The following is a 140,707-nucleotide window of genomic DNA, read 5'->3' as shown; positions in this document are numbered from 1 at the left end:
GCTGCCAGGACAGGCTGAGCTCATCCCAGCACATAGTACATGTGGGGTCTTAGACACATTTGAACTCTATTATCCTGGCTTTGAAAATCAAGGATCCATATTAATCCTTGCTGGCATCACAAGTCTGCTGGGGCATATCCAGAGGTTCAGTGAGTAGTCATGGGACTGCTGGCAGATCTAACCACAAGAAAAGTACTTTACACTTACTGACTGCACAGATCCACTCTGGACTGCACTGCACTGTGTCTTCTCAGAGCTGAAGGCTGGATCTGTGAATCAACTTACAAAGACTATCTTAAAAAGCTCCCCAAGACCATGACTGTGGCTGCATCCACGCTGGAAAGCTGTCTCTACCTAGGGGTTGAAAGACCTGCTTCTATTGTGCAGATGACCTCTTCATTTTGATGCTGAGGAAGCAGCTCAGAGAGTTCACAAAGGGAACCATGATCTTGATTTTCCTTGACAGAGCAAAGGAGAAAACTACTTTAAACCTAGGGACTGCTTGAGGATGAAAAGAGCTTCCTACAAAGGATGAGAGAGTTTCTTTGGTCAAACAGGTTCTTTTGCTGCAAAGCTTTTCTTGCTTTAGGATTTAAACACCATACGAGGCTCTAACCAGTGTCTGTACCCATGTGCATCCCACTCCCATTTTTTTGCTTGACTGGATGACCACCATAAGTGTGGAAGAAAAGCTCCCTACAGCTTTGAGAAACTAACTCTTCTAAACAGCCTGCACCCTGGCTTCACCTCAGGCTGGCCACATGGAATGCGTTTGCTGCTCCCTAGGCAGCCTCCAGCAGCACCACTGATCCAGGCTGTTTGTGCTGTGTGCAGTTCCTCTGTTGGGAAAAGACAGCAAACCTCAGAAGATGAAAGACATTGAAGAGCTCCCCAATGGCATGTTTGTTCAAAATTGTCATCCTCTTGCTGCGTGGTTATTGCAAACAGTTTGTGCAGCCCAGAGAACGATTTCTGTTCTCCTGAGACAAGACCAAGACCCAAACCTGCTATGTTGTATCCAGCCTCGAAGCAAGAGCTACAGAATGAGTGACTTTGGCAAAGCTCTCACAGCAGGTTTGGCACTAGGAAGATCCAGAGCTGGCACAATTCTTTCTTATAACTCCTATTTTGAGTTATCTTTGATAGAGAAACCCTTTTCTGGGAGACAGCATAGAACCATAGAGTCATAGAATCAAGCAGGTTGGAAAAGACCTCCAAGATCACCCAGTCCAACACCCAGCCCTAGACAGACAACCAGACCATGGCACTAAGTGCCTCATCCAGGCTTTGCTTCAACACCTCCAGGGACAGCGACTCCACCACCTCCCTGGGCAGCCCATTCCAATGCCAATCACTCTCTCTGCCAACAACTTCCTCCTAACATCCAGCCTAGACCTCCCCTGGCACAGCTTGAGACTGTGTCCCCTTCTGTTGCTGGGTGCCTGGCAGCAGAGTCCAACCCCACCTGGCTACAGCCTCCCTGCAGGCAGCTGCAGACAGCAATGAGCTCTGCCCTGAGCCTCCTCTTCTGCAGGCTGCACACCCCCAGCTCCCTCAGCCTCCCCTCACAGGGCTCTGCTCCAGGACCCTCAGCAGCTTTGTCGCCCTCCTGTGGACACCTTCCGGTACTGCAACATCTCTCTTGAATTGAGGAGCCCAGAACTGGACATAGCACTCAAGGTGTGGCCTGATCAGTGTCGAGTACAAGAGAAGAAGAACCTCCCTTGTCCTGCTGGCCACACTGCTCCTGATCCAGGCCAGGATGCCAGTGGCTCTCCTGGCCACCTGGGCACACTGCTGGACTTGACTTGCTGTTATATTTCTCCAGTGCTGCTCCAGAAGCTAAACCAGAGGTTGAATCATGTCTGTTGGAAACCCATAAAGGTAGGAAGCAATCAAACACACCGAAATGAAACTTGCTAACTTCTTAGGCCAAGAGCAATTGTTTTAGTACCACTGGAAATATTTTCTTGCATAAGTGCTAGTGGGAGAGCAGCTGCAAACCTAATGCAAACTTCTCCATGAGTATTCAGGACTGGCTGTGTACAATCTGAGTTTACAGACAGTGTTGCAGGCTGTAGGGAGAGTGTTGTTGAAGCAATGCAAAGGTGATTCTGAGCCCTGCCACTCGTTTTAACAGCAGATATAGACAAGCACAGACCCAGGCTGGGCAGTGAGTGGCTGGAGAGCAGCCCTGAGGAGAGGGACTTGGAGGTGCTGCTGGAGGAGAAGCTCAACAGGAGCCAGCAGTGTGCACTTGCAGCCCAGAAAGCCAAGCAGAGCCTGGGCTGCAGCAGCAGAAGTGTGGCCAGCAGGGCCAGGGAGGGGATTCTCCCCCTCTGCTGTGACCCCACCTGGAGTACTGCATCCAGTTCTGGAGCCCCTGGGACAAGAAGGATGTGGACGTGCTGGAACGTTTCCAGAGAAGGGCCACTGGGGCTGCAGCAGCTCTGCTGAGAGCACAGACTGAAAGAGTTGGGGCTGTGCAGGCTGGAGAAGAGGAGGCTCCCAGGTGACCTTTTGTGGCCTTCCAGCATCTGAAGGGGCCTGCAAAAAAGCTGGGGAGGGACTTTTTAGGCTGTCAGGGAGTGACAGGACTGGGGGGAATGGAGCACAGCTGCAGGTGGGGAGATTCAGACTGGATGTGAGGAGGAAGTTGTTGAGCAGGAGAGTGGTGAGAGGCTGGAATGGGTTGCCCAGGGAGGTGGTTGAGGCCCCATGGTTGGAGGTGTTTAAGGCCAGGCTGGCTGAGGCTGTGTGCAGCCTGCTCTAGGGTAGGGTGTCCCTGGGCATGGCAGGGGGGGTTGGAATTGGATGATCCTTGTGGTCCCTTCCAGCCCTGACTGATTTCATGATTCTATGATACAGTTCAGCCCATGATACCAACCAAAATGTTCCACAGAGCTGGCTCATGGCTCTGACTCTGCAGTGCCTTTTGCAGACTGCTAGGCAGAGGCCAGCACGTATCAAGTTATAGTTACTCCTTCGCATGCAGTTAAGTTTAACAATACACAATGGAGTTCAATAATTAGCATTAAAACATCAATTTACTCACATTAAAGCCTTTATTAGCAATCCATTCCCATATAAAGCAGGAATTTCCTCCTCCTCCTCGTTAAATTTCATGCTACTGGTATCCTTTTATACTTGCCCTTAAATGATGTGGAACACATAGCTTTAATGGGGCTCTAATTAGCCATTCTCACATGGCTTCAATTTAGTTATATATAGTCAGAATGAATCTTTCCTACCAGTGTGGAGCTCTCTACAGTTCAACCAACACAGAAATCTCTTTTTCAGCTAGAGAATCTACTACCAGCAGCTCTTTGAAACCACCTTTCTTTGGAGGACAGATTCATTTCCCAAAGCATTTCATCATGCACCCAATGCTTGAACGTGAGAATCATTCCATTGAAGCCATTACCTAACTCAGCACATGCCCAGGTGGTTGCTCTGAATGGCATTTTAATTAGCAGAGCAGTACCTACAGGAGCTGGGTGACCTCTGGTTTGCCTTGCTGGTTGCATTTCAGTTCTTCCTCATCTCCACTGCAGCCACAGCTTTGGACTGGCCTCTGGGTGTTTAACAAATCTGACATTGCCTGCCTGTAATAAATGCCAGCAGTCACACAGTGAGGGTACTCTCTGGGTGGCATCACATCTTGCAGACAGGGAGAGGATGTGAATGAGCCTACTTTTCCTCTTTCAGATCTGAAACAGCTGAAATTGCCACATTTCTTGGAAATTAAATACCTTCAGAAGTGCTCTGAACTAAATTCCTCTTCTATCTGTCACCTGTGGGTTTTACACAGCCCTGAACATGCAGGCTAACATTCTGGTCTCCCAATGAAAAGCAGGAGATGAGCCAATGACTCCAGAAGCAGCAGGAGCTCACCTCTACCACTAACAATTCTGCTCAAATGCCTTCTGTGCTTCAATGTTTGATGTACTGAAAACAGATGTTGGTAGTAGGAATGGGCTGCCCGGGGAGGTGGTGGAGTCGCCATCCCTGGAGCTGTTCAAGGCAGGACTGGACGTGGCACTTGGTGCCATGGTCTGGCCTTGAGCTCTGTGGTAAAGGGCTGGACTTGATGATCTATGAGGTCTCTTCCAACCTTGGTGACACTGTGATACTGTGACATGACCCTTAAAATGAGGCTATCTTTTTAGTTCATTCTGTAGAAGAAATTCACTTAGAAGCATGAGTTTCTCTTTGTAAAAGACAATTTTCTACCAGTGGGACCCATAACAACAGCTTTTCTTGTCCATGCAGCTGCTTTTCAGGGGTTTGCACACATCTGAAATGTGAGTGTCAGGAAGAAGTGGACAGCTTCTTTTCAGTGGTGTCCTGGGATAAGAAAAGGGGTAAGGGATATTAATTGGAACACGGAAGGGTCTACTCCAACGTGAGGAGAAACTTCTTCACTGTGAGGGTGGCAGAGCCCTGGAACAGGCTGCCCAGAGAGGCTGTGGATGGAATACATCCTGTCTGGATGTATTCCTGTGTGATTTGCCCTGGGTGATCCCACTTTGGCAGAGGGATTGGATTAGATCATAGAATCATAGAATCAACCGGGTTGGAAGAGACCTCCAAGATTGTCAGTCCAACCAGCACCCAGCCCTATCCATTCAACTAGACTAAGTGCCTCATCCAGTCTCCTCTTGAACACCCCCAGGGATGGTGACTCCAGAGGTTCCTTCCAACCTCTATCATTCTGATTCTATGTGAATCTACAGTCTTGTCCTCTGGAGACTTTCCAGCCCTGTCTGGATGTGTTCCTGTGTGACCTGCGCTAGAATCTCTGCTCCTGCTCTGGCAGGAGGGGTTGGACTTGATCTATGGAGGTCCCTTCCAACCCCTAACACCCTGTGATCCCATATAGAATTTGTGTGGATACATATTTCTGTGGAGACCTGCTCCTGAAGTTTTAATACATTTCCAGACATAGTCTTCCCCCTGAAAATGCCTTCAAGCTCCAGATGCCATGTGTGCCTATTGGCAGGCACTTCTTTTGCAATGCCCACCAGCTGTAACAGGCTTATTTGTGGATTAGCTGTGTCTCAGCTGTAAAATTAATTCAGCAGCACAGCCTGCAGTTCCAAACAAAAGTGCAACAGAAGGAAATGTTGTTTCCCCAAGTTTGCCTTTTAAAGATTTGTATAATTGGTTAATGCTGTTTTGTCTTCTTGGTTTATTTTCTGAGACAATCAATCAATACTTTGCCATGTGTAACTTTTCTATTTTCAGTACATTGCAGCATACAAACAGCAAAGTTAGATGGTCATGTCCTCCAGAACTCAAGGAACCAGAGAGCCCTAATTAACTGATCTTATTGTGGTAGCAGTTTTAGCAATTAGTTTTGAGCTACAGATCCATGAACCAAGGCCTTCAGTTTTCAGCTTTCTGGATTTGGGAAAATTTAAATCAGGTTTTGCAGAATAAATGTATATTTTTCACTCTTTCCCCACTCTCAGTTAGATAGAAGACAAATGGCTCAATGCCTGGAGAAATTCCATTGCACTCAGGTGCTGCAGGCTTGGCTCACTCTTTCAGCCCTTCTGTCTGACTGTAAGGAGACCTACAAGAGTGCAGAACTGTTTTGGTTGGAAAAGACCCTTCAGATCATGGAGCTCAACTATTACCCAACTCTACCATGTCTGGTGCTAAACCATCACAGAATGTCAGGGGCTGGAAGGGACCTCCAAAGCTCATCCAGTCCAATGCTCCTGCCAGAGCAGGATCACCTAGACCAGATCACACAGCAACACATCCAGGCAAGTTCTGAGTATCTCCAGAGAGGGAGACTCCACAGCCTCCCTGGGCAACCTGTGCCAGTCTCTCACCATCCTCACTGCAAAGAACCTCTTCCTAAGAGCCAGTTTAAATCTCCCCTCTGCCAGCTTAAACCCATTACTCCTCATCCTGTCATTACAAGACCTTGTCAATAGTCCCTCCCCAGGCCTCCTGCAGCCCCCTTCAGATACTGGAAGGTCACTCCAAGGTCTCCTCAAAGCCTTCTCTTCTCCAGGCTGCAGAGACCTGACTCTTGCATCCTGTCCTCATAGCAGAGCTGCTGCAGCCCTCTGAGCATTTTCATGGCCTCCTCTGGACTGGCTCAAACAGTTCCATGTCCTTCTGGAGCTGGGGGCTCCAGAACTGCACAGGACTCCAGGTGGGGTCTCAGGAGAGCAGTGTAAAGGGGAAGAATAGAACTGAGTCTGTCTGCAGTTTGCCAGGTGTTGCTCTCAGCTGCAAAGCAGGACTTCTCTGCCAAAGGCAGTGAGGGACCTTTCAGACTGGGAGCACCTTGAGCCAGTTTCAGTGCAAAGTCCAGATGAGTTTAATGCACTTTTGGCTTCCAGAGCTGAACACTTTGGTGCTCTGCAGACACCAGCAGGCTAAGGCTGTGGACTGTAGCTGCAGTGTTGCTGGCTTGTTCAGTCTGGACAGAAATCCTCTGCTTCAGCCTGTGTGCACCAGCAGTTTGCCTTCAGCTGGGCAAGATCAAGCTGCTCAGCAGCACAACCCAGCCTGGTGCCAGGCAGCAAATGCTTTCCTGCAGCTCAGCAGCAGAAAGCTATGCTTTTAAAACGTATAGGGCTGATTGTTGCCTCGTGGCAGAGCCAATTTAGTGCCAAATAACAGCAGCTGAAGTCTTTCAGTGGCTAGATTGCCACAGGGTAAACGGCTTCCTTCCTTTTCCTGCTGCCAGTGGTCAAACCAGCTCCTGGTGTAAGTTTCTAGGACAACAGAAGACAAGTGTTTGCAAAGGAGAGCAGCTGCTCCAGGTAGGCTCTACCTTTCCCTTTGTTGTGATGGGGGCAATTTTTACAGATAGAGAAGCCAAATGGTTGTAGAGGTACTCCCACATCTCTCAGGTGACTTTGCCTTTGTCCAGCTAACAAACATTATGTTTTTTTCTCCTCTAATTCTTTCTCTGTCACGCTCCTGGAATGAGCCTCACCTTCTGACCACTTCCCTGTGGTGATGTTTCCAGGTCCTCCCTAGCACATTGGGTCTTTGAGCTACCCTTTTCAGAAAAGCCTCTCACACTCAGCTGCTCCAGCCTGACAACCTGCATGGCTGCATACCCCTCAGCAGTACAGCTCCACTAGGAATAATCCACACTTGCTTCTTCCCTGCTGTCCTGTGGAAAGGAAAAGCCACTCTGTAGCTACTCTGTGCCTCCTTTCAGTGAGCTTCTACAACTAATCACTTCAAAGTGAGCAGAGAACTGCTTGATTGCCTCCCAGAAGCTGAACATAAGGGCAGGAGGAGGAAAGGCAGGAGGGAAGGTATATGGACTGTCTAAGGTCTGTATAGGGGGAGCATATCCACCTGATAGAGCTGAAGGGGCTGAGAATAGTTAGCCAATAGTTACCCAATAGTTAAGCAAAGACTGGATGAGGCACTTAGTGCCATGGTCTGATTGATTGGTTAGGGCTGGGTGCTAGGTTGGCCTGGATGACCTTGGAAGTATCTTCCAATTTGGTTGATTCTCTGATTCTATGGCTCCAAGCAGAACCATCTGGACAGGCTGTATCAGAACTGCATGTACACTCTCAGCTTTAACTAGGTGTAGATGGAAGGGAAAAAAAAATGTAGGCTTCTACAATTGTTAGCTAAAGCCCTGAATGACACTAGTAGGGAGTTCCTCTTCCAGAAGAGAATGAACCTTTTGCCTGTCTGTGGCTCATGATTATTGCTTGAAACAATGATTGGCCTTTTAAACAGCTCCACCCTGATGGCTTTTGTAAATTCAACCTTTCTGAGATACTTTCCTGTAGCCTGCTGGGACAGAAGTGTCTGGGGTATAATTACTCTGCTGCCAACATTGAATTAACAAAGGCTGACAAAGAAAAACATAAAACCATGCAACAATTCTGCTCTCTTTCATAGGAAAATTATGTAATTACTCTCTCTGATTCTCATTTAGCTTCTGGTAGCTGCTGCTAGGGGGATAATTTAATCCCAGGAGGGTTTTTTTTTTTCCCAGTATCATTATGAATGCTGTATCAAAGAGAAGCTGTGACTTCTTCTTGAACTGAGGGGCCCATAACTGGACAAGAAATTGCAGTATAATAAATAATGAAATAATCCTGAATAATGAAATGCTACTGAATAATTCAATTTTTTTTTCCCCAGCATGGATTTTCAGAATATAGAATTTATGAAGTCTTTGAAATCCTGTAAATTCATAGTGGCTGATCACTTAGGCTCAGCAGGCAGAGTGATGTATGAATTGCTTTAGCTATTGACCACTCAGCTCCAGCAGTTTTTCTGGCAGAAAACTGAAACATGGAGTTAGCTGCAGCTGCAGTGAGTGGAGAATCATAGAATCAACCAGGTTGGAAGAGACCTCCAAGCTCATCCAGTCCAACCTAGCACCCAGCCCTAGGCAGTCAACCAGACCATGGCACTAAGTGCCTCATCCAGGCTTTGCTTGAACAACTCCAGGGACAGCAACTCCACCACCTCCCTGAGCAGCCCATTCCAATGCCAATCACTCTCTCAAAGAGAAATTGCAGTCGAGTATCAGTTGGGCTTTAAGTGGAAACTCAGGAAGGTAACATTTAAGGTAGAAAACTGCCTAATTTTGAAGAAATGATTTGGTGTGTTAGAATGACATCTAGTGACTAGTTCAGGTTCTAATGCTGAGCTATAAAAATAGAATCAAAAAACTACTTTGATCTTCTGGTGCTTTCTTTGCTGCCCCCTAATGAAAGACACAAAGACAAAGAGCTGCAAACCATACCCAGGGATGATAAATCCTGAAAGCAAGTCAAGTTGAATTAGGTTTAAATGCAAACAGTGCATTAGTGTGTGGGGGGGGAAGCAATAAAATGCTTCATGTTACTGAGACCTTGGGAATTCAAAATTAGGATTGCATCCCACTCTTCAAAATGATTTTCTTGTTCAGGAAAGAATCTGTCACTTCTCTTTTATATAGGATATACCCAGGGGAAAACCATTGTTAAAAGTCCCTTAAAATAGATTCCTGATCAGGAATGGAATTTCACCTGCATTGTGAAAAGAGTCAGTCTGAGAGAGGTCCAAAGCCTCTTTGTTGAATGATAAGCAGCAGTCTTTTGCTATTCAATATAATCATGCACTGACTCAATGAGAAAGGGGCAACATGGAAAGAATTCCTAAGTATCTGTGATGGTTTGGGTGTTACCCATCCCCCTACTCTTATGAAATCATCCAGACTAGACTCAGCTGAGCTGGAAATTAGAATGAAGCTTTATATGTCCAGCTTAGCACAATACACGAGCAGGTACTTACAATCTACACATCTATAGACAGAAATATGCAAGTTAAAAAGTAATGCAGGAACACAGCAGCCCTCCCAGAAACCAGAGTCCCCAGGAGGGGCTCCCAACCACCCTTCCACCTCCCTTCCACCCCTCTACCTAATCCCAGACTTTGCCTTACGTTCAAGGTGAGTTTGGAGGATCAGCCACAGTATCACAGTATCATCAGGGTTGGAAGAGACCTCACAGATCATCAAGTCCAACCCTTTAGCACAGAGCTCAAGGCCAGACCATGGCACCAAGTGCCATGTCCAATCCTGCCTTGAACAGCTCCAGGGATGACGACTCCACCACCTCCCCGGGCAGCCCATTCCAGTGTCCAATGACTCTCTCAGGGAAGAACTTTCTCCTCACCTCCAGCCTAAATCTCCCCTGGCACAGCCTGAGGCTGTGTCCTCTTGTTCTGGTGCTGGCCACCTGAGAGAAGAGAGCAACCTCCTCCTGGCCACAATCACCCCTCAGGTAGTTGTAGACAGCAATAAGGTCTCCCCTGAGCCTCCTCTTCTCCAGGCTAACCAATCCCAGCTCCCTCAGCCTCTCCTCGTAGGGCTGTGCTCAAGGCCTCTCCCCAGCCTCGTTGCCCTTCTCTGGACATGCTCAAGCATCTCAATGTCCCTCCTAAGCTGGGGGGCCCAGAACTGAACACAGCACTCAAGGTGAGGTCTAATCAGTGCAGAGTACAGGGGCAGAATGACCTCCCTGCTCCTGCTGGCCACACCATTCCTGATGCAGGCCAGGATGCCACTGGCTCTCTTGGCCACCTGGGCACACTGCTGGCTCATGTTCAGGCGGGTATCAATCAGCACCCCCAGATCCCTCTCTGTCTGGCTGCTCTCAGCCACTCCGACTCCAGCCTGTATCTCTGCATGGGGTTGTTGTGGCCAAACCTCGAATTCCCATCTGCAGAGTGGAGTGAGCTGTAAAATGCAGAGGTATTGAGGATAAATATATTCATTATCACCATGCACTTAGGTGCAGCAAGGCTGGAGAGCCAACATGTGCTTCAGAGGGAAGGCATTCTGCATAAATGGTGCACACAACCCCTTTGTTTCACTCTTGTTCATTTCCTAAGTGACAGCAATGAACACCGCAATGCAAGAGAGAACAAAGAATTTACAAACCAATAGGCAGGAACAGAGGAAATGAGATCTGAACTGGAAGCCTGGAAGGAATATATTGGGGATTGTCTGTATTTTACTGTTTGGTTTGATTCACCCACTGTGAGCATCGCTTAGGAGAGAACCAGCCAGAGAAAAGGTCAGAAAATGTTGGTGTCAGATGGTCTGGGTCTGGTCCAACAGGCTCTGAGAGGAAAAACAGGATTCTGTGTTAGGGATGTGGGCAAAAAGAGCCCTTGACTTTTCAGTTAAAACAGCCAGGGATAAGTTGCTGGTTTGCAACCCAAACCCTGAACCTCATTGGAGCAGGGCCAGGAGGATGCTCAGAGGCTGCAGCATCTCTGCTGTGAGCACAGACTGAAAGAGTTGGGGCTGTGCAGGCTGCAGAAGAGGAGGCTCCCAGGTGACCTTCTTGTGGCCTTCCAGGATCTGAAGGGGGCTACAAAAAAGCTGGGGAAGGACTTTTTAGGCTATCAGGGAGTGACAGGACTGGGGGGAATGGAGCAAAGCTGGAGGTAGGGAGATTCAGCCTAAATGTGAGGAGGAAGTTGTTGAGCAGGAGAGTGGTGAGAGGCTGGAATGGGTTTCCCAGGGAGGTGGTTGAGGCCCCATGGCTGGAGGTGTTTAAGGCCAGGCTGGATGAGGCTGTGTGCAGCCTGCTCTAGGGTAGGGTGTCCCTGGCCATGGCAGGGGGGTTGGAATTGGATGATCCTTGTGGTCCCTTCCAACCCTGACTGATTCAAAAAATAAGGTTCAAGAAATGGAAACTGTTAGCCATGGGAGATTAAAACCTGATGATACAGACACTGACAGAGAATCAAGCGTTTTCTTAAAGCTCTTTTTAATGCTTACTACACACTGATTAGCAGGCATTTTGTCCTCCAAAAGCCTAATTAGCCTAAATTCTAAACTGTCTGTTCAGCTGGGTGTTTGTATGCACTGAATGGCTTCTGTTGGGCTTTCATTTGGAAAGAAACCACAGAGAAATGATGTAGAGCCAGACTATGAAAATGTAGAGACAAAAGAACACCATAGAATCATAGAATCAATCAGGTTGGAAGAGACCTCCAAGATCATCCAGTCCAACCTAGCACCCAGCCCTAGCCAGACAACCAGACCATGGCACTAAGTGCCTCAGCCAGGCTTCTCTTGAACACCTCCAGGGACAGCAACTCCACCACCTCCCTGAGCAGCCCATTCCAATGCCAATCACTGTCTCTGCCAACAACTTCCTCCTAGCATCCAGCCTAGACCTCCCCTGGCACAACTTGAGACTGTGTCCCCTTCTTCCATTGCTGGTTGCCTGGCAGAAGAATCCAGCCCCCCACCTGGCTACAGATGACTCCACAGCCTCTCTGGGCAGCCTGTTCCAGTGCTCTGACAACCTCAAAGCAAAGAAGTTTCCCCTTAAGCTCAAGTGAAACTTGTGTTCTAGTTTAGACCCATTGCCTCTTGTTCTGTCACTGGGCACCACTGAAAAGAGTAACCTGATTACGTCAGGGATGTCTCTGCTGACTGTGGGAGACTTTGACTCAGATGACCTTTAAAGGTCCCTTCCAACCCAGTGCATTCCATGTTTCTGTGAAGTGAATGTGTCTTTAAACTGGTGCAGCCTGACACAGAGAATGCTGAGCCCTCATTTCAGTCAGCAGCCCTTCTTCAGGAGGGAGTGGGGTGCTTAATGCATGCTTTCAGGAAAGATTCTGTTACTAGCACAGGAGGAAATGTCACTTAGAGGAGAGAGTCTCACAGGCTGCTTGCTTTAATTGTTCTACATTTGCCACCTTTGAGGTGTATGGGCATTGGTTGGGTGGTTTTTTTCCCTCAGACACAAATCTGAGTTCCTGTGATCTAGAGAGAGCAGAATATATCCAGAAGGTTCACATGCATGAATGTTGTTGGCAGTCTAGTGATGGCATAAGGGGTGGGTCTCTGCTCTCTGCAGTGCCCTGCTGAAATCAGCTGGACTCTGTGTGGGTGTACACAGCTAAAATTAGAGGGTTTTGACTGCTGCAAAGAGCAAATGAGTGAGTGGGTTTGTCCCAGTTACCTCCAGCTAGTGCTTGATATTTATTTCCTTTATCCAGAATCTGGGGCAAACCTCTTCCCCGCACACTGCCTGGCAGCTCAGGTCAAGCCTTGCTTTAGCGTATCTTTTGATCTTCTTGCATTGCCAGTTTTGGTGTTATGTTTTTAATAAGCTGAAAGGAAATACGAGGCCTGGGCTGTTTTTTATTCAGTGACTGTGGAAAACATTTATTTCAAGCACATTAGACTAAAGTAATATATTGCTAACCTGCTGAGCATATATATATTAAAGGCATTTACACATTTTTCATCCCTCTAAAAGATCAGTTCCCTAACACTGCAGTACTGCAAAGCTATTCTGCTTGACCAGCAGGCAAGCTGCCTGGCTGCAGTTGCCTTAAATCATCAATTTCCATTTTCTTTGCTCAGGTGGGAGCCAGCTGAAAACTTTCAGAGAAGTTAGCAAGAGCAAATCCTGTAACAAGCATCAGACACAAAGCTGTACAGGATGTTCAGCGTCTCAAACAGTTGGAAGCAGTTAATATCCGTTCATAGAATGGCTTGAGATGAAAGGGATATTAAAAAGATCACTGAGTTCCAATCCCCAGCCACGGGCAGGGACACCTCCCCCTAGCCGTCATACAGCCTTGAGCATCCTCACCTTCCCTGGGCAACTTGTTCCAGTGTCTCACCACCCTCACTGAAATGAATTTCTTTCTAATATCCCATCTAAATCTCCCCTCTTACAGATTCAATCCATTCTCTCTCACCCTATCACTACAAGCCCTTGTAAAAAGTCCCACTCCAGCTTTCTTGTAGGACATTCAGGTACTGGAAGGCTGATTTAAGTTCTCCCTGGACTGTGTGACTTTCAAGTTCCTGTATTGAAGAATACTCTAATTGAATCTCTGTCTTTATTAAGTTCAGCATGTCAATTAACTACAGCTATACTGTAAGCAGACCCTACACTGAGCTGCTCTTCAGGCTTCCTCATTTTCAGCTCTTGGGCCATGCCCAAGGACAGGTTTTCTGTGACTGTAACCCAGGGGGTTTCAGTCTACTTATGCCTGGCTGCACAGCAAATGTGTAAGAAGGAGTTTAACTTCTGTCCTACTTTTTCCCTCCTTCAACCAGCCCAGGTGTGATGGTTTGAGTGTCACCATCGTTTCCTTTTCACAACCTCTAATCTAATTCCTCTCACTGAAATATCCCAGCTAGGCTCAAAGTAGCACACCAGGTAAAATGCTGTGGGATTGCTTAACTGAAGTACAGGTGGACAACATCTCACTCTCCATGAAAAGTGGTCATGCCTCTGCATCTGATATTGAAGTCAGATTGGGTTTACTGAATATTAGTGAGGTCCAAAGTGACTGGGAATTGAACATGTTTGATTCCAACATAATGCCTAAGAGCAATCTTGGTGCAAGATTGCAGCATTTAGGTGTAATCAAGGTCCATGAGCTAGCTACTCGAAGACAGTCATGGCAGCTGGCAGCTTCCCTTCAATCTGATCATGGAATCAGCTCTTGTACTGCCTGTGACTGATGATGGAGACCAAACTTCAGCTCAGGAGTATTGATTCTGTTGCGTGCTGTGAGCGTAATGGAGATAAAGATCCCTCTGCCTTGGAAAGTGGGATGGACTGTTCCAGCTGCAATGCTGCTGCTTCCCTTGGCAAAGAGGAATGTACAACGACTAAAGCAAGCAGCACCTTGCACGGCTGTCTGCTTCTAACAGTTCTGTACTTCCTCTTTAAACTGAGTAACACTTCTGCTGCTATCTCCTATCCATCTAGGCAGGATCAGAAGGTGTTTCCCTGCAGAACAGAAGCTGCACAGCTGCTGCTCACTCCCTGCTCTAATGGAGCAGGAGTGAAGGGAAGGTGCATCCCTCTTCCCTCTGAAATTGGGAGTAATTCCACAGAAAGGAATTGAGCTCCCTAGCACAAGATGGATGTCAAAGAAGAGTCTGGCCCAGAGGTTATAAATTAAAGATAAGTGAAATTCAGAGAGAGATTTGTGCAGGAAGAGGCTATATAAGAATAAAATGCATTCTATTTGACTGGCTGAGAACAAAAATGAGCCCACATATTAATGAATACTGCCAACTAAGAAATAACTTCTGCTTCAGTGCCTCTTTCTGTCTCTTCTTCTGCTACTTTCACACTGCTTGAGGTTATAGACAAAGCTAACTGATAGGACCTCCATCTTCTTGCAAGTCATTAACCCCTTTAAACATAAGTTATAATATCCTTGACCTTGGAAGGAGAGAACACACTAAGTACTTACTTGAATTAAATTCTGAGCCTCATTAAAAAGAAACCACAATATTCTGATTAAATGTGTGTGTGGGGTTCATTTTGGCAAGTACCTAAAGTAATCTGAGGTGATGCTGCAAATGTATTGTTGTGGTGTGTGCCAGGTATTGTACCCACTAACAACCAGCACTCATATGGGAATAGGGAAGCATAAAAGGCTGTGAATCAGTAATTCCAAAAATACCCTGGGCCACCTCCTTCCCCCTCAATGAAAGATATCAAAAAGTGGAAAAGGATGAGAGCAAGACAGAAGCAGGTGAATGGAGAAAAGGAGCATTGGCAAAACCAGCCTACTTCTTCTAGATCCTTTCTTGCCTGCACTAAAAAAGTGCCCTCTGCTAATTCAATTGCACTGAGATGCTAAGAGAAGTCCTATAAACCTGGAAAGGCACAAAGAAACACAGTAAAGCAGGAAGTTTCTTTAGCTGGGATTGGGTTTTATTGAACATTTTCTCTGCAGTGAACTGCTGCTATCCTCTTAAAGGAGAAAAAACAGCTGAGGAATGTTCCACAGTCCAGCCAGGTTTATGTAGTTGAACTTCATCCTTATGCTGCTATCATGGGCTGATTCCTATAGGATATACTGTTCCTGAGTGACTTGGTCATGGGAATACACTCAGTAGACACTGAAATTCTAAGTTTTAAATAGATGTCCATATATAACCACCTTGAAGAGCTTGCACTGTTTTGACTGTCTTAAAATGTGTGCTCTACCTTTGGCCAGACAAAAACCTGACAGAATTATTTCCTGCTTTATTTAAAGGCTGCAGCTGATCAGACTTTGATGCAAGCTGATTTTCTCTTCATAGCACAGGAGCATGTGGCTTGTTCATATAGCAATCAGCTTGTGCAATACTTCCACTTGGTTGTGTCTGTGGCCTAATTGCTCACTGAGTACAGGCTGCAGCGAGGTACAGCCTTGTGCAAACGGGATAACAAAACCTGGTTCCCTTTGCAGAGATCAGCTCAAAGGAACTTTGCTGCAGAGGCTAAATATATTCACTTCACTTGGGGGGCAGCTTTTAGTATTTCACTCCAGCTCCTCTTGCTGATTTACACTTGGAAATGAGGAAAGAGCAGGGATGTCCTTTTTTTTACAGAGCCTAATTTTATGCCTATTTCAGCAGGTTTGAAAATATGCTCAAGCAAGCACATTAAACTGGAGCTAATTTTCCTAATACCCCAGTTGTGTAACCAATGCAGCATCCTTTTATTATGTGCAACACCTTAGTAAAAACGTTTTGAAGTCCTAGCTGACAATGTCCTTTATGAGTAATGCTTAACCTCCTTGGCAAGCAGAGAGATTTTATTGTTCTGCCTGAATATACAGAAAGAGCAACCAAATTAAACACACGTGGCTGAGAAATGCTCTTGCTGCTCTTCTCACAGCTTTCAGGGGTGGGTAATGAAAGGTTATCTGATCCCTTTCTTCTTTGGGAAAAGCTAGAAACGTTAGTGTTACATTGTCATTACAGAATCACCCTGGGTAACTGGCTTAGCTGAGTGAGAAACAGGGTTGGACTGGATGATCTTGGAGGTCTCTTCCAACCTGGTTGATTCTACGATCGATGATCCAAGTGATCTTCTGAGCTATTCACAGATTTTACTCTCCCTCCTGTTTGGGGGAATACTGGGAAGCCTGAAGGACTTTACTGGGGGATTGTTGTCTCTGCACAAACTCTCCACTTTCAGAGCAAATAAGGCTCAAAATATAGATGTGGGGAACTTAGACAGTTTAAATCAGACTATTTCAATGCCAAGTAGCCAAGTTTCGGACAACACACAAATAACCTTTCTACAAACAAAAGGTATTAGTGCATTGGGCACTATGTCTTGAAATCACAGAAGGATTTTGTTAATTACTTGGAGCACAAATCCTATGAGGAGAGGTTGAGGGAGCTGGGCCTGTTTAGCCTGGAGAAGAGGAAGCTCAGGGGTGATCTTATTACTGTCTACAACTACCTGAAGGGGCATTGTAGCCAGGTGGGGGGTGGCCTCTTCTCCCAGGCAATCAGCAATAGAACAAGGGGACACAGTCTCAAGTTGTGCCAGGGTAGGTATAGGCTGGATGTTAGGAAGAAGTTCTTCACAGAGAGAGTGATTGGCATTGGAATGGGCTGCCCAGGGAGGTGGTGGAGGCACCGTCCCTGGGGGTCTTCAAGAAAAGACTGGATGAGGCACTTAGTGCCATGGTCTGGTTGATTGGTTAGGGCTGGGTGATAGATTGGACTGGATGATCTTGGAGGTCTCTTCCAACCTGGTTGATTCTATGATTCTATGACAGTTCTGTGCCACTGGAACACCAATTGCATCTCCCACTTTCAGTGTTTGTGCTGCTCATTAAGTTTGCCATCAAAGTTTGTGTGCCAGTTTGCAGCCTTCTCCTTTACAGCCATTTGTTTCTATGCTTCAGAAGTGCTTGGGGTGTAGGTTTTGTGCCCAAACTACCTTCTATTAACTTCACTTAACAACAGCAGTCCAGAAAATATGCTGCAGTTGCTTGCACCAATGCTTTGCTCCCTCTCCAATCCCAGTGCCACACTTCAAATGCTTCCCCAGAACTAAGCTGCCAGAGAGCCTGTGCAGAGCTTTTCACCATACTGTCCACGTTTGACCATACAGCTTATCCACTCTTAATTTAAATGATTACCCCTGTCCTTTTTGCAGCTGAAATGAACTCAACCCCTTGGCAAACCTGAGCTCACAGCAACTCTTCCAGAAAGAAAATGGTCTCATCTTTCAGAAAAAAATATAACAAATATGTGAAAAGGAGGAGATTAATTTGTAATAACTGCTGAATTTATATTGAAAGAACTGGCCTGCTTTTGCTGGGACAGAATCCCAAGCCAGCCATGGGCTGCAGGCCATCAGCAGCTCTGAAGCAACCAGGAGAGCTGACTGGAGTTGGCTTACAGGTGTGTCCCGGATCATCAGCATCACACTCAGTACAAAGGTGTGTGTCTGCTAGTTAATTTTTAGGTTGGCTTAGTGGCAAGGACACCACCTCTGTGGCTGATTTGAATAAGCTGGCACTCCTGATCTTGGAAATGTAATTAAAACGAGTTACCTAGGCTGCAAGGCAGCATCAGGGTATGGAATCTGGATGGCATTTTGTGTCGGGTCATTAAGAACTGGTGCTTGTTTCAAATAACTCCCATAAAGTGCTTTTTAGAGTGTCTTTTACACTGTAGTCACCTTGTAGTCTATTAAAGAGTGTCTTGAGGTTATGGAGTGTGACCTGTGACCGTGAATTCAATGTTCTTTCACAGGATCTTCACAACGTTAAATTGCAATGCAGCAAAACCTAGGTGGCAAATAAAGCACACTTCTAGAAGTGGCACTGCAGCATGCTGATGGTAGGAGAGAAAGGCCAGCTGAAAGCAGCCAGTGGAGATGATGGGATCAGAAGAAGATGCCATGAAAGAAAGGCCTCGTTTTATTGATAGGGCTGGCCCTAGAGTGAACCTCAGTCAGCAAAGAGCAATTCTCATCTACAGACATGTAGGACAAGGAGCAATGGATTTGTACTGGAGCAAAGTAGGTATAGGTTGGAGATAAGGAGGAAGCTCTTCACAATAGGGTTGGTGAAATACTGAAACAAGTTGTCTCCCCTGTCCCTGGAGACTTTCATGATCAGTCTCAATGTGTCCTCAGGCAGCCTCATCTAGTTGGAGATGTCCTTGCTCACTGCAGGGAGCTGGACAAGATGACCTTCAAGGCTCCCTTCTAACCCAATGTAATCTGTGAATTTATTTTGGCTGATCTTAATTTTCTTTCATCCTCTCCTCAGTCTTTCCATAGAGCCTGATATTCCCTGGTTGTCTATTAGAGAAGTCTGAAAATGAGAGCTGTAAAAATTCCTAAATGCCAAAGATGGGATTAAATTGCTAATGTTTAAACAAGTTGTCTAGGCTCTACAGTGAGTAGAAAGACAGAGAGAGAAGAGGCCCCAAACATTTCCTAAGGGCTATTTATCTCATTCTGAGTTGCATATTGAAAGTCTTTCAGAATTCTAAAGCCAGGAATGTGAAACTTCACTGCTCTGTTCACAGAAGAGGCAAATAACATAGGTATGATTTACATCTCTGCAAGCTGAGCAGCAGGATCAGCTTTAATTGAAATACTTGTCTCTGTCTCTGTGCTTCCTGTCGACCTACATGATATAACGTAATGGAGCCAAGCTGATGGTTTCACATTGATTATTCACCACTAAATTTCTGGCTTTTAACATCCTGGAGAAACCAGGTTCTTTCTTTCAGCTCTCTACTAACCAGAGTGTTTTTTCCTGTCTCTTTGCTGGGTATGTACTATTCAGGCAATATTTTAAGAGCATTTCCAGAGATTGAAAGATGGATCTCATCTTTACCTTGATGCTTTGCAGAAAAATACTCTATTTATCCCTGCTGGAAACTACAGCAGTGTCTGCACAATGATATCTCTTAGGAATCCACCTTCTTTTTGCCACACTGTGCCTTTTATTGTTTTTTCCTACTGCTGTTTTGTTTTCTGCCCAACTTGTGTCCTGTCTCTGTCATAGGTTTGGTTTTTCCTTCTCCCTGGGAAGCATTCTGTAATAAAGTTGATCTGTTTCTCTCTTGTATTTTAAAAGATTCTTCCCTTCTATCCAGACACTGACATTTTATTGTTTTATAAATGGGGCAAGAGCAAATATTGACTCTTGCTAAAGAGTGGATTTCTGTTTGTCTTCTACAATGTGCTAAATAGGCTGATTGATCTTTGGCTTACTGGAACCGTGACACTTTACAGCAGCTGAGAGACTCTTGAGTCTGCTTTCTGCTTTCTTGTCAGAACAGCTAATGGCATGTCTAGGAAATGTCCAAAAATGCAGCATCTGCAGAAAATAATTCAGCATTTTCTCTATAATTTAGAAAATGACAGGTAAACATCATCCAATAAAAGCACCAGGAAAACATAAGGAAACACTTTGTAACTTTGAGGATGCTGGAGCCCTAAACCAGGCTGCCCAGAGAGGTTGTGGAGCCTCCTTCTCTGGAGAGATTCCAGACCTGCCTGAGCACCATCCTGGGCATCCTCATGAACTTTCTTTAGCAGAGAGGTTGAACTAGATGACCTCTGAGGGTCTTTCCCACTCCCTACCACTCTGATTTAGGTGTATAAGTTAATATGCTTTTCCATCTGAAGGTTTCCACGTGCACTACAGCAGTGCCATGCTGCCCAGTTTACAGGTCAGAAGGTAGTGGTCTGCAAAAGGAGCTAATGGAGGCTGAGCTACCCATTCAAGGGTTAAAGAATCAATGCAAGTGTCCATTCAACTTCCTTTGTACAAAAGCCACCCACAGCTCTGTTTCTCTCTTCTTTTGCTTCTTGTACCCTTTTAAGTGATACGTTTTGGAGATGCAATGCCCAGAACTGCAACCAAGAATTCATCAGTCAAAAAAAAAAGAGAAGTTTCTTTTACACAATACTTGGTAAAAAAGGAAAGTTTTCTATGTAGTTGCTGATCCACCAACGAAACCTGTGTGGACACAGATATGCCAAAGCTCCTTGCAGGGCTCTGACACCATATTTTCTGGATATTTTGATCTCTACCTGTCTGCAAATCCCCTGTGCATCCAGGAGAATGAGAACAGCCCTGGAAATCTGATAGTTCAACGTTGCCTCTTAGAGGCATTTGGGTCATTTAAACTCTTTCTAGACTTAGCTGAACATAAGGAGCTCTAAAATCATCAGCTAAGGATTTTGAACTAAGCCACACCAAATACAGGAATAACTAAAATGGACAGATGATTTTCAGGAAATTCAAGCTAGAAAACATTTTCATTTTCACTGAACCACAAATACCATGCTTACAATTTTGTGTTGCAAGACTATTTGTTTTCCAATGCTTTGTTTTTGACACATTTATCTGCAAGCTTCTGTGTTTACTGGAAAGACAATGAAGGAAAAAAGAAGCAGGAAATGAAGAGAACAAACAGAGGTCATGGAAGAAAGTAAGGCAATCAAAAAAAAACAATCAGGGACAGCACAAATGTCACAGCAAGTGCTCTGAAAAACACCTAAATAGCAAAACTAGGACAACAGCAACCACAATAAGGAAAAGAATTTACTAGAAACTTGGACTAACAGCCCACAGAGATGTTGGGTAACTGTGTCAGCATTAGCTGGTTGCTCTGTGCAGTCTCTGCAATGTACATTTTTCTCTTCTGATTTTTTTGTTTGCTGTTCACAGAAGTTAAGTTGTATTTTTCCCCTCCCCCTCAGGAGAATTGATTTGGAACTTTTCATTCAGGAAATCAGCTGGAAAGTATGGAGAGGCTACCTGGTGATGTGAAAAGGGTAGCTGCAGAAAACCTCATGGCAGACAGAGAAAGAATGCAGTAACAGGGAGCGGCTTGAAAGAGTCCTGTGCAGAGCTGAAGAAATGATTAAGGGAGTGGAACATCCTCCTTACGAGGAGAGGCTGAGGGAGTTGGGGCTCTGCAGCTTGGAGAGGAGGAGACTGAGGGGTCAGTCATGTTTATAAAGATGTAAAGGCTCCTTCCATCCAAGAGGATGGAGAAAGGCTTTTCTCTGTGATGCCCAATGACAGGACAAGGGACAATGGGTGGAAGTTGAGGCATAGGAAGTTCCATGGGAACATGAGGAAGAGTTTTTTTTTCACTGTGAGGGTGACAGAGCACTAGAACAGGCTGCCCAGGGGTGTTGTGGAGTCTCCCTCTCTGGAGGTAGTCAAGACCTGCCTGGATGCATTCCCGTGTGATCTGGTGTGGGTGATCCTGCTCTGGCAGTGGGGCTGGACTGGATGAGTTTTCAAGGTCCCTTCCAACCTTCTGTGATTCTGTGAACTCCAAAGTAAATCAAATGCACATGTTATCCTAAGTGTAACACACACACACAAAGCAGAACAGAAGGATGTTAGTCTTCCAGAAGACTCTGACTTCCTATACTGTTAAATCCTGCTGACTATCATCATGAAAGCTCAGAACTCTTTTAAAGAGGTAGATCATAGATCATCGATCATAGAATCAACCAGGTTGGAAGAGACCTCCAAGATCATCCAGTCCAACCTATCACCCAGCCCTAACCAATCAACTGTGTTAGCCATGGAAAAGGGAGGATGAGTATGCTAGAGAGAACATTTACATTCCTGTGTGGAAGGCATTAGGATTGAAAAGACTTTCTCTCTCTGTCACTAGACACATCGTCCAGGTTGCCTGTACCTAATTGCTTGTGCATTTGGTACTGTGGCATTAATCCTTAGTTTCAATATAGTTTCATATCCATCCCTTGGTCTGTTTGATTCTCCCCAAAACGTTCTGAAAGGTAAGACCCCATCTGGAGTGCTTCATCCAGCTCTGGAACGCTCACCACAGAAAGGACACGGACCTGATAGAGAAGGTCCAGAGGAGGGCCATGAAGATAATCCTAATCTAGGCTGAACCTAGATGATTTAGAGCTGAACATGACTCAAAAGAAGACCCCTGTCCAGTTTGGTATTTCCATGGTGCCTGGCACATTCTGTGCATTTTGTAACTGTTTCTAGATTTTGAAGGCTGTTTGTTGTATGAGGTAGAATATACACAGGGTCCTTTCCTGCCAGAATGCCTCCCTTTCCCAAGCAGACGCTGCAGTTCTTGTTGTAATCTTTAATCTTTTCAGCAAACACACTTTTATTGTCAGGTTTTGAAACTCTGAGAGCTTGGCAGAGCCTTGGTGGGGGCAGAACCTTTAGAATTTCACTTGCTCTAAGATAGCAGCTCCATTCTTTTCCAAACACTTCCTATTTGGGAAGATTTTCATACCCATGACTGAGCAGACAGAGTAAAAAGCTACTATTTCTCTTCCAAATTAGAGATAGGTTAAATTATGACCAAATGGCTTTGTGGGTTTTCCTCCTGGGAGGCAAAAGAGGTTAAATTTCTGGGGAGGATTTTTGCTTTCTGAGGTTTTTTTTTTCTACATAGAAAATATTCCCTCCTCTTAGCTTGGGAAAAGTTCAGTGCAGGAAAGATACTTTACACAGAAGGGTTTTGGTTTGGGTTTATTTTGTCATAACAAATTAAATCATAAGCAAACAAATGGGGATTTTGTGGTAGGAAGTATAAGGAGCAACAGTTATGGTCAGCATCAGCTACACAACGAGGCTGTATAAATGAAAATGCATTTCTTCAGTTTCAGCACTCCCTCCTTGCACAGCACGATCAGGAAAGCAGCAAGATGACATTGTAGGGAAACTTTAGACTTCCTTGTTTAGGTTCTCAGTATACCAAGGAGAGTTGTTTGGTTTGTTGGGTTTTTTTTTTTGAGGACAGTGGCATTGCTTCAGCTCTTAAGAAAGTTCAAACTAAACACTACCTCATAAACTAAAACCAAGCTGGCATTGAGAAGTGAGCAAAGCAGTGGAACTGCACCCACTGTAACCCTTGCTGAAGTGATCTGTGACTTGTGCAATTCCTAAACAGAAAGCTTAACCAGAAAACATCTGTCTTCTAAGATGTAAGAATCTACTCCCTCTGAAGTCTGTTTAACAAATTCTGATTGCTTTTCTCCTAATTGCAGCAGAAAGAGTGGGAGCTGATTGTTTCTATTTATACATGCAGAGGAATTGCCTCCCCGAGGATAAGATTGTAGCCATGAAAAACAAAGCAAAGCAAAAGTCCTGCAGCCTTCCACAAAATCTTCTATTAATTTGTTTCACCACTGAAGCGATTACCAGCCCAACTGCATGATTTAGTTTAGTTTTGTCCTCTGATTTTTAAGACTTGAATGACATTTTTAAAAGTGAGGTTAGGGAAGCAGTCCAAGAGCATGAGCTTAGCCTGCAGTCTGCTCTTCTTAGTCACACTCCTTTGCCAGAAGTGTTTTAAGGAACGGCTGTTACTGCAAATGTAGCAAACAGAGGCTTCAGATTCATTCTCATGTCAGCAATTCAGGCCATTTAAATACTGATTTCTGTGAAAATAGTATTTTGTGTTAGCTAGTGGTGGATATGTCTCCTTTGGCATTTGTTTTTCACTTGTCCAAGCTGCAGCGGACTAACTCCCATGATAACCAGATAGCAAACCTACTCTTTTATCAGTCTCCCTTCATCCTGCACTTCCACAGGGATAAAAATGGGGTTTTTTTTGCTGGCACATTATCTTTGCTCTGTAGATTTCAAACAAACAACTGTGCACATGCTATTTTTAAAGGCATCTGTATATGGTCTAATGCAAGATGCTCTTTTTTTCCACATGTCATAGCACAGCAAATAGTTACAGAAAAAGAAATACTTAAAATTTGCCTAATTTCAAGATAATCCTTATCAGATTCACTCCTTTTAATCATAGAATTGTCAGGGTTGGAAGGGACCTCAAGGATTATCCAGCTCCAACCCATGGGCAGGGACATCTCACACTAGATCAGGTTGCTCAGAGCCCCAGTCAGCCTGGCTGTAAAAATCTCCAGGGATGAGGCTTCCACCACCTCCCTGTGCAACCTGTTTCAGTGTCTCACCACCCTCATGGTGAAGAACCATGGTGGTGGAGGCACCGTCCCTGGGGGTCTTCAAGAAAAGCCTGGATGAGGCACTTAGTGTCATGGTCTGGTTGATTGGACAGGGCTGGGTGCTAGGTTGGACTGGATGATCTTGGAGGTCTCTTCCAACCTGCTTGATTCTATGATTCTATGATTTCAGAAACATCTCCCTCCTTCAAAATCTTTCCTTCCCCCTCCCCCCCCCGATTTATGTTTTAACTGAGAGAAATGACTTTATTTTGAGCTACCTGCAGTGTTAAAATGAGATCTTCCTGAAAGCTAACAGCTTTCCTCCTTCTGTAGGTTCCACAGCTTAGCTCTAGAATGTGGCTTGTGATCTGTAGATTTAAGATTAGCGTTAGAGAAAGTTGCCTTTCTTTTCAATGGAGGTAATCATTCCTGAAGTAGTAATTGAAGCATTTTATAGGGAATTAATCTGGATTTACTCCAAAGAACCTACCAATTCCTCCCCAAATAAACAGTATCAGCTAGAAAAGCCACATATCAGTGAAATATGAACCCAGTTGTTATCTATTGACTAGTGGAAGATAAAAAAAGAATGATTTTGCAAAACATCACAGCCTAGGAAACATAGGGGAGGAATGCTGGAAGCAAGGAATACTAGGCTTTGCCATAGGTTTCATTCCTTTCATTCCATCTGTGAAAGGTAGTAGGTTCACAGCCCTTCTTGTTGAGTAATAGTCTTACTGTAGCAACTACAACACACTTACAAACTTGCTTTTGACTCTAGAGCTTAAGAGGCTGTAGTTCTTAAAAATAAGTTTCATGGCCAAAGTTGTACTACCCCAAAATCCCAGACATTCTCAAAATGCTTCCAATTTGGTGTCTGATTTACTAATGGGATTATACCTGCTGTAATGAGGTTAGGTCACAGGACACCAAGCTTAAGAACATTACTCTAGTTCTCAGCATTCATTGGCGTGAGCTTTATGTGTTTGTGTGCCACGCTGAAGGACTCTAACTTCCCTTGCTAAATGCAAGTCTAGATGGCCTTGGCACAATTTGATTTAATCTGTAATCATAATTAATCTTTGTCTTAATCTTTACAAATCTTAATCTCTAAAAATCTGACACAGGCTGTCCATTTTCTCAGAATTGTCAGGCTTGTTCTTGTGCTTCTGACCCTAAGCTTTTTAGCTGAAGGCGTTTTAACTCCTTCTTGACCTTGAAAGAAGAATTACAGATCACTAATATATGTATTATCAGTTAGCAATATGTATCAATACAGTAAGTACATGCTGGTACATAATTGATGTATATTGATAACTGATATTGTACTGTATTTCCCTCAGATGCTGCTGCCCACCAAGTGCAGTCAGTGAAGACCAAGCTCTTAAATCCAGTGAAAAACTGAAGGTATTTGTGAACAATCCCACCAAGGTAACTGCTGTAAAGAATCATAGGATGGGTTGGGTTGTAAGGCACCTCCAAAGGTCATCTAGTTTGACCTCCCTGCAGCAAGCTGGGACATCCTCTGCTAGATCAGGTTGCTCAGAGCCTGACCTTGAATATCACCTAGGATGGGGCCTCAATCACCTCCTTGGGCAACTTGTTTCAGTGTTCCACCAGCCTCACGATGCAGAACTTGTTCCTAAGATCTAACCTAAATCTCCTCTTCTCTAATTTCAAACCATTGTCCCTCATCCTAACACTACAGGTCTTTGTAAACAGTCCCTCTGCAGCCTTCTCATAGGCCCCCTTCAGATACTGGAAGGCTGCTATTAGGTCTCCCTGGAGCCTTTTCTTCTCCAGGCTGAACAACCCAACTATCTCAGCGTGTCCTCGCAGATGTTTCAACCCCCTAGTCATCTTCATGGCCCTCCTCTGGACTTTCTCAGGTTCATGTCCTTCTTGTCTTGAGGGTTCCAGAGCTGGACACAGTACATGTAGGATGAGTAACAAAACTAACGGTGTTAGGCTACTTTATCCATTCTATTACTGCCAAGAAAGATAGCTACCCAAGGAAGAAAACTAAAGCTGTGACTGGAAAAGACTTCAGAAGCCAAGCAATGAGGAAGATTTCATGGAATTGCCTGTGGTGAGGAGAAAGTTGATCCTTTACCTGTGGCTCCGAGTGTGGCATTGAACCTAGGGAGGTTTGTGGCTTGGCTGCAGGTGACTGAGGTTGTTTGGAAAATAGGTGGTTTGACTAGGAGTTCTTTCACAGGGAGTGTGGCAGAATCATTCTGCTTGCTGAGCTATTAAGCAAGCCTAAATTGGGCTGGCTTAGGTGAAAGTGATGTCAAAGTAATAGTCAGCAACCAGAGAGCTAATAATGATGACTGTACTAGAATTTAAAGGCAGGGTGTAAGGAAGATAAAATGATGGTAGCTTGAATGATTAAACTTGTAGAAACGAAGGCAATGTAAAAGCTGCAAATTCTATGTGGTACTTTAGTAGTTTATTGTTCTTCAAATGTGTTTAAACAAACAACTAGAAAATGTGAGACAAAGCCAGGCAATCTTTCTGCCTGCACAATACAGAATGTGGAGGCAGTCAGGTAAAACTTGGCAACGTGCATGGGAGGATTAATTGGAGGAAAGACAGAAGCAAGAGAGATTATTACACAGCAGAGATTATTACACAGGTAGTTAAACAATAGTTTATTACATTTGACTCCAAGGTGGGGTTGACAGGTACATTGGTGCTCAAGGGGAGGCACAAGACTGAGCAGTGACCTTGGTTTCTATAGAAATGGGTGTAAGCAAGAGCCTTTCTGCTTTGAGTGTTTGTAGTGACTACTAAAGACTGGTAGCATTATCACTTCTAGAAACAAAAATAACCTGTTAACTTCAGAAAGTGCAATTACCTAGAAGAGACTCGGCTCAAAAGTAAACTCACTGAGCAGAATTGGTTCTAGTTCAAAGCAGGACAGAATAATACGAAATAATTATTGTGGGGGGTGGCCTCTTCTCCCAGGTAACCAGCAATAGAACAAGGGGACATGGTCTCAAGTTGTGCCAGGGTAGGTATAGGCTGGATGTTAGGAAGAAGTTCTTCACAGAGAGAGTGATTTCCCATTGGAATGGGCTGCCCAGGGAGGTGGTGGAGGCACCGTCCCTGGGGGTCTTCAAGAAAAGACTGGATGAGGCACTTAGTGCCATGGTCTGGTTGACTGGTTAGGGCTGGGTGATAGGTTGGACTGGATGATCTTGGAGGTCTCTTCCAACCTGGTTGATTCTACGATTCTAATATAACCATGCATAAAAAGCCTTAGTTCCAGCATGGTGACTGAGATGATGATGTATTGGAGGGGAGCACGTCTGAGTGAACTCAACACAGACCCGGATTCTTACACAGCCAGGTCCTGCTGCCATCTCAAGTGCATTCAGGCACAGCAGGGCCCGCTGCCAACCCCTTGGCTCGCATCTTCCATCCGTGACAGCATTCTGCGGAGGAACTGGGAGACGGCAGCCTTGACCCCATCACCTGGCAACTCTCGGTAGCCGCGGTTAGCTGCCGAGGCACGGAAGAACAGCCACCTGGTGTGAAGCTTTACCTTACCGACTTCTAAAACTTTTTTTTTTTTTGCAAAGAGCTCCCGAGCAAACTGCTAGTGGCGTGTAGCTTACCACGTTCCAATTCCGCAAAACAGGAAAGCACGGGTTCAGCCAGAGCTTTGGGAAATGCTTTTTAATCTGCCCAGGGAAGGGCTGCCTGCGCTCTCCCTGCGCACACTCCCGTTCCAACTAAAGTCCAGCGCGATCCGCTCGTGGCCGCACTTGTCACTGCCGATTGTGAAGGGAACGGAAGAAGACAACAGTACCAACAGCCGAAAAGAGGGCACTGCCCGGGCAGCCCCAGTCGCCGAGATGCCCCACCGGTGCTGCCTCAACCGCCTGCGAGACCTGTCACTTCTCCACCCTGTCCCGGAAAGGGCCGAGGCGGCCGGGCAGGGAAAACGTATCTCTCGCCTGGCGGCCGGGCACAACGAGGGCGCCTGGAGACAGATGCCTGCTCTCCTGTCCTCACCGTCCTCCTCGCAGCGGCTCTTCCCTTCTCACCCAGCCCCGACGGCCGCAGGGACGCCCGCAGCCCCCAGCCCAGACCACCCCGCACCTCCCAGAGCCCCGCCAGCACAAATGCTCGTCCACACAGCAGCCAACCAGGGGAGAGGGCTCGCTTCTCCCTGGTCGCTCATTGGTCAGGAGCGCAGCGCGGCACCCCCGGCGGGCGCTCCCCCCACCCCGGTCCCTCCGCCGCGCGGGCGCGCTTCCGCGGCAGCTCTGCAGTCCTCCTCCGCCGCCGTCGCCGCCGCTCGCGCACGCTCCCTCCGCCGCAGTAGCAGCGGCTTGGCGGGGCGGGGCCGGGCCGGGCTGTGCGGTTGCGGCGCGCTTGCAGCGCGCTCCCTGCCAGAACGCCGGGAGGTGGGAGCGGCGGGGCCGGGCTGAGCTGGGCTGAGCTGGGCTGGGCGCGGAGGTGACTGCCTGCCGGCAGCGGGGATGCTGCTGCTGCCGCCGCTACCGCCGCCGCCTGTGAAGGGGCAGCAGGCGGGAGAGCAGGCGGCCGCGGCGTCCGGCGGCATGAGCAGCGGCGGGAAGGTTTCCCGACCCCCGCGGCAGCGCTAGGGGCCCTCCCTTTCCCGCTCCGGCCGCCACCTGCGAGCCGCGGCGGCGGATTCAGCCCGCCCGGAGGCGCAGCGCGAAGCAAGGCGGGCCCCATCCAGCCGCCCGAGACGGGGGGCAGCCGGGCCGGCCACGAAGTGCCGCCGCCCTCCCTCCTCCTTGAGCCTCCGCGCTGCCCCTGCCGGCCCCAACCGGCCCGCCCGTTGCCGGGGAGGCGGCGGGAAGGAGGGAGGGGGCGAGCAGAGCCCCCTCGTCAGCCCCTCACTGCCCGATCCATGGGAGGAGCGGGTCGGCTCCCTCTGGGAAGCGCCGCCGCGGCTCGCCGGGACTGAGTGGAGCGGCCGGCCGCCGGCGCGGAGAGAGGATGCCAGTGCTCCGGAAGGTGCTGCGGGTCTCCAATCGCTCCATGCTGGCCTTCATCTTCTTTTTCTCGTTCTCCTCCTCCTGTCTCTACTTCATTTATGTGGCTCCTGGGATCGGTGAGTCGGGAGCCGCCCCTCGCGAAGGGGTGAGGGCGGAGGTGGGCGCCGCGGCCCAGCGGGCGGGGGGCGGCAGCGGGCGCTGCGGGGCGGCATCGGCGGTGCGCACTCGCCGGGCTCCGCGGCGGGGAGGGCACGGGCGGCACAGGGCAGGGGGTGCCGAAAGGCCAATCCCTGTGCCGGGGGAGGGTCGGAGCGGCTGGCGGGGCCGTCAGGGCTCCGGTAACGTGTGTTAATCTCACATCTTTGTTCTGTTGGTTTCAAACGCTCTAGAAGATTCAGCTGCTATCGCGAGGTAGGTAGATGCTGTTCTTTCCAGGCTGGAAAAGTCAGGCAAAAAGGCAGGTCCCCGTTGCGTCGTGTTATAAATGAATGGTCAAAGGCATGAAAGAACTGCGAAACTGCTTGCTGGAGTCACTTGAACGCGTTCAGCTTTTAGATCGTTAGCAACTATGCTAATAATAATGCACGTGTGGACAAAAACTAAGAAGTGATTTGGGTGTTTGTTGTTTACTTGTGTTCGTGAGCGCTCTCTTCCAGGTTTTGCAGACTATTGAACTGCTGCTACGTGAAATAGTGGTGCAGGTCTGAGTCTGACACAACAAAATGAGCTGTTTCCCCTAGTTTGCTCATCTGCTCTTTCTGGGACCATCTGTTTGTTTTTTTTTCACTGGGTGAACTTTTCAGAACTGATCATCCTTACCCCTGAGCTGTCAAAAACAGTGTCCCCTATGATGCTTTGCAGAGTTTGACTCTGTTGGTTATCTATTGCCTAGGCAACGTTTCCCTTTTTTTCCAGGGAATGCTAACACCAACTCCTGCACTTTTTCTTGCTTATCAGGTGCTGCCTAAATAGCTGTAAAGTCTCCTCACTCTTTGGTTTTGGTGGTTAAAATGCCTTTCTGCAGGCATTACAACAAAATAATGCATGTTGATTTGATGACTGAACCTGCAGGAATGGTTTCCCATTGACTAGTGTCTTCATCCCATTTGGCTTCCTCTTGTTCACAGTCTTCTGTTTAGCTTGCAAACACTTCCAAGGTGCACTTGCTTCTCCTGTACTTACAGCACTTCATACTAGCATAGTGACATGCCAATGATTCTTACAGTTCAAATAAATGCCAAAAAATACTAAAGAATGTGTCATGGGTTGGAATTCCTGAGTTTCTTGTCTGTCAGTGGTTCCCTACTGAACGAGATGTAATTTAGTGTTGTGAGTGAATGGTGCTGCTGGAGTCCGTTTAGGTACCTTAGTTTTATGAGACATTAGCACAGCGTCAGAGTAGACTTTTTTAGTTGCAGGCAGTTGGTGTACAATTTGGAGAGCAAAAGTGCAGTTCATTCCTCTTTATAAGTGAGACTGTTAACATCTTACATAATGTGTGCTGTTGGAGTTTTACCTTATCATTTAAATGCTTCTTCTTCCAGCAGGTGTCTTCTTAGAAGTACATCCTTTTCTTACTAAAACCAGGCTTATGCAGTGCTTCTTCAAAGCCAGAACCTCTGGTGATGAGACTTCCTTCTTGTCTTCATCTTGATGCTCTTCTATCAGTGTTTATGTCTCTGTTCAGTTTGGTTTGTGCCAGGAGTATAATGAAATCAGTATGCACCAAAAGTGTTCTCAGGGTAGGTTATTTAGGCCTGATCAAACTTAAGGATAAAAAAGTTGCACTTGAGCTGGTGTCTCTTGGTGTTTCAGACATACTGCAGTTGGCCCCTTCAAGCTCTGCTTTAATGGTACAGAGCTCTTCAGCAGGTACTTAAGTCTGTGAGATTACAGCACTTTCTGCTACTGCTCTCTGGTCTGTGGCCCTAGTTCTGGATGAAGTTGTCTTGTGAACTCATCCAGCTGAAGCAAATCAAAACCTAACACTTCTGGAGTTAGTGGCACATCTTGGATCCATCTGAAGTGTTGCCATGTTGTGCTGGTCTTTCTGGGAGAAGGAATATAGAAATGGCAGCAATAAGAAAGGTTTTACTGGTCACCTCATCCTGTCATCTTGAAGATGTGATGCCCATTTCCAAGTTAAGCCACCTTCTCTGTTAGCAGCTTTTCCTGAAATACATCCTGCAGCTAAATTGTAAGAGGTTGGGATGTGTCCTAACTTGTATGTCCATATATGTTTTAGTGAACATATTTTGGTTTATCAGAATGTGTTCTTTCTTGACAGGCTCCACGGTGCAGTAACACAGTGGAGGAAAGTTCTAATTGTGTTGTGGGGAACTGGAGCTTCTCCCTGGCTGGTTTCTCTTCCTGCTGGTCAGAGGAACTTAAAAGAGAGGGAGAAGTTGGACTCCCCAGTGTTTGATGGAGCAGTAGTGTACAGAACGTGGGAGGAGAAAAGTGAGTGGGTTGAGAGATGTCAAAGCTGAGTGAAAATTTGAATTCTCAGGGTAATAGATTTGAATTCTTTTCTAGCAAGCAGGTCATGGCTTATCAAAGAGAGGTAATGTGTATAGAAGACATTAACACTGGAGAATTCTCAAATATCACATTCCCTCTGTCCTTCACTAATCAGAAAATAGGATTAGTGCATTTTTTAAAGCAAAATTGCAGATTTTATGGCAAATGGAGTCTGTGTCAGTTTGGAACACTGACAGTTTGTTTAGAGGGAAAAATCTTAATTACTTCAAGTTTTTAAATTATGGTTTATATTTAAATATTTTTATTTGTTCAATAACTCCCTCTATGTCACTTTCTTTTGTAGAGGCCTCACAGATTTTTAGTTCTTTTGAGAAATAGAAACCTTAGATATCCCATTCAGAATATGAGGAGAGGTTTTCAGAGGCTGTTCTGCGTTTCAAGGCTAAGATATTCCACACAGTAGACAAATAGAAGATTTGTGTATTTGAGAAGAATACATATACTATATTGGGGTTGTTCATGTGCCTCCTTTTTCCTCTTCTATAAGAACAGGTGATGGGATCAGCTAGAGGTGGTTGCAAATCTATCAGTGTTGGGCCCAGTGGGCAGAGGCCAATGGGATCAGATTTAACAAGGTCACATGCAAGGTTCTACACTTTGGCCACAACAACCCCAAGCAGCGCTACAGGCTGAGGACAGAGTGGCTGGAGAGCAGCCAAGCAGAGAGGAACTTGAGGATACTGGTAGATAGTAGCTGAACAGGAGCCAGCAGTGTGGCCAGGTGGCCAGGAGAGCTAGTGGCATCCTGGCGTGTGTCAGGAGAGTGTGGCCAGTAGGACAAGGGAGGTTATTCTTCCCCTGTACACAGCACTGGTCAGGCCACACCTTGAGTGCTGTGTCAGTTCTGGGCTCCTCAGTTCAAGAGAGATGTTGAGATACTGGAATGTGTCCAGAGCAGGGCAACGAATCTGGTGAGAGACTTGGAGCACAGCCCTGTGAGGAGAGGCTGAGGGAGCTGGGGACGTGCAGCCTGGAGAAGAGGAGGCTCAGGACAGAGCTCATTGCTGTCTGCAGCTACCTGAAGGGAGGTTGTAGTCACGTGGGGGTTGGTTTGTTCTGCCAGCCAACCAGCAACAGAACAAGGGGACACAGTTTCAAGTTGTTCCAGAGGAGGTCTAGGCTGGATGTTAGGAGGAAGTTGTTGGCAGAGAGAGTGATTGGCATGGAGGTGGTGGAGTCACTGTCCCTGGAGGTGTTGAAGCAAAGCCTGGATGAAGCACTTAGTGCCATGGTCTGGTTGATTGGATAGGGCTGGGTGCTAGGTTGGCCTGGATGATCTTGGAGGTCTCTTCCAACCTGCTTGATTCTATGATATGTCAGCACCCTGGTGGTTTTTTGATAGCCAGAGGAACTCAAACACAAGAGTAGATGTCTTCTGTAATCAGCAGTTAGAAATCTAATTCCTCTTTTGGCTTTCATTTTCCCTGTTTGAATGGATGTTTTGAAGCAAAACCTGGAGGGATAGGACGGCAAGGTAAAATGATGCTCCTACTCTGTTGCCTGAAATAAAAAAGATACTAGCTGAAGCTGCTGGGTTTGAATTAGTGGGTGAAGATGGCCTGTGGTTCTGAAATTCAGTGCAAGTTACCAATACCCAGATGTACTGCAGTTAGAGACTGAAGAAGCAGGGTGAGAGCAGGGATCTTGGCACCAATACATTCTTTTTTTATGTTGTAGATAACAGTACTGATAAAAGGCACTTGAATCGTCTCTGTCTGATGCTGACAACTGTTCAGAACATGTATTTAGGTTCAAGTTTACATCATGGAAAGGATCCAGAGATGAGGAGAATGAGGCAGAGTGGCAAGGCACTGATGACCAAGAGACAACATTTGCTGATCTTACTTCACTGCCAAGTTCATTTAAATATTGCCAGAGGAATTTTTATCTTTGTTGTTCCCATTTTTTTGTTAGTGTCATAACTGAAATGGTATTGGACAACATAACTGTTCTCATTAAATAATCTCTTGCTCATATCTGGATTATTCATTTCTGTCTAACTTCAACAGAGAATCTTTACCAGACTGGGTGGAGGAGCACCTTAGAGCTCCCAATATTGTCAGTTGCAGTCTAACTTGGCTAGCTCAGACAAGATAACTTTAGTAGTTATCTTATCTGGTTATGGAGTGGTGCATGATCAGGGAAGATGCTGTCTGTCTTTCGCATCAGTCACTACAAGTCCTGAGTGTGTACTGAAATAGAGAAAAAAACAGATACAGTTCACTCTTTTCTGGTCTTCTGCTTCTCTTTTTGAAACTTTGCTACTCTGGCAGCCCTAACCAAAAGGCAGCTGCACAGGCTAGGTAGAACTTGGTAACCTCTCCATGGGTTTTAGCTCACAATTTGGTATCAGTGTATTTTTTATTCTGTTATTAGGAAGTAATTTTCCAAATAGGAAAGAGAGCTATCTTTCCTTGTACAGCAGTGGAGAAAATACCTGGAAATGCTATCAGCAAGGTAAATGTTTGCTGAGCGCATAGATGTGGGTACAGCCTTTGTGCGAATATTCATTGTTCCTGGTGGTTCTGAAGACTTGCTGTTTGATCACAGAATAATTTATATTGGCAGGGACCTCTGGAAGCTATCTGATCCAGCCTCCTGCTGAAAGCAGATCCTACTAGATCAAATTGCTCAGAGCTGTGTCCAGTTGAGTTTTGAGTAACTCCAGTGATGGAGAGTCTGCACTGGAAGATCTGTTCCAGTGTTTGACAGCTGTGAGAGTTGTAATAGGTAAATGTAATTCCTCAGCCATCCCTTGTGCCCATTGCCTTGTATCTTTTCTCAGTCTTCAGTTCCATCATCTCTGTACTGTGCTTCTACTGCATAGCTGAAGATAGTAAAAAAAACCAAACCAATCATCCATTTAGCCACTACTGCTGAAGACTGAACAAACCTTTTTCAGTTGCTACTCATGCATCATATACTCTGCTTTTGAAGCTCCCACCTTGGGCTTGCCCTGATGTGCTGACTTCTGTCTGTTCCTGGGATCTCCAAACTGGATGCAGTACCTCAAATGCAGTTTCACAAGTTGCTAAATAAAGGCTCCTATCAATCTGCTAGTTGTGCTGTTGCTAAGACAGGGCAGCATACAGTGATACACGAGTGGTAGTATCTTGTCTGAGGGTTTTATAGTAGAGCCTGATCTTAAGGCATTAAGTTTTATGTAGCTTGAGGTCTGCACTGAAACAGAAAAAAGTACAGCTAGTCTGTTTAAAACAAATCCTTTGTTACTCTCCTTTGATGCTGTGTACAAAAGGCTGCTGGATTTTGCAGGACATGCTAGATGTTCACTTTTTTTGCTGTTATCTCCTTTTATTCCTTTCTATCCGGTTGTTCTCATGGATCTCTTACAAGTTTCTTGAGTGAATGAATATTGTCTATCCCTTTGTTTCATGATTTCTGCAGGAATATGTCTGCAGATCTGGCTGTTGTTTGGGAGCTATTCTCAGATATATGCTTTTATTAAGTTTCACCTGTTATTAAAAGCTTCATTTGAAGGCAGGACTAGTTTCACTAGCTTGTGCTGGTCCTTTTCTTGCTCATGCTGTAGTTTTTTACAACCACAACCTTTAACAGAAGAATTTTAGTCAGTTTTCTGGTAGAGTTAGATAATGGTTGGACTTGAGATTTAAAGGTCTTTTCCAACCGTAGCGATTCTGTGTAATTCTGATGAATAAGGTCTTATCTATTTTTCCTGTCCATACAGCAGTATGAGGCTTACATGTGCTTCTGCCTAATTTCCAGTCATCAGGAATTTCTTGACATTCTGACTAAGGCTTTAGCTCATTATAAACCTGGATGGTTTCATGGGTAAATTTTCTGTCTTTTTCTGGGATATGCAAAGATGTTTCTTGATGTTGGCCCAGCACAGTCATTCCTAGCACCTGCTGCTGAATAAATTATTGCAGCTCAGTCATTCATGACTGTCACTTTTACCAGCAGATGAACTTTAACTAAATGTATATTTCTTTCTGAATCAGTTGGTTTGCATCTTTATCTGATAGTTTTTGTAAAGCCCTTAGGAATACTCTAGTTATTAGTCAGCAATCTTGCTTCTGTAAGATTTCATGAAGAATTCATCATGTGGTGCTGCTCTGAAAGGGGAAAAAACAGGCACAGCGTGCAGCACTTTGTCACAAGGACTAAGGAATTGTGAGGCCTGATGTGAAATGAGTTTCCACTTAAGCCAGCCAGTTATTTGAATGTGTTCTTCTCCTCCTTCTATAAGTAGAAGCTATATACCCTGGAAACGTTTGTTTTGAACTGCGGTGCTTTACTCACATGGCCAAAGCTTTAACCCTTTCCACATCGGTCTGTGGTGAAAGGTAGCTTATCTATTGCCTTTCCGTCAATAAGGCTGCAAGCTATTATCTCTGCTTACTTTTCTGCAGCTTTTAGCTTGTTTTGGGTAATCTTTTGTATTCAAATTATGCAGTGACATTGTGGGGAACAGCGTGGAATGACTGCATCGTGTGGGATGCAGTGGTAGATTCATGCAGATACAGTGCAGAGATGGGTTTCAGGACTTTCAGATACAAAAGAGGCATTTTTGCAAGGTGTCTCCAATGGTCAGTTCATTTTCCTCAAATTTGAAGCCATCTTTCTTGACCTTCACTTTATTGTGCCTCTGTCCTTTATAAGTTTAATTTATGATGATACTAGGAGTACTCAGTTTACAGCTATAGGGCTATCCAATTTACAGATCATACATGCACACAGTTGTTTCAGTTGGAAAAGACCATCAAGATCATGAAGTCCAACTGTTGTTTCCCAAGCCTGGTGTTAAACCCTCAGCACCACATCTCTGTGTCTTTTAAACACTTCCAGGTGCCTCAGTTTTCTATGCTTCTCAGTAACTGAATACAGGAAAATAAAATCCTGAAAAACTGGCAAAGCTTAGGCTTAAAATGTCACTATTAAATTGTCACTATTTGATTGTTGATGTCCAAAGGCAGCCTGCCTAGAAAAGTCCTCACTGAACAAATATCTGTATTTCTACCTGAAGGGAGGCTGTAGCCGGGTGGGGGTCGATCTCTTCTCCCAGGCAACCAGCAATAGAACAAGGGGACAGAGTCTCAAGTTGTGCCAGGGGAGGTCTAGGCTGGATGTCAGGAGGAAGTTGTTGGCAGAGAGAGTGATTGGCATTGGAATGGGCTGCCCAGGAAGGTGGTGGAGTCACCATCCCTGGAGGTGTTCAAGAAAAGCCTGGATGAGGCACTTAGTGCCATGGTGTAGTTGATTGGTTAGGGCTGGGTGGTAGGTTGGATTGGGTGATCTTGGAGGTCTCTTCCAACCTAGTTGATTCTATGATTTCAGAAACATAATTATGTATTGTAAAGCTGGAGTTGAAATTTTGCTGTAATAGAAATGAAAGGAAAAATATTTATGTTTCTGATGGAATCTGCTTTTGAGTGGAAGAAAAAAAACCAACAAGTAAATCTATAAATTGTCTTGGTGGTGTTCACAGCAGTGCTGATTTTTAAATCCCTGCAGGATTCTGTTTCAGAATTAGCTATGGAATGATTTTTGACTTGCCATATAATCAAGTAGTAGCTTGAGGTTGGAGCATAAAATCAGATGTGTGAGAAGTTGTATTGAGCATTGTATCATTTATCATACTAAAAATATTTACAGAAGAATGGAATTTTGATTACTCTTTTTTTTTTCTTTCTTCACCTGTAAATACAGACATGATCAATGAGGTTTTCTCTTAGTGGCTCAAATAAACAGTGAACTGATACTTGTTCAATTCCTCAGTCTTGCAGTCAGAGCATTCATTCATTTGGCACATCCTTTGCAGCAGGGAGCAAACAGGGATTGTCTGAAGTACTGAAAAAACACTGCCACTTGCAGCAATTTTGAAGCCTGTCTTTTGTAGCTGATACAGATTCGTCCATCTGCACCCTATGAATGTTCCATCTTAGCCTCCAGAAACATCAGTAGTGGTTGCTGTTTTTAGTAGAGTGAGGTGAGCTGTATCTTCCTGATAGATTTTCCTTGGAGGAGGCAAACAAACATGCAGCCACACCACCTGTATGAAATGAGTTTGGACTTACTGTTGAATTATAAATACTGCAAAGCTGACACTAAACATTCAATAACAAATCAGGTTAAAAACATTTCAGGGCATACAGACTTTTGCCCTTTGTTATTGTAGCATCTATTTTAAACCCAACTTCAGATTAACAAGAAATATGTAAAAATAAATCCTATAGAAGTTCAATATGTTAGTGTAGGATTTATCTGTGGTCATTGTGAAGTTCAGTTTGTGAGCTGGACCCAGTTTACAGCAGCATTGTATTACTTTGGGTGTTGTTGTTCCTATCCTGCAGTTGGGGAAAACATTCCTAGCTACTAGAATGGTGACTGGGATGATTCAGAATCAGTCTTAAGCTGAGCTCTACTTGCTGTGTATTTAGTTTGTAGAATGTAGTTGTTCACACTTCTGTGTTAATTTGCCATGTGTGAGCTCTGCCAAGAGTGTATTAATAACTCCACAGTCTTGCTGAGAGTAATACCATGTAACCTTGAGATGAGAAAGAGATCCACGTGGGACTTGTTCTAGAAATGTCCCCAGGAGATAATTCCCCATTTACAATTACTACTGGAGAACTTTCTGTTAACTCATTCGAATTCATGTTGATTTTTATGCAGTGTGTTGAGTTGGCTTTTCAGAAGTCATAGGTTGCATCAGGTTGGAAGGGACTCTCAAAGGTCATCATGGCCAACCCCACTGCAGTCAGCAGGGACACCTCCAGCTAGATCAGGCTGCCCAGGGCTGTATCAAGTTTGATCTTGATTGTCTCCAGGGATGGAGCCTCAACCGCAACCCTGGGCAGCCTGTTCTAGTATTTTACCACCCTCATTGTAAAGAACTTCCCCCTTAGTCCTATGAAAACAGATGATGAAGGGCAGATGAGTAACTTCAGGGACAGCTGTCATTTGGCAAGACCTATATTCCCTAGAGCTGTGTTGGAACTGGAATTTTACAGTGTCCTGGGATTCTGAATGAAGCATCTCCAGTCTGAGCTTCACTGTTCTATGATCATTGCAGCCAAAGCTGTCTTGGATCTTTGCATCCCCAGTGAGCCCCTTCTTGTTGGCAAGCCTGAGTTCCCGCAGAGCACCTCCCCTCGTTGGCTGCTTTGCTCCTTGTGTCAGGAAGTTACTATCAGTGCACTCCAGGAACCTCCTGGACTGCTTTTATCTAACGGCATTGTCCCTCCAGCAAATAGTGGCATGGTTGAAGTGCTTCCTGAGATCCAGGGCCTGTAATGTTGAGGCTGACTTTTTTTTCAGGGCCATATGCCTGACAGCATAGGTAGGGTTGGTGGAAACCTTGGGAAGATGACCAGTATTGAAGACTGAAGTGCTAATGATAGCTGAAAACAGGATTGCTGTGGAAAGGCATCAAATTCCAGGCCTCTGTGTTCTGCTGTCTCCTTCCCTCACCACACTAACAGAAGAGATGGATTCCTGTGTTACACTTCTGGCCACTGTGGATTCTCTTGAGTGCTTTGCTGTGGCTGTTGGTTGATGTGAGACATGACCTCTGCTCTTTTTCACAGGTCTTTGCTGAGAAACCTCTGCCAGTAGATGAGATTTATGCTTAGGATTAAATGAACATCTTTCATTTTTGCTTGATGCTTTTAGCTTTTGAAGTAATGAACTGGCTACTTAAGCATTTGCTACTGCTAAGCAGCTGTTAAATGAATGTGGAATAAACTGATCAGGTCTGTGCTCCTTCTGACTATGATTGTGCTGGACTCCTAGGTTGCTGGGACAGAGAGTGCACAGACAGGAGGTGGTAGAAAGAAGTTTCATTGTGTTTACATATTTGGATGGAGCTTGATGATGAGTTGACAGGAAAATCAGCCCAGAGGAGGAGGTGCTGGGTTGGGGTAGACCACAGAGAGTTTGAGGAAGACCTGTCAGGGCTAAATCTTCCCATTAGCAAGAGCAGCTCTTGAATACTTAGGCCAAGGTGGCAACAGACTTTGCCTGGTTGGGTTTTTTTTTAGTTCTGTCTTTTCATGATACCTGCTTCTGAGAGAAATGTCTTTTCTTGCCTTTTCTCTCACAAAGGTCTGATGTGTTTGTGTTTGCTCTGGTCTTCATCAGAGGAAGGAAGCTGTTCTTCCACAGGGAGATGCAGGTGCCAAGGTTTATGTCTGTGTTACCTGGACTACAGTGAAGTTTCCCATAGGAACTGACAACAGCTATATGGTCTTGGTTTTCTTGTCGACTTGTTTGAAGGTCTCTCTTTGCTCTCTACTCTATCAGGTTCCTAAGGCTGCAACAATGACATGTTTGAGTAAGTTTTTCTAATATTCCTTGCAGTGACTTCTGGAGCATATTTTTTATCTCAGGCATGTCAGGAGCAATGCTGCAGAATGTGCTTGCTGGCTGCACAGCATCCATAATTTCTGTCACTTTGTGCATAGCAAGTGACATCTGTCTAACAGCTGAAGTGTTTGCCATCCTTGTGAGTTGGCAGCAGCCAGAAAGAAATTCCCAAGGCTGTGAACATTTAAGTAGAACAAGAAGCATTGATCTTTCTCATTAAAAAAGGTGGTATTGTGTTCAGGGAGTTTGAGGATAGGGGCTTGTCATGTTGATGAGGAAAAAGGAAGAAGAAGCAGCTAATGAAATGGTTTATGGGCTGTGAGCAAGAGGTCGAAGCATAGGTTTCTGGAGACATGTGCTTTGGATTTCTGACCCCAGCAGTGCTGGGAAAAACCTTTTAGCTTTTGCTGCATGGTGCTTTCACAGCAGTGAGGCTTTTCTGTTTCCCACTCTGTCCCCCACAGCAAATAGGCTGTTAATTCCTGAAGGAAAAGGTTGAGTAGGTGACTTCGTATACAGACTCAAGGTTCCCCCAGGTGTTTATTGCAGACCCCCTAAACTACATGGGAAGCTACAAATGTAAGAAAGTAACTGAAAACTCAAAGTGCTACTTTACAGTGAATGGGCTTGAAAATTTCAGGGAAGTTTTTGTCCAGGTTTTGAGTGTTAGCTGTTGTCTTGGATCCCAGTAAGAATCATTCTTGTTGGTTTTCTCACCTTGGTCATCAGACCAAGGTTGTAGGCTTTTTTTGTTGCACACTGTTCTAGTGGCTGGGGGGGTGTGTTGAGACTACTTCAGGATCCTAGCAGCTGAGTAACTTTGACATAGGTGTAAACTCCAGTTAACCATAACACCAAGTCATGCTGGCCAAGATCTTGAAAATGCCTTGCCCTGCATAGCACCTGGCATGGCCAGAGCCTGGCTTTTCAACAACAATATTCCTTGTTTTAACAAGAAATTAACAAAAGGGTGTCCCTCCATTCATTATTTTAGAACCAAAACCATCACTGTGGCACTTGCAAATTATATTCCTTGAACAGTTATGTTGGTATTTGTGTCTCTGTGGGTGTTGGTGATGTTGTTTTCTGATGTGGAGTCAGTGGCTGTGTTTTCCTCTGGAAGTGCCCCAGTCCTTTATAAACAGTTCTCTGTAGCTGTGCTCTCTGTCGTGGGCTGTAAGAAGATATCAACCCATCTGGAGCTGTCATGCTACTGCTGCTGGGTTGTGTGATGCAGTTCCTGAGATAATTTTCTAGCTTGCTTTATTCTCTTTATGCTGATTAAGATGAATCTGTTGGTTTTCTGAAGTACTTAGTTCTTGCCTTCAAAGTCTCAGAGCATATTTTGGTTACAGTGGTTACTAGGTACAGTGAGCCAAATACCTGGCAGACCAATGGATGCTTAACATAGGTAGAGTGACAGATGATCCCTTTGATCCTCTTTGCTGCTCACAGTGAAAACTGTTCTGTGAAGGGAATTTGTCCTTCCCATTCTTTATTGAGCTCTGTGTGTCCTGGGGAGATCTTTCCTTACTCATACAGCTTCTTTTCCAACTTAATATCTTCTGTTTAGGACAAAGAATTGTCTTGAGATCAGATTTGAGTGCAAGGCTGAGACAGAGGAATATTTCATGCTGTTGCTGTTGTGAGGCACTTAATTACTCAGAATGTTGTTTTACTCACCCCTGATGCCTGTGATAAATATTTCACATATAATTATCAAACAGTAATACTGGAACTTGGCAGTAATTTGTAGTAGCTGTATAATGACTCAGCTGTTGGAGGGAAGGAGTAGGTGATGACTGAAAGTTGTGTTAACTAAGGAATACAAAGTCCCAAATGCTCTGGGACTAAAAGATTTTCTGGATGTTTTTTGTCCTGTGTCTCTGTGATGTGTATGTAGATACATACATGAGATGTGTACCTACATCTAAAAACCTTTCCAATGGTAAATACCACTGTTTTTTGGCACTGCCAGTTGCTTTCTTATCAAGTGTCATATAAAATGCCTATTGAAATTGTATAATTCTGAGCTTTTCCATAGATCTGTGCTTATGAATCTATTTTTAGTCTTCTGTTTTGTTGCTATTTCACTCTTTGAGGATCTTAATCTAGAATGATTGGTGTTGACTTGCCATGGATTCAGTCATAGTAACAAATACTGAACATGTTATAAATGGGTGTTAGAATAATTTAGAAATGCCTTAATTAAAATTCAGACTTGCTTTTTGTTTTATCAGCAAACACATATCTCTTCATGGTGCAAGCTCGTGGTATAATGCTGAGAGAGAATGTGAAAACAATAGGACACATGATCAGATTGTACACTAACAAAAATGCTACTCTGAATGGCACAGGTAAGAATATTTCTTATTTAATTGGCTTTTTAAAAGCTTTATGAGGAACAGACAAGCCAGATTGTAGTGATATAACTTGACTAGGGAAACCTAGACCCCGTTCCTGTTTCTCTGTAAATAAAGGCCAGATAGTTACAGCACAGTGGGGGTTGGAGGTGATCTCTGGAGATCTAGTCCTACCCACCTGCTAAAGCAAGATCACCCACAGCATCCTGTCCAGGAGGGTTTGGAATCTCTCCAGAGAAGGAAGACTCCACAACCTCTCTGGAAATCCTGCTCCAGGGCTCTAGCACCCTTGCAGCAAAGAAATTTTTCCTTATGTTTTGGTAGGAAAATTGCTGTTTATCAGTTCACTTTAGCAGGAAATATTTGTCGCAGCTTTAGCAAAGATATATCATAATTTAACTGTTGTTTCTTTAGTGCAGTAAAACATTGAGGTTTTTGGATCTTACTGCTGGAGAGTTTGTGACTTACAAAGTTAATGCTCTTGCCTGCATGGTGATAGGTTACAAATTGCATGGTGAACACAGTTTTTTACAAAAGTCTTTTCTCTTTTTTCCACAGATTACCCTGAAGGAAACAACTCCAGTGACTGCCTTGCTCAAACAACAATGTATCTTCCAGAAAACTTCACATATTCTCCTTACCAGGCTTGTCCAGAGAAGCTGCCTTACATGAGTAGGTTTCAAACTGACCTTAACTTTTGTTTAGTAAATTGGACTTTATGCTGAGAAACCTTGACCGGCTGGATGGGTGGGCAGAGGCCAATGGGATGAGATTTAACAAGGCCAAGTGCAGGGTTCTACATTTTGGCCACAACAACCCAAAGCAGTGTTACAGGTTGGAGACAGAGTGGCTGGAAAGCAGCCAGGAGGAAAGGCACCTGGGGGTACTGGTAGATAGTAGCTGAACATGAACCAGCAGTGTGCCCAGGTGGCCAGCAGAGCCAATGGCATCCTGCTGTATGTCAGGAAGAGTGTGGCCAGTAGGACAAGGGAGGTTATTCTTCCCCTGTACTCAGCACTGATCAAGCCACAACTTGAGTGCTGTGTCCAATTCTGTGCTCCTCAACTCAAGAGAGATGTTGAGATACTGGAATGTGCCCAGAGCAGGGCAGCAAGGCTGGGGAGAGGCCTGGAGCACAGCCCTGTGAGGAGAGGCTGAGGGAGCTGGGAGTGTGCAGCCTGGAGAAGAGGAGGCTCAGGGCCGACCTCATTGCTGTCTACAACTACCTGAAAGGAGGCTGTAGCCAAGTGGGGTTGGTCTGTTCTGCCAGGCAACCAGCAACAGAAGAAGGGAACACAGCCTCAAGTTGTGCTGGGAGAGGTCTGGGCTGGATGTTAAGAGGAAGTTGTTGGCAGAGACAGTGATCGGCATTGGAATGGGCTGCCCAGGGAGGTGGTGGAGTCACTGTCCCTGGATATGTTCAGGCAAAGCCTGGATGAGACACTTAGTGCCATGGTCTGGTTGTCTGTCTAGGGCTGGGTGCTAGGTTGGCCTGGATGATCTTGGAGATCTCTTCCAATCTGGTTGATTCTATGATTTAAACCAAAATGTAACTATTCAAAAGTGTAATTACAGGGAGCTGCAATACATAGCAGCAAATAATGAACAAAAGACTTCTGAGAGTGGACAATAACCCTTGCAGAATTTTGTCTGTAACTAGTGTGTTAAGAAAACTTTTGTCTCATTAATTTTTGTTTACAAATTACATATGAAATGTTGGAATTACACATGAAAGGTAGGAATACTCTTAACTTCATTAAAAGTATTCATTCCACATTCAAAGAGTATGTAAAAAGTAGGTAGTTGAAGAGTAGGTAAAAAAATCTTTTTTTGGTAGTGCTATTCCTGATACAATGATTCAGAAATTAAGTTGCTAAATCATTAGCTAATCACTTAGTTCAGTGTATAGGAAACTGAACAAAATGATGTTGTGAAGTGGCAATTGATGGAGGTAAGAAACGCTGAAGCCCTGTCATCAGGTTGGATGTTAAGCACTTCCTCAGAGGAAGGGTAGACACTGGAGTGGACTGCCCAGGCAGGTGGTGGAGTTGCTGTTCCTGAAGGTCTTTAAGGAAAGATGTGGCACTTAGTGACATGGTCTAGTCAGTGGGGTGGTGTTAGGTCATAGGCTGGACTTGATGATCTTAGAAGTCTATTTCAGCCTCAACAATTCTGGCATCATGGGGAAGTAGTACTTGCATAACAAGTGAAAAGTTGTAATCCTCAGGAAGTTTTTAAATGAAGCTTTTAAACCCAGATGTTTAAGATCCCAAGCTATTTAAATAGAACTTGATTAAGTGTCCCTAACTTTGTCTTTAAGCCTAGAATCTGAACTTCTGAATTACTTTGAAAATGTTTAGTTGCAGAGGAGTGTCAGGCAGAAATGAGAAACTGAGCTGAGTCCTTTGCTACTGCTGCAGTTTAGGTTTGCTGGGGTTTTATCAAACTTGTCACAGCAGAACTGTCCTCAGTGGCAGTGTCCCAATGTGTGCAGGAGGTCTTATATGCAGGTGCTGCGTAATTAGTTACTCAAACTGAGTTTGGAATAGTTCCTTGATGTGACTGTGTCTTTAACCTGATTTCACAGCGTGGCTGAAAGGCTGTTGGCATGTCTTGATCTAGTTTCCGTAGACAAAGCATAGCTTCATTTGGGAATATTCTTTATAATTCTTGTGAAGAAGTGTAAATTTCAGTGTGAATTTCCCTTTCCTGCCATAATTCAGAGTCAAACAAAATTCTGGGCATTGTTTGCACTCCCCTGGCTTGTAGAGAAAGCAATCCCTAAAGACCAAGGAGTGTTGAGCAGGAGAGTTTTGAACATGAAAAGGAAAGAGGCCAATCGCTCCTGGTGGTGATTGCTTTACCTTGACCTTCACCGCTGAATGTTTGCTGTTGCAGATAGTTCTTACGTTTACCTTTTATAAAACTGCAATCCCTTGGCTAAACTGGAGTTATTCTTAGAAACCACTTTGAGCTTCCAGCTTTTTTCTCTGTTAGGAGTCGCTGTTAAAAGGGGTGATGAAGTATGAATGTGCCTTGTGCTCTGCGTTTGGAGGAAATTGTAAATTGGATCACTAATCCATGGAATTACTTTAGTCCTAGTAAATGTTTTCTGGATAGACTTAATATTTTTGAGAGAAGAATGAATAGTAACATTAGTATAGAGCTAATTGGTTAAATTGAAATGTCTCATTTGGTATTAGACTGTAGCAACCAAGGAAGCATTAGCAGCTCTCTGTAACTAAGTGTAAATTTGTTTCTGGAAGCGGCTGTTCATTTGTATTTGTTATGCTAACATCATTGTTTTACTTACTGTATTTAAAATCAAAAGAGTAAGCTGCTCATTTGTAAAGGGAGAAAATGTGAAACTGTTCCTGCAGATATCTGTGATGCCTTTCTGGAATGTTAACCTTTTAAGCTGAGGGCTGTCATTCAGCAGCAGCAAGTAATTAAGGGTTTAATATAGCAGTTCAGGTCCAAATCATACAAAATAGTGTTGCTGACAGCCACATTGAATTGGTAATATTTTTTCCTTCGATGAAAAATAGTGGATTAGAGTAATCTAGACTCCATTACAGCTTCTTTTCTAATCTCAGCTGAGAAGTTTATCCAGTGAAGGAGAGTACAGTAAGAGAGCTTGTTATCTGTGTTTCTTTCAACACCTCTACATTCTGAACTTTGTCTCTTGCATGGTAAATACACAGACCTGGAGCCAGAAGTATGAGGCTCTCAGTTCATTATGGATTTCAATTACGCAGAAAACTGTCTTAACCCAAGTAGCAATTAGACATGGTGTGACTATATATATCTTACTTACAATCTCCTTCTCCCCAGAAATAGGGTTTGGCTTCAATATCATCTAGATTTTTCACAGATTGCATTGGGTTGGAAGAGACCTTCAAAGATCATCTTGTCCAGTGCTTCTTGCAGTGAGCAGGGACTTGCCATTCTTCATGCTTAGAATGAAGTTGACTGCTCTGTCTTGGGAAAGACATAAGCTTTTGTCAGTCCCCCCCCTTTGTTAGCTAAATCAGGACTTGCAGCCTTTTCGCCCTACACACTTCCTACAGCTCTTTCCATGCTTGGTTTTTGTACTGGAGACTTGCTCTAATTTGATTTCCTCATGAAGCATTATAACTGGCTGAAACCCTGGTTACAAAACAAACTAGTGATTACCTTCTGTCTTTCATGTAACAGCAGTTAATGCATTCCAGAAGGAAATTTGCCATGTTTGTGCAATTGCATTACAATTTATTGTCTCATATTAATAGGCAATCCATTACAAACCAGCAAAACACCAAAACACCTTCCTGCATGTTGCAGCAAGGTACTTCCTGCTTTGTGAGCCTGTGCTTCATTTCTCCTTCATAACTATCCATCCTTTTAAAGACTTATTTTACTCTACTGATTTCAGTATGGATCTGATTTGTTGAAATTATTTTGGTTTTGGATTCTGTTCTTCAAAAATGCTTCTTGCTTCCTCAGCTTTCTTTTTGCTGGTTTTATAGAATCATAGAATCAGCCAGGTTGGAAGAGACCTCCAAGATCATCCAGTCCAACCTATCCCCCAGCCCTATCCAGTCAACCAGACCATGGCACTAAGTGCCTCATCCAGTCTTTTCTTGGACACCCGCAGGGATGGTGCCTCCACCACCTCCCTGGGCAGCCCATTCCAATGCCAATCACTCTCTCTGGGAAGAACTTCCTCCTCACATCCAGCCTATACATTCCCCAGCACAACTTGAGACTCTGTCCCCTTGTTCTATTGCTGGCTGCCTGGCAGAAGAGGCCACACCCCATCTGCCTACAATGTCCCTTCAGGTAGTTGCAGACAGCAATGAGCTCTGCCCTGAGCCTCCTCTTCTGCAGGCTGCACACCCCCAGCTCCCTCAGCCTCTCCTCACAGGGCTGTGCTCCAGGCTTCTCCCCAGCCTTGCTGCCCTTCTCTGGACACCTTCCAGCACCTCAACATCTCTCTTGAATGGAGGGGCCCAGAACAGGACACAGCACTCAAAGTGTGGCCTGACCAGTGTTGAGCACAGGGGAAGAATAACCTCCCTTGTCCTGCTGGCCACGCTCTTTCTGATGCAGGCCAGGATGCCATTGGCTCTCTTGGCCACCTGAGCACACTGCTGGCTCATCTTCAGCTGCTATCTGTCAGTACCCCCACGTCCCTTTCCTCCTGTCTGCTTTCCAGCCGCTCAGTCCCCAGCCTGTAGCGCTGCTTGGGGTTATTGTGGCCAAAGTGCAGAACCCTGTGCTTTATTGCAGTGTGCTAGACAGCAATGAAGGAGTGAGTACTAAGCTCAGATATTTACAGAAGTGCTGATTTAATTCATCCCTCTTGTATACTTTTGATAGTATCAATATTTCAGAGTTTATATAGTGACTTTTTAAACAGTCTGGGGGGGATTCATGTCCTATCAAATTAGAATCACCTGCCTTCTATAAATAATGATTTGCCATGCTTTCTCTTCTTTTAAATTTAGAGTTATTTAAATTCTTTAAGCACCTGATCACATTTAAACCTTCCTCAGGAGAACAGGGCACCTGAGTCCTTTGCATCATGTGTTTACTTCCTTTTCTGTGTAGTAATTGACCTTTATCTTCGTTTTCCTATTAGATTCTATAAATAAACTGAAAGGCTGTTGTTACTTCTCTGTCTCTTGGCAGTTGAAACTCATTTAGTGACTTACTTTTTGTAACCTATTTAATTTGTGCATGTTTATACTCTGTGTACAGCTCCTTCAATGCCCCTTGTTCCTTTTTTTCAGATTATTGAAGAGTTTCAGATATGACCATAATGATTCATAATAACAATTAAAAATATTATGATGATAATGCTTATTATTTTAGTAATAATATTAGTAATAATAACAACAAAAAATATATAAAGCTCTTTAGGATAAGCTTGTAGACCAGGCTGGATGGGGCTCTGAACAACCTGATCTAGAGGGAGATGTTCCTGCCCGTGGCAAGGGAGGTTGGAAGTGGATGATCTTTGAGGTCCCTTCCAGCCCTGTCAGTTCAGTGATTCTGTTTTGATGTATATTTCTACAGTCTTTTTTCAGCAGCTGCATGACTTCCTTTGTCTTATGAAATTAATAAATATGGATTTGTTTTAATCTGCTCCTAAAAGGTGTTCTCCTAACTACACTGTTCCTGATTTTTTTCCTCCCTATCAACTCCTTTTCATTTTTTAAACTTGCCTTTACATTTACAAGTAGTTTTACATGTAATCATACTAAAAAAGCTCTTGCATTATCTTCTGCTTTCTTCTGAAAGCAATAGTTACTCCTGACATGCTCCAAAGATTTCAGTCTTTCCCAAAGATTTAGATAGCTGGGCAGTTCAGTTTTACAAAATTAAACAGTCTTTTGGGAATGAGCAGAGGGAACAAAATGGGAGTGATTTCTTTCATTGATTTTAAAATCCAGCCTTCACCAAAACACTTAAGTGCTTCTGTCAGGTAGTTATTGCAAGTTTTCTATTTGATGGTCTAGCATAGTAATTGTTGAAGAACAATTTGAGCTTCAGGGTAATGAGTGCTAAAACTTCTCCCTAAATTTTCTTGATTCATAGAATCAGCCAGGTTGGAAGAGACCTCCGAGATCATCCAGTCCAACCTAGCACCCAGCTCTGTTCCTTGTGCTTTGAGTGTATTTACTATGAATCCAGATTTGGAACTTAGACACATCCATAATCTAATGGCTATCAGCTTTTAGCTATCAGCCAAGTGTAAATATTTTCTCATAATAAACATGAACCTGATTTTTGGTACCCCATTGTGGTCTTTATGCAGCATCTTACTGACGTCCACTCTCATCAGTAGCCATTCGCAAATGCTTTTCTCACAGGGCTAATTAGTTCTGTGAGTGGTAATTCTCAAATCCAGCCACTTGCTATAAATGGGTTTGATGCTGACAGTGGGGAATTAGCAGCTGAAAGCTGTACCTAGAAAGTGCCCAATTATCTGGAATTTAAATTGAGGTTTGTTGAGTGTAGCAGTGATGCATTTTTCTTTTCTGTGAAAGTGGAGGTAGGAAGACACCTGGAATTTGAGTGTCAGTTCAGTAGTACAGGTGATGTGGAACTCTTTACAGGAGTACTTAAAAGAAAAGGTGACTTCATCTTTCTGAAATAGATACAGAATTCAAATTACTTTGTTCTGTGTCCTCTGAAATGAGTATGCTGCTTATAGGGTTTATTGAAGGGATGTTTGTATTGGGAAATACTGACATTTGTTCTTTCAAATCTGAGTATTAAGAGGATAGCATAAATATCTATAGGTAGTGCAACTGCAGATTTCTGATGCTGCTTATGATATATCTTGTGGTGTTAGATCTTCCTTGGGGGTTGGACAAGACTATTTTTGAGGGTCTCTTCCAACCCAGTGCAGTCTGTTAGTCTGTTATCTGAATTAAAATATCTTTTTTTGTCCTCAATTTAGGAGGCCTTATTGATGTCAATATGAGTGAAATCAGTTTTGATGAGATTCAGCAACTGTTTTCAAAAGATTTAGACATTAAACCAGGAGGACACTGGAAACCAAAAGACTGTAAGCCACGATGGAAGGTGAGATGCTGCTTTTTCTGGGTTTTCTACTGTTGGTGTGGAAGGACAGTTCATCACTGCAAGCTCTCAGTCTTTTCCTGCAGTGTGTTCTATATAGTGTGTGATATCTTGCAGCCTGTCTCAGGCTGTTGTGTTCAAGAAGAGACTAAAGCTGGCCAGTAAACTTGCAATGCTCCTAAGTTGATCAGTGTGTCAGAGTACTGACATGAGGAGCACCTGAGGGAACTGGGGTGGTTTAGTCTGGAGGAGGCTGAGAGGGAGACCTTATCACTCTTTACAATAGCCTGAAAGGAGGTTGTAGCAAGGTGGGGGTCCATCTCTATTCCCAGGTAGCTAGGGACAGTATAAAAGGAAACAGCCTCAAGCTGTGCCAGATGAGGTTTAGATTGGATACTAGGAAACATTTCTTAGCTGAAACAGTGGATTAAGTACTGGAACAGGCTGCCCAGGGAAGTGGTTGCATCATGGTCCCTGGAGATATTTAAAAGATGTTAGATGTGGAACTTAGGAGAGTGATTTAGTGGTGGACTTGAAAGTGTTAGATCAATGATTGGACTCAATGATCTTGGAGATCTTTTTTAACCTTAATGGCTCTATGATTCTAAATGGATTGTCAAGAACTTCTAAAGGTTCCTTGGCTGTTGTTGTTAAATGTTTTATCACACAGATACAGACTTGTCCTGTGTGTATGTTAAAGTACAATTAGAAGCAAGTGAACCTAAAAGGAAAATCTTATTTATGTTTTACTCCAGAATTTAGTTTTATTCTAGTTGTTTGAGCAAAAATCTAACAGGATTTCCTAGAGGGGATGAAAGTGTAAAACACCAAGGCAATTGAAACATAAAAGCTGAAAAGCCTCTGTAAGCTGTGGGGAATTTGGTCTCTGTTGAAACATTAATATCTAAAAAGACTAATAGAGTATCTTCTATTTGTCTGTCTAATCTTTATATGTATCTATCTCTAATTTGTTGTAGGTGGCAATCCTTATTCCTTTCCGGAATCGCCATGAGCATCTACCCATTTTTTTCCGCCATCTGATCCCTATGTTGCAGAAGCAGCGACTGGAATTTGCCTTCTATGTTGTTGAACAGGTAACAGCCTTTACTTGAAGAGTGAGAATTGAACCTTGCTGAAGGAGATATGATATTCTTGCCAAGCTTTGGATGAATCCAGAATTTGAGAATTGTTTCCTTGCTCTTCTAGTTCTTTGAATGAGAAAAGAAAGTTCAGCTCCATCTCTTGTTTTAAGCAGTGGTCAGATCTGTGTTGCTTTCCTTTCAGTACAGGCTGATTCTTTAGGAATGATAATGTCACTTCTTCGAATCTGATGTCTCTGTTAAGTTTGCAAGGACAACAAAAAAGGTGGAGCAACATGTAGCTGGTGACCAGCCACCAGCAATGAAACTCAGGGCACAAGTCAAGGGCCAGCTCTGTTCAGTGTATTTATCAGTGATCTGGATGCAGCAGTCGAATGCACCATTAGCAAGTTTGCTGACAATACTGAGCTGGGAGGTGCTGTTGTCTCTTGAGGGATGGGATGCCTGGCAGAGGGATGTAGATAGATTGGAGCATTGAGCTGTGATTAATGGGATGAAATTTAAGAAGTTAAGATGCTGGATTCTGCACCTAGAATGGAATAAAACTGAACACAAGTATAAACTGGGAGAGGAGTGGCTGGAGAGCAGCCCTACGGAAAGAGTCCCCTCAGTGTGTCAGCTGTGCCTTACCATACAAGAGGTCAAACCACATCCTGGTGTGCATCAAACACAGCATGGTCAAGAGAGGTGGTTACCTCACTTTATTCAGCATTAGTGTGGCCTCACCTCGAGAGCTGTGTGCACTTCTGGGCCCCACAATTTAAGAGAATGTGAAGGTCCTCAAATGCTTCTGGAGGAGGGTGGCAAAGTTGGTGAAAGGGCTCCATGTCCTCTGAGGAGCAACTAAGGACTCTGGGCTTATCTGGTTTGGAGACAAGGAGGCTGAGGGTGACTTCATTGCTTCCTGAGGAGGGGACATGGAGAGCAAGATGCTAATCTCTTCCTGATTATCCAGTGGCAAGACTCACAGGAGTGGATCATACTTGCACCAGGGAAGGTTCAGAATGGACATCAGGATCTATTTTTTTACTGAGAAGATGGTCAAACATTGGAACAGGCTTCCTAGAGAGGTGGTATCAGTGTTTGAGGTGTTTGTACAATACCCTAACAACCTGCTTTAGCTTGGTCAGCCCTGCAGTGGTCAGGCAGTTGGACTGGCTGATGGTTGTAGGTCCCTTCCAACTGAAATAGCCTAGTCTGTTCTGTTATAGTTGACTGTTGTAACAAGAAACAAAACAGTGTTTCTTTCTTAGTTTGGGTCACTTTTTCCTTGACTCTTCCTGCTGCATTTATCCAAGCCACCCATATTTTACTGGTTCACCATTACTAGTGCTCTAAGCTGCTAGTGCTGTCAAGGTTTCTCTAACTGGGGAGACCACCTAGACTCTTTAAATCATGAAGTGCAGTTGGTGTAATTGATGCTAACTAGAGCTATTCTACTGCTTAGCTAGAGGAATAACAAGTATCTTTGCCAGTGCTTTTTTTCTGTGGTAGAGATGCACCTTCAGTCCTCTGGATTCTTAAGAGTGTCTCCTTTATTCTGTTTGAAGGCAGGTACACAACCTTTCAATCGTGCAATGCTCTTTAATGTTGGCTTCAAAGAGGCTATGAAGGATGCTGTCTGGGACTGCATAATATTTCATGATGTGGATCACTTGCCTGAAAATGACAGAAATTACTATGGGTGTGGAGAAATGCCAAGACACTTTGCAGCAAAACTGGACAAATATATGTACATGTAAGTAATTAACTTTAGCTGTTACTGCTGAAGAGTCCCAGAAAGGTTCTTGAAGTCAATGGGAATTTTGGACAGTATTTACAATAGATGAAACCAGTCAAGCAGCTTCCTACCACAGTGTTTACATAAAGGAACATCTAGTTGTCAAAAGGAAGATTTAGGTTTAGTATCTGTATTTGATATGTTGATAATTTGCAGATGTTACTTAGGGTTTTCAGTGTTGAGCTTGTTGGAATGAGGGCGGCCTTAGAAAAAACTCAAAACAAACAAAAAGCCCCAAAGCCCCCCCCCCCAAACAACAAAATCACTCAACAACAACAAAACAAAGGCACAGGAGAGATAGGGACCTGGTGGAGTGCATCCAGAAGTGATGATCACAGAACTAGAGTGCATCTTCTATGAAGGCAGGCTGAAAGAATTGGGACTGTTCAGCCTGGAGAAGAGAAAGCAATTGGGAGACCTTAGAGCTATACTTCAATATGTGGAGGGGATTGCTTTTGGGTGGATGATAGTTTTCTGCTGGGTTTTGCTAGGGGCTATCTGGGGGTTTGTTGGGGTTTTTAAGTGTTTTTAGAGCACCAATTATTTCAGTTAAATACTGAAAGGGAGCTACAATAACAAGCCTGTCCCAAAAGATTTCATGGATTCTAAGATTCATAGAATGGTTTGGGTAGGAAAGAACTCTAAGATCATCTACTTCCAGCCCCTCTTGCTATGTGTAGGAGCACCTTACACTAGCCCAGGTTGCTCAAGACCTCATCCAACCTGACCTTCAACACATCCATGGAGGGGGAATCCACAGCCTCCCTGGGCAACCTGTTCCAGTATCTTGCCACCCTCACTGGAAGGAATTTCTTCCTAATACCCAGTCTAAACCTGCCTTCCTCCATCTTCAATCCTTTCCCTCTCATCCTATCACTAGAAGCCCTTGCAGAGCATCCCTCCTCAGCTTTTGGTCAAACCCTGTGTTTCCACAGATCAGAACTTAAGTGACTATGTATTTCTTTTTCTTTCCCCTTGTCTTCTGGGGTTATTTGTCCTTCAGTGCAGCAATTGTGTCCTAAGCAATGGTAAATCTTTCTATAGGTAGCCCTAACTCCTTCAGGGTTCCAGATTTGGCTGTGTCTCCTGAGAAATATGCTTCATTACCTTTGTCTGCTGAAATTGTGTGCTGTTCTAAAAGAGAAACACACTCTTCTGTAGCAGCTTCTGCCTTAAGGGTGCAAGTCAGTGTTGATGGCAGTAAATATAGATGCTTACAAACAATTTTGTTAAAGGCTGGCAAAGTATTTTGAGAACTGGAAATCACATTGCCTGGGTGTAGTACGTTCTCCTGTATAGCTATAGTCACTGTTCCTGTTGGCCAGCTGCTTCTCTTAATAATCACAAAGGATCGCAGGATGTTAGGGGTTGGAAGGGATCTCTGCAGGTCTTTGAGTCCAACCCCACTGCCAGAACAGGGTCCTGGTGGTCCTTTCCAACCATAATGATTAAATGTTGTGCTGAGGGATTTGGTTTAGGCAAGGACTCGTCTGTGTGAAACTAATGATTGGGTTCAATGATCTTGAAGGTCTTTTCCAACCTAAGAAATTCTGTGATTCTGTGACCATACAATCTAGTGCAGTTGCACAGAACACACCTAGGCAAGTCTCTCCAGAGAAGGAGACTCCACAGTTTCTCTGGGGAGCCTGTTCAGTACTCTGTGACTCTTACAGTAAAGAAGTTCTTCCTCATCTTAAGGTGGAACTTCCTGTGCTGTAGATTCCATCCATTGCCTCTTGTCCTAGCACAGGGTGTAAGTAAGAAGAGGCTGTCCCTTTCTTCTTGACACCCAGCCCTCAGATATTTATAAACGTAATGTATGAAATGATGTATTTTAGCAGTTACTGCATGCTTGCTGACAGCAAAGCCTGTAGGTCCTTTTGATTCAGAACTTTACCTTCTAAACATTCTAATTATTTCTCCCCTTAAGTGTGTTTTCCCACTGTGGGTGAACAGGTACTCTTAGACCCTTCCAAGCCTGAACACTTCTTTAGTTATGAATTAAAATTACTGAATGGCTGCATTACTGACTTGTATTTTTCTCCCCAGCTGGTTAGAGAGGGCTTTTTTCAGTTGAATGGTGTCAAAATAGAATAGTTGGAGGGCTTCACTTAACACTTCAGCTGTGGTTCTAAATCAGCCATCTGAAATACGTGACAGACTTTTTGTTTCATGTGGTGATACTAATTTGAGCTGCATTTTGGGTACTTGTTATGCAATTCAGACACTGCTTCAAACATGTTCATCTCCTGTATATGTTACTTAATGACAGTGATCTGTGAAGCACTTTCCCTCAGTGAATACATTCAGCATCTGTTCATGGCCTTGATTTGGACTTCTTGTTTTTCTGAAAGCACTTCTCCTGTGGGGACAGGCATAAGGAGCTGGGGCTGTTCAGCCTGGAGAAGGGGGGACTCTGGGGAGACCTGGGAGTGGCATTTCAGTATCTGAGTAGGACCTGCAGCAGGGCTGAGGAGAGACTGTTTGGAAAGGCCTTTGGTGATGGGGGAATGGTTTGGGACTGGAGCAGGGTAGGTTTGGGTTGGACTTCAAGAGGAAGCTATTTGCAATGAGGGTAGTGAGATGCTGGAGCAGGCTGCCCAGGGATGTGGTTGAGGCCCTGTCCCTGGAGACATTCAAGCTAGCCTTGATATGGCCCTGTGTGGCCTGACCTATTTAGAGATGTCCCTGCTGAGTGCAGGGGGATTGGACAAGATGACTTTTGAGAGTCCCAACTTGGTACAAGCTGTGAAAGGTATTGTTCCATGAGAGGGCTGCCTGCCTATGTTCAACTAATAACACAGAATTTGCCTTTTGTTTTCAGCCTTCCCTACAATGAGTTCTTTGGTGGTGTAAGTGGCCTGACAGTGGAACAGTTCAAGAAGATCAATGGGTTTCCAAATGCCTTTTGGGGATGGGGTGGAGAAGATGATGATCTTTGGAACAGGTGAGTGTTCACTGTTTCTGCCTTTCTCCTGGATCTGTGGTATCCACCGTTTGAGAGTGATAAGGGTTTTTTTTTTCTGACAGTTGCTGCCTCTTAATCTTTGTTTTAAGTTAACTAATTCATTTCTAAAGAGTTCATTTCAGAAATACCAGAGCAGAACTGTTTGAAGGGATAGTATGTTCTTTTTTCTTGACCTGGGGACAGTTAACAGGCTTTTAAGACATAGCTCTTGTAACACCTAGGAGCTATAACAACAGATAACAGCATTAAGCCTGTTTAGTTTCATTCCTTCTTGTCTCTTTGTGTTGCTTTTTCATGTTAATTTGCATCTTTCTGCTGCTAGCATTATGGAATATAATCCCACAAGCATGAAGTCAGCATGAATTTAAGTAACTTTCCTATTTTAGGAGCAGTGTTTGGGAGTTTAATTTGGAATTATATTACTACCACAAGTTGGAGAATGGACGCAATACTCACTGCATTATTAACAGCTCATAATGAACAAGTGTAAAATGTTCCAGCTGAGCTGCTGAAGCAAAGTGTCTGCAGGAGTTTACTTATAAAGAGAGACTTTTTTAGAGGATTATGTGTTTTGATTTGCTTTCCTGCCTATTTTCATCTTTTTCTACTGCTGTGCTTTGAGGACAAAGCAGGAGAGACTGAAATTATTGTTATTTCCCATTGCCAGCTTTTTTTTAGTTCAGTTAGGAGTGGTTTGGGCTGTTCAGGGAGACTTAGCTTTAAAAGATGTGACACTTTTTTCTCCTTTTTGCTGTGATTTGTGAAAACAGCTTTTTAACACTCTTCATGCAAACGTTTTTGTACTGCAGGGTTCACTATGCTGGATATAATGTAACAAGACCAGAGGGAGATTTAGGGAAGTACAAATCCATTCCTCACCATCACAGAGGCGAAGTCCAGTTTTTAGGACGGTAAGGAAACCAGAACTGTTAAAATACTGGAGCTAAGGAAGATATTAATATATTTCTCTTTACACCCATACAAACCTTCCCCACGTTCAAAGAAGCAGTGAGTGCTTGTCAGTATTATTCCCTCTTTAGTGCTAAACTTCCTGTTTTCTTAAGCACATTATGGTTGGTGTTCAGATATTTCTTATTCAACCATGAGGGAGACTGAATTGGCATGTCAGAAGATATTATCATCATAATCTCTGATGCAGAATGTTATTGTTCCTTAATAGTTTGGGCATTAGTGCTGGCAGGGCTCCTTTAGTTGGTTAAGTTGGGTGTCCTCAAAAAAGGAAGCAATACAGCTAGGAAAAATGACTCCTGCCTGAAAACAGACTGCTGAGGGAACTGAGGAGAAGAGGAGGCTGAGGAGAGATCATATTGCTCTCTACAACTCCCTGAAAGGAGGTTGGAGTGAGGTGAGGGTTGGTGTCCTCTCTCTAGTATCAGGTGATAGAATGAGAGGAAATAGCCTGCAATTATGCCAGGGGAGGTTTAGGTTGGAGATTAGGAAAAATGTCTTCGCTGCAAGAGTGGTCAGAGATTGGAACAGGCTGCCAGAGACATGGAGTCACCATCCCTGGAGGTGTGGACTTTGGGGCATGGTTTAGTGGCAGTGGTGGTTGGACTTGATCATCTTAGAGGTCTTTTCCAACCAAAACAATTCTGTGGTTCAGTGATTGGTTTCTTCCATCATATTTTGTTCCTTCCTGAGATACAGATCTTGTTTCCTCCTTACACTGAGGTAGACTGTTCTTTTCTGGGTTCCTTTCTTTTTGCTACAAAGATGCCAAACACTTTATCTGGCCAGTACCTTCTGGGATATTCCCTAGACTGGGATAGCAACCAGAGATGAGCTACACCTAAAGATGAGAATGTGAAACACAACCTAAGGGTTTATGGTCTGTGTTTTCAGGTAATTAGAAGTACTGCTCAATTCTGTTATGTACAGCTGTCTCTTCTGGGAACACTTTTCTGTTTCATAATTTTTAAGTAGACAAGTAGGGCCGACTTGGGAAAATACAGGGTATGAATCTATAGATCACTAATCTGGGGAGGGTTTTTTAGTGACCTCAAAGTAAGATGTTTGCAAACAGAGCAGTCTCAAAAATGACATGAAGAACAATTTGGACCTTTAAATACACAATAATGAAGAGTGAAGGCTCCCAAATCTTCTCTGAGCTCCATAGTTGAGTTTTTTAGCCAAAGAACATGAAGAAATGGAATGATTTTTTGAAATCAGTTTAGTTTGGGGCCATAAAAAGCATACATAGTAAATGCCACCTTTGTTATTTAGTCTTAATGTTAACTCATGTAAGTGAAGATAAAATCCTGGGTGTATTAAAAGCCAGAAAGCAGATTGCTTATAAAGCTTGGGAAGGGAATTTGATGATTTCCAAGTCCTGGAATTGAAAGCATGTTTTGAGATGAAAATGACTGTTAGAGTATCATGTCTGAGATCAGCTGGCTTGTTTCTTGCAGTTCTTTCTCACCTTTTGTTCTTCCAACTCCCTCTGCAGATACAAGCTCCTGAGGTATTCCAGAGAACGTCAGTATATCGATGGGCTGAACAATTTAATATACACTCCTAAAATACTTGTCAGTAGGTTGTATAAGAATATAACTGTTAATCTCATACCAGAACTTGCTCCTGTTAGAGACTATTGATGGAAGTGGAAGGACAGACTGCCCTACCAGAATAAGCTTTGAACGCTGGAAGCTACCAAAAGACACTGTAAACCAAAAGCAACCCAACAAGCAGCAGCTTAGAGTTAGAGATTTGTGACCATTTCCATGTATATTTGGGTTAAGAGATGGTTGCATGTACCATGGAAGAGAAAAGCAAAGCCAAGCCAGCAGCTACCACTCAGCAGCACCCCTCAGATGTTTACAGCATGAGACTACTGTTCAAGCCTTCGTTCTTCATGTTCTCTATCTTAACCACGCAGCTAAAGAAACCGCAGACCACAGACTTGTAGCTTCTCTGGAAGTAGGGACAGAAGAGGCCACTTCTTCCAACGATTTTTTTTATACTAGCCCTCCTCATATTTAAAAGAATGCTTTTGTTTCTTTCTAAGATGTGTTTTGTAAATATGTGATGTAAATTAATGTGTGTACATGCCTTTTAAATTGCTCACTATCTTACGCTTCACTAGGTGTTTGAGTGTGTTCTTGTTTGAATTCCATAGGAATGTTTTTCTTAGCATGAAAGAACAAATGTAAAATGTAAGTATGCTTAAAACAAGGTTATACCTTATGTGAAATGAAGGAAATATTAATTGTTGGCCAGCTATGACTGTAAACTGTTATACTAGTTTTGAGCTCTAGGCCTTTTTGCATATCTATCTAGAAAAATCAGTTTCATAGAAGAACTTGCTAGAAAGAAAGCTTTGGATTTTATTTATTGCCAGCAAAACTGTATGATACCTGCCTGCCACCTAGACCCTATTTATATGCATATTGCATGTGTATTACTGAAAATCTTGCAGTTGTTGCTGTTATGATGACCTACAGGAGCTCTTCACTGTTTCCAAGTGTGCCACTGGTGTCAATGTCAGGGATTTTAATGCCTAAAACGTGTCTGGGTGCATAAAGTATTTTGGTATTGTTCTTTTTTTTTTTAATATAAAAAATATAGATATATCTTAGTATACAGCACTTTTATTCCTCCAAAAGCAGAAGAGCCAAAAAAGTGTCTTCATTGGAAGAATATTAAAGTTAGATTTTTTAAGGAAATAAGAAAACATAGCTCTGAATAGTTGTACTGCTTGCAGCGTGGGATTTTCAGAACCAGGGTGTTGGTCAGACTATTCCACTGCTGATGGTGTTAAGTGGAACTGAAGCAGGCCAATCCCAAGTGCTTTTTAAAATTCCACTCTTAATACATTAATCAATAAAGCTATTTAAGGGCCTGTTCTTGTAGAGTGCTGAGTGCTTCTATGATGCACTAAATATCCTCAAGTCGATGACTTTCAACGAGATGTTGAGGTTGCACAGTCCCACTAAGGATTGGTCCTGCCTGTCTCTCTATTTTTGTGGTGTTGTATGAGTATTGAGCCTCTTTCCTTGGCTTACAATGAAAAGCATTTATTTTCTGTTTGCTTGTAATGTTAGGCTACCTGAAAGTATCTCCCTGCTAAGCATTCTCTTCTCCTAATATTTTTTTACATCCCTTGTTAATACTGAACAAAAGGATGGGATCATTTATTTTCTATGTCAATGCAAAGATACTGAACAAGATCTGCTAAACTATTTTTGTCTGTCACAGTTACTCAGCTCTTTAGGAACCAAAGACTGACTTCTGCTCCAACAAAGAATGGAAAATGCTATATAATAAGGATTGTTTATCCACAGAGTGTACTGTAAGGGTGTTGACAAAGAATACTAACTTCAACTCATTACTGTGTGTTGGCTTCCTGAGTTGCTGCCACAGGTGGTGTGGTGCTCTGTACAATTTCAGTTTGTCTGCCATAAACACCTTTTATTTCTTTGTCATCCCAGCAGCAATTCTGCACTTAGACATTCTTCAGCCAAGTTACCAGCTTAGTTGTAGGCATCCCAAATATTTAGTAGAAGTGTAGTGATTTAACTTAAGTAGCTAAGAACGACTAAGGAAGGGGTGTTTTGGACTCTGTTGGGATTACCTTAAAATCTACCAGTTTATCCAATATGCTTTATGTCCTGCAGTGCAAATAACAAGTGAGCATAAAGTGAACAAACTCTCCTTCAAAAGCATGCTTAAGTGGTTTGATCACCTCCTGATTATATTTTTCTATAACTGAGTGTATAGAATATTCTGAAGCATATGGGCAAAGGGGGGGGGGGGATAATTAATACACTGTAAGAGCAAGTATATCTTTAAAATAAAATTAGTCCTGTTTCCTAACAGGTTAATACAACTCTTTAAGAACTGTTGAATAGGTTTGGGTTTTTTTTTCAAGCCCTGATGTATTTTGAAGTGATTGCTGGTTTTCAGTACAAGTTCAACTCCAATCTAGCACCTATGGCTATGAAACATCCTTTGGCACTTTAGGTCTGTACTGTTTTCTGAAGCATGCTTTTGTGTCCAGTTTTTTAGGGCACTCTGTGAAATTGATGTGCAGTTAAACCCACTCTAATGCATATATGTGTATATATCCATACAATATGACACATAGACTGCGGCTGGGCTCACAGAACCTTACAGCTGTAAGTGATTTAATCATGTAGGATGTTAGAAAAAGGTGATTTAAACCAGTCTGTGAAGGGATTCTGACATATATCTGAGTTCTCTCAAGTTTACATTTTGGTGCCCCAAAGTGATGGATGTTCAATTATGAATCGTTACCCAACGCTCTTCTCTCTATACCTTTTGTCACTTTGTTGGGAACTTGGCAAAATTGCCATCTGAAATGACAGCAGAATAGTGCTCCTATGCTACCTGCCTGAACTCAGTACTCTTCTGCAGTGGAGTTTAACATAGACAGTGCCTTCAAACAAAATCAGTGTGATGGAGGGCTAAGAGTTAGGCACATTCCTTTTGATACTCTCATGGTTCTGGTAAAATGCAGAGGAGGCAATCACATTGACCTTTGCATTGCTGCCAAGGAGTGAGCATGGAGGGAGAAGAAAGAGGGAGTATTTTACAGGATTCTGAGTGTCTTGCAAATGAACAAGTGAGAACATTATAGAAGTATTGACAACGGAGTCTGCTCCGTTGATATGCTCAGATGCTCTTAAGCCCATTTGCTGTATTTCAAATTGAAGTAGGAGAATATGAAAGCTCAAATCCATTTTGCAATGGACAGGATGTTGAAAAGTGAGTGCAAAATGTCCTTTTTTCTTGGATCTTGCCAGTCTATTTTTCTATTGTTCTGTTTCCTAATGACTTTGTTGTAGTGGGTTACTAATGAGCCAGACACATACTGAGAGGATCCATTGCGTACCGGCAAGAGGAAGTGTACTTAAGATTATTTTATTTCTAGAGGTATGTAAGATAGGCTTAATGAAAACTGCACTGAAACAAATGCTGGGAATTTCCTGTGTACTATCATAGTTTTGGTTTGGGTTTTGGTTTTTTTCTTTTTGGTGGTTGTTCATGAAAATGTTTGTACTTTTTTATCATTGTCTTTTACGAAATACAATGTTCTAAAGACTGCGTTGGTTTGTTTATTCTGAGGCTCACAGAATGAGTTGGGTTGGGAGGGACCTTAAAGGTCAGCTAGTTCCAAGCCCTCTGGCCTTGGGCATCACCAGGGAAGGGGCATTCATGACCTCCCTGGGCAATCTGTTCCAGTGTCTCAGCACCCTCACTTTTTAGATTTTCTTCCTAATCTTCAATCTAAATCTGCCTTCCTCAAGCTTCAATCAATTCTCTCTCATCCTGTCACCAGCCCTTGTGAAAAGTCCCTCCTCTGCTTTTTTTGTTGCCCCTTTCAGGTAGTGGAAGGCCACTATATAGTCTCCCCAGAGCTTTCTCCTCTCCAGGCTAAATAGCACCAACACTCTTAACCTGTCCACATAGGTGAGGTTCTCCAGCCCTTGGATCACCTTTGTGGTCCTCCTCTGGACCTGCTGCAGTAGCAACACATCCCTCCTATGCTGGGGACGCCAGAACATACCTTCTTTGTGTCTTGTTTGTAGATCTTGTGCTTTGTTCTTTAGAACAAAAGGGGGCACCTGCCCAGAAAATACAGGAGATTAGGCTGTGATGGGGTCAAGCCTTAGGCTATCAAATCCCATTATTGGTCTTTCTATTCTTTCAGCTTTGGGGCTGATTGAGCTACACCACTTCATGTTTTTGTGTTCTCATCCAAGACAGGGATGCTGTTGTTAAGTCTCCTAATGGATTTTCTTAGTTATGCTTAGGATGTAATCTTCTTTACATGTGGATTACAGGAATGTAAAACAAAAGGATTCATCCTCCTGGCATTAGATAGGGAGTTTGGTTTCTCAAGAATCATTAGTTATCCCTGTTTTACTTGTAACTGTTAGCATGTTTGTTGGTTAGAGGTATCAAATAATTCTGGAGAGCAGTCGATGGGGGCCAAAGGCATTTGCAGACTTCATGAAAACATGAGCAAACCTCTTCAGCTGTGTTTGGATCTGCTCTGCAGCACTGGATGTGGACTGTGCTTGGAAGTCTCACCAGTAATACTGGACAGCAGGAAAGAAGGCATTTTAACATCATCACTAAGAGCTGTTCTACTTTGCTATCACTTCTAAGCTGCTTCGGCTTCCGCAGCTTCAAAAATCAATACTGGGAGGTGAGTTTAGCTGAGGGTATGGGGGGGCCCTGGGTAGTAGTCCCATGTGTCTTCATCTCTTGTGGGCTTCACTAATAAAGCAGAGGGGATGGGAGGTGGTGGATTGCATTTTCCCTGGTGCTTACTTTCCGTGAGATGCCTTTCAGATGTGTTTTGTTCGCTTCCTTTGCAAGGAGGAATGTGGGTGATTCCCACATGGGAGGCTTCCATTTGTTCACAGAACCCCACTAATGCAGTTTCAATGCACTTCCCCCCCCAAGCTTAATGTATTTTTTTCCAAGCCCTAAACTTTTCTTCAGCAGAGCAGTGATTACAGAGTACAGAAAGGCAGGATGCTTTTATTCAGAAGAGTGCTGGAAAATAAAGCCAGTAACTGTTCTTCCTAAAGAGAAGTGTTGCTAAGTCAGAAGCAAAGATCTTGTTCTTTATGGGAATTTCAATTCACACCTCTACGTTTTCATGCTCAGTGTGGTCTTCTATTCCACTGGCTCACTGACTACTGCTGTAGTCGAGTAAGAGAAGGGACTGAGGAGAACAGTGATGGAGTGGTGGCGATAGCCAGAGTCGTTAGCTGTGAACACCACCTGGGGAAAGAAAAAAAGCAAATGCCAGATAATTCACAGCATCAGAGGAGGCTTTGTGTTAGAAGGGGCCTTAAAGATCATCCAACTCCAGTGCCACAGGCAGGGACACCTCCTACTAGAGGTGTGGGCTTAATGCCCCATCCAACCTGGCATGGAACACTGCCAGGATTGGTGCCTCCACAACTCCTTTGGGCAACCTGTTCCAGTGCCTTGCCACTCTCCTAGAGAAGAAATTCTTCATCAAGTCCCATCTAATCCCAGCTTTTTCCAGTTTGAAGCTGTTACCTCTCAGCCTGTCCACAAAGACTGTGGACTTAAAAGTGCTCATGTAAAAATATTTTAGAGAAAAGAAATTCCCAGCACATGCAATTAGTAACTGGCACCTAGGCATATAAAGTGTCTTCATTCTGTGGACCTAGAGTGGAGGAGGGGGTGAGTACTCACATCAGCATGGTGATGGAAGGGATTCAAGCCCAGTGCCTTCCAGTAAGCGGCTGTGTCGAGCTCGATCTTGTATAAGCCGGTTACAAAGTTCTCCTTACTGGTGAGCTCATGGAGCTCTCCATTGTTGTTGGTTTGCCTGTGTGATGGCAGAAGAATGCACTCTCAGATTTTGCTTAAGATGTAATCTTAGTGACTGCACTGGAGTGAGGTTGTGGGGCTTAAGTAGCAGGGTGAATGCTTCTGTTGGGCTGGAAGGGCTCAGGTCCAGCTCTATTGTGGATGCTTCAGAGCTTATCTTGGCATTTGCTACTTCCATGGTGGCCACAGCAGACAGCTGCCTGCCACCTCACTACTCTGCATGGCTTGGGGGTGAGCCAAAAGCTGGCAGTATTATGCATGGGCTCTCGGAAGAGTCTTGGAGTTAATTAAATGAACCCACGCAGCGAGAAGCCATCAGCGCTGCTGTGAGCAATGCGGATGCTCTGCGCTGCCTGCACTGCACATACCAGTAGGGTCAGCTCTCTTGATTGTTCCATCTTTGGGGGCTTAGGAATCTTCTCCCCCCACCCCCCACTACTGAAATTTACCAGAGTAGCTCAGAAGGCTTGGAAGTAAGACAAAGCTCTATTTACAGCACAGCTAAATTTACAAGCATCTCTACACACTCTACTTACAAGCATCTACAACTATATACAAATAAGAAATAATACAGCCAAGCAAGAAATAATACAGCCAAATAAAGCTGCCCTCTCTTTCTCCCTTGACTTTCCCAGACAGACAAAACAAGCAGCAAAGCTTACGTTGTTATGTGTTAGCCAAGATTAGTAGAAAAGATATTAGAGCGGAGCGAGGAGGAAGCGAACAGATCCAGCATCCCAGACCAGGGTGGGATAAATCGTTGACTTGTTGGCTTTTTATCCCTCTCAGCAAACCAATGAATGATACAGACTTCATGATTATTTTCTCTTTACAGCCAATGATCTAATTTCTCTCATTAAGATGCCCCAATTAGCCCCAAACCATGATATTCTTATCTCGAGTTGTTTTATCAGTATCAATAGAATTTATTGCAGCTGGCTACTTGAAAACTGAGATCTGCTATTTCAAATGCCTGTAGGTCAGCCAACAGCATGGCCTGACAGAATTCCCTCTTGCCTGTATTGATCAGTTGGTTTTCCAGCCTCAACAAACAGATGGCTTTGTTTGATCTGCAGCTGCTATCAGTGCTCCCCAAGGCCATAGCACTGGTATGAAACCATACACCTTTGATGTATGCCCATTTAGGGCTCCAGAGCCAATATTGAATGTTGGCTCTCAAACATGGCTCTAAGTTGAAGCCTGTTTCTGTGAAATAAGTTATATAACATTGGGTTTGGATTAGGTAGGTTATCCACAAGTGATAGTGCTGCTGATTTTAGTAGTCACAAACCACTGGATTTTGGTCTAGCTGCCAGAACTTTCTCTGAACAGATTCCATTCAAAATGCCTGGATAGGACAAGCAGCAATGGATGGAAGCTGCAGCACAGGAGGTTCTAGCTCAACATAAGAGGAACTTCTTTACTGTAAGGGTCACAGAGCACTGGAACCCAGTAAGGTTGTGGAGTCTCCTCCTCTAGAGACTTCCAAGGCCTGTCTGGATGTGTTCCTCTGTGACCTGAGCTAGATTGTATGCTCCTGCTTTGGCAGGAGGGGTTGGACTTGATGATCTCTTTGGGTCCTTTCTAACCCCTAACATCCTGAGATCCTCTAGTTCATTGCTTGGAATTTGTGCTTTAATACAGTTAACAACTATGAAGTTGCTGAATGCCACTTGGGTCTTACAAGATTCTCTAGTCAGTTATCAGGTGTTTTAAAATCCATTCAGATTCAAGGAATCACTAAATGGTTTGGCTTGGAAGGGACCTTAAAGCTCATCCAGTTCCAAGCCCCTGCCATGGGCAGAGACACCTCCCACCAGTGCAGCTTGCTCAAAGCCTCATCCTACCTGGCCTTGAACAGCTCCAGGGAGGGAATGTCCCTGGGCAACCTGTTTCAGTGTCTTACCACCCTTGCTGTAGAAAATGTCTTTCCAACCTTGAGTCTAAATCTGTCCTCCTCAGGCTTCAATCCATTACCCCTTGTCCTACCACTACAAGTCCTTGTAGAAAGCTTTCTTGTAGGCTTCTTCAGTTACTGCAAGGCTGCTTAAATGTCTTCCCAGAGCCTTCCCTTCTCCAGGTGGAACAGCCCCAACTCTCCCAGACTGTCCCCATAGGGGAGGTTCTCCAGCGCTCTGATCATCTTTATGGCCCTCCTCTGGATCTGCTCCATCAGTTAGATGTCCATCTTGTGTTTGGGCAGCAGAATTGGACCCAGACATCTCTGGTTTTCCTTTCTGATAGATTGATTATTCCTTCCTCTAACAATCAGTCTCAGCTAAAAGCAGGCATCTTTATCTGAGAGCAATGGTTTCAGAATTTCTTGCTAACATCCAACTGTTTACAAATTAACAAGGCTGGAGAGGCTGATTTAGGATTCTCACAACTTCCTCATCATGAAAAGAAACCCCAAACAAAATACCCTAGAAGAGTGTTCTGGCAACAGTGCAGCAGTTCATTGCTGGGTACTAAAAAGTAACATAATCCCTGGTAATGAAATTGAAGAGAAGCAAGGATCGAATTAAAGGAGAGTTTAAAACAGTCTCTCGTGCTCAGAGTGGTTGTAAAGCATTATAAACCCATTTTGGTAGTTGGAACTGTGCTACAGTTAAAGACAGTTTGCAGTAAATGGATCCAACAGGACCTTCCCTTCCCATCTGAGTGAAGATCACATCTGCTGCTGGAGAATGTGACGCTGGGTTTGCAACTCTTCGGCCTCCTCCCGTTGCCTTTCCCTACTTTCACTCAGCATTTTGGTGTGACTTACTTTGAATTTAACAGCTCCCAGGATCCATCTGCAGCTTCTTTATATAACTTAACTGGAACATTTGGAGCTGGACTTCCTCGGACTGAATCCAGAACTTTGATAGAAAGAGGATGCTTGGAGTCAGCAGAGACCTTGAGACAGGAAGAGAGAGGTGTTATGGTGCGAGGAAGGTGAGCAGTGGTGCATAATGAAGCAGGGAGGAATGGTTTTTTCTTTACATCTACAGAATGCATCAATATTCCCCTCAGCAAGAGCACTCTGTGCTGCAGAAATGGAGCCTCAGGCTTCCTGGGGGCTGGGTACAGTGGAGCCAGTGAGGAAGATGTCAGGAGCTGTCAGGAGGAGTGTAGCAATGTGCTGCTCTGTGTGAGATCAGGCTTCTGTCCTGTCTTTGCATGGCTCAGCTGCACACCAGCTCCAGCATGAAGTGGTACCTAAATGGTGACCTCAACATGGAATAATTAAATCCTCAAAGGCAATAGGAAAGTTTACAATTCTGGCAACTCTCCCTACGTGTTTTGGAGTGGTGATTTCAGTGTGGCTTTCTGGATTTGAGAGCCTCTGATGTCTTGCAGCCATAGAATCATAGAACCACAGAATCAACCAGGTTGGAAGAGACCTCCAAGCTCATCCAGTCCAACCTAGCACCCAGCCCTAACCAATCAACTAGACCATGGCACAAAGTGCCTCATCCAGTCTTTTCTTGAAGACCCCCAGGGGTCATAGAGTTACCTTAATTCTGCTGTAAGCTAGATAAGCACTGCACATGGACTCTCACCTAACTCCATGCAGGGTCAGATTGATCAGCCCCTGACAGCTGTGCAGGGACAGGACAACTCTCCTTTAGAGATGGTAGTTTCACTCCCAGTGCATTCATCACAGGCTGTGCTTATGCCCTGTATTTTATCTCTTTAAAGGCAGGACCAAATCAGGGCTTTAACCTTCCCCTGCCTAATTCTGCAGGTGAAAAGTGAGCAAGCAGAGCCCCGTGGGAAGTGCTGCTCTGGGATGGTCTCAGAGCAGTGACCTTCTATCTCCATTTAATCACTGCAAAATGAAGCGTGGGGTAGATGGTAAAGATGAAGAGGTAAATGGTAAAACATGGTGGGAACTCTTACATGCCCTCTGACAGTCCCTGGATGTAGTGCCCATCCCACAGGCCAGCAGCCCTGCCTAGCAGCAGAGCAGGGAGCCCGAGTGGGTCTGTGCTGCCTGTGTGCCCCGGCCGCTCCGGCGCCCTGGCTGCGGCATGCAGGCTCCTTGCTAATGCTTCCTGGAGGCATTGCCCATGGGAGCTATTTTCCTGGAGCTCAATGGAAATCTCTTTCCTCACAGAAGGTGGTCAGGTGTCCATTTCCTTGAAGATCAGAGCTTGAGAGGAAGGAGAAACAGGAGGAGAGCGAGAGAGACACAGCAAGGCTGGTGAGTGGCCTACGAGGAGAGGCTGAGGGAGCTGGGGGTGTGCAGCCTGCAGCAGAGGAGGCTCAGGGGAGGCCTCATTGCTGTCTGCAACTACCTGGAAGGAGGCTGTAGCCAGGTGGGGTTGGGCTCTGCTGCCAGGCAAGCAGCAACAGAACAAGAGGACACAGTCTCAAACTGTGCCAGGGCAGGTTCAGGCTGGATGTCAGGAAGAAGTTCTTCATGGAAGGTGTGATTGGCATTGGAATGGGCTGCCTGGGAGGTGGTGGAGTCACCATCCCTGGAGGTGTTCAAAAGGAGGTTGGATGAGGCACTTAGTGCCATAGTTGAGTTAATTAGAAGGGTTAGGTGGCAGGTTGGACTCGATGATCCTGGCTAATTCTGTGATTCTGTGACTGTTGTAGGAGAATGCCAGGCTGAAGCATCTGTGTCTCCAACTTGCTTTGCTGGAATGAATCAACCCTCTGCAAGCAGGAGCTGGGTTTGCCTCTGCTCTTTGCTTGCATCCAGGAGTGTTGAGATTCCCTCTTGCTTGCATGGGCTAGAGCTGGGCTGGGTAGAGCAGTCAGGGAGAAGGCTGCAGAAGGCATTTCTCCAGGGTGTTCCTCACACAGGAAAGGTAATCCCTCACAACAGCAGCTTGTGTGTTGTGTTACAAGGGCTGTTAGCTGCTTCCCAACAGGCCCAAGGCTTCTGTGTAGTGAATATGACCTTTTTGCCCTTGTCTTACACAGTTACTCACATCATCACTGAGTCCAACGACAAAACTCAGTGGTGATGTGAATAGCTGTGTAGGACAAGGGAAAGAAAGCTCATATTCACTCCACAAAAGTGCTGCTTCTCTACCCATAAAAGCCCTCAAACCAGATCCCTAGAGAAGGCGAAGGAAGCACCAGAGAAAGAGCAGCAGGAGAGGACTACAGCCCACACACGCCAAAAAACCAAAGCAGCTGCAGTACAGGGGAATATTCTGGTTTCACTGAACACTAATTAAAGCACAAGGATAAAAAGCTGGGACTACATCAGCACGAAGGAGCTCAGCCTTGCTGCGACACTTACCGGTGGTGCAGCTTCAGAGAGCAGTGCCAGGCCAGCTAAGAGCAGCAGGAGCACTGAACCAAAAGCCATGGTGCCTGCCGCTGGGACGTCTCAGTGCCAGCAAGGAGAGATTGGTGGCACCTGTGATTTTTATATCAAAGCCCCTAAACAGGGGCCACTTATCAGAAGATCCATATGACTTTCAGCTTGCCAATTCATGCTGTTTACTTAGTAAACAGCGAGAAAATAAGTAACTCATACAAACATGGACCTTGTCTGCTAAAATCAGGCTTTTCTAGGATTGCTTCTCTCACAGCTCAGCTGCAGGCTCTGTTTTCTTGCAGACAATGTCTGCTCTGTTTTATTTTCTCTTTTTGTCGAGGGGCAGTGCTGTGCAGAGCTGCTGCAGTTGAGAGAGAGACAAATTTGTGGTCAGATCAACAGTTTCAGGGAGAATTTCGCCGTGGTTTAGGCTTGGCATAACTGGCTTCACCCATCTTTCTCTGTGGTGGCCTCCCCACCTTGATCTCAGTGAAGTGGATAGTGTGTGGGTTGTCTAGTTGGCTGATGCATGCCCCTGGAGGAAAAATATGTCCCTTTTGGTTTCAGCACACTAAACAGATACCTACACACCCATGTCTGAAGCAGAGCGCTTTAAGTCACAGTCTAAGTGCTTTGCTTGTCCCTTACATCCCGTACAGCTCAGCTCCCACCTGAGGCATTTGAGTCGTTTTAGGCAAATGGTATTTCTTGAAATTCAGCTGTGTTTAGCCTTTGGTTAGACACTTGCAGGTACACTCTCTTCCTAGGCTTGTCCTGCCATCAGGTGGGTGAGTGCTACTAGCAGAGTAGTCTTTTGTTTGTTTGTTTGTTTGGGGTGATTATACCTGCGTGAACCTACCGATGTCTTGTTTTGAGGGCTGGATGCAGCCCACTGCAAATCAAACCAGCTGGTTTTCAAGCTCCATTAGTAGCAGGATCCCATGACATCTGCCTGCTTTATGCTGGATGCAGTTTTGAAACTCTTTGCACTGCTTACTAGAGTTGTGCAACCATGGTAGTGTCCAGAAAGCAGAGTAAAAAGCCAGCAGACAGTGAAATGTTAGAGGCAAGCTTTTGTAACTCGTGGATTCACTTGGTGTGCAGGAATCCCAGCAGGCTCTGGGTGCAGAGATAAACTCCAAGGTCAGTGGGAGACGAGTGCTGATGGATCCTGAAGGGCATGATTTCAGTAACTAGCTCTGAAGTTTCTGCAATCCCACTAGAACAGAGCCCAGTCCTTTGCTTCAGCATGCAACAGGCTAAGAAATCACTGCTGAAGTCCTCACAGTCCTTGCTCAGTTTGTCAACAACATGATATGAACCACAGTCACTCCACAGCTTTTCTCCTTTCTACAAGTGCAAAGAGAATAGTAAGTTAATGCTTCTCTTTTAGGACTTCTGAAAATGATGGCTGGAGACCTGGCTTATGGCAGATAAAACTGGAATGCACCTGAACACTTCAGCCAGCTGGGTTAAAGAGCAGAGCTGGTAAAAATGGTGTGAACTGAAATTGCTCCACAGCTTCTTAGACTGGTTGAGCAGCAAAGTTTCCTCTTGAAGTGTGACAAAGTGTTGAGGTTAACCTGAGGTTTTAAGGAAAAAACTACAGAGGTTTGAACCCTTTCAGCCCTCTGGGTAGGTGTATTTCAAGGGTCTTTCTGCATTATTTGTTCTGCTGCTAGGTACTCAGAGTTTTCCTGTTTACCCTCTGACCTACTTGATAGTGGGACTGTCTCTCCCATGTGTAAACTAGGAGTGATGACTTTCTTCTTTTAAAGGCATGGCTGCTTGGGTCAACACTTTTTAAGGTAGCACAGCTTTCTAACTTTCATATTTTGAGCCACTGCACTTGATCAGATTTTTCTGAAGGCAGTGGAGGCAGATTAACAGAACCAAATCCAGTGCCATGCCATGCTTGTTTTCCAGATGCCCTCTGCACTTGGCCACAAATCATGACACCTTAGACCCTAATCAAACTTCACTGACCAGACTTCTCTTAAGGAAGCAGAGGCAGATTAACAGAACTAAATCCAATGCCATGCCATGCTTGTTTTCCAGATGCTCTCTGCACTTGGTCACAAATCATGACACCTTAGACCCTAATCAAACTTCACTGACCAGACTTCTCTTAAGGAAGCAGAGGCAGATTAACAGAACTAAATCCAATGCCATGCCATGCCATGCTTGTTTTCCAGATGCTCTCTGCACTTGGCCACAAATCATGACACCTTAGACCCTAATCAAACTTCACTGACCAGACTTCTCTTAAGGAAGCAGAGGCAGATTAAGAGAACCAAATCCAGTGCCATGCCATGCTTGTTTTCCAGATGCTCTCTGCACTTGAACACAAATCATGACACTTTAGACCACAATCAAACTTCACTACTAGAAGACTCTTTTAAAGAAGTAACATTTTATTGACTTGCCTGAAGTTTGCCAAGTTACAAAGTGGAAAAAAAAAACCAAAAACCAAACCAAATCAAAACAACAAACCCTAATGGAGCAAAAAGTTACACATTAGCAAGAGGAAAAAAAACTTCCCCCTAAAAAGCCTACAATAGTTCTAGTGGAAGAGGGTGTCTGTGTAATGACTACATGTTTATTCCTGGGGATCAGTGACAACAGCAGTGGTTGAGTAAGAGAAAGGACTGAGGAGAGCAGCAATGGTGTAGTGGCGGTGGCCAGAATCGTTAGCAGTGAACACCACCTGGAAAAGAGAAGATTTGTGGTCACCATCAGCAGCACACATTCAAAACCACCTTACTAGGAGCCAGGAAGCACACTCCATTTCTTCTGCACAGTGCTTTGCCAGGCCTCTCCCAGCAGGGCTTTTCCCCTTCCGAAGCTCCCTGTCACTCTGTGATGCCTACAGAAGACTGAGAAATCTGTGAGATTTTGACTGATGCCCACAGTGAGCCTTGGCTGTGGTGAAGCTAGGTGGAGACATCTGCACCTGAGTCAGGCAGACTAGTTTGTGATGAGGAATGGGAGGGTACAGGGGAGGCATCTCATCCAACCAATAAGCAAGGGGTGAAATCCCATCTAGTGCATTTAAACACAGCTTCTGTGTAAGTTGTCCAAGCAAGGTTAGGCAGTTGGAGCCCAAAGCTGCTTTGTGTTCTGCAGTGTCTCACTGCACTCTGTGACAGGAGAAGGGGTAAGGGTCACAGAGCACTGAAACAGACTCCCCGGAGAGGTTGTGGAGTCTCCATCTCTGGAGACTTTCAAGACCTGTCTGGATGTGTTCTCATGTGACCTGAATGAGATTCTGTGGTCCTGCTCTGACAAGGAGGTTGGACTCAATGATCCCTGGAGATCCCTTGCAACCCCTAACATCCTGTGATCCTATGAGCAGTGCTGGTGATAGGTCAGTGAGTGGCTAGATTTGCTGCAGCAAGGAGAGACCTCTGTACTAACTCAAACATGCTGCACTCCTGCAGTATGAAAGGGCTCTATTTGTTCTTTCCAGCTGATGCCCCTACACAGGATGTGGGTTGTCAGGTGTACCTGCACATACTTACATCAACGTATTCATGGAATGGAGAGAGCCCAAGTCCTTTCCAGTAAGAGCTGGTGTCAAACTCAACCCTGTATACTCCTTCTACAAACTGCTCTTCTGTTGTGAGCTCGTGGATCTCTCCATACTCTGTGGTTTTCCTGTAATGGTAAAGAACCTACATAAATATTTCATACTGTCAGAGAGTCATGGAATTGTTTTTGTTGGAAAAGACCTTTAAGATTACCCAGTCCAACCATTCTCTAACTCTACCAAGGCTGGGGCTAAACTATGTCCCTCAGCACCACATCTCTCCCTCTTTAAAACACCTCCAGGGATGGGGATTCAACCACCTCCCTGGGCAGCCTGCACCAGGGTTTGAGAACCCTTTCAGGGAAGAAGTTTCTTCTAATGCTGAACAGAAACAGATGAGATGGAATATTGAATAGCAAAGGTGCTGCACAGCCCAATTCTGCCTAGAATGCTTTCTAATCATCTGAAATAATTCTCTCCTGTGCAGGGCATGTTTCTAAACTGCAGAGCCTGTCCTTGGTACCAGCTCATCCACACACATCACGGATGAAAACTTTACATGGTCATTTCTCTTGCTGTGTCAGCAAAGCCTTTGACGCTGTCCCGCACCACACCCTGGTCCCCAAGCTGGTGACACATGGGTTTGATGGGTGGACCACTCAATGGATGAAGAACTGGCTTGATGGCTGCATTCAAAGAGTGGCTCTCAACGGGTCCATGTCCAAGTGGAGGCCAGTGACAAGTGGAGTCCCTCAGGAATCAGTCCTGGGACCAGTCTTGTTCCACATCTTTATCGGTGCCATGGACAGAGGCATTGAGTGCACCCTCAGCAAGTTTGGTGACCACACCAAGCTGTGTGGTGCAGCAGACAGGCTGGAGGGAAGGGATCCATCCAGAGGGACCTGGACAGGCTGCAGAGGTGGGCACAAGCCAACCTCATGAGGTTCAACAAGACCAAGTGCAAGGTCCTGCATCTGGGTTGGGGCAATGCCAAACACCAATCCAGGCTGAGCAGTGAGTGGCTGGAGAGCAGCCCTGAGGAGAGGGACTTGGGGGTGCTGCTGGACCAGAAGCTCAACAGGAGCCAGCAGTGTGCACTTGCAGCCCAGAAAGCCAAGCAGAGCCTGGGCTGCATCAGGAGAAGTGCAGCCAACAGGTTGATTCTCCCCACCTACTCTGCTCTGCTGAGACCCCACCTGGAGTACTGCATCCAATTCTGGAGCCCCCATTACAAGAGGGATGTGGCAAGGAGTAACTGTCTGGGCAGAAACCAGAGGAGGATGAGAGGGAGAAGAGGAAGCAGTGACATGCTCAGGGAGAGGAGGAAGCAGAGGCAGTTGTGTTGTTGCAGCTTCTCATTCCCAGCTACTGTCTTATTTGTCACCTTTGGTTATTGGTGATGAATGAAGAATCAGAGCTTTTGGCTAACTTAAGAACAAGACTGGCACCCCTATGCCAGCTTTCAGGTTTTCTTACATTTCATGCTCAGCACTTTGACCAAAAAAAGTCTCACTGATCCAGCACAAGTGAAATGAGCTCTACCCAAGGTAGACCACACCTCCAGAGAAGCCGAGCCCTGCTTGAAACAAGGCTCACAAGCAATTTGTGAAGGGTAGGCACCTGCTTTCTTTTTGCTTTAGTTATTGCTTCCTGGCTTAGCCTAAATTGCCTTAATGAAAGGTAGTAGGCAGGAGAAAAGAATGCACCAGTGAGTGTCCTTGAAACCACGGAACAGCACTGCTGAGATCCTGCAGGAGGGTTCAGAGCACAAGTTAGCAACTTAGCCTGCACCTCCTCGGCTATAAATCGGGGAGTCGGAGCAGAAGCGAATGAAAAAGAGAACCGGTGTCTGCCCCAGCACCTTTGTTCAGCTAAGTAATTAGCTGCTGCTTTGAGAAGAGATTGGATGCAGCTGGGACGGGGCTTGCCACCAGGGGTGCTGACCGCAGACGCTAACCAGCCTGAGCAGCTGCCAGACTGGAGGCAAGAAGCGCAGATGCAGGCTCTCGCCCGTTCCCAGGAGCTAGTGGCACAGGTGTTCCTCGTTAAGTGGTAGGCATTCGGTGCCAGGGAGCTCACAAGCAAAGCCTTCAGCCCTGGCAGCCCACGGGACGCGTGTGCTTCGGAGCCTGGATGGGGTTAGGACAAGGCAGAGGACGTCCTGCATTCAGCCCCGGTGAGCAAAATGCTCTCAGTGTTTCCTTCTGCACAGCACTTGTGTTTCTGTCTGAACGGGAGAGTAAGTGCAGGATGCTTGCTTCTTGCTAAGTATCTGAGGGCTGGGGGTCGGGGAGGGCGGGGGGGACAGGCTCTGTTCACTTTCTCCCTGTGACAGGACAAGGAGCAATGGATATAAACTGCAGCTTATATCCACCTTAACTTCTTTAAGGATCACAGAGTACTGGAATAGGCTCCTCAGAGAGGCTGTGGAGTCTCCTTCTCTGGAGACTTTCAAGGCCTGTCTGGATGTGTTCCTGTGTGACCTGGGCTAGATTGTGTGGTCCTGCTCTGGCAGGGGGGTTGGTCCTGATGATCTCTTTGGGTGCATTCAACTCATAGTATCATAGTATCATCAGGGTTGGAAGAGACCTCACAGATCATCAAGTCACGTCCAACCTCACATCCTGTGAGCCAGGCTCTGCTGTAAGATGGATGTTAAGCTATAAAAAGCTATAATTTTACAGAAAAATAAAAAATGCAAAGCTCTGGTTAAGTTGCTCCAGCCTAGAGTGCAATCCTGCTCCTCTTGTTCACTGTCTGCACCTTAGCAGTGCATTGTGACCAGGTTAAATCTACACTGCCTGCAAAATAACACCTGTGACCTCTTGGGACACATACTGCTCTGAGATAAACCCCTGCCCTCGGAGGCAGGCTGCTGAGGAAATATCTCAGGCACATGAATTATTGTTCTTGAGGGCTTTTTCAAAAGGAGTATAGGAGGAACCACTTCAGACATGCTGCAGGGGGAGTTGATTTTTTTGTGTGTGATTTATAACCCGAGTCACATGAAAACTGTTTGGTGAATGCAACTCTTGGGCTGCACAATAAGTCCCTAGATTTCCACAAGCATGTGAGGAGTATGTCAAAGTATGGGAGGAGCTCATATAGCACCCCAGTCGCATGCTTCTCAGGTCACTGTGACCTAAAGCCTTCCTCAGAGGGCATCTTGGCTCAGGTTATCTCTTCTTGCATACTTTAGGCTAGACTGCCTTTGAAACAAGTCCCTCACTGAAGTCAGCAGTTGCCATGCTAACTTCATCCTGCCTCCTCTAATGCACCAGTTGCTGGGGGCATTTGCTCCTCTAATACAGCTCCTCTAATGCACCAGTTGCTGGGGGCATTTGCTCCTCTAATACAGCTCCTCTAATGCACCAGTTGCTGGGGGCATTTGCTCCTCTAATACAGCTCCTCTAATGCACCAGTTGCTGGGGGCATTTGCTTCATTCCCTGAAGTGTGTCAGCAAAGTCAAAACAAATAAAAAGCTAACAAATGTTACAGATATCTGTGGGAAATGTGACTTTTCCATATGCAGTCTGATAGGCAATGCAGCATCAAAACGTTACTAAGAGGAGCAGTTACAGATTGTGCTCCTTGTTTGCATTCAGCTTTTCATCTGGGTTAGCCCAAACGATCACCTGTGAAAAGCCAGTTCAGACAAGTGCCATCAGCTGCAGTCAGTGGTGTCTTGGAAAGCAGCCTTAAGTAAGATGCAAGTGAAGGGAAAGGTCAAAATTTGTACCCACAATAATAATTATACAATAAATATATAATAATAATAATAATAACACAAACCCTATGAGGGGAGGCTGAGGGAGCTGGGGGTGTGCAGCCTGCAGAAGAGGAAGCTCAGGGCAGACCTCATTGCTGCCTGCAGCTACCTGAAGGGAGGCTGTAGCCAGGTGGGGGGTTGGTGTCTTCTGCCAGGCAACCACCAACAGAACAAGGGGACACAGTCTCAAGTTGTGCTGGGAAAGATCTAAGCTGGATGTTAGGAGGAAGTTGTTGTCAGAGAGAGTGATTGGCATTGGAATGGGCTGCCCAGGGAGGTGGTGGAGTTGCCATCCCTGGAGGTGTTCAAGAGAAGACTGGATGAGGCACTTAGTGCCATGGTCTGGTTGACTGGGTAGGGCTGGGTGCTAGGTTGGACTTGATGATCTTGGAGGTATCTTCCAACCTGGTTGATTCTATGGATTGTGGCTCAGTGTTCCTCCACTGCCTTCCCCCAGCAAAATGCTTCTCACTTGCCTTGGATTAATCTCCTCAACTTAGATTTAAGGAGTGATTTTATATCTATATATATTTTTTTTCTGGGATGTAAAGTGCCAACGGAGGCTGGCTAAGGAGAACTGGAGGATTTGTCTCCTTGGGCTTGCTGAGAGCAGCATTGCAAACTGAGCAGGAAGACACTGGCATGCCCAAAAATTGAGTGCACTGAGCACTGACCTTGCATGTCTCTCGTTGCTCTGTAAACTGCAGTTTGTGTGACATCTTCAAGAGCACTTGATGAAACATTCTAAATAATCTGAGTTTCAATCGTGGCAGAAGTGCTCCTGAAGGACATTATCCTTGTCTCTTCTTTGAAAACATCATGTCATTTTTTCCCCCATGAGGTTTCTCTGTTGGCTGAGGTGCATAAATCCATCTTGAGAGTCATTCGTCCCTACATTAACACTCAGCATTTGGTGGTGGAGGTGTTTGTTTCTCCTTCAATCCCCTAACCTCTCTTGTTCCTTTTCAGTAGAGAGAAGTACATATTTTTGGTTTGAGTTTTATAAAAAGAAACCTTTCAGGAGGAGAGGGAGGTCTCTCCCTCTCCCCTTGTCATCTTTGCAGCTTTTAAGTAAATCATGCTATAAAAATCCTGGTAAGGGACAGTTGGATGCTCTGGTGGCTCCTGCCCTTGCTTGTGCTGAACACCTTGCTGTTACTAGCAATATCTCTTGACTTAAAAGTCTGCTTCAATGAGTTGCTACAATGGAATCTAGGTGCCTGAATGCCTCACCTAATAGAATTTTAGTAAGCTGTGTTCCTCTGAGATCCATACATCCCCCACAAACTGGAGCTGTCTGTTATTGCCTGCTCCTCAGGGATGTTCTGAGGATGTCTTCTGAGTTTCAGGCTGTCATTCTATAGAGATGACCACAAACTAATGATGAGATGGTGAATCTGTGTGCTGTTACTTTCTGGTCAAAGAGTTTCTTCCAACCAGCATATTTGTTACACAGGAGCAGACAACTGCTGCACTTACTGTTTGCATGTGTACAAGCAGAGCTTACAGTGAGGGTTTTATGTCTGCCTGCTGCAAATAAAGCTTCACATCCATTGCATGTGAAGCCTGGAGGAAAAAAGGCTCCAGGGAGACCATACAGCAGCCTTCTAGTACCTGAGGAGGCCTATAAGAAAGCAGGGGAGGGTTTGTAGTGATAGAATGAGAAGGAATGAATTGAAGCTTGAGAAGGTAAAATGTAGACTGGATATCAGGCAGAATTTTTTTACAGTGAGGGTTGTGAGATGCTGGAGCAGGTTGCTCAGGGAGGTTGTGGATGCTCCCTTCCTGGAGGTGTTCAAGGTCAGGTTGCCCTTGAGTGACCTGGGCTAGTGTAAGGCATCCCTGCCCATAGCAAGAGGGTTGGAAGCAGAGGATCTTTGAAGTCCCTTTCAACCATTCTATGAACCTATAGTAAGTTAGTATGGATTAGCTGCACAATTCTGGTAAATAAGCTTCTAATGTTAGTATTTGTTCTTCATTATAGAAAGGAAACATAGTACTGAAGCTAGCAGGGGGGAAAAAGGTATTATTGTCTTTACAAAGGTGAGAGGAGCCTCTCGGTATGTTTTGCAGTTAGCATTGTTTCAGTCATGGCTGAGTTCCACTTTCTAAGCAGAATTCAGTTGCTGTTACCAATGATAGTGTTCTTGTGTATTGCCTTCTTGAAAAAAACCAATCGGAGCTCCATCCCTTTTATTGCTCAACTCTTTGCCCGAGGAACCTTGAAAACGTCTCCATAGAACCACAGAACTTACCCAGCAGCAAAGTCCTGCCAGCTTCCATCTGCAGCCCTTTTAAAGACCTTGACAGCTACGTTAACTGCAGGGCTTCCTCTGACTGCATCCAGCACTTTCACCATCAGAGGGCATTTGGAATCGACAGCGCCATGGGAGACCTTGGGGAAAGCAGGAGAGGTTGGCTAGGAGCTGTTCAGCAAAGACCTTGCAATGGTGGATTCCTGTTGCAGAATCAGCCTGGACTTAAAAGCAAGTTCTGTGCCACATGGTTATTCAAAGCTAGTTTGCAAACGTCTACTTCTTAAAGCAGAGTATCTTAGAGCTTCACAGTGATCACTTTATTCCACACGTGCAAACTGATTGCTTGATTACATATTTAGGGTTGCATATGGGAAAGGGTTGCAAAGTTTGCCTTTTTAATGAGCTCACAAGCAAGAAAACAGGACATTACTTCAAGTGTAGGCAGAGTGTTAGCTTAGGAACCCAACAAAGAAATACCTGTGACATCCCTAGGGCTGAAAGAATATTTGTTTCTTGGATTTCAATATGCTATGCAGAGTCCTAAGTCTTACTTTTCAAGTGGCTTTTTTATAGTGCCTTGAAAAGCATTTGTTTGGTGAAGAGGGTAAAGCTGTCTCTGTATCTTGTCAGATATGGGATGCAATTCAGGAACTGACAAGACAGAATCAGAAGCTCACGCCTCCTGGATCCCCAGACCTTTCATAACATCCTAAAATAAATGAATAAATGACAAAAAAAACCCCACAAACCAAAATCTTTCAAAAGTCTGAAGAACCTGCTTAAAAAGTTGTCAAATAGCACCCCAGCAAAAGCCTGATGGCTACAGCATTTCATGGGTGAGGAGGATGCTAGTCATCTAGAAAATCTAGATCATCACTCTAGTAATGACTGAGTTTGAATAAAGAGACTCACCAGTGGTGCAGCATCAGAGAAAAGTACCAGTCCAGCTAGGAAAGCAAGGAGCACAGAGGGAGAGGCCATTCTGTTTGCTGTGTAGTGAGCCTTGGTGCCAGCCGCTAGGAGCTGAGAGGATTTGGGATTTTTATACCCGATCCTACAACAAAACAGGCTGCTTATTGGGTGCCCATATGACTCCAAATCTGCTGATTCTGATTATTTGCTTAGCAAACTGTCCAATCCTCGAGTCAGTCCATGTAAAGCGCTGCCATTGCAGTCAATGGAGGCACTGCAAGATCATTAGAGCAAAGAAAATAAGTAACGGACACAAACATGACCCTTGCCTGGGGAGATTAGACTCGTAGAAAGCTCTCCACACAATAATGTAAATGACCTTTGTTTGCCCAGAAGTCCAACCAGTTCTAGGAGATCTTCTTTACCTTGCCCTCAGGTTGTGCATGGGAGTGCCTGATGCTTTTGTGCCTGCTCCATGCTTCTTCTCAAGGTGTTCGGTGCTTTCTGAAGAGCAGGCAGATGCAGGCTCTCATGGGTGATGGAGTGTGTTAGTGGTCTAACTCAGTGTTCATGTTGGAAGACAGATTCCCAAGCAGTTCCCTTCCTGGTTTAAAAGGAGCAATGTTGCTTCTGAAGTCTAACTTAGACAGGATCTGACAACAGGATGCCTCTCACCAGAGCTTTGTGAGGATTCACCTATGCCATCACTTAGAAAGGTTACACCAGTTGGTTCTGGGGGTCTCTTTCCACCTGGTATTCTGTGATTCATCATGCCTAATCCTCAGGTAGACAGTGAGGTTTCCCCTTAGCCATTGTGAAGAGACCTGGAAGGATCTGTCCCTTTGGGAAGATAAAGGTCTAAGAAAGTTGAGATGAGGCTTCTCTTGCTGCATGCACTCCAGAATGAGACAAGGCAGCCAGCACAGCTGAAGTTAACATCCAGCCAATGTTGTCATTGTCAGGCTCCTGTACACTGCAAATGTCACTGTTGTGCTCTGAAATGTATGAGGCTTGTTGGGGTGAGCTCAGCCCCAACCTAAGTAGAAAGGGAGAGGGAAGAGGGTTTTTGTGGTGAGCTCAGCCCCAACCTAAGTAGAAAGGGAGAGGGAAGAAGGTTTTCAGGGTGAGCTCAGCCCCAACCTAAGTAGAAAGGGAGAGGGAAGAGGGTTTTCAGGGTGAGCTCAGCCCCAACCTAAGTAGGAAGGGAGAAGAAGCCAGCTGGGGGAATAGAGATGGTGTAGCTTCTTTCTCCAGCTCCATCACAGAAAGATTGGTCATATTGCACCCTGTGCTAGCTGAGAGAATAAACCCTAACCTTTTGGGGCATTTCCTCACAGCTGTGAGCCTGCAGGAGCTGGTGCACTGAGGTGTGTTTTTACTGATTTCACAGTATTCCAACAGAAAGCAATTTGAGCTTTTAACTCGAGTAGGATTATGATGAAGATCTTGGAAAGGAGTCATGGATGGTATTCTTCAGTGACCTTCATGTCTCTAGGCTACTTTATACAGTTGTGCTCTTCAGGCAAAGTTGGTCTTTGAAAAAAGGATCTCTAGTACAGTAATGTCCTGAGCTGAGATCAAAGTGCCCTTTGTACTTAGAGCAGAGCAGACAAATACACAGGTAGCTCCTGTGCTCATTTTGCATGCCTGTGAAAGCCAATGCAAGGTGCCCAGCAGCAGCAGACCACGCTTGCAGGATGTGTTCAGATCTTGGAGTCGTACATACTGCTCCTAGATCTGTGCACTGACAGTTTACTGAGTTGATTTGCTCCCATTGCAAATGTTTCTCTGACACAGTGAAGCTTTGTGTGTCGGGGAGAGAAGTCTGCACTCGGGGCAAGCAGACTTTCTACTCCTTTGCTGCCAGCTGCTCTGCAAGGAAATAATGCCAAGGAGATAATGATACTGGCACCTGCCTGCACCTGAAATTGCTTTCCTATGGGTGAACAACTTAGAAACACTACTTTCCCTAGGTCTTCTGGAAAAGTAGCAGTTTCTGACAAGTCAGCTCTCCAGGGCTAGCACACTTCAGCTGCCTGTATTACCTATTTTACTCTTCTCTTTCATCACATTGACATTTTGGTGTCTGGCTTGCAAAGGTTTTTGAATTCTAACCACAAATAGGAGTTTTTCTCCTCCTTCATTTGCCTTCCCCATCCCATACATAGCCTGGACAGGGATCCTTTGCCTATTATTAGCAGGAGCACCAATTACCTGAAAGGATGATGTAGAGAGGAGGGGGAGGTTGATCTGTCCAGCCAAGTAACAAGGGGAAATGGCCTCAAGCAGCATCAGGGAATGTTTAGATTGGATATTAGGAAAAATGAAAGAGTGGTCAGGCACTGGAACAGGCTGCCCAGGGAGGTAGTGGAGTCCTGGAGGTACTTAAGAGCTGTGCAGATGTAATGCCTAGGGATACGGTTTAGCTGAGGACTTAGTGTTAGGCTAATGATTGGACTCAGTGATCTTGTTGATCTTTTCCAATCTAGGCAATTATGTGATTCTGTGGGTAACTTACCCCAGACAAACCAATACATGTGAAAGTAAAATTAGAAGAGTCTGAGCACTGGGGAAGAAGTGTGGCTGGGAAACTTATAGCCATCTGAAAGAGTGAGGAAGCCAGCAGGGAGCAGGGCAGGTCCCAGAGACTGCCAGCAAGATACACATGTGGTGACACAAGGAAAGTGGTGCACTAGAGAACTTTGGCCCAGAGGGACAGCATAAATGCCCTTCTGTAAGAAGAGAGCAGAGGGAGACTCTGAAAACCCCTCAGAACAAGATGTTTGGGATTCCTGGCATGGAGGAAACAGTAGGGTTATACAGCTAATGCGGAGATATACATAAAGCTAGCTGGGAACTAGGGCCCACCCCAGAAAAAGGGGGGATTACCCAGGCACAGGCTGATTAGGGGGCCAGAGCAGAGAGAAGCAGAGTCCCTGGTATGCACAGCAACCTCAGCTTATGGAAGCCGAGAAGAATGAGACCCCCTAGTTATGGAAACATTTAGATAAGCCTTAAAGCATTTACATATCTGAGGATTATCTGAATTCCAAATCAGTGGAGGGCCAGCTCTGAGGAATTAGAACCAGTGCCTGATGGCAGCATGTTCCCTGCATGGAAGAGTTACAATGGGCAGGTCAAGAACAAGCATGTCCTGTTAATGCTCTTGTTTGTGCCCTGCAGCGTCTGCCTCCCTCTCCCGTGCAGGCTCACACACTCATGCTTGTTCTACACAGATAAGCTCCTTACTCTCTGCCCCATTCTCTTTTCCCCCTTACTGACAAAGCCACCTGCTTGTACATGGCAAAGTGCTCAGACAGGCTGGAATATCTGCCTCTGACCATAAACCCCTGTAAGCTGCTCCTGTGGCACTGGAGTGAAAGGGACTGATAGCTGGTAAGCCTCGCAGTAATCTGGGTAGAGTTCCCTAGCACTTCCCAAAGAATTAACGAATTCCTGAGCTCTGAAAATACCCTTTCTGGGCTATAGAGACGTGCCTGAGACACCTTCTTTCACTTTGCTGGAGTGACATTCCATAAGGGCTTATAGGAAAAGACTTGAGGTTTGCCTCTGCAAGAAGCTTACTTAAAGTTTCTGAGCTAGAGTCAAAGCCTCCCCCTCTGGAGACTTTCAAGACCTGTCTGGATGTGTACCCGTGTGACCTGCACTAGATTTGATGGTCTTGCTCTGGCAGGGGGGGTTGAGCTGGATGATCTATGGAGGTCCCTTCCAACCTCTAACATCCTGCGACTTTGAGTTCTACTCCAATTTTGTGCCACCAGGTTGCTGTGGCAGAGGCTCTGGCACATCAGCAAGTGCTCAGTGTGCTACCTGCTGAAGCCAGCCAGAGATTTTCACCATTTGCTCATTATGTAACTTTCCTCCTCCCTGCAAACCCAGGGATAATACTGTTCTAATTAAAAAATGTGCTCAGGGAGGTTCATGTTTGAGCTTGAACTTCAGTTTGCAAAGAAAAGCACTAAGGAAAAATAGCATTTCATGTGTGTGTGGTGTGTGCATGCTTCTCAGCCTGCTCCCCTCTTTGGTTCTCTCTGAAGAGGATCTCTGGATTCAGAGCTTCTATGGCCACTCTCGGGTTTCTTTGTTCATCACAAGGTTGTCAGCCTGCTCCCCTCTTTGGTTCTCTCTGAGGGGTAGCTCTGGATTCAGAGCTTCTATGGCCACTCTCGGGTTTCTTTGTTCATCACAAGGTTGTCAGCCTACTCCTCTCTTTGGTTCTCTCTGAGGGGTAGCTCTGGATTCAGAGCTTCTATGGCCACTCTCAGATTTCTTTGTTCATCACAAGGGCTATTTTAATGGCAAACAAGACAATACTACTGGTGTTAGACAGAAAAACATGGAAATCATCCTCATTTTATATTCTGTGTCAAATCCAGCTAGTTTTATAGTGAAGAAGTACAAACTGTTAACAGATAATTTAGGAGACAAGTTGGTTGGTTGGTTTGATCTTCAGGTATTTATCACAGTTTTTTAATCACTTCAAGGTGATGTCCCAGGAGCATCCTGAGACGTAGCCCAAAGTCCAAGCCCAGAAACATCCAGATAAGTGATTGCTGTTTTGGGGCATTTGTGACATGTGAATTCATCTGGCACCTGCTCATCTCAGCAGGCTTTGGTTTTGAAGTGATTAAATTGCAAGGGCGCTGGGAACTGATATCTATGAGGCCCTATTTCATTAGCTATAGTCCCTGTGATCCCTCTAAATCAAACTTCTGCTCTTCAGCTGTAACATGCATTCACCTCTGCATACCAATCCATCAGTCTAGACGAGTGATTGCAAAAAAAACCCCAAACCAAATCAATTTAAACACAAAGCTAATTGACTAACCTCCTGCCTGCCCTGACACCTTCACCTTTCCTGTTGCTGAACGCTGCTTGGAGCGTGCCAAGAGATCAGAGTTTTTAAAGGTCACCTTCTCTGTTAGCAAAATTGTTAGGTGGTTTTTTCTTCCTTGCCTGCAGCGAGGGGCACACAAGAAATCTGCACCATGATGCAAGTGTTTCTGATAGCAAAAAGCATGAGTTCTTAGGTTCTTTTGGGAGGACATGGCATTTTTGAAGGCCATCTCAGTGAGTTTTCAGTTTATTCTCAGCAGTCTGCAGATGCTAAGATGCTAAATGAATAATTAGACATGACAATGAAAACCTTCCCTAGTGATCATCATAGAAGGAACCTTAAAGATCATCTAGTCCCAGGGCAGGGGATCAGGTTGGCCAAAGCCTCATCCAGCCTGGTTTTAAACACCTCCAGAGATCCTCATTATCCACAGTTTCTCTGGGCAAGCTGTTCTGGTGGCTCACCACTCTCATAGCAAAGAACTTCTTCCTCATGTCTAATCTAACTCTACCCTGCTCTAGCTTAAAATAACCATTACAAAAAGGATCTATGGGGTTAATTTATAATCCTTCCTTAGGTTATATATATATTTGTTAAAGCTATTGCAGCTTTGGACTTTGCTCAGCATCTTGCTGCTCAAGATTGTAAAGCGCTGAGTCTAAGGCACTTCATTCTGGTACCCAATACAAACAGGTGTGTGGAAATGCCTGTTTATCCAGCATGCACCTGAATACCTCTTCAAAGGCTTCTTCAAATTTGCACAGGGCCCAATCAGCCCTTGGTAAATGGCTAATCACCCTGGAGTGTCACTTAAGATACTCAGTTCTCTCTTTAGTGGCCATCACCACTTGGGTTCATCTGGACGTAGCTTAGATGTGAACTGTTGCCCTGGAACAAAACACACTGGGCATGCTGTGGAGTGAGGAGCTGCCAAGTCAGTCACATGTCAATCAATTCAAATTAAAGCATGGAAGTGCTGCCTGCTTCTTGGCAGTGCTAACCATTTAACCTCATAAACCTTGTCCCTGTAACTGCTGCAGGCTTCATGGAACTTTGGTATCAGACCCTAAGTATATTGGCCAGTGTCACTGGTCTGCCAAAACAAATGTGTACCTGGAATGTCTGCTGAGTGAAAATGGAGCTGAGAGGAAACAACCTGCTGTCTTTTCATGGAATCATAGAATCAACCAGGTTGGAAGAGACCTCCAAGATCATCCAGTCCAACCTAGCACCCAGGCCTGGCCTATCAACCAGACCATGGCACTGAGTGCCTCATCCAGGCTTCTCTTGAACACCTATAGGGACAGCAACTCCACCACCTCCCTGGGCAGCCCATTCCAATGCCAATCACTCTCTCTGCCAACAACTTCCTCTTAACATCCAGCCTAGACCTTCCCTGGCACAACTTGAGACTGTGTCCCCTTGTTCTGTTGCTGGTTGCCTGGGAGAAGAACCCAACCCCCACCTGGCTACAGCCTCCCTTCAGGTAGCTGCAGACAGCAATGAGCTCTGCCCTGAGCCTCCTCTTCTGCAGGCTGCACACCCCCAGCTCCCTCAGCCTCTCCTCACAGGGCTGTGCTCCAGGCCCCTCACCAGTAGCTCTGAGGTTCTGGTGCCTCTAGCCACACTGCCAGTAAGCTGAGCTGGATTTGTACTAGATGGGAGAAAAGTCATTTGTAGGTTTTGGAAGGCTGTGCGCTATGTGAGCCAACAGGAGATGAAGTGGCAGTCATGGTTTGGTGTGTTGCAAGGCAGAATCCAGCTCATGCATGTTCCCATGTGTGTAAACACAGGACCTCTGCAGCAGGCACTCCTCATAAAGTGCTGCCTGCCTTCCAAAACTGCAAACGCAGATTGCTGCTTTAAGTGGATGAACAGAGGCAGCAGGCCTATGCTGGTGCCAGAGGAGGTTCATGTTAGACATCAGGACAACTGTCTTTGCTGCAAGAGTGGCCAGGCATTGGAACAGGCTGCTCAGGGAGGTGATGGAGTCACCATCCCTGGAGGTGTTCAAAAACCCACTGAACATGGCACTTCAGGGCATGGTGGTGTGAGGTTGAGGGTTGGAGTGGATGTCCTCAGAGGTGTTTTCCAACCTTAATTCTGTGGTTGTATCATCATTCTCCCTGATGAAGCCTCCGTGGTTATAACTCCCTTTCCCTACTGCCAGCCAGGCTGAGAGACTGAATTCTAACCACGTGGCAGGTACATGCTCAGGTTTACAGAGTGCAAGCTTGCAGAGAGTTCAGTGCAATGCTTGCTTAGGATAAAAATAGCAGTTCCTTTGCTCACTGTCTCTGAACATCTCTCGCAGCACAGAACTAAAGGCTGCAGCTTAGCTGTGTGTTTGGCCACTGCTTTAGACCTACAGCTATGAAATCTGCTTTGTTTTTTGCAGTAGGACTATGCATTTCATCCCTTCCCTATGTCTGTGGCTGCTTTTCTGGAGGAGCATACAACTTCTCTTCCATGAGCTGCATAGTATAGGGTCACCACCTATCATTGCTGAGCAACTGGATTGTTCAAGACTTGCTCTGCATCCCAGGATGCTTTGTCAATAACAATAATGAAGCAGAGACCTGCTGTGAGTTCAGGATGAACTTGGGCAGACAACAACCACCTATGAGTCATGCAGTATTTAGCATTTGGGGGTGAAACAGTAGCTACCTTCTAGCAGCCAGCCAGCCCTCTGCTACAGTTAGGAAAAGAGATGTAGCCCTGTAGTCAAGTCAGAGAGATGGGAAGTTTGAGTTGCTGCTTCCAACAGCTTGCTTTACAAACCTGGAGCCCACACAGTGATGTTACATGTTGTGTAAAAGTGTTATCAGTGTGCAAGTGGAGTGAATAACTCCTGCTGCGTGTTGGCATGGGATGTGGAGGTCTCAAGTAACTTTCTGTGAAGGCCCATGGCAGTGGGGGAGTCACCATCCCTGGAGGTGTCAAGCAGCATTTCAGGGACATGGTTTAGTGTTGACCCTTCAGTACTGGATTGAAGGTTGGACTAGATGATCTTGGAGGTCTCTTCCAACAAGATATATTCTGTGGTTCAGTGATTTTCCTTGCTTGCATCAAAGCTAGTAGCAGAGCTGCCCAAAGGGTCCCTTGATGCTTGTCCACTGGATGACACTATGCACATTATTTCAATATAAGCCCCCACATGTCTTTAACTTGGGCCCTTAGTCTAAACCTTTCTCCTTGCTTGGCTCTAAAATCTGTAAAGTCTACCACCAGGGAGGTGGTGGAGGCACTGTCCCTGGAGGGCTTCAAGAAAAGCCTGGATGAGGCACTTAGTGCCATGGTCTGGTTGACTGGCTAGGGCTGGGTGCTAGGTTGGACTGGATGAGCTTGGAGGTCTCTTCCAACCTGGTTGATTCTATAATGCAGGTCATGCTGTAGAATGTAGCAGTAAAACAAGCCTAGGTTGTGTTTTAACTTTTGGGACATTTTTTCCTCTAGAGGTTGAGGTTTGTTTTGTTCAGAGCTCTGAGGAGTTCAGTGCTCCCTGATTAAAGTAAACCAAAAAACTCTGGAGCCCTTAGAGTATGAACTGTGGTTTCTGTACTGGCCCTTCTAAGAGCAGTTCCCAGCCCAGTATTCATGGAGCAGCCCTGCTCCTCATCACCCCAGTGTCTGTGCAGAGCTGATCTGGGGGCTCCTGGTTGTAGGGCATCTTCATGGTCCCTTTGTTACTACACAATGCAGTGCACAGCATCCCGTATCCTCCTGGAGCTGCATCACAGCCCACAATGTTGGAGCCACAGGAAACCAGCTTAGGGGAATATGTCCTGGTAAAACTATATTAGTTTAATCCCCTTCATCTCTGTGCTTTTCCCTTAGAGTGTGTTTCAAAGGAATTTTAATCCCCTTTCCTGCAGGCCAGAGGAGGCACCGAGGCCAGCAGCTTGCCCACACCTAGCAGAGGAATTACCACATTCTGCCTCAACTCACTCAAATGTGTAGACAAGACCTTAGGACTGGTTGGATCCTCTAAAATGCTGTGGAATGTCAGATCAAGAATCCTTATCCACCCTTGCTGATGAACATTCTCCCCCAGTGGAAGGAAAAAGGCTTGTGCACTCCAGATGATTTTCTTCCTTCTGCTTTCCTTGAAGCCATTTAAAAGATTCCTTCTGTCCTTAGTATTAGACTACTCTACACTATCAGCTACTACTTTGTGCTGATGGTTTCCCATGAACTGGACATCATTAGCTATCAGACAGACTCCTGGGGACAGAGCAGAAGTGAGCCTTAGTCTTTTCTTTAAAGATGATGCTCAGCAAGTAGGTGCTTTAGTCTTTTAAAGTATGATGAGAGAAGCATCACCTAAAATGGGCAGAAGCAGCAAATAATTCCAGCCCACGACTATTATCTGGGGAATATTTGACTACAGACAGAATTGTAGAGCTTTTATTAGCATCATCTTGATGAGCCTCTTGAAGTTCCTCTGCAAAGTACAAACAGTCACATAAAAAGAGGAACGTGTACTAATTTTGCTCCTTCTTTGTACTGTTCTGTGAGGAAGGCTGTAAATAGCAGGGAAAGTGTGTAATTGCTACTCACACTCTTTGCTGTTCAGCAATTTGTCTTTTCATGTCTTTATTTTTAGCTCAGGGTTGGCATGCAGAACTGGGGGAAAGCTCAGTGCATGGAAGCACTGAGGATCATAGATTAATAGAATGGGTTTCGTTGGAAGGCATCTTGAGGATCATTCAGTTCTGACCTGCTGCCATAGGCAGGGACACCTTTCATTAGCCCAGGTTGCTCAAAGCTTCATTTAACCTGACCTTGAACACCTCCAGGAAGGGAGCAGCCACAACCTCCCTGGGCAGCCTGTGCCAGTGTCTCACCACCCTCACTGGAAAGAATTTTTTCCTACTCTCCAGTCTAAAGCTCCCCTCCACAAGCTTCAGCCCATTCCTTCTCATTCTGTCATTACAAGCCCTTATAAAAAAATTCCCTTCCTGGCTTTGATGTAGGCTTCTAGTACTGGAAGGCAGCTCCTAAGTCTCCCCAGAGCCTTCTCCAGGGTGGACAGCCCCAACTCTCAGTCTGTCCCCACAAGGGAGGTTCTCCAGCCATCTGATTACCTTCATGGCATCCCTCTGGACCAACTCCAGCAGCCTCCCTGTCCCTCTTATGCTGGGGGCACCAGGCATAAGAGACCTTTCCCCTCCTCTGCATGAAGTGAAATGCACCACTGGCTTGTGGATGGTGGGTTACTTCCTGCAGAGGTCCATAAATACTCTGCTAACATATGCCAGAGTCCTATCATAGATTTGCCTGGTTGGAAAAGACCTCAAGATCATCTAGTCCAAGCATGACCCAACATGTGCCTGTATGCAACAGTTAGACCAAGTGTGATTGCTTTGAGAAACCACTCCCTGGGCTCTCTTGAAAGCCAGAACTCTCACAGCTGTTCTTTGCACCCCAAAAAGTAGAGAGGGTGCAGGGAGCTTCTGCCCTTCCTGTTCACCTCCCTGCACACCCAGCTCTGCAGCCCACTTGGCCAGACCTGTCCTGCTGCGGTTGGTCTGGCTGGGGAATAAACAACTCCAGCAGCCTGCAGCAGAGTCCTGTTGTGGTACAAAGTGGCTATGAAACGGTGCTCATGGGTCTGGCATAGGCAGGTCTTGGCTGCTGAGTTTCAAAGCAAAACTTCACTGTAAAAAAAACAAACAACAAACCCATGTCCTTGGGCTGAAGGCAAACAAAGGCAGCAGAACAAGTTCAGCCCTTGAAAATGTAAATATTAAATCAAACTTCCATTTTAGCAGCACCCTTGGGTCTGTTGCCCTTTGGCTGAAATACCTCCCTCTCCCCTCTGCTGCTGGGCAGCACTGCTGGGATGGGAGCCCATCCCTTCTGCAGGACAGGGAACAAATTGCTTAAGGTGGGAGGAAGCTCTGGTTGCTGGAGTCTTGTCTCTGAGGATCACAGCACATGCAAAGGAAGAAGGCATTTGAGCTGGACTGTGGGGCAGAAGCTGGTGAATAGCAAGCAGGACTTGCAGCCTTACCACTGCTCTGAGCCTGGCTGTCACACAGCTTGCAGCACATCTGTTAGCTGCCTCTGCCCCCAGAACCAGAGCAGCGTTGCTGGAGATGATGGCTTGGCTGGCTGCTCCAGGCTCTTCAGTTTAGAACACAGGAGGAGGAAAAAAAAAGGTAAGAAGGAGAAAAAAAGATGAGGAAGAGATGGGGGAAAAGAAAAGAGCATGGTGGTAGGCACTTAAATCTAACACTTGTTGTGATACTCATGAAGAGCTGAGCTCAGCTGGCACTACTTTGGGTTTAGTCTTCCTCAGATAGGATGATGAAAACCAATTGCTTCAGGTAGGGGCATTGCAGTAGGATCTCACACACCTCTGCACCATTCTCTGACATAGTGGATCCCCAAAAGCTGTGGAGACTTGTTCTGATCCATCAGTTAAGGGTAATTTCCAGTGAAGAAATGTTTTGGCCCACCAGGCTCCTCTTCTGTGCTCCTCTTGCCTACATCATATGACCTTAATGCACTCCATGGATGCCTTTGTTTGGACTAATCCTGGGTTTCTGTGGAGAAAGTTTACTAATTCTTATAAACAGTTTTATTTGCCCTTTGGAGCTGGACTTTGGGCAATTTGAAGTTCAGGTGTCTGCATAATAGTGCTGAAAGGCACAACAGAGCCAGTCCCTGGAAATCCTGCTGTGCCTGCTCACTGAGGGAGCATTTCTCCTCCTGCTCAGCAAAGAGAGGAATTTTAAGTCACCCTGGCTTTCCATCCTCAGTTTGCAATTCTGTTGCTAAGTGGCAACAAAAGAAGATTATGGGATCAGAGATTAACAGAAACCTCTCTTCAGTGCTTTTGTGTGATTACACATTTCTGCTGCATGCATGAGAACTGCTTTTGTAGCTTCTGTGCTCCTATCCCACCCTCAGCCCTCTATGGATCTGTTATCCTGAGGGGCTGGTCAGATTCCTGAATAACAACTGGCCCTTCCTTTTCGCACTCTGATTCTGCACTCTGGGATTGTTCTGCCTCCTAGGGCACCTCAGAGGTCCCTGCTCAGAAACCAAAGTCCTTCGGAATAGTTTGAGGGGAAAGCAGAGAAGGGTCTGTGAAACAGCTCTGAGAGTTCAGGTCTGCCAGAGTTTGTCTAAATTCTCTCCTAACTTCCAAATAGACAAACTAGGAGGGAATTCATCACAAGGAAGGTAGTTAAATACCCAAACAGGTTGCTCAGAGAGGTGGTGGAGGCCCCATCCCTGGAGACTTTCAAAGTCAAACTTGATGGGGCCCTGAGCAAACTGATCTAGAAAAGACTGGATGAGGCACTTAGTGCCATGGTCTGGTTGACTGGCTAGAGCTGGGTGCTAGGTTGGACTGGATGAGCTTGGAGGTCTCTTCCAACCTGGTTGATTTTATGTTCCTGCTCACTGCAGGAGGGTTGGACGAGGTGACCTTTGAAGGGTCTCTTCCAACTCAATGCATTCTATGATTTGCTTCTGTCACTGAGAAATGTCCCTTTTCCTTTTCTCTTTTCCCAGCTAATGCAGCTACGCTCTCAATCAAAAGTGCTCAAGCAGCTTCAGAAAGCGGAGGAAGAAACAACCCTGAGTGGCCAAGGTAATTGTTAAATGTCAAAGGTGGAGCTCCAGCAGAAGTTGCTTAGGGTGAGATTTGAGAGGGAACCAGTGAAGGGGGCAGAGAATAGCAGGGAAGAGCAGAGCTGGCTGCAGACAGGGAGCCTGGGAAGGAGGCGATGTGACTTGTCAGTTGGGAGGAGGGGATGGTGACGCACAGCATATGCGTTCACAGGAGCTTGAGGAGCAAAAGCCTCCTCGTGTAGAAGAGCAGGCCAAAAAATGAGGTGTAGATGATGTTTAAGTGGAAAAGCTGCCCTCAGGACAACCATGTAGGAAGAGGAGACAGGAAGGGCAGGGTTGTGCAGGGACTCATCCCTGGGACTGAAGGGGAAGAAGAAATGTGAGCCAAACCCTTCATGAGAGCAAGGAAGGGGAGAAGGAGAACTGCTTGGCTAAAACGTGAAGCATAGGAGTGGTGTGGAGGGATGGTGAGAAACAGGAGCTGCAGAAACGACAGAAGGGCTGGATGTGTGGAGGGGGGAGAGGTAAGCTTTCAGGAGGTGATGGCTGCAGGCTGTCCTGTGAATAAAACACACAAGTAGCAATGCAGAGGAGAGCAGTGCAGTGGACAGCTCAACATGCCTGCTTTTCTGGGGACGGGGGCTATCAGTGCCTTCCATGCTTGAGCCTCCCAGGGAAACAGGAACTCAACTGAAAAAATAACCCAAACACAACAAAACCCAAGGCTGAAATAGTTTCTGTTCCAGTCCCTGTGCTTTAAACTGAGGCTGACAGTGAGCATGTGCTGCCCCATGTGCCTTCTCATGGCCTTGTGTCTGATGGGCATTCTGCTCTACAGAGCCCCTTACAAAGAAGATGTTGGGGTTTTGGGGACTTAAAGGTTTAGAAGGAATGATTATGCACTGTCCTTTTTTTTTCCCTGAAGGGCTTGTGTAATTCTTTTGTCATAGCTTTGCCTTAGCCTGGCCTAAATCAGGTCTTGTTTCCTTTTATGACTCTTTCAACATAGCGGGATGGAAAGGATGAACCATAACAGAAATGTGCCAGGGGAGGCACAGGCTGGATGTTAGGAGGAAGTTGTTGGCAGAGAGAGTGATTGGCATTGGAATGGGCTGCCCAGGGAGGTGGTGGAGTCACTGTCCCTGGAGGTGCTGAAGAAAAGCTTGGATGAGGCACTTAGTGCCATGGTCTGGTTGACTGGACAGGGCTGGATGCTAGGTTATACTGGATGATCTTGGAGGTCTCTTCCAACCTGGTTGATTCTGTGATTCTAAATAAGCACCAAGAGAAGAAAAGCAGTTTTCAGTGGAAAACCTAGGGAGCAGAGATTGAGGAACAGGGTGAAAGGTGTCCTGTGTTGCATAGCATGTAACAAGATTTTAGCTTTGTGAGAGAGAACTACAGAATCATGGAATGGTTTAGGTTGGGAGGGACCTGAAAGCTCATCCAGTTCCAACCCCCTGCCATAGGCAGGGACACTAGAACAGGTCACTCAAGGCCTCATCCAGCCTGGCTTTGAACACCTCCAGGGAGGGAGCAGCCATAACTTCCCTGGGCAATCTGCTGGTGTTTCACCCCACCAGGGAGGATCCAGCCTGTGCTCATTTGTATACTTTTTTTTTTTTTTGCTCAATCTCTTCTTCAATTTTGCTGTTTAAACAAATAAATAAATCCCTATTAGCTCTCCTTTCTAAAGGTGTCACTGACCAATTTTCCTTTTGGCTTAGGTTGATGATCATACAGAAACCACCACAGAGTCAACTGGGACACTGAGATGCAATTCTTTTATTGGCTGCCCCTGTAGCTTGGCTTATCACCAGCAAGAAGCACAGCACAGTGTTAGAGCTACATGGGGTTAAAACCACACAATGTTGAGAAGATGAGGGAAAAGAGGATGGGAAGGTGATGGTAGAGAAGATGAAGGAAAAGAGGATGGGAAGGCAATGGTAGAGAAGATGAAGGAAAAGAGGATGGAAAGGCGATGGTAGAGAAGATGAAGGAAAAGAGGATGGGAAGGCTCTGGTAGAGAAGATGAAGGAAAAGAGGATGGGAAGGCTCTGGTAGAGAAGATGAAGGAAAAGAGGATGGAAAGGCGATGGTAGAGAAGATGAAGGAAAAGAGGATGGGAAGGCTCTGGTAGAGAAGATGAAGGAAAAGAGGATGGGAAGGTGATGGTAGAGAAGATGAAGGAAAAGAGGATGGGAAGGCGATGGTAGAGAAGATGAAGGAAAAGAGGATGGGAAGGCGATGGTAGAGAAGATGAAGGAAAAGAGGATGGGAAGGCGATGGTAGAGAAGATGAAGGAAAAGAGGATGGGAAGGCTCTGGTAGAGAAGATGAAGGAAAAGAGGATGGGAAGGCGATGGTAGAGAAGATGAAGGAAAAGAGGATGGGAAGGCTCTGCTAGAGAAGATGAAGGAAAAGAGGATGGGAAGGCTCTGCTAGAGAAGATGAAGGAAAAGAGGATGGGAAGGCTCTGCTAGAGAAGATGAAGGAAAAGCAGACGGAAAGGTGCTGCTAGAGACTGCTCCAACATTACGCGATGATGAGACCGGTAAGAAAACTTACTGCTCCCTCATGGCACCTTTTTGTTCTGTGAATCAGCTTGAGAATTGGTTTTCTTTTTCATTACAAAATGTGTCAAAACTTCTGTAAGAGAGATGCCCAAAGTGCTTCCTGAGGGATCTGTCCTTCAGGAAGAGGGAAGTGTTGGTACACTGCCAGGAGCATCTTGTTTAAGAGTTCTGTCAAGGCTGGAAGGATCATTGTTCTTTGGAAGGGATTTGTCACTTACATGAAAGGAGCTATTAGAAAAGACAGGCTGCACTGCAGACCAGGACCTTGTGCTTTATTCCTGAGTTACATTCTAATGGCAGGGAAAGGTGGGGGCTGGTCTCTTCTCCCAGGCAGCAGGTGATAGGACAAAGAGGAAACGGCTTTAGGTTGTGCCAAGGGAGGTTTAGGCTGAATAATGGGAGAGAATTCTTTCCTGCAGGAGCGGTCAGGCATTGGAACAGGCTCCAGGGAGGTGGTGGAGTCATTGTCTCTGGAGGTGTTTAAAAAATGTGTAGATGTGGCACTTTGGGATGCAGCTTAATGGGATTGGTGGTGTTGGGTTGGCAATTTGGACTTGATGATCTCAGAGGTCTTTTCCAACCCAAACTATTCTGTGGTTCTAAGATGTCTTTCTAAGCATGTAAAGAGCTTTCGGATGCCGTGGAGCTGGAGAAGGCTCCCTGGCTGTCTGCTGGGTGCGATGGTGACTTTTCCCTTCGGAGGTGCCTGGCAGCAGGCGTTCGCCGCCCACGCTGCCGGCGGAGCCGCTCTCGGCGTGCCCTGTCCCGGGCTGCGGGCACTGGCGCGACCGCAGCGCCACCTGCTGGCCGCGACCACTCGCGGCCCGCTACATCCCCATCCCGGGATGCTGCCCGCAGCTCCAGGAACACATCTTTTTTCCCCAGGAGATGGGGTGGGAGCTGCCGGGGTGCTGCCTGCAGCCCCCGCGTTGGCGGGAGCGGTAAGGGGGAAAGGAAAGCTGCGCTGTGCTCTCCGTGGAACAGAATCACGGTCGTGGGCTCCTCCCGGTTGGAAGAGACCTTTGAGATCGTTGGGTCAAGCCCTTAAGCCAGCACTGCCAGAGCACCACTACATCATAGAATCATAGCTGCGTTTGGGCGGGCCGGGACCTCTAAAGCTCACCCAGTCCAACCTCCCTGCAGTCAGCAGAGACATGCCTAAGGTTGCTCAGAGCCCCAAACAATCTGACCTGGAATGGCTCCAGGGATGGGGCATCTACCACCTCCCTGGGCCAGTGTCTGACCACCCTCAGCATAAAAAAAAATGTGTATTTTTTCCTTCTATTTTGTCTGAATCTCACTCTTTTAGTTTGAACTTGGGACCCCTTGTCATATCATTACTGGTCCTGCTATAAAAAGTCTGTCTCAAACTTGCTTATAGACTTCCTTTAAGTACTGAAAGTCCACTAGAAAGTCTCTCTGGAACCTTCCCTTCTCCAGGCTGAACAACTTCATCTCTCTCAGCCTCATGTTCCTCAGCATCACATCTACATGACATTGAAACCCCTCCAGGGTTGGTGACTCAACCACTGCCTGAGGCAGTCTGTTCCAGGGCTTGACAACCCTTTTGGGGAAGACATATCCCCTAATGTTCAACCTAAACCTCTACTGATGCAACTTGAGGCCAATTCTTCTTGTCTTATGACTTGTTACAGGGGAGACCAACACTCATTTCACAACCTCTGTTCAGGTAGCTGCAGAGCACAAGAAGGTCTCCCCCGAGCCTCCCTTTTCTCAAGACTGAACAACTCCACTTCTCTCAGTTGCTCTTAATAACCCCTCTAGATTCTTTACCAGCTTTTTTTCCTCCAGCACCTCGCTGTCCTTCTTGTAGTGAGGCCCAAAACTGAACCCTGTATCTGAGGGAGGATGAGACAGGTCTGTGTCAGGGTGCCCACTGGGAAGTAGCCGGCAGCTATTGGTAAGAAAGACAACAAACCCTTCTCTTTTCAGTGGCACTGCCACTCCTCTCCTGCTGTGATTCAGCTGCTTATCTGCTATGGCAGGCAGAGCCAGCCATAAAAGCCTAAAACCCATTCTGTCACCAAAGTAAATCAAGAACACAAAATTGCTGAAGGCTGATTTCTGACTTCCCTCCCTTTGCAAGCCTGGATTTCATTTCCTAGTGCTCTGCAAACAAACTCAATGCACTCGGATAGGTCAGGTATTGTCCAGGTCCTCTACACCAAAAGCACTGAGTCTGCTGGGTGAGTAGGTGGCAGAGTGGAGAATTTTGGCTCCTCTTGATCCCTTAATCTGGCTGCAGAGCACAGCAGGAAAAGGTGGATGTGGGAGAGGAGCACAGAGAGGTTATCTGAGGGGCAGGGCTTTTCAAAAGCAGCTCTCTCTAAAATGAGCCCTGGTGGTACTAATTGCTGATTTATTTGTGCTAGGAATTCCTCCCAGTGCAGCAAACATTCCTTACAGATTATTCCTCTCCAACACACAGCAGATAATTTTGAAGCTTGGGTTGAGTGCTATGCTTCACATGTTTTCCTCCAGATAACATAGAATCAGTAAGGGTTGGAAGGGACCACAAGGATCATCTAGTTCCAACCCCCCTGCCACAGGCAGGGACAACCTACCCTAGATCAGGCTGGCCAGAGAAACAGCTTCTCTCCTTCTTCCATGCCATCACATATTGTCCTTTGCTGCTAATCTCAAACTTCACCTGACACAACTAGCTTTCAAGAGCCTAAAGTTGTGTTTGCAGAAGAACCTCACTGCTCTGGAGTGTTCAACTTCACATTATTTTCTTGCTTTTCCTTCAGATCACATCAGAAATTCAGGTGAATTCTTGAATTCATGGAATTCAGCCTGAATTCATAGTGGCATGCACACTGAATTCCATTCAGGGGCTTCAAAAGTATTCTGCAGAAACATTTCTTTAGCAGAAGCCTCCTCCTTAGTGAAAGCATGAAAAGGGTGTCTGAAAAAATTAGTAGTTACTTAAAAAGAGCACCATGTCCTGCCCTTCCTTCTGGCTGTAGTGTCCTAGAATCATAGAAGCAACCAGGCTGGAAGAAACCTCCAAGATCACCCAGCCCTATCCAGTCAACCAGACCATGGCACTAAGTGTCCCATCCAGGCTTTGCTTCAACACCTCCAGGGACAGTGACTCCACCACCTCCCTGGGCAGCCCATTCCAATGCCAATCACTCTCTCTGCCAACAACTTCCTCCTAACATTCAGCCTAGACCTCCCTGGCACAACTTGAGGCTGTGTCCTCTTGTTCTGTTGCTGGTTGCCTGGCAGGAGAGATCAACCCCACCTGGCTACAACCTCCCTTCAGGTAGTTGTAGACAGCAATGAGCTCTGCCCTGAGCCTGCTCTTCTGCAGGCTGCACACCCCCAGCTCCCTCAGCCTCTCCTCAGAGGGCTGTGCTCCAGGTCTCTCACCAGCTTTGTTGCTCTTCTCTGGACACGTTTCAGTATCTCAGCATCTCTCTTGAATTGAAGAGCCCAGAACTGGACACAGTACTCAAATTGTTTTTGTGTCCCCGACCAACTTCTTACCCACTCCCAGCCTACTTGCTGGCAGAGCAATGTAAGGAGCAGAAAAGGTCTGGATGCTCTGTGCAAGCACTGCTCAGCAGTAGCTAACACATCCCTGTTCTATCAGTGCTGGCTTGGTCACTGGCCCAAAATGCAGCACCATAGGAACTATGACAAAGAAATGATTTCTGCCTCAGCCAAAGCCAAGAGGGATTTCAGGCTGTGCTGGATGCTACCACTGGGATCAGTAGGAAGGGACTCACAACAAAGTGGTGACATCTTTGGTGTATTATTCACTAAGAATGTCTTTTATAAGTGTGTTGGGAGGGGCGAGGGGGGAGGTTTGAATGCTCAGCACAACATTTGCTTAAGTGCTTTCTTTAGCTCTCCTAAATCCTCACACAGCAGCTGTGCTTCCCTACTGACTGCATTCACCTATGAGACCAGTGATGCTGTGGTTGCTTTCCCAGCTCCTTGTATCTGTGCTGTGCTCAACAGATGCCAAGTCCTTATGGCCTCTTAATTTTACATGACTTTGCAGGAATTTTCTTGGATTTGAAAGGAGGAGAACACCATGGGGGTGTGTGTGAGGATTCAAAGGCAGGTAAGTCTGATTCTGAATGTCTCACAAGTACTTTGTTTAAGTGAGTCTTATCAAGTAACATGAGCAGAGTTTATAATGGTGGTTGTTTCCATGCAGCTTGCAAGGGAAATCTTCATGAGAGACCTGCAGTCCCATCCCATCTTCCCTTCCTTTGGTAAGAGCATCCCAACTAACAGCTTCAAGGATGTTGTGAGGTCACTCTGCTTGGATTTGTTTCACAAAGTATCAAATATTTAAATGCCCATTAGTCTGAAGAACAGGGGTGTCAGGACCATCCTCCACCCTTTGGTCAGGACATGTGCTGCTCTAGATGTTTATATGCTGTGGTCTGGACTTCATCTGCCCCAGCTGACAGCCAAGGTGCAGGAAGCTCAGCTAGGAATTCCATCAGCACCATCCCTTAGGGTGGTATTTAACCTGGAAAAAAGAGTATTTGGGGCATTTAAAAGGCAGCCACACTTTTACCCTTCTGACACAGAATCAGTCAGGGTTGGAAGGGACCACAAGGATCATCTAGTTCCAAATGGGCTGGGACAACCTACCCTAGATCAGGCTGAATTGTAATTCCTGGTTTAAGAGATGACTGAAACACCTCACCCAGAACTTCAACTGGGTATGGTTTGGTTGGGTTGTGTCAGGGAAGAAGATTTTATTCAAGTGAGGCAGAGTAGGGTGGAGGAAGAGCCTCTCTCCAGGTTACCAGGACTCTGGAAAATTAAATATGCATATGGAGCTGTACTCAACTCTCCCACATCTTGCTTACAAGAACTAAACAAAGGTGGAGTGGCTGACCAGGAACCTTTTAGCAGTTCCGTTATTTCACCAGTGCCTCTCTGTGGTCCCAATTCAACAGGAGACTGAGAGGCTTTCTGTTGTGCTTGCTGTTGCAGAAGTCAAGGACAAAAGCAGTTGGTGGATGGCAGGATGCTAAATGGCAAAATGGTGAGTGCCCTTGGACACAGAGTCAATCCCTTGCCAGCACTGAGGGGGCAGACAGGAGTTAGAGCAGGTGCAAGGCAGCAGTGGGATGTGATTTGGCTCCATATGAATGGCAGTGCCCTAGGTGCACACTTCTTTCTGCTTGGAAGCTCTGCTTCTAGTTCTCACAGAAGCATAGAAAGGAGTAATTAATTGGTGATGCTCAAGGATTAGAGCAGAGAGGCAGTGCTGGGAGAGTGCTCATGAGAGGCAAGGTAGACACCTATTTGACCTGCACGAGGGGTGGAAGGCAGCAGAGGCTAACAGCCAGGGTGGAGGTCACCCAGGGAGGCTGTTTCAGCCCTGCCCTTGGTCCCCAGCCCTTGGATACTATCAGTCCATGCCCTGTTGCTGCCCACTGCTGTCACTGCCACCAAACTACTCCTAGCAGCTGTGTGTGTGCCACCACCTTGTGTCCCACAGCTGCTCCCAGATATATCATCTCCAGAAAGGAGCTGGCTGCCTTGGAGGCTGGATTCAAGGCCTGAGGGAGACCCATCAGTTAGTACCAGGTACCAGCACTGTCCTCTCCAACTCCTGGATTTCCCCAGAGTTTAAACTTTAGCTGAGCTCCAGAGACCTTGGATAATCATTAGCCAGGGAATCGATGCAGTCAGTTGCTTAGTCAGTGGGAGGTGATATCTCTTCTGAGTTCTATTTGCTACAGATAAGAGATCTAAGAGAAATAGTCTGATGAAACATCCCAATCGTAGGTCAGAAACCAGCCTGGAGCTGGTTCCATGTGCCTTTCCCCCCAGCACATCCACAGCATTCCCTTCTGGAGGCATTCCCTCTGCCCAGCTGAAGCCACTTCTTTCTGTTACGTATTTCTAGGAAATGAGTTTCAGGGCAATTTAAACCCCAGTCCCTATCCAGCACCCCACAGACAGCATTCACCATAAGGAGATGGCTATGGGGTTGGGTCTTCATAGCAAAGACTCAGCTATCATCTTTTTCCCAGAGCTGCAAGCTCCTTCTGTGTATGCAGTAACCCCAAAGGCTTTCCTCTTGATGCTCTTGGGCCTTGAGTCCAGGCAAGCTAGATCATCTGCAGCAGCTGAGCTTCCCAGCTTGTGTGCCACAAGATGGACTCAAAACCTACACCTAACTGGCCAGGATGGACCCTCTTCAGCCCAGCCTCATGTTCTCATCTGCAAAAGTAGGTTGGGTGGTTGTTTTTGTCTTTCCCTCCCCTTCAGATTTTCGCCCCAGTTGGTTCAGCTGGAAGAATGCAGCTGCCCTGGTACCAGATAGAGGTCGTTTCTGCTCACAAGGTAGGAAAAGCAGATGGCTGGCATTGCACTTTCAGCTCACAAGGAGCTCACAGGCCAAAAGCACAAGGAGTGATGCATTTTTGGGATGCCTCAGGGCCATAAACACCATCACTCTCCTGGAGCAACGTTTTACAAACTGATTTACTACTGCTGCTGCCTCCCAACAAGCTTTAAGCTTTCCCAGAAAAGAATGGAACCTGAAGAGCTCCATCCCATCTGGCAAAGTGTAGCCCAGCTTTAAGTACATGCTGAGGCAGGACGAAGGAAATACCTTCTCTTGGGCACTGCAGATGCTGCCCTTACCCTCCTGCTGGGGACAGCCACGTCCTTCTTGTGCCGGGCTGGTTCATGCTGAGAGTCTGATGTCACTAGTGAGGATGCACAGGAAAACAAATCACAACAGGGCAGCACAGAAACGGTGCCTGTCACTCTGGTATTTCAGCATAAACATGCTCTGTTATTTTTAGATAAGACAATTACAGACTGTTTTCACTCGAAGTCAGAATGAGGCATCACTCCCAAAGATAAGTGTCTAGGGCTGGTCCTGGTCTCAGGGTTATCTAGTGGTCAGATGCTAACCAGGCATTTCCATCAGTTTGGGTCTGTACATTCCTCCCACCAGCCACCACCCTTTGCAAAACACAGCTCCATTAGAAGGGACAATCTGATGGATGTTCTGCCACCACTGTCACGTCCTGATAGTCTTGTACCAAGGCTTGAGGTGCTAAACCAAAAGAATGGAGACTCACTCTCTGTGGGTCTACTCAAACAGCCTCTTCACAGCACAAGCTCATCTGGCATAAAAGTCTATAGCTAAACAACACACAGGGAAGTCAGGAGTGCTGCGACACAGTCCTGACTCTTACATCACCACCTGGATGTTAACAACTATGTTTTAATAACTAGAACACTATTTAATGTCACACTGTTTGAAAGCATCAACTGATTAGAAAAGCTTGACTCAGAGCCCAGTAAGTCTCCAGAGGAGCTGCTGCTGTCTTGGAGTGAGTCTTTGCAGAAGCAGGAGGCAGAATTCACATTTTTTCAGCATCTCTAAGTTAGCAGAACATTAGCTTTTATTGCATCTCCTCCTTCCTTTAAACTCATTTGCAGGAGGAAACTCAGTGTTTCCACGTCTTAAAACTGAAAGGAGAACAAGACCAGCACCAACAAAAGATAGTAGAGTTCTTTATTTCCAGCTTGCTGCCATTAAATAGTCAGAAATAAGCTGACTCCCTCTAGCTGCAGGAAAGAGTGGGGACCACTTCAAACTGCGTGCTTGCTTAAAAGTAAATACACACACTTTACAAACGAGATTGAAGAGATAAGCAACCAACAGCCCAAGCAAGTTTGACAACAACCACCAGTGCATCCTGTGGTGCCTCATCTGCTGAGCAGAGCTATCATTCCTTATACACTTACGAACGAGTTTCACACCCTTATCAGTAAAAATCAAACACCCCAGAAGCATTTCTAGTCAAAGGCAAAACACAACACTGCAGCTGCAGGAAAACTCCTGGAGAGACAGCCAAGCAGAAAGCTCTGCAGCTGTACAGGCTGTGCAGTAGCTTACAACTGGCTTGCTGATTTTTCAGGTAGGAGATCAACAAAGCATCACCACCTAACCTAAAATACTTCTTTCTACTCTAAGAAAACACAAGGAGTGTTTTACAGTTCTGACTTTATAAAATTCACTTTAAAAAAGTGTTTCCAACTGCATACAAATATTTACATCTGCATTTATAAACACTGCACTTCTGTCTTCTGCTATTTCTCTCCATGAAGCTTGTGGAGAAGTACATCTTAAGTGCTGCAGACTTCAAGGGAGCTTTCTGTTGCCTTCTGAGAGCTAAAGAAAGCTGCCCTTGCACAGCACTGCACAACCCGTTCCAGCTCTGGTACTGGAGCCAGAACTCTAAAACACACAGAGAGCCCAGGCTGCTTTTCTGTGCTTGTACCTTTGAGTTCACAAACAGAGTTAATTAACTGCACTTGTAAATCCTACAGACATCCAAGGGCCATAAACTCTGCTTAGCAAAGCCGCTGACTGAGTCTCCTTGGCTCTAAGCTAAGTTTGTTTCTCTTTTCATATGTTAAAAGACCAATTAGAAGTCAGTGAAAAATCTATACAATGACAATGCTTACTTGTCCACATCTGAGCCCAGACTCAGACCAAGTAATGCAACTTTTACATTGAGGGACCAAAAAAATTGCAGTTCTCAGCTTTTTTTGCTCCTCGATCCCTCTAACCCCTGTGCTAACCTGCAAGTATTGATTGCTTAAGGTACAAATGCTGATAACCCAGCGTTATGACAGCTCTCCAGGAGAGCAACACACCATTGCCCTGAGGATGTGCTGGCTTTGGTGGCTTCTCAGGAAGGAGACTTCTTTGCAACTCACCAAGGTGCAGAGGTCTGTAGTTCAGAGGGAGCTGCCCTGGCCCCACAACATAACTTCATCAGCTACACCAAACAGCACTTCAGAAACCTAACTTATGCTTTGCATGCCATTGCCCATCACTAGATTTCAGATTCTCCTGCTGTCCCATAACTATGCAGCTGCAGTTACATGGCATTGGTACACTGAGTAATAAAAAACGATTACAAAACTAGGAAACAGGGAAACAAAATGTATTTCCCACAGCTTCCCACTTCAGAAGCATTGCTGCCAATGGTACATAATAAACCCAGCAGCTTTCCTTACTGTCTTCCTGGTCACAGTCCTTACTGCAAGCAAGTCCATGTCATTGGGAAAGCTCCGGAAATGTTGTGTCTCAAGAGCTGAGGAGAGACACAGACAGACACGAGGGTGCTGGACACCACCTCCACTGCAAGGGGTCAGGCTATGACCGACTATACTGCACCGTGCTGTATTTGGTGACCCTGGAAGACTTGCTTAGCGTGGTGCTGGCAGAAGGTGGCCCTTCTAAGCTGGAGCCTGCTTGGTTCAGCAGGGAGTCTGTGATCAACACCTGCTCTTGCCTTCCCAGGCCAGCACCAGCTGCCTGCTCAGCTCTGCTCTGTACCCCTGAGGCTGTCACCACCACGCTGTGCCCCTCAGCTGAAGTGGGGATGCTGAGTGAGCTCTGCTCTGTGGCAGGGACAAGGACCCTCTCCCGCTCCCTCACCACAACGTACGGGGTGTCTGGGAGATCCTGAACCATCAGAGCTCCTGGCACGGCTCCTTCTGACTTCACCATCCTCTCTGTAACCACCACGTTACTTCCATGTGGCAAAACAGGGATTTCCACCATGCCCTGCAAGCTTGAGGCAGGTGCCAGCACCCTCTCTGTCACCACCACATTCTCCTTGAACTGTGGGTCTAGGTAGACAGCAGTGGAGTGGGCAGGAGCCCCTGCAGAATAGGAGGTTTCCGTCACGGTGAAGTTGCTCTGCGTGCGGGCTGAGGGAAGGGGTCGGATGTCCTGCTGCCCAGAGCGGGATGTGAAGGTTGTTTCTGTGACCACCTCCTTGGACAGTGTCTCTTCTCCTGCATGCACTGGCAGGACGGGCTGGAGGCGGCTGCTCGAGGCAAAGGCTTGTTCAGAGCTGGATGCATTATGCTGATCTGAGAACTGTGACTTAGTGTCCTTAAGCCCAAACCCCGATTCACCCCTGGAGCTACCATCTTTCATGTTGATGTGTCTGCCTAGGCATATTTCTGCTAAAGTCTTGAATTTGTCTCCTAAGTCGTCAAGGAAATGGTCATCAAGGTCACCCTCAATAAAGCTGCAGCAGCCAATGGAGCCATGGGGGGAGCTTGACTCTCCCTGGGAATAAACCAGGAGACAATCGTTGGCAGCTTGGGCTTCATCTTCCTCCGCAAAAGAGACAGCTTTCTAGAGACAGGAAACACAAACAAGCAGGAGTTCATTAGTGCCAGTGCTGGTGGTGCCAGCTCTTGCTCCATCTTCACAGCTTGCTTTTGTTTTGGTTCAGTGAGCCTTTAACTAGGTGTTTGCAGGAGAGTGCCAAAGCCATGCCTAGGAGTGTACCAACATTTAAACATGCATTTAATGAGTGCACACAGACATGTTATCACCTGCCATGGCCCTCTTCACTACCATAGCCTGCAGATCACACCCAAGGAGTCCAACAGCAAACAAATCAAAGTTAAACAGCTTCATAAGTACAGGAACATAGTCTGGCACATACATTTTTAGGCTCTGTGCAGGCCACTTCACAACAAGGAGGGCTCACAGGTTCTGATGCTAGTGCAGGGCCAGATCAGTCTGAATACAATGAAGTTGCTGCTGGTGCAAGCACAAGTATCTGTGCACAAGCTTGCATCAGCTCCAGTTTCAGGAGTGAGGACAGTCAAATCCTCTGGGCCTGCTGAACCAGCTTTAGCTAATACAGTTGCTGACTTGTGCTGAGAACCACTTTCCTGCCACATCTGAAGTTCTGGAGTGTCTATTAGCTGAGGCACCTGTGTCATGTGGTGTATATCCAGACTCTGCTTATCTGTGTTTGATCCTGGAAGCAGGAACATTATACAAGATACTTCTACAATGCACATCTGAAACTATTTGGTTTGGTTACTTGTCTGGGGTGGTTTTTTTGTAGTCTGAGCTAGTTTAGCCTCCTAGAAGTGGTAAAGAGTACCACAGGTACAACCTTTGCTAAGCCCTCCTGCCTTCATCAGGCAGCTGTGCTTAGAGGATGTCTTCATATTAGGGAGCACAAAGTGGAAGGAAAAGTAGAATTGCTACTGTTGTGTCTGGTCACCCAAAAGACCAGTAGCTAGAGCACTCAGGAAACATGCAAGTATCTCAAGATCAAATCCATCACTGGTCTGAGATGGCGATCCAAACCTGCACTGCTACTCCCCTGCAGAACCCATCATCAGCCAGCTGTAGGGTGTGAAACTGTTTTGTTTGTAGAGGTAAGAGACAGCCTGCATACCCCCTGGCATACGGATATGGCACTTTCACTACAAGAAGCTCACCAGCCTAAGGTCTAATGATGGGAGATATGCAAAGAGGAACAGCTGCAAGGAGCAGGAACAGCCTAGCGGTCAGTGGTTAGGTCACCAAAAGAAGGAGCCAGAAAGGGCATTGCAACATGTGCCTCAAAAGCTTCTGATGAAAGGCCCTTCAATCAAGGCTGTTGGGCAGAGACAAGTCCAGCACCAATTACTTCATCAGCTACTCTGAAGATGCAGACCCGCCCTCTACCCTATGACATCTGTGGTTTATCTTTCCAGAGCCTGCTCCATGGTAAAGCCTGTGGCTGTGACTCATGGTGAGTCACAGGTGCCTCCCTGCAGGCCAGCTGAATGTGCTGAAGTCTCTGATCTTTGCCACAGCTTCTTCAGGGCAAGGAGCTCCCTGGTCATTGCTCAGTATTTTGAATCCCATTCCCAAGTACCTTCCCCAGGAGAAGGATCTCATTGTGGGAGACCTTGTAAGCAGCCAGTGCCACAAGACAGAACACCATCGTGCTCATAAGTCCCATGTGTCAGCCTAATCCAAAAATCCTGAATGCCCCAAGCACTGACCAGGACTGCCTACACACAGACATCTCCCCATCTGTGCTTGCAAGGACATGAACAGCATTTCCCAACACCCCAGGCAGATATCAAGATGCTGTTAGTTTTGGGTCATGTGCTTACGTCATGGAAGTAGTCTCTTAAAAATTCTTCATTCATGGCTGCTGCTGCTCCAACTGTGACTCCTCCTCCGGCCACCACTGGCTTGCCTTCCACACCTGCCATGCCTTCAGCCCCTCTAGCTGCCATGGCTCCATACTCAGCACCAGAAAGGAGATGTCTTTGCTCCTCCCATGCTTCCTTGGTGATGGTGCTGCGATGCTCTCTGACCTGCGAGGCAGAGCCTCCTCCTGCTGAAGTTTGCTCTCCGCTCATTCCTGCTGCTGCTGTGGCTGCTGTCACTGCTCCGCTGGCCGCTCCTTTCGACTGCTCCAGTGTAGTGGGTGGGATGAAGCTTAGCACCGGCTGCATGAATAACACAAATCAGGATGTGACATGAAAGCTCTGCTGTCTAGCACACAGAACTCACCAAACCAGCAGCAGGGCTGGGTGGGACCTGGGAGGATGCTGTCTTACAACCTGTACAAGTGCAAATTCAAACGTGTTGCTGCAAAGAGTAAAAGCCTTCCTGACACAAGGTGCAGCTTCCACAACACAGTTCTCAAGGAGGGGCATGGAAATGTTTCTTAACATTGTTTTCTTGAAGCTCAAAGAGCTGGGAATGAAATCATGGGGGAAAAAAAACCACCAAAACAGGGCCTGCAAACTGCAGGGAGCTCAGCTATCTTAAGTAGGGCTGTGCCCTGTTTTGCTCAGATACAAGTGGGGGAGTGGGCACTGTCTGCTGTCTCTACAGCAGGGCCTGGCCCTTATTTCTTTACTAGCAGTTCACTTTCCCTGCTAATTATTTTTAACAAGAATTTGATTTGAGCATTGGCTCCAAATCAAAGTCTTTTCCCTTCCTTTCTATTGTTACTGTGAAAAAATGCGCCAGTATCATGCCTTTTTGTTTTGAAAATGAGTTTCTAGGATGACAAGAAAGTGCAAACTTCTTTCAGCAGTCACTGTTCCCTCTACATATTTGTACTTTGCCTTTTTGGAAGAAAAAAAAAAGCATTTGCTCTGTTTAAGAGGGCAAATACACAGGGAAGTAACTTAAACTACAGCCTGAAAGCTTAAACCGGTGAGGAGAAGCTAAACTTTACAACCCAGCCTTCCTCTGCCTTACCAAGCAGGTGCAGAACATTCCAGGCTTGCAAATGTAAATGTTCCACTCTTCTCCCACACTCCTATCTCCTGGCTCAGATACCATCAACACTTGCTTGACTGCTTTCTCTTTACTTTGGGATTTAAACACTCTGGTTGATTTTTCTAGAGCTGCTGGTGGAATTCACCTTCCAGAGATCCTTCATTGAGCTTCACAGAGTTAATAATTTTAATTAATGTTCACATGTGGTTAAAATCTGCTGCAGAGCTCAGAGATGTCAGCCTGCACAGTGGATGAAGCACCAAGGGCTGAGATGAACACCTGGATAGAAATCAAAGAGAAGTGCTGCCAGGGATACATGCCTTTGCCTCGGGAGCTGCTCCTTCGCTGTTCCACTGACGCAGCATCGCTTCGCTGTAGTCTGGGATGGCAGCAAATCCCTTTGCTCCCGAGCCACAGGGACACAGCAGCAGTAACAAGGGAAGAACTACAGGAAACAAGAAGTTTGCCATTAACTGTGTTGCTATGTAGTATGCCACAAACTCTGTAGCTATGGGACCCTAACTATGTTAGGGTCCAAGAATGCTAATAGTCAGTACTAAAGCCTGGCCAGCTCCCATACTGAAATTCATCTTTAATAAGCTAGTGCTCAGCACAGGAGCTGATAAAAACTAAACACAGGTTCCCAAATATTCAAGGCATTTCCTAGAAGCATTTGCCTGACTGGTTTCCTAGAAAGTAAACTGACAATTAACCTGTCATGGCCACAGTCCTGCAGCTGACCACTCATATACATAAACTTCTATCAAAGATCTCATATACCAAACTGTACTGTTTTGGGATATTTTGAGTATTTTAATGAGGAAAAAATTAGATTATTGGCTGTGAAAAGGAAAATAAAGTGATGTCTATGTCACTCATAGGTTTGCTGAGATGTATAAAAACCAGAACACAAACAGAGATAAGACAGAGTCTCTCTCCAGCTCTGGCTGTATTACCTGCTTCTCCTTGACCCTGCACATAACCCAACTAATCATTTTCCTTCTAACTCCCTTTGCTGATTCTTCCAACACACTGTGCATGTAAGGCAGATTCTGGGATAACGAGGGGGGTGGAAAGAAGGTGGATGGGTGGTTGGGAGCCCCTCCTGGGCACTCTGGCTGTGTGGGAGGGGTACTGTGTTTCTGTATTACTTTTGACTTGTATACTACCATATATAGCTGTAAATATATGTAATATGCTGTATTTATCTGCTTGTATATTGTACTAAATTGTGAATATAAAGCTTCAACCCTTAACTTCCACCCAGCTGAGTCCAGTCTGGGTGAATTCATGTGTGTGTGGGTGGCTAACTCCCAGAACTACTACACAAACCTAAGCCCTAAAGGTCACTGGACAACCTCAGCATTTCTAACTCCTGTTTTCACTACTAAATGACATGGCATCATCTGAATTCCACCTTATCACTCCTGTGTCATGTCTGGAGATCTCAAGGCAATCCAGTTTCAGGAGCAAAGTGTGTATGTGTGGCATGAACCACAGCTAGACTGCTACAAGCAGTGAACTACTGCCAGTTTAAATGCAGCACTGGTATGCATGACCAGAACTCGACTACAGGCATTGTCTTACTTTCAAGTTTCTGTTTTGTCTCTAAGAGCAATGTCAGCTGGTGTTCAGAGCAAGGCACCAGACCTGGGGCTAGAGTGAGAAGAAAAGTGGAGAGACAGCTGTGGTTTGAGTGGGAAGAGTTAGAGTTCACATGGGGAGGTGTGGAAACACCAAAAAGGATTCCCCACTGCTTCCCCACCTGTTATTTACAGCACCATAAATAAGTATTAAAGCTGTACCTATTAATTGTAAAATGCACAGATTGAAATCCTTTGAGGGCAAAATGCTGATGGTACCGAAAGTAGCTGGGGAGTTGCCATGACTTCACACACACTAGGAGCTTACACTGAATGCATCAAGATGATAAAAGCAGAGCAATCAAGATGATAAAGCCTGGGAATCACTGTTTCCTTCCTGGTGCCTTGCAGACCACATGTGCAGCGTTTCTGAGATAAGGTGGAGCAATCACTTACGCAGCAGCAGTAAAAAGGCCAAGATGATCAGTGCCACCGCTCCTGGTCCCAGCCCCACGGACTTGGCACCAATGAACTTCTCTTTGCAGACACCCTCATCTCCACAGTTACAGACAGTCAGCTGCACAGACTGGGCCTGAGCACAGCTGAGCCCTTGGAAATCCTTTATTAGGATGGGAACTTCAGTTCTGCCTGGCTTCAGGTTTTGTGGTGCCAGTTGGATGCTGGTGCCTGTGGCAGGAAAGGGAGGGTAAAGAAAATAAACAAAACCAAGAAACGAGTGCAGAGCTACTCTTTTAAACTAAGGGAAATAGAAACTTTGCAGCTTCCCAACCCTCCAGCTCAGCTCAGTCAGTGCAGTGGAACTCAGTTTCACTAGCTGCAGGTACAGCATATGCAATTTTATTTTTATCAGGTTTCATAATGGCAACAAAGCATCCATGCTTGCTTGCAGCCAAATCACAGAATCCTAGAATGGTGGGGGTGGAAGGGACCTCTGGAGATCATCCTGTCCAACCCCCCTGCTAGTGCAGGTAATGCCTAAAGCAGGCTGCACAGGATCATGTCCAGGCAGGTTTTGAAATTCTCCAGAGATGGAGACTCCACCACCTCTCTGGGCAGCCTGTTCCAGTTTTCCACCATCCTCAAGGTCAAGAATTCTCCTTAAATTAAAACTGTGCTCTGTGACCCTGGAATAGGCTTCCCAGAGAGGTCATGGAGTCTCCTTTTCTAGAGACTTTCAAGGCCTGTCTGCATGTGTTCCTCTGTGATCTGTGTTAGACTGTATTGTCCTGCTCTGGCAGGGGGATTGGACTCAATCTCCTTAAACACCATGAGGTGTTTAAGACCAGGCTGGATGAGGCTCTGGCCAGACTGATTTAGGCTAGGGTGTCCCTGCCAATAGTAGGGGAGTTGGAACTAGATGATCCTTGTGGTCCCTTCCAAGCCTGATTCTATGATTCACCACTGCAGGCTTTTTTTTGGGAAGACAGAAAGGGCTTGATCCCAGCATTAACCATGAAATCCTGCTCACCACACGAGTCACCTAGCTAGGCAAAGATGGTTCAATGGAGGGAAAGTGACAGGCCTCAGAAGACATGACTGCTTTCATAGCCATTAGGTTGGAGGGAGCAGAATGCAAACCATCTGCCTGCTTGCCTAGCTCCATATATATATTGTGTTGGTTTTGTGTTTCCATTCTGACTCAGCCAAACTGCCAATTTGACTGGAGTGAACAAAAGTAGGACTCCAAGGAAGTGAAAGCAATTAAAGATGCTTTTTCTTACCGTTATTGGATACAATTATCCATTTTTTGGCTGTCCCTTCTGGCTTGTCAATGACAGCAAAGCTGAAGGGATCACTGTTTGGGTAGCCATCCAAATCATTAGCTGTCACATTAATCAGCTTTGCATTTGAACACACAGTCTGCACAGGGTTGACAATAACTGGGCAGTTGTCATTCTCATCTTGGACATGGATAACAACTGTGCCTGTGGCAGTTTGCTTGGGAGAATCTAAGATTTTAAAAGATGAAAAAGTAAATTGATAGGAAAAATGCAAAACCTTCATGTTAAAATAAATCACCTCAGTCTTTTCCAAAACCACAACCATTTCTGAAAGGAAGAGCTCTCCCTGGAGCTTATGGGAGCAGAATTATATTCACTAACATTAAACATAATGACAAAGGCCTTCTGAAGGCAGGATGGTTTATTGTTTTGAGTGGAAAAAAAACCCTAGATATTTTCTTTGTATGTTTACACAGAGACATGCAGGTAATAAAAGATTTTTCTTTAGACACACAAGAAGCTCAGGGAGTCTTTCTTGCTTAGCATTCAAGAAAAACTTTGGACTTTGATGTCTGTTGATCAGCCCAGTGAGACACTGGCAATTTCCCTCTTGCCAAGGGATGTTGTTATCAGGCTTTCTTTTAGCAAAACTTAAAAAGTTCACCTCTGTTAGTCAAAGAAGAGCAATGGGCACCTCAGGAACCCATTCTAAGGGTCACCCTGTTTCACTGAGTTGCCTTTGTCTGCCCTCCAAATACAGAGCTTATGGGAAACTGCACCAGGTGTCTACATTTTAGGCAGTTAACAGACAGGGAGGTTAAGCCAATTATAGTTGTAGAAAGGCAAACTAAACCCTAAAAAAATCCAACACTTAGTGTGAAAACAAACCCCTCTCAACTTACCAGTGGTTACACCCAGTATGGTGAAAGTGTAGGTACCATTTACTACATGAGATGATTCATAATCGAGTGTTTTGGCAAGCCTGATTTCACCTGTGGCCGAGTCTATGGTGATCCAGTTTGCTGCATCTCTTCCTTTTAGGTACCTGATTGAAATTGCACATAAAGATGTACACATTTATCACAAGGAAAACAGCCAATCAGCAGAAAAAGCAGCTTCAGAGGACATGTGCTATGTTTAAAGCAGAGACCAAATCCCTAGGTCTGATGCAACTCTACAACACTGCGTACTGGAACCTGCTTTCCCCTCTAGAGCCAGGATCTAGGTGTGGAGCACTACAAAAATAAAACTAAGGGAGTGAGATGGGAGCAGGAAGAGGAGCTGTGCTGCTGGTTGTGGTCCTCTTGCCCTCCACCCCCACTCTCAGTAGCTATCTGGGAAGGACTGTGCTACAGGAGTGGGTGAGAGGGGTCCATGCTGGGCATGTGCATCCAAGTCTGCACCATTTGTAGAAGCCACAATGGTGACTAACAACATTTTAGCTGAAAAGCTGCAATTCACAGAATGGGTTTGGTTTGGAAAGGACTTTAAAGATCATCTAGCTCAAATACCCCTGCCAAAGGACATTCTCCTCTAGACCAGGCTGCTTGTGGCCTCATCCAGCCTGGCATTGAACACCTCCAGGGAGGGCACCCATGATGGCCCTGGGCAACCTGTTCCAGTGTCTCATCATCCTTACTGCAAAGAGTTTCTTTATAATCTTGAGTCTAATCAGCCCTCCTCAAGCTTCACTCATCCCAGCATTACGAGCCCTTGTAATAAGTCCCTTCCCAACCCTCTTGTAGGCCCCTTGCAGACACACAGCCTCATCTACTCATCACTGTCTCACTGCTAGACCTTTCTGCATGTTTCCACTTAATGTTTCTGTGGACAACAGAGCCAGATAAGTAAATCAATCTCAGGAGTAGACAGGCATGACCAACAGCAAGCACAGGCAGCTTCAGCACAAACACTCATGTCTCAGCACATGCAACAGAGCAAAGCAGGACTTTCATGTCAGATACTTTCTGCACAATAGAATATTGAAGATGATGATAAGATAAGGATGTTATTTTAGGTGTGAATTATGCAGGGTAGAAAACGATTGCCTCTGCAGTTATTTCAGTTCAATTCCCATTTTTAGAGTGAGGAATAATTGCTGACACAGTCACAATGGTTACAAGAAGACTCTTACGTAATGCGCTCTGCTATTTTCCTTGTGTCTTCATCATAGGCTTGATACTGCCCAATGACTTGGTTTATCTGGTATTTCTCACTGGCTTCAATAACTTTGGTGCCACCAGGGAACACAAGACCTTCCCTCACATTAATCACATTGATTTTGATTGGAATTGGTTTTGCTTTATAACTCTGTTTAATTGACTTGTGGAACTCTGCTTTGTTTGTTACGACAATGCCCAAGTTCAGGCTTCGCATTTCCTCATAATCCAGTTCCTAGAACAGTAAAAAAAGATTAATAATATTTGAAACAACCACTCAGAATTTGACAGGATTTGCTATCTAGGCAACATTCATGTAGTTAGTATTTAAGTAACATTAAATAACACTGTAGCATCCTTGTTTAAATAGTAAGTCAGTATTTATCATTATTACTTAAGCAATAAGGATGCTACAGGGCAAAGAACTGTTGGTTAACTTCTTACTCTCAGTACATAATGCCTTAAGTCTCCAAATGAAAGAATATTCTACATAAAGGAAGACTACTCCTGAGTTTTAACAGGTGACACCATAGGTCTGTCTTTATATTCAAACCATTCTATGATTTTATGGATTGCAAGGGACTTTCAAAGGTTCAACTGCCCTGCAGCAAGCAGTGACATCCTCCTACATCAGGTTGCTCCAAGCCCTGTCGAGCCTGTCCTTGAATATCTGCAGGGATGGGGCTCAACTACCTTCCTGGCCAACCAGTTCAAGTATTCCACCACCCTCATGGTAAAGAACTTGTTCCTAAATCTACTCTTCTCTAATTTATTGAATTAAAACTAGCTTAAGGTAGGTACAGTAACTTCTGCTCATCTTCTTTACTTTCAGTGTAACAGGGTTCACTGTTACTTGATGCTTCCAATTATTTTACTTAAAACCCATTAACTTACTTAAAAATGCTTATTTTTTTAAGAATTATCAATTTGCTGAGAAGGAAACTGGGAAAAAAGAAGGGAAAAGGTACTTTGGGGCATTTTCAGGTCTTCTGTACTGAAAATAAACTGGAAATTTTAATTGATGGAAAGCATTTTAACAATTTCAGCCTCTGGAAATTAACAGTCTGCAGCCCATGGCTCATGGAGTAGATGTTGCCTGCAATGCTATCTGTGGCCACAGGAAATAAAGATTTTAAACTGAGACAACTAAAGAGAGCAATAATAAGGGAAATGGACAGCATACATGTTAGCAGTGTTGCCCAACAACAAGGGAGGTGATATTTGAGATCAGACAGAATCTGAAAGACAAATATGGACCACATCATTATCATAGAATCAACCAGGTTGGAAGAGACCTCCAAGATCATCGAGTCCAACCTATCACCCAGCCCTAGCCAGTCAACTAGACCATGGCACTGAGTGCCTCATCCAGTCTTTTCTTGAAGACCCCCAGGGACGGTGCCTCCACCACCTCCCTGGGCAGCCCATTCCAATCGGAAATCACTCTCTCTGTGAAGAACTTCTTCCTAACATCCAGCCTATACCTACCCTGGCACAAAATGACTGAATCGGAGAATCACACAATCAACCAGGTTGGAAGAGACCTCCAAGCTCATCCAGGCCAACCTAGCACCCAGCCCTACCCAGTCAACTAGACCATGGCACCAAGTGCCTCATCCAGGCTTTTCTTGAAGACCTCCAGGGACGGCGCCTCCACCACCTCACTGGGCAGCCCATTCCAATGCCAGTCACTCTCTCTGCCAACAACGTCCTCCTAACATCCAGCCTAGACCTCCCCTGGCACAACTTGAGACTGTGTCCCCTTGTTCTATTGCTGGTTACCCGGGATTAGAGGCCAACCCCACCTGGCTACGATGTCCCTTCAGGTAGTTGTAGACAGCAATGAGATCACCCCTGAGCCTCCTCTTCTCTAGGCTAAACAACCCCAGCTCCCTCATCCTCTCCTCATAGGGTTTGTGTTCCAGGTCTTTCACCAGCTTTGTTGCCCTTCTCTGGACACATTCCAGCACCTCAACATCTCTTTGATGCATTTGAATGCACCAAAGCAGCACAAATCAAAAGGAGTGTCCACCATTGTGAATTCACAGTTTACATCCTGACTGACTATAATTTGTATGTCAAAAGGAATCTTTAAAGAAGGCTGTCCAAAGGCTCTACCAACCTTGACGACAGTCAGGATGCCCTCGTTGGTCTGGGCATCTGTTACTATGCGGAAAAAGCCCCCTTCGTTACCAGAAACAAAGGAAAAGTTGGCCAGCCAGTTATCAGAAAACTCTTCATCTTTGTCAAAGACTTTTATCCGCAGAATTTCCACATTGGCTCTGTTTTCTTCAATGCTTCCTTCAAACTGTAATTGAAAAAAAAAATAAACCTTCTGTAAGATGTCGAGTTACCTCCTTTCACCAGTGCAAGGCAGTTTGCACCACCACATCTTAAGCAAAGGGATACAGGCAGGTGTGGGAACATGCCAAACAGTGATACCCAGACTTACTGAACTGCTCTGAACCACAGGCAGGTTGTCATTGACATCCAGAATCTTGATTTCTAAAGAACTCGTTGCAGCATTCCCACCTAACTCACCACCACGGTCTTTTGCTTCCACCACCAAGGAATAGCTGCTTTGTGTCTGCAATGATAGAAAGAAGTGTTTAAACCACACAAAAAAATTCCTTGTTTTTACTGTTTCTATCATATCTTGGTAATCTCTTGAGATAAATTATAGCTCCTTCTCTCTCTAGCTAGTAGTAAATCTCACAAACAATTACCCTGACAGGCTGCTGGAACAGAGCTGGGGCTTTGAAAAGGATCTAGGAGTTCTGTGCTTCCCCCACAAAGAGTCAGGCTGTACCTGCAATCATAAACTGTACTTGCAATCATAAACTGTACTTGCAATCATAAACAAGGGCAAGACCAGCAACAAGTGCATGTCAGGACAGAGCCAGAGGTAAACACGTTGCCTGCAGCTGCAGAGTGCCAACACCCAGATCACCATCTGCTGGCCACTGAAAATTTATGCAGGCACAGGTAAAGAGTGTGGCTTCCCAATCTGTTTCACAGCAGCTCCTGTTTCCACCTCTCTTACCTCAATTTGTATAGCAGGCTACAAAAATCTAGATGCAATCAGCAGTTTTGTGATCATGACCTTGGTTCCCTTTGCCATATGCTCTCCAGCAGAAAGAAGAGAATCACAGAATCAACCAGGTTGGAAGAGACCTCCAAGCTCATCCAGTCCAACCTAGCACCCAGCCCTATCCAGTCAATTAGACCATGGCACTAAGTGCCTCATCCAGTCTTTTCTTAAACACCTCCAGGGACAGTGACTCCACCACCACCCTGGGCAGCCCATTCCAATGGCAAATCACTCTCTGTGACTAAGAGCTGCTGCCTTAGCTGCTTGGGAGGGACAGAAAGCAACAACCAGGAATACAGCCTTAATTCCAACACCATCCCACTCCCTGAAAAACACACATCAACCACACCAAGCACACAAAGTTTAAATCCCAAAGGAGGTGAAGGGGGCAACTTTTCACCCTGGCAGGCAGGGCTACAGGTGACAGATTAAAAACGGAAGGGCCTTTTACCTCTCTGTCAAGGTTTATTTTTGCTACTCGAACCTCTCCAGTATCCTTATTCATATAGAAAGCATCACTGGGGCTTTGGGAAACAATCCTGAAAGCAATTTTGGAATTTAGGTTATTTGGTTCATCTGCATCTGTCGCATTTATCCTCATTACAAGTGTACCTGAAAAAAAAACCAACCAAAATGCAGTATTTATTTACACAGCCATGCACTGGCAAGCATTTTTCCTGTAGATGTCACAGATAAGAACATGCTATCAGATGCACTGCACAATTTCCTGCTGCTCTTGCCTTTATGGAATAGAGCTGAAGAAATATTTGTGAAATCCAAAGAGATGCATTGGAAGTATATTCCCTACAACAAAAAGATCTGTAGCTCACAGAACAAAATGCACCAGATTTAAATAACAGGTTGGATTCTCTCAAACACTCCGACAGAAAACTCTAGATAGCACACAGAGAAGAAACACTTTTTGAACAAGCTACATTTTCCTCCCGTTATACTACAGGGAGCACCACTAACTTCTCTACCTGAGCAACAGCTGGCTCTGTACTGATACCTTCCAACTGCTTTATAATGGTCCCTACGGTGCAGTCCCCTTATAGCATACAATCAACCAGGTTGGAAGAGACTTCCAAGATCATCCAGCCCAAAGCAGCACCCAGCCCTGGCCAGTCAAACAGACCATGGCACTAAGTGCCTCATCCAGGCTTTGCTTGAACACTTCCAGGGACAGCGACTCCACCACCTCCCTGGGCAGCCCATTCCAAACCAAACACTCTCTGGCAACAACTTCCTCCTAACATCCAGCCTAGACCTCCCCTGGCACAGCTTGAGACTGTGTCCCTTCATTCTGTTTCTGGTTGTCTGGTAGAAAAGACCAAGCCCACCTGGCTACAGCCTCCCTTCAGGTAGTTGTAGAAAGCAATGAGCTCTGCCCTGAGCCTCCTCTTCTTCAGGCTGCACACCCCCAGCTCCCTCAGCCTCTCCTTACAGGGCTGTGCTCCAGGTCCTTCACCGGCTTCACCTCCCTTCTCTGGACACGTTCCAGTATCTCAACATCTCTCTTGAACTGAGAAGCCCAGAACTGAACACAGTACTCAAGGTGTGGCCTGACATCTCTCCTGGCACTGGGCTTTGTCCTTTGGGAACATGTGTGCCTCAGTTTTCTGTGCCCAGATTGGAACATTAGCTGGAATTCAGGTCTGGGAGTGTTGAAGGAAATCAGCATCTCAACATCTTGGGTTACTGAAGTTGATGGACAAGAATCTGTTTCTCCAGATTATTGCGACTTTGAAATGGACACAATGTCAAGTGTTTATTAGGTTGTTTTATTCTATCTTTTCTTATCTTTGGGGAAATAATCTGTTGGTTTTATGTCTGACATCACCCAGAAAACTATTGATTGAGGCTTTGGTCATGACTACATGCTTAAACTCTCCAGCCCACAGGTAAAGCAGAGCTTTTCATAAGCATGGCAGAGGCAAGTCCCTTCCAAATAGGCTGGGATTGCTAGCCCAGAAGGTAGAGTGCATTTCCCAAGCAGTTCCTACTGAAGGACTCTCTTTCCTGGATCTGTGGCAGCTGACACCAAACCAAAAGGTGCTGTAAGAGGAAGTGCTGTTTTCTTTGCCTTTAGGTGGACACTTTCCCTTAACCACACCACATAGCCTAGCTCTGAAAAAACACAGGCATTGACATGTGCGTCATCTGGCCTAGGCAAGCAGGAGAATGCATCCTTGTTACTGCAGCTGTGCTCCCCTTGCAAGTGCTGTGAAAAGCTAAATGAATAAAAGCAATTAGAAAAATCATGTTACCTGCTTCACTCAATTCCTCAATTGAACCAACAAAAACTTCATGTGAAAACACTGGAGGGTTGTCATTTATATCCACAACTTTAATTGGGAGGTCTATTGGCTCTTCCAGTTTTGCTCCAGTCTTATCTAGTGCATGACCTCTGAGCTGAAATCAAACAGACAGAAACAATAAGTGAATTGTTGTGACTGTTAACAGGTATGGAAAATAGAAACTAGAATCATAGAATCAACCAGGCTGGAAGAGACTTAAGTATATAAAACACATATAACAAAATCTCTCTTCGCCCAGGCAACCCAGCAACAGAACAAGGGGACAGTCTCAAGTTGTGCCAGGGAGGTCTAGGCTGGATGTTAGGAGGAAGTTGTTGGCAGAGAGAGTGATTGGCGTTGGAATGGGCTGCCCAGGGAGGTGGTGGAGTCACCATCCCTGGAGGTGTTGAAGCAAAGCCTGGATGAGGCACTTAGTGCCATGGTCTGTTTGACTGGCCAGGGCTCGGTGCTATTTTGGGCTGGATGATCTTAGAAGTCTCTTCCAAGCTGGCTGATTCTATGATATAATCATAATATGCTTATTTATACACACACAAATATCCAGAAACTTTAAAAGAAATTAAAGCAAACATATTTGAAGATACATTAAAAAATTAATTGGAAGGAACCTAGAAGCAAAATAGTGTTCAACTTACAAGCAGCATTGGAGTCTTCTCTCTGTCAACTATTCCTGTTATATTCAGGTCTCCAGTCTTTCCATTGATAACAAATAATCCATAAGGGGGTTCTGTTACTCCTTGACCAGATATAGTGTAAGTCACCACTACCCCTGTATCTTCAAGATCAGAATGTATCTAGCAAAAACATAACAGTTTAAATAGCATTCCATAATTAAAACCACATTTTAAAATGAAACAAAAGCATTTTTCCTATTTTGTAATGAACGAACACTGAATACATTTCCCTGCATTCCTTTGAGTGTGGAGGTGTTGAGATTGAATGCAGTAAGAGCTGCATGTTGTGTTGGAAGATTTGGTGCAAGGAGATGAAGAATATGAAGGGAAGTGCAACAGCTGGGAGCTGTGGAGCAGAGAGGTCTGGGAGGGAAGTAGACTGAGTCTGTTTGTACAGAGTGTGAGACAGGATACAAATGCAAGGAAAGGCTGGAAAACCACTGAGGCAAGGTAAAAAGATGGAGTGAAGGAAGAAAGAAACTGGTCAAATGGATGAGGACAAATAAAATGTGGAGACAGATCAGAAAGGTAGTCTGAGACCATGAGTTGAGCAGAAGAGATTGAAACTACTTGAGCAAAGCCTGGAAATAAAACGTGACAGCTTTTTGAGAGAAATTAGACCTAAGCTAGTGAGTGTGACAAGGACTGAAGAAGGGATACAGTGGAGGAAGAAAGGTCAGACCTGGAGAGGAACAGGTAGAAGAGGCTGCTGCTGTCAGCAAATACCTGAAACATCTTGAAAAGCATATGTGCCAGCATCACTCTGAAGGGCAAAAGGCAACAGCCTGCTACCATCTGTAGTTACTCTACATGCTGAAGTGACAGGAGCGGTCAATCCATGTTTCACACTGGTGCTGAACCAAAAGCATACTACTCTTGCACAAAGGACAACACCTTGGTCATTTTTATCTCTTTCTCCTAATTCCTATCATGTGCCATCTTCTTGCACACGTAACAAAACCATATTCCATGTACACCTTTCTGCCCAGTCACCTCCAACAGCTTTGGGACACGCTTGCCAAATTCAACTACAGCTGAGTAGAGGTGGTGAAATGAAAAATTAATAAATAATCAAGAGCACTGCACTCCCAAAAGTTTTCCTAAAACTGGTGTCTGGGAAAAGATGAGAGACTGAGCCATATCAGGCTGCAAGAGTAACTCACTTGCTGAAGGAAGGAAACAAAGAAACATGCCAATCTTCAACTGACACTGAACAGTCCTTTAAAACTGAAGAAATATTTGTGCATGTGCTTAGGGCAGTTTACATTCTTGCTTTACATTTTCATCTCTATTTTGATTTGTATTTTATCTGCTTGCTGTGCTTACTCTGGCAATTGGATTCTTGTAGGAATTGTCCTCCTCTTCCCGTATGAAAGCCGGCGGGACTGTCCATTCTCGCTTCTGTCTGACCAGGCTGCTGGGGTGAGCCACCATGCCACTGCTGCCATGTCGATTATAAACCTGTGAAGAAAGGCACTACATTTAGCCAGTTCAGATAAGGCTTTGCTGCTGCTGTAGCCCAGGTTTCTGAGTAAGCTTTTGCCCTTTCAATAGCTGCTAACTCAAAAATCACAGAGCAGCATTACCCTGCCGAGACACAATCTAAGAGCCCTGCGCTCTTCCAGTTGTATGGAGAGGGATACCACACTAGTTTTGGCATCAAAACAGAATCAGGTATGACAACCTTTCAATCCAAGTTCCCATGATCTGGGGTTGGTGAAAACAACACCTGTTCTGGAAGACTTACAGACTCACTGAATTATTTCAATTGGAAAAGACCTCTAAGATTATTAAGCCTAACTGTCAAGTGCTTGCCATCAGATGCAGGAAGAAGCTTGGCACTAAGGCCCTTTTGAACCTTTAGATTTCTGCCTTATTACTCTGCTGTCTTCACACCAATACCTCCTTGTACACAACCTTCTCTGCCAAAGAGAAGGAGCAGGTCTCTATTCAACCCATCCACTGTCTTAGCTATGCTTGCTCAACTATCCATTGTTCTGCATGACACCCTTCAGCTTTCTGCCCATCCCAGCCTCTACTATGACTTCCAGATTGACACCAGGAAATGTTTCCAATTAATACCTTCCATAAAACAGTAGTTCATTTCATTTAGAGAGAGATAGAAGAAGATATTTATAGACTGAATGTTTTAGGGAAATGCCACTCAGTTTGATGGGTGTAGGAATCTCTTCACTTGCATTTTGGCTTTCATTTCATCACTTGTTATACAGCTTTCATGTTTCACAAAAGGCTACAGCTCAAGATATTTGCCTTTGACACTTTGCTCAGAGAAACTTTCTTCAGCCACTGATAAAGAAAATAGTCTTCTATTATTTCCTACCTTCACATGCAGTCCATCTCCATCGTTCAAACAGATCTGCAATAGAATTAATAACATTATTATTACCATGTCACTTCAGCAGTACTGAAACTTACCTGACGTGGCCTCCCTTGTAAAGATGGCAAAGCCATAAGGAAAAAAGACTTTTTACAAGGGCTTATAGTGATAGGACAAGAGGGAATGGTATTAAGTTTGATGAATCATAGAATCAACCAGGTGGGAAGAGACCTCCAAGCGCATCCAGTCCAACTTAGCACCCAGCCCTGTCCAATGAACTAGACCATGACACCAAGTGCCTTATCCAGTCTTCTGAACACCTCCAGCATAGATTTAGACTGGATATTAGGAAGAAATTCTGCAGTGAGGGTGGTGAGACACCAGTACAAGTTGCCCAGGGAAGTTGTGGCTGCTCCCTTTCTGGAGGTGTTTGAGGCCAGGTTGGATGAGGTCTTGAGCAGGCTAGGCTAGTGGAAGGTGTTCCTACCCATGGCAAGGTGGCTGGAACTAGGTGACCTTTAAGGTCCCTTCCAACCTAATCTATGAATCTGACCTCCAACACTCAATCACCTTAATTCTTCATCACTCATCGCCTCAATTCACTTATAATAGCTTCCAAAAACTTCACCCCCAGCCATTCCTATTAAAAATACATACTAGAATGATAGAATTACTACATTTTGCACTTTTGTCCTAGCAGGAAACAGATACCAAACAACCAATAGCAGGGAACATAAAATAAGCAATTAATTCCTTTCCCCCCAAGAAATGCAGACTTCACAATCATTTTTTAACAACCATTTTTTAGTGCTGAATAATGTCTCATTATTCCAAACCCCTGGAATTTGCTGTTCTTGACTGAAGTGTGTGATGACTGCCAACAGCACCCTGAGGAATCTCCCTGTTCGAGGCAAATCCTGATTGTACAGCCTGTGATGGCTTACCAACTGCAACAGAGACCAAAACAAGGGCAAATAAGGTTTAAAAGCAAGGACTAAATCAAACCACCTGCTGCAGGGTAACCAATCCAAGCAGTTCTGCTTAGTGCAGGGAGGGCATATGGCTTATACCCACCCCTCAGAGAAAGCAGAGACGTGTATACTAGCAAGCAAATCATGCTTGCTCTGACAGAACCTTACATGCCAACATTTGCTGTTGGGACTGCCCATCTCTGTGTCCCAGGATAGCTATGCATGCCTTTAAACATCTCAGTTAAGTGCCCTGTTTTAACTGGAAGGAACTGGAGCCTCAGGGAAACAGAGACCCTGTGTTTACATCCACTCTCCACACAGACTCTGCACACATCAAACCTCTGCCCCAAACAGTCCCAAAAAGTCAGTACTGGCAAACAACAAGACCTAGGTTACTGCAACACCTGAAACCATCAAATACAGACATTTAGCTTTGTACTGGCAGGCAAGAGAAAACTTTGGTTTTCCTCAGAACATCTACCTACATCTACCTACAATTTGCATCTTGGGTGACTTAATGTATTATTGCTATTGTTTAGTATTAATGCCTACGGCAAAGCAGGCATGGAAAAGGTGATCTCCTGCTGAAATAAATCCAGGATTGTTTTTTTGTATTCTCTTGACTGGTTTCAAGGCTGCTGGTTGGGTTCTCCCTATCCACCCTCTGACTCAGCCTTCATCACTGTATCGATGACAGCTTGCTTTCTTTTTTTTGGTTGAAGATGTTATCTCTTTCCCACACAATGCAGTGGACAACATTGAGCAACACTGCAGATTCCCGTTTCAGCTTGCACAACAGAACTGTCTTTCAAAAGGTAGCTTTCCCAGTGTATATATTCTGAAGACAAAAAAATCAGTGAGCACTAAGTTCCCTGAAAGAGATGCATTGTGAGAGCTACAGAGCTTGCAAAGAATCATAGAATCAGCCAGGTTGGAAGAGACCTCCAAGCTCATCCAGTCCAACCTAGCACCCAGCCCTACCCAGTCAATTAGACCATGGCACTAAGTGCCTCATCCAGGCTTTGCTTGAACGCCTCCAGGGATGGTGCCTCCACCACCTCCCTGGGCAGCCCATTCCAATGGCTAATCACTCTCTCTGGGAAGAACTTCCTCCTAACATCCAGCCTATACTTCTTGATATACATTTCAGTGGAGAAACTCACACTAGAAATTATAAACAAGAAGTCTTTAATTTGTGTGCAAGTGCTGCAAATCAGTATCAACCCATTCTGGTTTACTGTCAAGACAAGAAAAAAAGAACTTTTGCCTTTGTATTTTTCAACCTGTGGTCTACTGGAATCTCACCTGTGAGTTTAAGAAGTCAATAAAAGGTGCTTAAGAACAGCAATTTTATTCACAAGATGCACAATACATATCTGGAACAAATCTAATAAAGAGATTCTGCATATTAATTGAATTTTTTTAAAGGATCTTACAAATTATGACCTGAGAATCTTCTGCCAGGCAACCAGTAACAGAACAAAGGGACACAGCCTCAAGTTGTGCCAGGGGAAGAAGTTAGGAGGAAGTTGTTGGCAGAGAGAGTGATTGGCATTGGAATGGGCTGCCCAGGGAGGTGGTGGAGTTGCCTTCCCTGGAGGTGTTCAAGCAAAGCCTGGATGAGGCACTTAGTGCCATGGTCTGGTTGACTGGGTAGGGCTGGGTGCTAGGTTGGCCGGGATGATCTTGAGGTCTCTTCCAACCTGGTTGATTCTATGACTAAAGAGATGAAAAGTGCTTTTCTTCTTGAAGAGCAAAGTCCCATATCCACCAGGTGTTTAAACTCTGAATTTAAACTTAACATCCTAGAGCTGTCGCTTATTAAGCGGGTTAGTAACTGAGTAGGAAAGCCCTGTCTGTCTCTCGATGTGAATCATGGCCTTAGCACAAAAATAAGGTATCTGCTGATGACATCTGGCGATGACACAGAGGTGAGTAGGCATGTTAGAAGACATCAGGAAGCAAGGTGGAAAACCTGAGGCCTGAAGTAATAGAAATGGAATGAAACACCAGAGGCACAGCAGGAGTAGCTGAGGGAGCAGGAGAAAGCAGGGTGTGACTGTCGTGAACGCAAGGCTGTTCTTGCCCAAATCCATGATCATATATAGTCAAGAAGTGACTGAAGGACACATTTTGAACACACAGCTTAATTTTACAATGGAAAGATGAAGATTAAGTAAGAAGGTACGTGCCTGTGCTCGTTACACTGACGCAGTAATTCCTAGGAACATGGCCTTTCACATCTGTGTGCTGGCAGTCGCTTTGGTGCTGAAGGCTATGGACAAATGAAGACCTTCCACGCTTTGAGAAGCAGTCTGAAGGGACCATCCAAAGCTACCAACTAGTCCATCTCCTGGACATGGGGCAGGGCAAACTTCCCAACAACTATTTAACACATTCTTATAAAAAGAGTGATGGTTTAAGGGAGAGCTTTGTAGAGTAAGGTCAGTGGTTGCACTTGATGATCCAGAAGGTCTTTCCCAACCTGGATGATTCCAATTCTGTCCCACAGTCTCCATAGCTAAGCTAAGGTGGAACCTAGTTAACCTTACAGATGGAAAAGTCATTGTTATTTTTTATCCTCATTTTTAGCTCTTTGCAAGTTGATCATATTACTGTTTGGGAGATTCAGTTTCAGACTGACACATACAATTGAACATGCTTAAATGAACACTAAGTGCCTAAACTCCAGTTGTAGTCAACAGAAATACAGCCAAACAATCAGAGCAGTCCAATTCACCTCTAAGTCAGCCTCCATCTCCTGCTTTGCTTGGGACTCCACTGACAGCAGCTACATCTATTTTTAAGTCCAACACTAGGTGATTTCTAAAGCAAAGTAGTTGCTGCTGAGAACCCAATGCTACACAGCCCATGGTTTGTGGTTATTTCAGACTAGACTTAGCCTCATCCCCATTGATGAGGAGACAGATGCATCTCTCAAAGCAGTTTCACCCAGGATGGATAAGATTCACACACTCTGGAGATTTGTGTCAATAACTTCCCAGTCCTTTAATTTCACTTCAAGAATACAACCATGGGATTTCCTGAACTGAGATGGCTTTTTTCCTCCCTCTTTTTCCTCTAATCATAGGATCAGTCAGGGTTGGAAGGGACCACAAGGAACATCTAGTTCCAATCCTCTACCATAGGCAGGGACACTTTACTCTAGATCAGGCTGGCCACAGCCTCATCCAGCCTGGCCTTAAACATCTCCAGGGATGGGGCTTCAACCACCTCCCTGGGCAACCCATTCCAGGCTCTCACCACTCTCATGCTCAACAACTTCCTCCTCACATCCAGGCTGAACCTACCAACCTCCAGCTTTGCTCCACTACCCCCACTCCTGTCACTCCCTCATAGCCTAAAAAGTCCCTCCCCAGCTTTTTTGTAGGCCCCCTTCAGATACTGGAAGGCCACAAAAAGGTCACCTGGAAGCCTATTCTTTTGTAGACTGCACAGCCCCAAACCTTTCAGTCTGTCCTCATAGCAGAGCTGCTGCAGCCCTCTGAGCATCCTCGTGGTCCTGCTCTGGACATGCTCCAGCATCTCCACATCCCTCTCCAAACAGGGGCTCCAGAACTGGATGCAGTACTCCAGGTGGGGTCTCAGCAGAGCACAGTAGAGGGAGAGAATCTCCTCCCTCGCCCTGCTGGCCACACTTCTGCTGCTGCAGCCCAGGATCTGGTAGGCTTTCTGGGCTGCAAGTGCACACTGCTGGCTCATGTTGAGCTTCTCTAGTCCTTCCTGGGCAGACACATGCCATTTTGAAGTCTAGTGTACAAAATAATACACCACTTCAGTTCAATATCATGGATAAAATAATAGATCTCATCCATTTCACATCTGCTTCCCTATCTCACCAGAGTGCTGTGTCCCTCCCTCCCCCCCATTATCTGGGGCCACATTAAATTGATGAATCAATGCACAGATGCTTGTAAATACTTTTACCATGTTTCACCACATTATTTGCTATAGAGCTGGGCTGCTTTGAATTACCTCACTTTGCTCTTTCTAGAACTAAAATAAAAAGCCAATCTGATGCTTAAATTTAAGTTGTTTTGATTAATTTCTAAAGGTAATCGCTACTGCCTCTGACATTAGAACACTGATTCAATATATTCTGGCCTGAATTTCAGCATACCCAGCTCAAGACTCATACCCCAACCATCAAGGAAGTACAATCTGAAAAGACTTCCAGAGAAAAATCTTTTTTTGCATCTCATGCAGTAGGATTCATACATCTCTCTCAACTTTTCTTTCACCCAAACGTAAGAGGTGCTCTAAGAATTAATCTCTTGACATCTGATGCCCACACCCTTCACGAACAACCAAGAACCCTCCCAGTCTAATATCCCCAATAGCTACGTCTGCCCAGCAGCCCCACAGCTCTGGGCGTGTGCCCTCGACACACCCAAGTCAAACCCAACCCTGTGGCTGCACCGTCCAGCACACAATGATATTCCTGGAAAAGGACTGGAGGCAGGGACAAGGGAAAAACTGCCATGGTCTCTACGGGGTACTCAGGGATGAAGACACCAGGATGCAGCCCACTGGTAGATAGAGCCCAGATGACAAAGAGAGACTTCAGGAAAAACAGCAAGAGGAAGAACTTACAGTTCTCCATGATTCTGACACAGAAGGTGCTTTGCTGTGACACTACTTGTAGGTGGCTTTTGTTTTTCAGCAGTTTCTTAAGGGTTTGATGTTACCAGTGCCCCCTTTGCATGGCATAAGATATAAATGACCCTAGTTTGATGTTGTCAAGAAACTAGACTTTCCTCCACATGAATGGCTTTGTCCAGACTGGGGGGTGGTAATAAATAAAATCATCACACCAAAAGCCCAATGAAAACAGAACAGGCAAGACCCATGCATGCCTCATCCCACCCATCTCTCCCGGCAGCAACCAGCTGAGGCAGCTTTATTTGCTTAGCATGCAGGCACCAAAATTCACTCGCAGTGTGCCACATCCTGCTTCAGCTTTAGCTGAAATCCAGTGAAAGAAAAATGGTTTTCCTCTTCAGGCACAACCAGCAGTATCCTGAGACCAGTGCAAGCCCACCAAGACAAACCACAGCGTGGCTTTAGGTGTTAACAGAAAGAATCAGTGAAAACTTCTGCACAAGTAGCACTCCACAGGTTTTCAGATAATCAGATAATCAACCAGGTTGGAAGAGACCTCCAAGATCATCCAGTCCAACCTAGCACCCAGCCCTAGCCAGTCAACCAGACCATGGCACTAAGTGCCTCATCCAGGCTTTTCTTGAACACCTCCAGGCACGGTGCCTCCACCACCTCCCTGGGCAGCCCATTCCAATGCCAATCACTCTCTCTGCCAACAACTTCCTCCCAACATCCAGCCTAGACCTACCCCGGCACAACCCGAGACTGTCCCCCCCTGTTCTACCGCTGGTTGCCTGGGAGAAGAGGCCAACCCCCACCCACTGCATTTTCCATTGCTCTTTTCTAAAAGAAGGAGGATGAAACATTTCCACCCAAACCCTAACTCCCAGCTGGCTGCAAAGAGCAAGGTTAACTGCTGCCGGCTGACTCGTGGCCAGCCGCAAGCCTGTATTATCAAGCAACACGTCTCCAGATAACAAATCTATTCTGCAGGATCTCCAGCTCAGGTAGAAAGGTCTCAATCTACAGCACCTGCCAGCCTGGCCATGCCACAAGCCGTTACTGAACCCTGCCCGGCTCCTCGGCGCAGCCCATGGCCTGGTCTCCACCCTCGCCTTCATCTGAGCGGCGGTGGCGACTTCCGCAGGCGCTTGCCAGCCTGGAACGGTGAAGAGCTGAAGAACAATGCCGCAGATGTGAAGCTGCTCCAAAGCAGCAGTCCCAGTCAGCCAAACCTGGTGGTCTGGTCTCTGTTACAAAACACTCACCAGTTTTTAGCCTGGGAAGATGTTTCATAGGATGGGAGGTGTAAAGGGTGATGGCTAAAAGAGAGCGAAGGCAGGGGAATATTTCTGCCTGAAATCTCTTGGACTGTTAAGGTTTGGTATCATTTCTCCAGGGCAATAAACACTTCGGTTAAATCATACTTTATAACTTTTCTTTCCCCTCCAAGAACTGCTCCCTCGAAACGGCAAAGCAACGTCCTCACACAGGTGAAACGCTGAACATGAGGACCGCAACGACACCAACTCCTCGCTGCATTCCCGTTCCTCCCGGCGCCTCCAAAACCCCACCCAGCCCAGGCACCCTTCTTACCGAGGTTCCTACCCTCGCCTGCGCTCGCACAGCAAACGGCCATTGCTTTCAGCTACTTTCCAGCACAAGGGACAAAACCCCTTCTCAACCACCGCCAGCCACGGCGGCAGTGCTGCCAAGCCCCGGCGGGACAACTCTTCCCCGTGGCCGCATACCAGCCCGCCGCGGGCCTTCGCCTCCCTCCCGCACAGCGCCGCACGGCACCCGCCGCCGAGCAGCGCCTTCCCCTCGCCCCGGTACCGGGAGGTCCCCTGGACTCACCAGCAGTGCCAGCAGCCGCACCGCCGCGGCGAGGCCCCAAGACATGGCCGCCGCCTCCGCGCTCCGTCTGGGACAGGGTCACCTCTCCGGGCCGCCCGCCAGGGCAAATGGAGGCGGCCCCGTCGAGGGCCGCACAAGTAGCCGCGGGTGGGTGGGTGGAGTGTGCCGGGCGGGGGCAGGTGGCGCCCAGCCCTTCCCGGTGCTGGCCCCGTCCCCGCTCGGGAGCCCCGTCTGCCGCCCCGGCGAGACCCGCCTGCGGAGGCTGCCGAGGGCTGCAGCTGTGCCGATAGTGCAGCCCGTCGGACGGGCGCTCGCCATTACTCTTGGGCTTGCGGAGTCTGGTTTTCATGCCCCGCCGCCGTCCCCTCCGCCAGGGACGGGGAGCTGCGGTGCGTAGGAGCCATGCGACGCGACCCTGACAGCAAACGGATAAACCGAGCAGTCCGATAGGGGGGAAAGAAAACAGTGAGGTTTTTAATCATAACCCTCCCTGCGATCTTCATTTTAATCTGCTCCGAGCTATATTCTTCCTCCTTTCACCCGGCAGAGATCTTTCCTGGATACACCTGATTAATTGGTGCTTAGGAAGGCATAACTGATCCCTTCTGATGGCGAAACACTACATGCACTTCCCGTAGCTCCTCTCTTCTTTCAAGCGCTTACCTAATTAGTCTTCATAAGATCGCACTCATTTGTCAGAAATGGAATCATGGAACCATGGAATTGTTTCAGCTGGAAAAGATCTTTGAGATCATGGAGTCCAAACACTCTCTTTCAGGAGGTTGTAGCCAGATGGGGGTCCCAGGCAACCAGCAATAGAACAAGGGGACACAGTCTCAAGTTGTGGCAGGGGGAGTCTAGGCTGGATGTTAGGAGGAAGTTGTTGGCAGAGAGAGTGATTGGCATTGGAATGGGCTGCCCAGGGAGGTGGTGGAGTCGCTGTGGCTGGAGGTGTTCGAGCAAAGCCTGGATGAGGCACTTGGTGCCATGGTCTGGTTGATTGGCTAGGGCTGGGTGCTAGGTTGGACTGGATGAGCTTGGAGGTCTCTTCCAACCTGGTTGATTCTGTGATTCTATCAAGGTTGGTACTAAACCATGTGCCTCAGCACCACGTCTCTGCCTCTCTTCAACACCTACCAGCAATGGGGATTCAGCCACCTCCCTGGGAAGCCTGTTCCAGTGTTTGAGAACCCTTTCAGTGAAGAAGTTTCTTCACTGAAACCTAAACCTAACCCAAACCTGCCCTGGTGCAACTTGATGCCATTTCCACTTGTCCTATGACTCGCCATGAGAGAGAAGAGACCTACTCCTGTCTGAATTTCTGAAGTGGCTGGCTGGGCGCTAGGTGTGATACCAACGAGGCTGTGGGAGTGAATCAGCCCTGGGGGACTCTCTCCAGTGACATGATATCCCTTTAATGCAGTTGTAACAATGTATGGCAGCTGGTTTCACATTGTGCTTGACGTCAGGCACAGCGTTTATCACAGGATCACAGTGTTAGGGGTTGGAAGGGACCTCTGGAGGTCTTCAAGTCCAACCCCTCTGCCGGAGCAGGACCACAGAATCTGGAGCAGTTTGCACAGGAGCTCATCCAGATGGGTCTTGAAATTATCCAGAGGAGACTCCACAATCTCTCTGGGCAGCCTGTTCCAGTGCTCTGTGGCCCTTAACAGTAGAGAAGTTATTCCTCATGTTGATTTGGAACTTCCTGTGCTGTAGTTTCCATCCATTGCCCCTTATCCTTTCCCAGGACACAAGCGAGCAGAGGCTGTCCTTGTCCTTCCCTTCCTGACCCCTAGCCCGTGGATATTTACATGCATTTATTAGATCCCCTCTCAGTCATCTTCTCTGCAGACTGAATAGCCCCAGGGCTCTCAGCCTTTCGTCATCGGGCACTGCTCCAGTCCTTCTAGTCCTCTGTTGGACTCTCTCCAGTAGATCCCTGTGCCTCTTGAGCCGGGGAGCCCAGAACGGGATGCAGTATTCCAGGTGGGGCCTCACTAGGATGGAGTAGAGGGGGAGGAAAACCTCCCTCACCTGTAATATTTATTTATTTATCATTTACACGGGGATGACAAGGGACACCCCACATTTTACTGAGAAGTTACTTATGCCTGGAATGCCATAATTCATGGTAATTTGCTGATAGCCTTGCGTTAAGGTGAATTTCTTAATGCAAAGAAAAGGAAGAAACAAAGCAGTACACATGAAATGCACAGTGCTTAAGGGTTTCTACCTTGGCTTTTGATCCTGTGGAGTCACAGCGCTGGGCAGATCACTTTAGAAGTGGACAGAAATGTGCTTATTTACACAAGAATACACCTTGAGATCCTTGAGGATCTTCACAGAATCACAGCATTAACCAGGTTGAAGAGACCTCTAGGATCATCAAGTCCAGCCTATCACCTAGCCCTTCTAATTAACTAATCCATGGCACTAAGTGCCTCATCCAGCCTCCCTTTAAACACCTCCACCACCTCTCCTCTTCAGGGTCTCAAGGGCAGGAGTATCATTTGGTACAGGCTTAAGAGCAAATGTCGCTAATGTTGGTAACAATAATGTGAAGTTCCATTCTAGCAATCCCTGTGTGTGACAAATGAGGCAGAGCCTGTCTCAGGCTTCATACTGCACTACTTTTAATTTGGTGATTTAGAAGTAGATTTCAAATCTGATTTTGTATTGCATAGAACTACAGAATCATAGATAGAATCATGCATTTTCTATCCTGGGGGTTAAGCATGACTTGAAAGCGTTTCTTTTAATCCAAAGGCTGCAAGAAAGGAGCCTTGATTTGTGATTTTCTTCTTCATCTGGAAGTTAGCTCCCTGGAATTCTGGAAAAGAATGAACTGTTAATGAGGTGTTAGTTAAAAAAATACATATTTAGAACCATTTGCCATTTAAAAAAAAGAGAGCAAAAAGCTAATTTAAGTTCTTTTGAAAACTCCTGAGCACTGATTTCCCTTTGAAGTTACCTCTGTGTTTATGGGAGGGATGAATAGAATCATCTTCAGAGAGCTCAATAGCCACAGAGAGGCAGAAGCTGTTCTGCAAATTATTTTGCTTGAGCTTAGATGCCTATTGTGTTGTTTAGAACTTTTATATGGGTCAGCTAAATGTCCTGCACATCCTACAAGACACTCAATCATCATAAAAAAATCAAAATTGTTTGAGCCTTTTATTATTTTTCACTTAGAATCATAGAATCAGCCAAGGTTGGAAGAGACTACAAGGATCAAGATGCTTGAGCTTGTCCAGAGTAGGGCGACGAGGCTGGAGAGAGGCCTTGAGCACAGCCCTACAAGGAGAGGCTGAGGGAGCTGGGATTGGTTAGCCTGGAGAAGAGGAGGCTCAGGGGAGACCTTATTGCTGTCTACAACTACCTGAGGGGTGGTTGTGGCCAGGAGGAGGTTGCTCTCTTCTCTCAGGCGGCCAGCGCCAGAACGAGAGGACACAGCCTCAGGCTGCACCAGGGGAGATTTAGGCTGGAGGTGAGGAGAAAGTTCTTCCCTGAGAGAGTCATTGGACACTGGAATGGGCTGCCCGGGGAGGTGGTGGAGTCGCCGTCCCTGGAGCTGTTCAAGGCAGGACTGGATGTGGCACTTGGTGCCATGGTCTGGCCTTGAGCTCTGTGGTAAAGGGTTGGACTTGATGATCTGTGAGGTCTCTTCCAACCCTGATAATACTGTGATACTGTGATACTGTGATCGTCTAGTTCCAACCCCCCTGCCACAGCAGGGAGAGTTCACACTGGATCAGGCTGTCCAGAGCCTCATCCAGTCAGGTCTTAAACACCTCCAGGGATGAGGCTTCCTCCACCTCCCTGAGCAACCTGTTTCAGGGTCTCACCACCCTCATGCTGAAGAACTCCTTCCTAACTTCCAGTCTGAGTCTACCCATTTCTAGCTTTGTTCCATGCACCCCAGTCCTATCTCTACCTGTCACCCTAAAAAGTCCTTCCCCAGCTTTCTTATAGCCCCCTTAAGATGCTCAAAGGCCACAATAAGGTTCCCTCGGAGCCTTCTCCTCTCCAGACTGAACAGCCCCAACTCCCTCAGTCTTGTTTAACTGATCAGAACACAAATAATTTAAATATTATGAAGGGTCCTCAGTTGCCCTCTATGGAAAACTTATTTTACAGAGATGATTTGCCTGATGTTATGGCAGATAGTATCAGTTTGTTTCTAACACTGCTGGTAGCTGTGTCACCGACCAGGTTGGGCTGGATGATCTTGGAGGTCTCTTCCAACCTGGTTGATTCTATGTCTATTCTATGTCTCAGTCTACGTCGCACTGAAGTCAAACTCTTTTGCCTTTCCTCCACTTTAACCTGGCAGCTGCCAAACACTCCTCCCACAGGCAAACCACAACTCTTCCCCTACAATCACTTTGCAGAGGAGGATCCTCGGAGCAGTAGAGCTTTGTTTGCTGTCTGGATGCAGCAAGCAGTTCAGAGTTCACCGACGCCACAGAACAGAGGAAGTTCATCTTTGCTTTTCAAACCATAAAAGCAGCTGAACCCTTCTTCAGTGCCTGATGAGGAAAGGGCCTTTTCAAGGTGTAAGGCAAGCACCAGGCTGCTCTTTTCTCAAGGTACAAGCATCGGTCTAACAGCAAGTAAATTATCATCTGAAAAACAACTTCTCTTTTCTCGGGAGGGAGGCTGTTTGCTGCGGTTGTGAGCACAAGTATTCTAGGGAACTATGGTCACACCAAGTGGCCTCAGCTTAAGGGACAGTGGCTGGCCCTTGGTGACTCCCTCGAAACGTTGCCTTGCCCCCTCTGCCCGCCACTCCCTGCTCATGCTGACTAATGCTCTGCAGCAGTGCCAGGCGTCTGCTGGCTTCCCAGGGCTGGAGGAGAAAGACAGCCAGACCTTAGGGCAGAGCAGCAGAGTCCACCTCTGCTTCTTTGCAAAAGCAAAGACAAGTTTGCTGCAGCTGTGGGTTTTTGTTTTGTTTTGTTTGCTTGTTTTTTTTTAGAATCATAGAATGGGTTAGGTTGGAAGGGACCTCAAGGATCGTCCAGTTCCAACCCCCTGCCATAGGCAGGGACACCTCCCACTAGATCAGGTTGCTCAAGGTCTCATCCAACCTGGTCTTGAATACCTCCAGGGAGGGAGCAGCCACAGCCTCCCTGGGCAACCTGTGCCAGTGTCTCACCACCCTCACTGGAAGGACTCCTTTGCTAATATCTATTTTGAATCTCCCCTCTTGCAGTTTAAACCCATTACCCCTTGTCCTGTCATTACAAGACCTTGTCAATAGTCCCTCCCCAGTCTTCCCGTAGACCCCCTTCAGATCCTGGAAGGTCACTCCAAGGTCTCCCCAAGTCCTTCTCTTCCCCAGGCTGCAGAGCCCCAACTCTTGTAGCCTGTCCTCATAGCAGAGCTGCTGCAGCCCTCTGAGGATCTTCCTGGCCCTCCTTTGGACTCACTCTAACAGTTTGATGGTCTTCTTGTGTTGGGGGCTGCAGAAGCCTACGATTTCCACTTTTAGACAAGAGGTTCAATCAAATGAGAGAAGTTCAGCATTTAGCAAATGGTGGAAAATCCAGTGTAGAGTCTTAGAGAGGAAATGCTGAAATTGCTTTATAATTCAGATGAAGCTATTATGCAACTCTTTCACTTTGTTTGACATGAAGCAGTTCATCTTTTCTGCATTTTGCAAAGATGAGTTGCTGTGCTGTGGGCCCAGCTGCCAGTTGGTTTGCAGGAAAAGATCCCAGTAGAAAGCAGTGGATCCAGGCTGTGCCTGTATGAAAATCAGATTATTCAAATACATAAAGGGTAATGCATATTCTGTACAGACTGCATGTCACAGAAGGGGCTCCTAACCCCTAGTTGGATCTTGGGAACAGAGCCACCACATTAGGTACAGTTACCAGCTATGTCCTGCTGCTACTGCTGGACGTTTATCTCACCTCGTGGAGATAAATGAACGGGGTTGGGAGAGAAGAACATTAGCAACAGGTTTTGATACTTTAAGTCAACATTGGTGCTCTCAGAACAGAGTCGTTGTTTTCCCCCTGTGTATTGACTGTAGTTTTGCTTCTCCATGCCTCCTATCCTGCTTCTTAATTTCAAGCTGCCCAGTCCCTGGGAATAATTCTCTGCCTGTTGTTTGCTTTGCCTGCTCCCCCTCACCCTGATGCTTTCTCCTTATCATTCTCTCCTTAGCTCTTTCTCCTGCTCGCAGCCTGCCTGGTTTTTCTTTTTGGTGTGGCCAGGTTGTTTAACTTTCAGGTGCCAGCTGCAGCTGTAGAAATGAGTAATCCTGCCGAGCTGCGGGATTGGCGGAGCCACGGCAAAGCCAGAGCAGGTCCCTCCCTTAACACAGGCGTTTTGTTCCCAGCTGACAGCATGAAATACTGGCTGCCTGTTACGGGCATGGAACAAGGAGTGGCTGAGCGACTCTTTTGTTGGCTTTATCTGGGTAGCAACCAAGGCCACTGTAAAGTCCGTAGGCTGTTTCCTCAGGGTGGTGTGAATCTTTCTGAGGAGGGAGAGGAGAGGAGAGGAGAAGGGAGGAGAGGAGAAGGGAGGAGGAGGGAGAGAAGGGGAGAGAAGAGAAAGAGAAGAGAAAGAGGAGAGGAGAGGAGATGGGAGGAGGAGGGAGAGAAGGGGAGAGAAGAGAAGAGAAAGAGAAGAGAAAGAGGAGAGGAGAAGGGAGGAGAGGAGAAGGGAGGAGGAAGAAGAGAAGAGAAGAGAAAGAGAAGAGGAAAGGAGAGGAGAGGAAAGGAAAGGAGAGGAGAGGAAAGGAAAGGAGAGGAGAGGAAAGGAAAGGAGAGGAGAGGAAAGGAAAGGAGAGGAGAGGAAAGGAAAGGAGAGGAGAGGAAAGGAAAGGAGAGGAGAGGAAAGGAAAGGAGAGGAGAGGAAAGGAAAGGAGAGGAGAGGAAAGGAAAGGAGAGGAGAGGAAAGGAAAGGAGAGGAGAGGAAAGGAAAGGAGAGGAGAGGAAAGGAAAGGAGAGGAGAGGAAAGGAAAGGAGAGGAGAGGAAAGGAAAGGAGAGGAGAGGAAAGGAAAGGAAAGGAAAGGAAAGGAAAGGAAAGGAAAGGAAAGGAAAGGAAAGGAAAGGAAAGGAAAGGAAAGGAAAGGAAAGGAAAGGAAAGGAAAGGAAAGGAAAGGAAAGGAAAGGAAAGGAAAGGAAAGGAAAGGAAAGGAAAGGAAAGGAAAGGAAAGGAAAGGAAAGGGGAGAAGAGGGAAAGGAAGGGACTACACTTTCCACTAGAAAATGGGAAAAAATACCTCCTGAGCCACTCTCTGTAAAACACAATGTTCCAAATGATCGTTTGTTATAGTTTTGTCAGTGCCATTCAGAAATTATTACAAATAAATTTTTAATGAATTAATGTTAAGCATATTTTAAAGAGTGAAAAGGATGCATTTTGTTACTCAGCAGTGAGGAGCATCTGATTTACTCAGGTACTTTAATTCAGGCAAACCAGCAGACTTTATTTTTGCTTGAATGGCGTGGTCTTGCCATACTGCACGTCGTAGATGCTGCTCATAACAGTATAAATGTGTGATTTATTACACATAGATAGAAATCTAACAAGCCTTTCATCTTGTGGCTCTGTTTTCTTCCATGGCAGCATATTTTCATGAGGCCAAGATCTCAGTGAGCTTGTGGTAAAAGGGTAGGATCTTGCTCCACAAAGCCCAGGAAAGAAGAAAGCTGTAGGCTTGGTGTTACTTGCTGCTGATACTTTCATAAGTGGTTTTTTTTTGCTTGAATATTTTAGAGTAGGATTGATATCATTACTCAAATCCATCTTTCCTGCAAACCATTTATTCTTCACTATTAAACAGTATGATTAAAGGTAGGCAGCAAGCAGGCTTCTAAATTACTTAAGGAAAAGAAACAAAATTAATACCTGCTAGTCAGGGTTAAACTTTATGCTACTTTGAGGAATATAGCTAGAAAAAGAGCTTGCACACATTTTTTTAATGGACTGAGTATTTGTTCACATCTTCAGACATGTTTTCCTTCCACAATTTGTACCTACCCAAGAACATCCACATCTCGGTAAGAAAAGCATTTTAAGGAGGCCTGTAGAAATTGCACAGCAATAGAAATTCATCTTCAGAAATGCACTTTGTGCTAGTTTGGAGCTAGCTGGAACATTTTGGTGAGAAGAATTAGATGACAGGCTGTGAAAAGGAAACAATGGTGATGTCTACTGCACTCACAGGCTTTGCTGGGATGTATAAAAACAAGAACACAGAGATAACAGAGTTGCTCTCTGTCTTTGGCTGCCTCTCTTCTCTATACTGCTGTCTGTGTGACTAATCCATGTGACTAATCCATCTGCCTTCTAACCCCTCTGGCTGATTCTCCAAACTCACCTTGAACGTAAGGCAAAGTCTGGGATAAGATAGAGGTGTGGAAAGAAGGTGGAAGGGTGGTTGGGAGCCTCTCCTGGGGACTCTGGTTTCTGAGAGGGGTATTTTGTTTCTGGATTACCTTTTTAACTTGTCTATTTCTGTATACAGCTGTATAGATTGTAAATACCTGCTCGTGTTTAAGCTGTACATACAAATCTTCATTCTAATTTCCAGCTCAGCTGGGTCTAGTCTGAATGATTTTCACAAGAGTGGAGGGGCGGATAACACCAAACCATCACACACTTGAAGTGCTCTCAGGGATAATATGATTGCTGTTTGGTGTCAGAAACCAATATTAAAGGTTCTAGAACCGTTTCAAGAAATCATGATAAATAATGTGCTGGTAAAAAGTTGTGCTAGAAGTAGACAACCACCACAATAACCAAAACCTCTACTTTGAAAAAAAACACAACATTTCCTCTCTATTATTTCTTCCCCTTTCTATTTCTAGGCATTCAAGGGACCATAGGTAGTTCAGGCACTCATACTTCACACAGCATTCCTGTTCAAGAGGGTCACAAAGAATTCAACGTGTGCTCCCAGAGACTAACTTTATTACTCTCAAGTACAATTAAGGAAGATAATTCTGAGTTGCATAAGGTGATTATGGAAATATTTACAGAGAACTTCATTATTTTGGGTTTTTTTTTTACATTAAAATATATATCTCTAGTGAGCTTTGGTTGTACCACATAGGATTTCCAAATGTCCATACCTCAACTATTTGCCTTTTTTCCCTATGTCAATAGGTGGTTAGCAAAATGAAAGGAAGCTTGTCAGCCTTTGGGGGAATTTCAGCTCCAATTCCCCAGACATAAAATGATACAGCTTTGGATATTAGCACCTGGTTTGCTTCTTTAAGAGACATGTGCAGAAAACATACCTACAGTTGGTACGTAATGTCCAGGGGAGACTAATCCCACAGAAGTTGATGCAGTTGTAGTGGTGCTGAAGATAAGCAAGGCTACAGGGTGAACTAAAAATAGCAATACTTCAGATGTTGTGGGGAGAGCATTTAGCACACTCAGTTGCTTCAGGAAAGAATTTGAAGCCACAGAAGGGACTCTTTCTTGGGGCAGCCTTGGATTTGGTGGTGACTGCTGGGGATTGCTGGTGTTAATGGCAGCAGCATTGACTCAGAGGGCACTGTGGGTGGTCTTTGGTACAGTTGATTTGGTCACCTTTTTGAAAGCATCTTTTAAAATAGGCCTTTTTGTGATATCAGACTCAGCAAATCCCCCTCCAGTTCTTCTGAGATAAATTAATCTGGATGTACAACTGAGAGATTCTTTTCTGTTTTCTAGAGTGGGAGGTTCACAGACAACTCTTAAACTTTCCACTAACCTATCCATTAAAGCTGAAGAGGTAAAACTGAAGGGAAACCTACTGATATGGTGCTCCAGCAAAAAAAAACTAGTCCCTTTGTATAACTCTGTCATATTTACACTGAAGTGATGTGTACACTATGGTTACTATACATATGATACAGAAATTAAACGAGACAGATACTCCATCTGAATACTTTGCTCCTTCAGACCTTATTCTAAGCCATGTTAAGGTAGTATTAGAATAACAGAGTCCATCAGAGCTGTTTTTGTGGGAAAATAAAAGCCAGATTTAATTAAGGTTATAGAATCGTAGAGACTTTTTTTTTCCATGAACACATTCAAATAAACTTTCAAAATATCAATGCAAAGTACATTGACATATGAAAATAACAATTCTCCATTGTGCTTATTAGCAAATTTATACTGCTCCCAAGTGGTTTATTTTTCTTTTCATGAAGGGCTTCAGTTACCAGTGTCAGCGATGGAATTGTTGCTAATGTCTCCCCACATCACAGAGCTTCTAAAACTTTATTTACACACTAGAACACAGAAGGTTTCACTTGAACTTATGGAGAAACTTCTTTACTTTTAGGATAATGGAGCACTGGAACAGGCTGCCCAGAGTGATTGTGGAGTCTCCTTCTCTGCAGACTTTCAAAACCTGCCCAGACACATTCCTGTGCAACCTGATCTTGGAGTGCCTGCATTAGCAGGAGGATCGGACTAGATGATCTCCAGAGGTCTCTTCCAACTCCTACCAGCCTATGATTCTGTGCTACTGCTTGTCAGTATCAGAAAGGAGAGCTTACAGCCCTCTTTATATAACCTGATGTTGGACTTTTAAATAGTAATCATAGTTTGGCACAAAAATCCGACTAAATGCTCTTGGTTGGCACAGAAGTCCTTTGAGATTTAGGTAAAGCTGTGAAAATAATGGAGAAAAGATGAAGCCAACATTGTCCTGGGTGACAGTGTCAACGTGGCAGTGCTGACTGCAGCACATTGCTGGTCATGCTCCTCATCATGACAGTAAGAGCATGGCAGACTGTGGCAGAGTGTCTGTAGCACTGAAAACTTCAGAAAGCAGTGAAAACGTATTGTGTTTCTATGATTATTATTTGTAACTGTTGGAGATGGGAGAAATGATTGAAAGTGCCATTTTTTAGCGCTCCTCGATTTACATGCAAAGTGATGCCTTTGAAAGTGCTTATTTAGTCTCGAGCTGACTAATTATTAATTACATTCTTTTCCTGTCTTGTCAGTGAGGGGCTGTTAACCCAAGCCTGCTGATTGTGCAAGATCACTCAGCAGTACAGGATTTGAAGACGTTTTGATGTGACATCAATTCAGACTGCTACTGTATGCACACAAGGATCCCTTCCCACTGCTCCGCTCGGCAATCAGATCTCTCCCCCAAAACATAAGCATCTGTTTGGACACTTTTGGTGCTAGGTGGAGAGAAGGAAACAAATTTAAAGTTGACTTCGTCTTTCCCTTCACTGACAATGTCCTGTGTTTGGCCTTGAAACGAGGCACCCTTCG

The 140,707-nt window shown here is 45.4% G+C and overlaps 5 protein-coding genes and 2 long non-coding RNA genes across 13 annotated transcripts in view; 3 read left to right on the top strand and 4 right to left on the bottom strand.

The window, feature by feature from the left end:
- Positions 1–6,674: 6,674 nt before the first annotated feature.
- B4GALT6 (beta-1,4-galactosyltransferase 6) lies at positions 6,675–61,978 on the top strand. Of its 5 annotated transcripts, none has more exons than XM_064170527.1 (11): positions 6,675–6,788; positions 25,589–25,652; positions 27,597–29,340; positions 42,352–42,468; positions 43,033–43,146; positions 49,925–50,049; positions 51,024–51,140; positions 52,697–52,884; positions 55,751–55,873; positions 56,704–56,805; positions 58,362–61,978. In XM_064170527.1, the coding sequence occupies exons 3-11, from the start codon at positions 29,226–29,228 to the stop codon at positions 58,507–58,509; spliced, it is 1,149 nt and encodes a 382-aa protein (XP_064026597.1). In that variant the 5' UTR covers positions 6,675–6,788; positions 25,589–25,652; positions 27,597–29,225; the 3' UTR covers positions 58,510–61,978. The 5 variants fall into 5 exon arrangements, with proteins under 5 accessions (XP_064026597.1, XP_064026595.1, XP_064026594.1 ...); XM_064170525.1 differs by having other exon boundaries at positions 25,589–25,676; XM_064170524.1 differs by having other exon boundaries at positions 25,589–25,676; positions 27,508–29,340.
- Positions 61,979–63,396: 1,418 nt separating this feature from the next.
- LOC135189824 (transthyretin-like) lies at positions 63,397–69,578 on the bottom strand. Its single transcript, XM_064170549.1, has 4 exons — positions 69,498–69,578; positions 67,020–67,150; positions 64,115–64,250; positions 63,397–63,670 (listed from the first exon to the last, which is right to left on the bottom strand). Exons 1-4 carry the CDS (start codon positions 69,564–69,566, stop codon positions 63,563–63,565), a joined length of 444 nt encoding a protein of 147 aa, XP_064026619.1. The 5' UTR covers positions 69,567–69,578; the 3' UTR covers positions 63,397–63,562.
- Positions 69,579–71,912: 2,334 nt separating this feature from the next.
- Positions 71,913–80,100, bottom strand: LOC135189763 (transthyretin). Its single transcript, XM_064170472.1, has 4 exons — positions 79,988–80,100; positions 79,073–79,212; positions 73,040–73,175; positions 71,913–72,225 (listed from the first exon to the last, which is right to left on the bottom strand). The coding sequence occupies exons 1-4, from the start codon at positions 80,054–80,056 to the stop codon at positions 72,118–72,120; spliced, it is 453 nt and encodes a 150-aa protein (XP_064026542.1). The 5' UTR covers positions 80,057–80,100; the 3' UTR covers positions 71,913–72,117.
- LOC135189764 (uncharacterized) lies at positions 74,976–94,443 on the top strand. Its single transcript, XR_010308287.1, has 3 exons — positions 74,976–75,223; positions 92,373–92,451; positions 94,160–94,443. It is a non-coding gene; the product is annotated as an uncharacterized LOC135189764 (long non-coding RNA).
- Positions 94,444–94,597: 154 nt separating this feature from the next.
- On the top strand, positions 94,598–100,042 carry LOC135189755 (uncharacterized). Of its 2 annotated transcripts, none has more exons than XR_010308285.1 (4): positions 94,598–94,985; positions 99,044–99,106; positions 99,203–99,260; positions 99,997–100,042. It is a non-coding gene; the product is annotated as an uncharacterized LOC135189755 (long non-coding RNA). The 2 variants fall into 2 exon arrangements; XR_010308284.1 differs by having other exon boundaries at positions 99,960–100,042.
- Positions 100,043–102,530: 2,488 nt separating this feature from the next.
- On the bottom strand, positions 102,531–129,543 carry DSG2 (desmoglein 2). 2 transcript variants are annotated; one of them, XM_064170452.1, is made up of 15 exons: positions 129,454–129,543; positions 122,006–122,041; positions 120,991–121,125; positions 119,626–119,784; positions 118,940–119,084; positions 117,124–117,284; positions 116,034–116,168; positions 115,704–115,889; positions 113,557–113,816; positions 112,325–112,467; positions 111,423–111,650; positions 110,137–110,367; positions 108,418–108,542; positions 106,972–107,313; positions 102,531–105,196 (listed from the first exon to the last, which is right to left on the bottom strand). In XM_064170452.1, exons 1-15 carry the CDS (start codon positions 129,496–129,498, stop codon positions 104,201–104,203), a joined length of 3,327 nt encoding a protein of 1,108 aa, XP_064026522.1. In that variant the 5' UTR covers positions 129,499–129,543; the 3' UTR covers positions 102,531–104,200. The 2 variants fall into 2 exon arrangements, with proteins under 2 accessions (XP_064026522.1, XP_064026523.1); XM_064170453.1 differs by lacking the exons at positions 119,626–119,784; positions 120,991–121,125; positions 122,006–122,041; positions 129,454–129,543 and having other exon boundaries at positions 117,124–117,211; positions 118,940–119,011.
- A 9,781-nt stretch (positions 129,544–139,324) lies between these two features.
- The window catches only part of LOC135189882 (desmoglein-1-like), a 25,347-nt gene continuing 23,964 nt past the window's right edge, over positions 139,325–140,707 (bottom strand). The window contains exon 16 of the mRNA XM_064170643.1: positions 139,325–140,707. This exon is cut by the window's right edge and continues 1,117 nt beyond it. The gene's annotated coding sequence lies outside the window, so the exon portion shown is untranslated.

This window comes from Pogoniulus pusillus, chromosome 34 (assembly GCF_015220805.1).
Source record: "Pogoniulus pusillus isolate bPogPus1 chromosome 34, bPogPus1.pri, whole genome shotgun sequence".
NCBI lineage: Eukaryota > Metazoa > Chordata > Aves > Piciformes > Lybiidae > Pogoniulus > Pogoniulus pusillus.
Note: the sequence above shows the minus strand (reverse complement) of the source record. Positions and strands in the feature narration are given on the sequence as shown.

Excerpts from the sequence above, each read along its gene's own strand:
- DSG2 (XM_064170452.1), bottom strand. The coding sequence starts at position 129,498 with ATGTCTTGGGGCCTCGCCGCGGCGGTGCGGCTGCTGGCACTGCTG. Across the intron at positions 122,042-129,453 it reads TGCGGCTGCTGGCACTGCTG|ATCTGTTTGAACGATGGAGA; the intron begins GTGAGTCCAGGG and ends ATTCTATTGCAG. Across the intron at positions 113,817-115,703 it reads GCATCCTGACTGTCGTCAAG|GAACTGGATTATGAGGAAAT; the intron begins GTTGGTAGAGCC and ends TTACTGTTCTAG.
- LOC135189763 (XM_064170472.1), bottom strand. The coding sequence starts at position 80,056 with ATGGCCTCTCCCTCTGTGCTCCTTGCTTTCCTAGCTGGACTGGTACTT. Across the intron at positions 73,176-79,072 it reads TGGCAGGACTTTGCTGCTGG|GAAAACCACAGAGTATGGAG; the intron begins GTAAGTTCTGTG and ends TTACCATTACAG. Across the intron at positions 72,226-73,039 it reads CATTCCATGAATACGTTGAT|GTGGTGTTCACTGCTAACGA; the intron begins GTAAGTATGTGC and ends TCTCTTTTCCAG.
- LOC135189824 (XM_064170549.1), bottom strand. The coding sequence starts at position 69,566 with ATGGCTTTTGGTTCAGTGCTCCTGCTGCTCTTAGCTGGCCTGGCACTG. Across the intron at positions 67,151-69,497 it reads TCTCTGAAGCTGCACCACCG|GTCTCTGCTGACTCCAAGCA; the intron begins GTAAGTGTCGCA and ends TCCTGTCTCAAG. Across the intron at positions 64,251-67,019 it reads TGGGAGCTGTTAAATTCAAA|GCAAACCAACAACAATGGAG; the intron begins GTAAGTCACACC and ends GCCATCACACAG.
- B4GALT6 (XM_064170528.1), top strand. The coding sequence starts at position 29,226 with ATGCCAGTGCTCCGGAAGGTGCTGCGGGTCTCCAATCGCTCCATGCTG. Across the intron at positions 42,469-43,032 it reads TGCTACTCTGAATGGCACAG|ATTACCCTGAAGGAAACAAC; the intron begins GTAAGAATATTT and ends TTTTTTCCACAG. Across the intron at positions 52,885-55,750 it reads CTGGACAAATATATGTACAT|CCTTCCCTACAATGAGTTCT; the intron begins GTAAGTAATTAA and ends TTTTGTTTTCAG.